The sequence below is a fragment of the Macaca nemestrina genome, chromosome X (assembly GCF_043159975.1).
Source record: "Macaca nemestrina isolate mMacNem1 chromosome X, mMacNem.hap1, whole genome shotgun sequence".
Classification (NCBI taxonomy): Eukaryota; Metazoa; Chordata; class Mammalia; order Primates; family Cercopithecidae; genus Macaca; species Macaca nemestrina.
The window spans coordinates 107745820-107889998 of NC_092145.1; the positions used below are offsets into that span (position 1 = coordinate 107745820).

General features: G+C 41.5%; 3 protein-coding genes across 6 annotated transcripts; 1 reads left to right on the forward strand and 2 right to left on the reverse strand.

Annotated features, from left to right (window-relative positions):
• Nucleotides 1–18872: 18872 nt before the first annotated feature.
• LOC105466822 (X antigen family member 1-like) lies at nt 18873–52406 on the reverse strand. 2 transcript variants are annotated; one of them, XM_071088782.1, is made up of 8 exons: nt 52308–52378; nt 51977–52138; nt 50766–50883; nt 48578–48704; nt 45885–46031; nt 20225–23661; nt 19996–20130; nt 18873–19158 (listed from the first exon to the last, which is right to left on the reverse strand). In XM_071088782.1, exons 3-5 carry the CDS (start codon nt 50859–50861, stop codon nt 46009–46011), a joined length of 246 nt encoding a protein of 81 aa, XP_070944883.1. In that variant the 5' UTR covers nt 50862–50883; nt 51977–52138; nt 52308–52378; the 3' UTR covers nt 18873–19158; nt 19996–20130; nt 20225–23661; nt 45885–46008. The 2 variants fall into 2 exon arrangements, with proteins under 2 accessions (XP_070944883.1, XP_070944882.1); XM_071088781.1 differs by lacking the exon at nt 51977–52138 and having other exon boundaries at nt 52308–52406.
• Nucleotides 21519–27036, forward strand: LOC139360685 (X antigen family member 1-like). The gene is made up of 4 exons (XM_071088533.1): nt 21519–21539; nt 21873–21992; nt 24273–24399; nt 27014–27036. The coding sequence occupies exons 1-4, from the start codon at nt 21519–21521 to the stop codon at nt 27034–27036; spliced, it is 291 nt and encodes a 96-aa protein (XP_070944634.1).
• A 23542-nt stretch (nt 52407–75948) lies between the features above and the next one.
• Nucleotides 75949–82459, reverse strand: LOC105491039 (X antigen family member 1). 3 transcript variants are annotated; one of them, XM_011757133.2, is made up of 4 exons: nt 82330–82459; nt 80743–80860; nt 78660–78786; nt 75949–76059 (listed from the first exon to the last, which is right to left on the reverse strand). In XM_011757133.2, the coding sequence occupies exons 2-4, from the start codon at nt 80836–80838 to the stop codon at nt 76037–76039; spliced, it is 246 nt and encodes an 81-aa protein (XP_011755435.1). In that variant the 5' UTR covers nt 80839–80860; nt 82330–82459; the 3' UTR covers nt 75949–76036. The 3 variants fall into 3 exon arrangements, with proteins under 3 accessions (XP_011755435.1, XP_070944940.1, XP_011755436.1); XM_071088839.1 differs by lacking the exon at nt 82330–82459 and adding an exon at nt 82008–82138; XM_011757134.2 differs by lacking the exon at nt 82330–82459 and adding an exon at nt 81952–82107.
• Nucleotides 82460–144179: the final 61720 nt, after the last annotated feature.

Genomic DNA, 144179 nt, shown 5'->3' on the forward strand with positions numbered 1-144179 from the left:
ATATAGGGAGATAGAGAGTAAATTGGTGGTGATCAGGGACAGGGGAGGGTGGAGGAGGAAATGGGGAGATGAAGGTCCAAGGATACAAAGTAGCAGATATGTAGGATGAACAGGTCTAGAAATCTAAGGTACAATATGAGGATTGCTGTTAATGTGTGATATTTGGCACTTTGGTTAAATAAGTGTATTTTAGCTGTTCTTGTCACAAAAAAGTCCCTGTGAGATAGGTTAATTTGCTTCACTACAGTAACCACATTACTATCTTTATGTACCCCATAGCATCATGTTGTAAACCTCAAATATACACAGTAAAAATTATTTTTAAAAAAAAAACAACAAGGTTTTAGAAGCAATCAGGGTTTCACCCACTGAGGGTACCCCCATGCCTCCATGGATTCCTCCAATCTACCCCATGAATGCCAGATAGAGGTGTGCAGGAAAAAGCTGGCAAGTGAACATGGATTCTACTTCTGTCTGAGACTTCCAGGGATTCCAGCTCTCCCAATTGCCTGAGTGTGGCCTTTATGAGTTTGTTACATTTTAAGTTGTTTCCTTGTTACCTCCTCTTGTGATGGTCACTTTTTCCACACATGCTCGGTTCCCATGGCTGCCTTGCTACCTCAGCTAATTTATTTTTATTTTTATTTTCAGTAGAATCAGGGTCTCACTATGTTGCCTGGACTGGTCTCATACTCCTGGGCTCCAGTGATCCTTCCACCTGGCCTCCCAAAGTGCTGGGAGTACAGGTGTGAGCCACTGTGCTGGGCTTTTTGCTCAGTTTTTAATTAGGTTATTTGTTTTCTTACTGTTGAGGTCCTTATGTATTTTGGATTTTCACCCCTTCTCAGATGTATGGTTTGCAAATATATTCTTTCATTCCATAGGTTATCTTTGCACACTGTTGATTGTTTCTTTTGCTCTGCAGAAGCTTCTGAGTTTGAGATAATCTCATTTCTTTACTTTTGCTTTTGTTCCCTGTGCTTTGGGGATTGTATCCAAAAAAATCATTGCCCAGATCAATGTCATGGAGCTCTCTCCCTATGTTTTCTTCTAGTAGTTTCATAGATTCGGGTCTTACATTATAATATGTTAATTCATTTTAAGTTGACTTTTGTATATGGTGAGAGATGAGGATGGAATTTCAGTCCTCTGCATGTGGATATACCGTTTTCCAAATACCATTTACTGAAGGATGCCCTTCCCTCACTGTGTGTTCTTGGCACCTTTGTCAAAAATAAATTGACTGTAAGTGCATGGATTTATTTCTCGGCTCTCTTCTCTGTTCCACTGGGCCAGGTGTCTATTTTGGTCATGCCATAAAACTTCAGTTCTCTTTCTGGATTTATATTCCTCGATTTTGTTGTCCTCGCTTCTGTCTGTCAGTTTTCATGTATTCCTTGGCTTTGCTCTATATTCTTTCCTTTGGAGCATTGATCCATCATTATAGGTTTAGGTATTAGAAGTTATGGGGAGGTAAAAGGATGTTCAATAGCCTTTTCCCTCAAGGAGTTTACAATTTGGTTAAGGACACACATAAATTAATTAATGCTTTTGTTAGTTTGGTTTTGGAACAGCGTCTGGCTTTGTTGCCAAGGTTGGACTGCAGTGGTGTGTTGCTACCTCACTGCAGCCTTGAGCTCCTGGGCACAAGTGATCCTCCCACCTTGACCTTCCACAGGACTGGGATTACAAGTGTAAACAATTAAAAAAAAAAAAGTGTGAACCATCAAACCCAGCCCAGAGAGACATGTAAATTTATCATTGTAATTTTTAAAATTGCATAATTCAATTTAATTTTGTCATTTTTTTTTCAAAGGAATAGTGTTCAGGGAAACTCATTCTTTTTAAGACTAAAATAGTCATTGAAAATATGGATGCTGGCCAGGCACAGTGGCTCACACCTGTAATCCCAGCACTTTGGGAGGCTGAGGTGGGAAGAACACTTGAGGTCAGGAGTTTGAGATCAGCTTGGCCAACACAGTGAAATCTCGTCTCTACTAAAAATGGAAAAAATAGCCAGGCGTGGTAGCAGGCATCTGTAATCTTAGCTGTTCAGAAAGCTGAGGCAGGAGCCGGGTGCGGTGGCTCACACCTATAATCCCAGCACTTTGGGAGGCCGAGGAGGGTGGATCACGAGGTCAGGAGATCGAGACCATTCTGGCTAACATGGTGAAACCCCGTCTCTACTAAAAATACAAAAAATTAGCCGGGCATGGTGGCAGGCTCCTGTAGTCCCAGCTACTTGGGAGACTGAGGCAGGAGAATCGCTGAGCTTGCAGTGAGCCGAGATCTTGCCACTGCACTCCAGCCTGGGTGACAGAGTGAGACTCCGTCTAAAAAAAAAAGAGAGCTGAGGCAGGAGAGACTCTGTCAAAAAAACAAACAAACAAACAAACAACAACAACAAGAACAACAAAAAAAGATGGATGCTACAAAATATGATAAAAAACCTAAAGGCAGAATTAACAATTCGGATTAAAAATTAAAGTCCATGAGGGGATGGATTCCTCATTTGCCATGATGTGATTATTATGCATTGTATGCCTGTGTCAAAATATCTCATATACCCCATAAATATATAAACCTGCTATGTACTCACAAAAATTAAAAATTAAAAAAATAGACAATTTGCCTGTGTTTGGCCTTTATGAATTTGTTACATTTTCAGTTCAGAAAACATTCTGAAAAGAAATCAACGTGAAGAAGGTAATTTTCACTCTTTGAGGGACAAAGTTTCTCTTAATTGTTAACTGCTTGGAGTTACATAATTTAGCCACTGCTAGTTCTATAATATTTTCATTCCAATTTTGAATTTAGAAATTTCATTAATTTTGTTATCCAGTGGGTCTGAGGTAGAAAAACAGAGGGTAGAACTGCTTTCATCTCTTTGCTCAGTGCCCACTAAGACATGTGCCATGGGCTTTTGGTTCCTTCAAGATCTTGTAATAGCTAAACACAGAGAACCCATTAGTGGAAGAATCAATGTCATTGATGCTGCTTTCACAGAAAAGGGACTGGCTCCAGGGTCATGACAGTGGAGAAGATTGGGAGTTAGTAAAGGAGCCAACCTAAGTATGTTTTTGACAAAAACAAATACGAAAATAGCCACTTTCTGAACCCCTAAATGATGATAGATAAGGAAATATTTGGAAGAGGCTAAGGCAAATTTACAGATGACAGACTGCTAAATGGCTACTCTGAGAAGCAGAAATATCCTTGGGCATTCACATTGATGGACTTTTGCTTCTTGTCTGATGACTGAGCACCATGATTCTTTGCCTCTGCCATAGTGATGAAAGAAATGAAGATAAAGATGGTATTGATGTCAGGAAATACTATTACAGCAAATTTTGTGGCCTTCTTTCTTGCATGGAAATCAACATTCCATTAATTTTAACCAAGAAAAAATGGAAACTAAGGTCCTCTCTATCCTCCACCCCCCAAATGATACCTAAAAAGGAAAATTGACATAACCAAGTGTGATGGTTAATACTGAGTGTCAACTTGATTGGATTGAAGGATGCAAAGTGTTGATCCTGGGTGTGTCTGTGAGGGTGTTGCAAAAGGAGATTAACATTTGAGTAAGTGGGCTGGGAAAGGCAGACCCCACCCTAAATCTTGGTGGCTACCATCTAATCAGTTGCCAGTGTGGCTAGAAATATAAAGCAGGCAGAAAAGTGTGAAAGGCTAGACCGGCCTAGTCTCCCAGCCTACTTCTCTCTCCCGGGATGGAACCTTCCTGCCCTCAAATATCAGACTCCAAGTTCTTCAGTTTTGGGACTTGGACTGGCTTTCCTTGCTCCCCTGCTTGCAGATGGCCTATTGTGGGACCTCGTGATCGTGTGAGTTTATAATAAACTCATATATATATATATTATATGATATATATCCTATTAGTTCTGACCCTCTATAGAACCCTTACAAATATGCCAAGGAAATGTATTCAAGATAGCACACTGCAACTTATTTTATCAAAGATTTGTGATTGTATATTCTAAGGGAATTTAATATTGATTTTCTTGATGTAAAGTAATATTTCTTTTCTGATTAAAAAACAAGTAGATGTTTTTATAGAAAATTATAAAATATGGAATAGCAGAATAAACACTAACAACCACAGTTTCTCCAGTCCGAAGTAAACAATGTGTTGCACTTCTAACCAGTGCCTTTTACAACTGAAGTATCTTTTAAACTGTATACATATATCAAAACATCACATTGTACCCCATAAATACATATAATAGTTACATATTAATTAAACTTAAAGAAGCACTGCATCTTTAGGAAAGACATAAAAGCTCAGGTGTAGCAACTGTTAGTATGATTAGCAATTTAGCAGGATTATAGCCCAGTGAGATCTAATATCAACTACTAATATTTAATTGCTTTGTTCTCCTCGCAGCACTTAAGGAAAGTTGGTAAGAAAAAATATTCATGCTTGAAAATTTTTTTAAAAATTCGTGTAAAGTGGATCAACACTGAATACCAGGTGTCACTGTCACTGGATGCGAATGAAGTGCATAATAGGAACCATAAGACACAGTCAATAATAAAGGGGAAAATAAAAGGGAACCTATCAAAGCAGTATCAGACGAGTGCAGAAGCACACACATGAACACACCCTGCAGCTGCGGAAAGACATGGTAGGAAGTAAAGCCCCACAACTCATCAGCCTTCCTTCTCACCAGCTCATGAGTTCACAAGTGAGTTTGCTGAGGGTCAAATGCCCACAGTAATACTGACTAATTTAAACATCACTGAGTGCCATTTCAAGCATTATGTAGAAAGCTATAGACAACAGTGAACTTATTCTGAGCACGTCTTAATCCATCATCTTCACAGATGGCTAAAAAAATGGCCTGTAAACATTTTGTCTGATAGCCGCTAAAGTAGTGATGTTCAAACTCTTTTATGACAATGTGTGAGAAATACACAGTTTATATATAGTCGACTAGGCAAGTAAATATATGTATGTGCATGAGGATGTGCAGTGCATTTGTATATTCTATATACAGTGAACGCTATTTAGCAATTTATTTCATCTCCGTTCTTTAAAATGCTGTTTGTGGCTGACAACATTAATCTAATGATCCACCATGGATTAAAAACCAGTTTAGAAATGATTAAAGCCTTTTCAGAGAATATCCTCAATGGTTAATAAATGTTGCTATAGAATATATGCGAATTCAGGTGAGAACCCAATTTTGTCCACCTCCTTAGCGATTCAGCATTTTTAGACAAAAATGTCTAATAATAACAGAGTCTAATTTCCATGACCATGTTTTTTAATTTTTTAAAAAAATAGTCTTCCACATTCAGGAATCACAAATGAAATCTGTTGGAATATGTTACATGAACAAGGTGTTATTTTCATGTAGATTAGCTACTAGGCTTTCATGGAATAGACATAAAAGCATAACAGCTGGTACCATCCCAGAATCAAAGGAAACGTCCCTGGGGACATATGGAATTTAGGGAGATCAATTATTAAGAGGCTACATGAAACTAGAAGTGCTCCCCAAAGTTTTCATTGTCTAGACAGAACAATTCGACAGATCAACCCCAGTGAGTAAAGGTACCTCCCTGACTTCCGTGGGGGATGAGCTTACCATTTAAAGCAGATATATGAAGCCTGAAAGATTTCAAAGGCACTCCAAGTGCTCCACACTTTGAAAGTCCCTCCCACAAACCTGGAACACCATCTGTTCCTGAAGGATCAGGTCGCATACTGTGTCTTTGAGACACTGGGCAGTTAGCTCTCAGTTGAGATGAGGCCAATGATTTCAAGTGTAAAATGCATAAAACATCAATCATCTTTATGTAGCTCTTTGGAGGCCTCTCCACTTACATGGGTTGGTGAAAATGGCCCACCAGATAGATACACACCTGGGAACTGGGGTTTTCTCCTCTGCTCATAGCATCTCCTGGGTAAACCAATAATTACCTTCCCTCCTGCCTCAACGATCACATCTTTGATAAAGGTAATGGTGAGGATGACCTTTCCAGGAAACCAGAGCCCATGTCAATCCCTGTAAAGCTCGGAAATTGTGCGCGGGCCCAGGCAGCGGACTTCTCCTGAAAGTGGCTGAACCTGGGCTGTGGCTGAAGAGAGCAGAGGGCAGGAGCACAATTGACAGTGTCTGGGCCCTCAGGCCAGTTCCATAGCAGCTTAGGAAAGTGTTATACCCAGACCGTTTGTTCCCCAAAGAAGACCACCAGAGTCCAGAGTCAAAGCCAAGCGGCAAGGATCTTTATTACAAGTTCGAACCTGGTCCCTCCATTCCACAGCATACAAGAGGGCCCCGAACAATGCGAGTGCTTGCTTTTTTATAGCCCGAAAGTTACAGGGGAACAAAGGAATTCTTTTTGTTCCCGCGCTTTCAGTAAAACTTTGAACAGCTGTCTCCTTATCGGAGACTTTCCAGGTGGTGTTTGTACTGGGCTCAGGAAGTTTGAGAGATATATGGCGATATGTGGTGGGATGGGAGGATGGAATGTGTTTGTACTGGGCTTGTTTGTTTTGAGCCCGGGGCTGAGGAATGTGCCCGGCTCCTTTCAAAAGCAGGTGGATCTTTAGGCTGGAGGAGGCGTGATACTCTGGAAAGACATTGGGTGCGGGTGGAGAGGAAACCAAACTGAGCAGGTTTGGGCAAAGGCAAGGTGTACTTCGCAATGTCACACTCTCCTCAGTGAGGAGCCCAAACCTGCCTTTCACGGCCCTCTCCGGACTCACTTCGCATGGCCAGGAAGTGGCACATGATCAGTAGCCAGCATCATTCTTCTGTACAGTTAAATTCTTATTGACTATTGTCACCCGGTTGTTCTATCAAATAGTATGCCTTATTCATTCTTTCTAACTATGTTTTTGGTACCCTTTAACCATCCACACATCCCCCAAGCTCCCCACTACCCTTCCCAGCCTCTGGTAACCATCCTTCTACTCTCTGTGTCCATGAGTTGAATTGCTTTGATTTTTACATCCCACAAATAAATGAGAACATTTGATGTTTATCTTTCTGTTTTTGGATTATTTCACTTAATGATCTCCAGTTCCATTCGTGGTTTTGCAAATGAGTGACTCTCATTCTTTTTTATGGCTGAAGAGTGCTCCACTGTGTGTATGTACCACATTTTCTTCATTCCTCTCTTGCTGGGTACTTAGGTTGCTTCCAAATCTTAGCATTGTGAACAGTGCTGCAATAGACATGGGAGTGCAGATATCTCTTTGATATACTGATTTCCTTTCTTTGGGGTATATACCCAGCAATAGGGTTGCTTGATCATATGGTGGCTTTATTTAGTTTTTTGAGAAACCTCCAAACTGTTCTCCATAGTGGTTGTACGTTACATTCCCACCGGCAGTGTATGAGGGTTCCCTTTTCTCCACATCCTCACCGGCATTTGGTATTGCCTGACTTTTGGTTAAAAGCCATTTTAACTGGGGTGAGATGATACCTTATTGTAGTTCTGATTTGCATTTCTCTGAAGATCAGTGATGCTGAGCACCTTTTCATATGCCTGTTTTCCATTTGTATGTCTGCCTTTGACAAATATCCACTTAAATCTTTTGGCCATTTCTTGATCAGATAATAGACTTTTTTCCTATGGAATTGTTCATGCTTCTTGTATATTCTGGTTATTAATCCCTTGTAAGATAGGTATTTTGCAAATATTTTGTCCAGTTCTGTGTGTTTTCTCTTCAATTTGTTGATTGTATCCTCTGCTGTGCAGAAGCTTTTTAACTTGATGTGATCTCATTTGCCCATGTTTGCTTTGGATTCCTGTGCTTGTGGGGCATTGCTCAAGAAATTTTTGCCCAGGGAAATCTACAATATAAGTGTCTTGTAGATTTTCCTCAATATTTTATTGTAGTAGTTTCATAGTTTGAAAGCTTAGATTTCTTTAATCCATTCTGATTTGATTTTTGTATATGGTGAGAGATTGGGGTCTAGATTCATTCTTCTGCATATGGATATCCAGGTTTCCCAGTACCACTTATTGATGAGACTGTCTTTCCCCTGTGTTTGTTCTGGACACCTTTGTGGAAAATATGTTCACTGTAAGTGTGTGGGTTTGTTTCTGGTTTCTCTATTCTGTTCAATGGGTCTATATGTCTGTTTTAATCCCAGTATAATGCTGTTTTGGTTACTATCTCTCTGTCGAATGATTTGAAGTCAAGTAATGTGATTCCTCCTAATTTTTTCTTTTTGTTTAGATTAGCTTGGTCATTCTGGGTCATTTGTGGTTCCATATGAATTTTATGATTGGTTTTTCTATTTCCGTGAGAAACATCCTGTCATTTTTTTAAGGGATTGCTTTCAATCTGTAGATTGTTTGCATATGTATCTTTTAGAATGAGTTTTGCTAGCTAGTGCCCTTCAAATAATTTTTTCACTCAATATAAGTTTTTGGATAACATTTCATGTAATATTCCCTGTTGTACATTTAATATTTGAAGGAACTGTATTGACTTAATGAACCTTTGGGTTTACTGATATTGATAATTTGTATTCTCTGTGTCTGCCTCTCTCATCAGTCTGGATAAGGGTTTATTAATTTGACTTGTCTTCTCAAAGAAATGATTTCTGGTTTCATTGGTATTTTCTATAGATTTTATGAATTTTATTTAATTCCTTTTTCCTCATGTCTTTTAAACTTTTTCTTTCTTTTTTTTTTCCTTTTTTTTTTTTTTTTTTTGTGACTGAGTCTCCCTCTGTCGTCCAGGCTGGAGTGCAGTGGCGTCATCTTGGCTTACTGCAGCCTCTACCTCCCAGGTTTAAGCAATTCTCTGGCATCAACCTCCCGAGTAGCTGGGATTATAGGCGTGAAACAGCACGCCCATCTAATTTTTGTATTTTTAGTAGAGACAGGGTTTCACCATGTTGGCCAGGCTGGCCTCGAACTCCAGACCTCAGGTGATCTGTTTGTCTCAGCCTCCCAGGGTTCTGGGATTATAGGCGTGAGCCATCACGCCCGGCCTAAAATTTTTCCTTCTTGCTTTGGGTATAATTTGATGTTATTTTTCTAGTTTCTTACTGTGGAAACTTAGATAATTGATTTGAGACTTTTCTTCCTTTCTGACATAAGTATTGAAGGGTGTAAATTTCCCTATGTGTTTTAGTTTGATCTTGCAAAGTTTGATAAGTTGTGTTTTCATTTTAAATATTTTCCTGCAATTTCTTCTTTGATCTCTAAGTTACTCAAATGTGAAGTTTAATTTCCAATATTTCGTGAATTGCAGACATCTTTCTACAACCAATTTCCATTTCAATTCTTTTTGGACATAGAACATGTTTTATAACGTTTCATTCCTTTTGAATTTGTTGAGATTTGTTTTTGGCCCACAATATGGTCTATCTTGGTGAACATTCCATGAGCACTTGAGAAGAATGTGCATTCTGCTGTTGCTCTATGAATATCAATTAGGCCATGTTGTTTGATAGTGTTGTTCAAGCCTTCTGCATTTATATATCCTGATTTTTTGTACACTTTTTGTACCAAATGCTAGGAGTAATGTTGAAGTCTTCTACTTAATGCACATGTGTTTATTTCTTCTTTGTGATGTATCAGTTTTCCCTCAAGTATTTTGAAGGTGCCTACATATCCATGGTGTTTCTGTCTTCTGAATCAATGCACCTCTGTGTGATTATTATGTAATGTCCCACTTTGTCCCTTGTAATAATCTCCACTATAAAATGTGTTTTGTGAGATATTAATTTGACACTTTGAGTTTATGCAATTCGTAACAGGAAATATCTTCTTCCATCCTTTACTTGTAACTAATTTCTTTTTACAGTGTGGTTCTTTTTTATCAAGATACAGATTACTGTTAAATATATTGTGAAAATCAAGATCTTCTTTCAACTGTGCAACAACAATAAAGATATCAAAAAATTAGATGCAGAAATTAATGCAGAACTAAAGGGTTATGCAGAAATCCACAGAAAAATTTGCTAGGTTCTTTAAAAGAACCTCAATCAAACTTTTTGACAGTCTTCATAGAAAGATATCTTGACACTAAAGTGGTACATTTATGTGAAAAATATTATTTTATCCCCCTGTTTTCTACAGTAAAGTTTTGGATAAAATTTCATTTCACAAAAGTGTTCTCTTGCTACAAATTCTTTGAAAAACAACTATATAGGATGATCTCTCAGAGCTTTCTTAGCTTCGAAATTTGGGGATTCAAATATCCTTCTGTAGATTGAGGAAGGAAAGTAAAAAGAACAATATCATGGTGAAGGAAATGTTGGTCTCCTGCATTTTTCTTTTCTTTTTCTTCCTAAACTAACCAGTCTGTGTTGGTCCTCAGCTGAGCTGTTAATCCAGGGAAGAGTTGACCTTCTGGTGAATACATGGATTCAATGGGGCCTAAGGCAGGTTTGAATCACTCAGAACCAACAGCCAGAATAACTTTTGAAAGACTGTAAATGGAGATGATTAAAATCCTCTGATTTATGTTACTTCTTACTCAAGTTGCTAAACGTTCCTTCCCATCAAGAGCTGTTTGGCTAGAGATAGAAACATTTGTTCAGCTTTCTTTCTTTTCTTTTCTTTTCTTTTCTTTTCTTTCTTTCTTTCTTTCTTTCTTTCTTTCTTTCTTTCTTTCTTTCTTTCTTTCTTTCTTTCTTTCTTTCTTTCTTTCTTTCCTTTCTTCCTTCCTTCCTTCCTTCCTTCCTTCCTTCCTTCCTTCCTTCCTTCCTTCCTTCCTTCCTTCCTTCCTTCCTTCCTTCCTTCCTTTCCTTTCTTTCTTTCTTCCTTTCTTTCCTTTCTTTCTTTCTTTCTTTTTCTTTCTTTCTTTCTCTCTCTCTCTCTCTTTCTTTTCCTTCCTTCCTTCCTTCCTTTTCTTCCTTCCTTCCCTCCCTCCCTCGCTCCCTCTGTCCCTCACTCCCTTCCTTCTTTCCTTCTTTTTATAAAAAGAAATGAACTGATATTTTTTATGTAGAAAGATCAGATTATTTCACAATTTTTTGGTGAGTTTTCTTTTAACTTTTATTTTGGGTTCAGGGGTGCATGTGCAGGTTTGTAATATAGGTAAACTCATGTCATGGGGTTTGTTGTACAGACTATTTCATCACCCAGGAATTAAGGCCAGTACCCATTAGTTATTTTTCCTGACCCACTCCCTCCTCTCAGCCTCCACCCTCTGATAGCTCCTGGTATGTTGGCCCTCTGTAGGTGTCCATGTGTTCTCATCAATTAGCTCCCATTTGTAAGTGAGTTCATATGTTTTTGGGTTTTGTGTTCCTGCATTGGTTTGCTAAGCATTATGGCCTTCAGCTCCACCCATATTCCTCTAAAGGACATGATTTCACTCTTTTTAATGGTTACACAGTATTCCATGGTGTATACGTACAACATTTAAAAAAATCCAGTCTACTATTGTGTCTGGAGTTGGGTCCTTCTGGTGGGTTCTTGGTCTCGCTGACTTCAAGAATGAAGCCGTGAGTGTTACAGCTCTTAAAGATGGTGTGTACGGAGTTTTTCCTTCAGATGTGTCTGGAGTTTCTTCCTTCTGGTGGGTTCGTGGTCTCGCTGACTTCAAGAATGAAGCCACGGACCTTCGCAGCAAGTGTTACAGCTCTTAAAGGTGGTGTGGATCCAAAGAATGAGCAGCAGCAAGATTTATTGTGAAGAGCAAAAGAACAAAGCTTCCATAGCGTGGAAGGGGACCGGAGCAGGTTGCCTCAGCTGGCTCTGCTGGCCAGCTTTTATTCCCTTATTTGGCTCTGCCCACGTCCTGCTGATTGGTCCATTTTACAAAGTGCTGATTGGTCCATTTTACAGAGTGCTGATTGGTGCATTTACAGTCCTTTCGCTAGATACAGAGTGCTGATTGGTACGTTTTTACAGAGTGCTGATTTGTGCATTTACAATCCTTTAGCTGGACACAGAGTGCTGGTTGGTGCATTTTTACAGAGTGCTGATTGGTCCATTTCCAATCCTTTAGCTAGACAGAGAGTGCTGATTGGTGCATTTACAATCCTCTAGCTAGACAGAAAAGTTCTCCAAGTCCCCACTCGACCCAGGAGGTCCAGCTGGCTTCACCTCTCAATCCCCCCTCTAAACAGGACACCCCAACTGCTGTTGGGAATTTGGCAGTGACCACTCTAGCTACTTCCTGCTGGACAGGGGTGAAGAAGGGGCCCTGCAGTTGTAGTGTCCTCCAGAGGGGAACTCTTTAGGCCAATCAAAGGGCCAGCAGGTCAATCCAGGGGTCCTTGGTAGAAGCCATTAGTTGAGCTCATTTGGGGTTCCATTTGTAAGACCATCTGTAGCTTGATGGCCTCGATCCTAGAGGAAACAAATTTGACAAGGAGGTTAAAAACACCGGGCCTGAAGGTGAGTAATAGCAAGATGGCTGTCATGGGACCTAGAAACGGGAGAAGCCATATTGCCCAACTCCAAAGGTTGGTATAAGAGTTTGAAAGGCATTGTCTGATTTCAGAAGCCTTTTCCTGTAAACGCCAAGGACATCTCTTACTATTCCTGACTGGTTAGTGTAAAAACAACACTCTTCCCCTAAGAAGGTGCAGAGTCCTCCTTTTTCAGTAGTAAGGAGGTCTAGGCCCTGGCGATTTTGGAGAGTCACTGCTGCCAAAGAGTCTATTTGGGATCGTAGAGTAAGGATAGATTTAATTATTTCTTGCAAACTCTCTGAAAAATCCTTTGAGAGTGTGTGGTAGTAGGATAATACATGTTACACTGTTAACTTTTAGCAAACTTTAGTTTTGTTGAAAACCTTGTAAGTTTGGGATTTCAATTATTGTTTGCTATTAACAAGACCTCATTCGGTCCATATTAACTTAGAATTGGTATAGATGGCTCCTTCCTGATTCTGTAAGTACTTTAAGGTTTGGCTGAGTGCAAACAGCTGGCACATTTGAGCAGACCAATTATTAGGCAATTTTCCTAACTCTGCTTCAATAAGAGTTTCCTTATCATTTACTGAATACCCATTGTGGCTTTTTCCCTTAATCACCCAGGAGCAACCATCTATGGTCCTGTCCTGAAGGGAGTTCCTCTTAGATCTGGTCTGACCTTTGTATGGTAATTAATTAAGATCCCCTGTTAGGAAACCTGCTGGGTTAAGAATTTTTGATAGGAAGGCTATGGGTTGTCAGTGGCCTCAATGCTTTTGGGCTATGCCCTTGTTTGCACGGACAACAAGGTGGTATTGGAGTATTATAGGGTTACAGAGAAGACCGTCAATTATCAATTATAGGTTTTAAATTTACCCTGGCTTTTAAAGGAATAGGGTACACTGTTTTTTCTTTACTACTTCCGTCTCTTTCTTTCTTTTTGAGTTCTTCTTTGTCTCTCTCTCTGTCTCTGACTCCCTCTTTGTCTCTGTCTCTTCCTCTCTCTCTCTCTCTCTCTCTCTCTCTCTCTGACTTTCTGTCTCTTTCTCTCTTTCCTTTCTGCTGGTCTTTCCCTGCTTCTGCCAGCCGCTTATGCTGCTGTTCTCCCCTCTCCTTCCCCTTTTGATGACTTCGGCAGTGTAAGACTGCCACCTTTTTGGGTTTTTGCCCTGCATGCAATAACTCCATGATTTCCTTGTGATATTTAATTGGGGGTTCCCCCATAGGTTAGGAACTCCTTTCTTTCCATATTGCAGCCTGGGCATGTCGGATTAGATAAGCATACTTACCATCTGTAGCAAAGTCTCCCAATTACAACTGAGGAGGTGGGAGAAATACCTGGTTACAGGCCATCCCAGGATTCCTCGGATGGTAATGGACCTTGAGGACAGCTCTCCAGGACAGGAGATTAACACTGAGAAAGCCGTGCCAGTGTCCAGGAGGAAGTCAATTTCCTGGCCTTCAATGGTTATATGTACCAGGGGCTCAGTGAGGGTGATGACATGAGCTGGCGCTTGCCCTGGGCACCCTCAGTCCTGTTGTTGGATCATCTGGTTGGGGGCTTCTGGCCCAGAGAACTTTTTCACTTTCCAGTGATTTCCTCAGCATAGTGGACTTGGGCGAGGGGGCAGCTTGTTTCTTGCTGGACAATCTTTTTTAAAGTGTCCTTGCACACCACACTGGTAACAAGCCCTATCGGGTGATTGGCCTGCTCCATTTTCTGTCCTCTCTGAACCACCAAGGTTTGTTTGTCTGAGGGCCATGACTAAGGCTGCGGCCATTCTCTGATCTCACTTTTCCTTTTTGGCCTGTTCCTCTTGGTCCCTATTATAGAACACCGAGGTTGCCAGGTTTAATAATGCCTCCAAATTTTGTTCAGGGCCCAGGGCTCGCTTTTAGAGCTTTCTCCTGATATCTGTGGCTGACTGGGTAATAAACTTATCTTTTAGGATCAATTGACTCTCGAGGGAGTTGGGTGACAGGGGAGTATATTTTCTTAAGGCCTCCCGTAGCCACTTGAGGAAGGCAGAAGGATTTTCTTCTTTTCCCTGAGTTATGGTGGACATCATTGAATAATTCATGGGCTTTTTCCTAATTCTCCTTAGTCCTTCTAGAACACAGGCCAACAGATGTTTGTGACTCCAGTCCCCATGATCTGAGTTGAGGTCCCAGTGGGGATCCATACTGGGCATGGCTTGCTGACTGGTAGGGAATTTGTCCCTTTCTTCAACTGTCATTCTATCATTTACTTGACTAAGATACCAGGTATCTCCAAACTCTCAGGCTGCAGCTAAAGCTGCATTCTTTTCATTAAAGGCCAGGGTTTGATCTAACAATAGCATGACATCTCTCCAAGTGAGATCGAAGTTTTGTCCTAGACCTTATAGTACATCTGTATAGCTATCAGGATCATCTGAAAGCTTCCCCAGGTCTATCTTGATCTGTTTTAAATCAGAGAGGGAGAAGGGGACATGTACCCGGGTTGGGCCAAATTCCCCTCCACCTACAGCTTGAAGGGGACATAACTGATAGCCTGGGGGGTTTTGTGGTCCTTTGGAGATTTCTTTGCTTGTTTCCTTCTGAGCAGGGGAGATTAGAGGAGGCTTATCATTAATAGGAATGGGAGCTATAGGGAGACTAGGATACGGGGGTAAGCTGAGAGGTCTTCCTATGGGATGTAAATTGCAAACTTTGCATAGTTGTGTATTCTTCAATGAAAAGAACACTTGGACATAAGGTATTTCACTCCATTTGCCTTCCCTTTTACAGAAAAGGTCAAGCTGCAGGATAGTATTGTAATTTATACTTCCCTCAGGTGGCCATTTTTCCCCATGAGAGAGAGAATATTGGGGCCAAACCATAGTGCAGAATAAAATGAGCTGCCTCTTTTTCAGGGTTTGTGGGTCAAATTGGTCCCAGTGGCTTAGGATGCATTTCAAGGGTGAGCCTGTTGATGCCTGAGTGTTTCTCATCTGAAAGACAAAACTGCCTGCAGTTTTGGTTTGTTTGTTTCTCCCCCTGCCCAAGAACCCACAATGGTCCCTGGACCCTGCTGACAGGAATAGTTGTGCTCACCAATGCAGCAGCAGAAACACCTCTTGCCCAAGAACCCGCAATGGTCCCCGGACCCTGCTGATTGGAATAGTTGCGCTCACCAATGCAGCAGCAGAAACACCTCTTGCCCAAGAACCTGCAACAGTTCCTGGACCCTGCTGATTGGAATAGTTGTGCTCACGGATGCAGCAGCAAAAACACTAGTTTTTCTTCTAGACCACAAGGAGGACTGAGGAAGGTCGGATTTAGTGGCCCTTACTGATGCATTCTCAAAAACCTGTTAGAGTCCTAAGTGTTCTCCTGTTAGTATTGGGACCTTACCACTGTCCTATAAAGATGTTATGCCCCAAAAATGAAGTGGAGGGCCATACCTTGAGGGAGGGAAGGGATCTCCAGGGTTAGAAGAGTGACGCCTTTTGTCCTCACTTATATGAATAGGAAGGATACAATTTCTGAGGCTCCCCATATCCTAGCTTCAGCAATAGCTTTTTTTAGGCCTGCTAGTCTGAGGAGGGATCCTAAAATTCCGGATAAGATAGTCCCCCCATCACCAATGGGGCTTTGGGCAAAAATTATGTCTTTCTAATTAGTGAGCCCGGGTGCCTAAAGAAGGGAATAAAGTCTCAAAGTTTATACTAGAAATTATTCTTATAGGAGAAACCAGAAAAACACCAGAGACAGGGAGTGGTTTTTAGAAGCGGGACTAGCCTCAGAGAAGAGAGGCAAGAGGAAGTCTGTCTGTCAGGCATTAGGACCCAGGAGGCAAGGGTCAGGATAAATAGGATAGATGGGTGAGTCTCAGTTGGGTGACGTAACTTTTATTTATTTATTTATTTATTATTATTATTATTATACTTTAAGTTCTAGGGTACATGTGCATAATGTGCAGGTTTGTTACATATGTATACTTGTGCCATGTTGGTGTGCTGCACCCATCAACTCGTCAGCACCCATCAACTCGTCATTTACATCAGGTATAACTCCCAATGCAATCCCTCCCCCCTCCCCCCTGCCCCCTCCCCATGATAGGCCCTGGTGTGTGATGTTCCCCTTCCCGAGTCCAAGTGATCTCATTGTTCAGTTCCCACCTATGAGTGAGAACATGCGGTGTTTGGTTTTCTGTTCTTGTGATAGTTTGCTAAGAATGATGGTTTCCAGCTGCATCCATGTCCCTACAAAGGACGCAAACTCATCCTTTTTTATGGCTGCATAGTATTCCATGGTGTATATGTGCCACATTTTCTTAATCCAGTCTGTCACTGGTGGACATTTGGGTTGATTCCAAGTCTTTGCTATTGTGAATAGTGCCGCAATAAACATACGTGTGCATGTGTCTTTATAGCAGCATGATTTATAATCCTTTGGGTATATACCCAGTAATGGGAAGGCTGGGTCATATGGTACTTCTAGTTCTAGATCTTTGAGGAATCGCCATACTGTTTTCCATAATGGTTGAACTAGTTTACAATCCCACCAACAGTGTAAAAGTGTTCCTATTTCTTCACATCCTCTCCAGCACCTGTTGTTTCCTGACTTTTTAATGATCGCCATTCTAACTGGTGTGAGATGGTATCTCATTGTGGTTTTGATTTGCATTTCTCTGATGGCCAGTGATGATGAGCATTTTTTCATGTGTCTGTTGGCTGTATGAATGTCTTCTTTTGAGAAATGTCTGTTCATATCCTTTGCCCACTTTTTGATGGGGTTGTTTGTTTTTTTCTTGTAAATTTGTTTGAGTTCTTTGTAGGTTCTGGATATTAGCCCTTTGTCAGATGAGTAGATTGCAAAAATTTTCTCCCATTCTGTAGGTTGCCTGTTCACTCTGATAGTAGTTTCTTTTGCTGTGCAGAAGCTCTTTAGTTGAATTAGATCCCATTTGTGAATTTTGGCTTTTGCTGCCTTTGCTTTTGGTGTTTTAGACATGAAGTCTTTGCCCATGCCTATGTCCTGAATGGTACTACCTAGGTTTTCTTCTAGGATTTTTATGGTATTAGGTCTAACATTTAAGTCTCTAATCCATCTTGAATTAATTTTCATATGAGGAGTAAGGAAAGGATCCAGTTTCAGCTTTCTACTTATGGCTAGCCAATTTTCCCAGCACCATTTATTAAATAGGGAATCCTTTCCCCATTTCTTGTTTCTCTCAGGTTTGTCAAAGATCAGATGGCTGTAGATGTGTGGTATTATTTCTGAGGCTCTGTTCTGTTCCATTGGTCTATGTCTCTGTTTTGGTACCAGTACCATGCTGTTTTGGTTACTGTAGCCTTGTAGTATAGTTTGAAGTCAGGTAGCGTGATGCCTCCAGCTTTGTTCTTTTGACTTAGGATTGTCTTGGAGATGCGGGCTCTTTTTTGGTTCCATATGAACTTTAAAGCAGTTTTTTCCAATTCTGTGAAGAAACTCATTGGTAGCTTGATGGGGATGGCATTGAATCTATAAATAACCTTGGGCAGTATGGCCATTTTCACGATATTGATTCTTCCTATCCATGAGCATGGTATGTTCTTCCATTTGTTTGTGTCCTCTTTTATTTCATTGAGCAGTGGTTTGTAGTTCTCCTTGAAGAGGTCCTTTACATCCCTTGTAAGTTGGATTTCTAAATATTTTATTGTCTTTGAAGCAATTGGGAATGGAAGTTCAAAATGATTATCTCAATAGATGCAGAAAAGGCTTTTGACAAAATTCAACAGCCCTTCATGCTAAAAACGCTCAATAAATTCGGTATTGATGGAACGTACCTCAAAATAATAACAGCTATTTATGACAAACCCACAGCCAATATCATACTGAATGGGCAAAAACTGGAAAAATTCCCTTTGAAAACTGGCACAAGACAGGGATGCCCTCTCTCACCACTCCTATTCAACGCAGTGTTGGAAGTTCTGGCTAGGGCAATCAGGCAAGAGAAAGAAATCAAGGGTATTCAGTTAGGAAAAGAAGAAGTCAAATTGTCTCTGTTTGCAGATGACATGATTGTATATTTAGAAAACCCCATCATCTCAGCCCAAAATCTCCTTAAGCTGATAAGCAACTTCAGCAAAGTCTCAGGATACAAAATTAATGTGCAAAAATCACAAGCATTCTTATACACCAGTAACAGACAAACAGAGAGCCAAATCAGGAATGAACTTCCATTCACAATTGGGCGACGTAACTTTAAGAATTCCACTCATGGCCGCAGGGTCAACCAACTTTTTGTTGGGAACCTGGAGCTGAATGGCTTTCCTCTCTGTTGACCCTCGGCTCAGCCTGGAAGTACAGGAAAAGCAGAAGCTGGTTCCAGGCATACCAGTTGTTAGAGAGCCCTTTCCCAGAAAGCCTGACACCTGTGTCTTTAGTCTGGTGGCCACACTAGTTGCTTTTAACTGGCCGACAGGTGCCCGGTATTTAGCCCCTGAATTCTAAGGAAAAATAGGACAGAATAGAAAGTGAAAGGGGTCCAATGGTACTCACCGCTTAGTGATAGTCCCTTCGTGGTCACCAAAATGTGTCCCATCTGGGTTGCCAAAATGTGTCCAGAGTTGGTTCCTTCCGGTGGGTTCTTGGTCTCCCTGACTTCAAGAATGAAGCCGCGGACCTTCGCAGTGAGTGTTACAGCTCTTAAAGATAGTGTGTCTGGGGTTTCTTCCTTCAGATGTATCTGGAGTTTCTTCCTTCTGGTGGGTTCGTGGTCCCGCTGACTTCAAGAATGAAGCCAGGGACCTTTGCAGTGCATGTTACAGCTCTTAAAGGTGGTGCAGACCTAAAGAGTGAGCAGCAGCAAGATTTATTGTGAAGAGTAAAAGAACAAAGCTTCCACAGCGTGGAAGGGGACCCGAGTGGGTTGCCGCAGCTGGCTCTGCTGGCCAGCTTTTATTCCCTTATTTGGCCCTGCCCATGTCCTGCTGATTGGTCCATTTTACAAAGTGCTGATTGGATCATTTTACAGAGTGCTGATTTGTGCATTTACAATCCTTTAGCTAGACACAGAGTGCTGATTGGTGCATTTTTACAGAGTGCAGATTAGTGCATTTCCAATCCTTCAGCTAGACAGATAGCACTGATTGGTGCATTTACAATCCTCTAGCTAGACAGAAAAGTTCTTCAAGTACCCACTGGACACAGGAAGTCCAGCTGGCTTCACCTCTCACTATTGATGGGCATTTAGGTTGATTCCAGGTCTTTGGTATTCTGACTAGAGCTGCAATGACCATATCTGTGCATGTGCCTTTATAATAGAAAGATTTATATACCTTTGAGTTTAGTCCCAGCAATGGAATTGCTGGGTCAAATGATATTTCTCTTCTTAGGTCTGTGAGGAATTGCCACGCTCCTTTCCACAATGGTTGAAAAAATTTATATTCCAACCACCTGGGTGCAAGCATTGTCTTTTCTACACAAACTCACCAGCATCTGTTATTTTTGTTCTTGCTTTTTATCCAGTTGTAGAGACTCTGACTCTGTTTTTCGAGAGAGGATCTCCTTCTGTCTTTGAATGTGAATACTACTTGTGTCTGAGACTTCCTGAGATTCCAGCTGTCTCAATTCCCTGTGTTTGAACTTTATGCATTTGTTACATTTTCAGTGGTTTCCTTCTTACCCCCTCTTATGACTGTCATGTCTTCCACACATGTTCTGTCCGAGGTGATGCAGTTTCTGTGTCTCATCTCTTCTCGGAGGGACTAGTCACCCTTCTGTATCAGTTCCCATGGCTGCCTTGTTACCTCAGGTCTCTCTAAGTACAAAACAAAAGATTAAGTATAGATTATTAGGCTTTTTCTCATTTTCAGGGCTAAAGTGACTTTATCCTGAGGCTTTCTAAATCTTACCTGATGGTAGTCCTCTGCTTTGTTACTATTTTGACTACTGGTACAAAAATACAGCATTCAAATATTTGAAGTAAAAGATAATCCAGGCGCTAGCTGACTATGGCTTGAGATCTAAATACAGCCCATTAGCTCACATGGTGAAAGGTGCACAGCTGTGAGCTTGCAACTCAGCTCCCTGAAGTCTGGATTTTTTTATCCCCTACTGAGACGCAGTGGATAGGTCCACAGGCTGATCCAACTGGGAGATGAAGTATGAGTGAGAGTGAGGAGGAGCCAGCGGTCTTCCAGAGGGTCAGGCAGTGTGGTCAGTGACTCAGAGGGAGAAGGGCATCGAAGTCATCGTCCTTCTCATGTAGCACCACGGCCGTGGACCTTAGTCTTCTTGGGGCCACAACTAGGGAGAAAGGAAGGCAGAGGAGTGGAAGGGCTCAGGTGAAGCTGGGACAATGCAGGGGTGACGTTGGGGGGTACCCGAGTCCCAGAAGCACCTGGAACCCTGAAAGAAGACAGATTCTGGACTCCCCAGAGGGGACCGGCCTGAGCAGTATGGAAGTGGCCTGGAAGTGGGGAACGCTGCGGGCTGGTTACAGCAGCCCCGAGGTCTGTAAAGTGTCTGGCATAGGTGTCCTGCGAGGAGCGCCCAGCACTGTGTGGCAACTTCTCAACTTCACTGTGGAGATTCGAATGGGCCGCGCTCTGAGTTACTAAAACATGATTTTATGGGGAAAATGGGCCTAGCAAATGAGGGTGTGACAAAATCCAAGCTTATTGGAGTTTTAAATTTTCGTCTGTATTTTCCTATTTGTCTCCCTGATGGAGTGTCCAGTTGTGAAACCAACCTCATGGGAAATACCCTGTGTCTTTTGCCAGGAGCCTTAAGACATTGCACAACTAGCTTGACCTACTTAAGGGGCTTTGCAAGCATTCAATTCAAAAGTCACACACACTTATAAGTGTCCCGGAACTTTCATAGTATTTCTAAATTTAAAAAAAAAATGACCAAATTAACATTTGACCATGAAAGTGGTCAAATCTGGTTGTCCTGTCAAGTGCATTTTCCCAATCACAGTATTCTGCTTGTAGAGTGAAATATGTGTTGATGAGGAAGATCAATGTATAGGCCTATATCAAGAAGAAGTTCACAACCACCTCAGCTCATTGAGACTCTGCTTGTCTGCTTGTGAATGTCTTAACATTCAATGTTTTCTCTTAGCAGAAAGTTATTTTTCTGATAGTGTTGTTGGACCAGTATAGATACACTCATAAGGGTCTCCCATGCTGATAAAATATGATCATGGCATCCCATGAAGGGAAGGTTAGTCCAGAGGATTATATTTGAGTTTTGTGCGGATGGATGATCATGTATTCCCAGATTTTGTCCATAATTTCCTCCTCATGCTTATTCAGAACAGATTACACACATTCATCCTAACATAGATTAAAACAGCTACCAAAGCCCTTGAGGATATCAGTCTTTGACTAACATCTCTGAAGAAAGAATAAGGTTATGAAGTATAGGTATACAGGGTAGTGTTGGAGAAATGTCTCTAGACATACTTGTGATAAGAAATGTCCATGTATTCTGTATATTTATATTATTGACATGTATTAATAACAAAACTTTTTATCTGCACACACACACACACACACAGCCAATCCCAGGAGCCCAGTAATGGAGAGCCCCAACAAGAGGAACCACCAGCTGAAAGTCGGGATCCTACACCTATTCAGGAGGCAGAATGAGATCAGGATACAGCTGAGATCCCAGGTGCTGGGAAGGGAAAGAAAGCATGTCTATAGGGTGGGAGAAGGTCTATGTGTGCTCATGGCTTATGCCATGAGGAGTAGCAGGAGGAAAGAAAACGTTAGGAATAGATATCAAACATTTGCTCAAAGTTGGCAGGAAAGGGGAGAGTATAGTTTGCAGCTTCGTGCTGTCCCTGGATATAAGGAATCTTCTCTTATTCTTCGAGATGGATTTTGTAGCTTGAAAATACAGTCCTTACTAAATCACTTGAAGCCATTTAATTTGGTGTATAAAAATGTACATTATTTCACTAGTTTAATTTGATCTTCTTAGAATGTTGCTGTATGATCTTCTCGGCCATGGTGTCCACAGTGTTGTAAGCACCATTAATAACATGTAGAGTGCCAAGTCACCCTACTTTATAACACTGTGGATAAGGCTCATTTGCAAAGGGATGTTAGCCCCATTGTATAAATGAGAAAACCGAGGCTCAGACATCGAGTCTTACAAAGAACACTTGACTCATGGAGAAGGAATTCTTATTTTGTTCAAAGGTTTGTGTTCTTCCTACAATCCGTGTTGTAATAATAAAAAGTGAACAGTTTGCCTAAGATGCATAGCACTCGATTGTGTCTGTACTGTAAGGTACTTCAGTATTGGCTCAGGACAAAACAGTTGAGTGAAGCAGGATATTAACTCCAGAAAAGAGCTCAATGAATGATAGCCACTCTTTCCTTTGATCGGTCTTTTTGACAGTATGTTGGATAAAAGTTGGATAATTCAGGACACTGGCATACAGGGAGCTATATTAGTATGATTTTAAGGAGGTTTTACTAGTTGTTTAAATACTTTCATAATTAGAAAACTCAAAGTAAGATAAGATTATCCTGAAGCAGAAAACATATCCTTAACAGATAACATTTTCAAGTGAAACATTGACAGAATTTGGGCCATTGATTATTCTAGCAATTTACTGTAAAGGTGTTTCCAGATATGACTGTCAACAATGCCCATTAATTTCTTTGCACTCAACTTTCTGTACTCTTAATGCAAGACAATGATTTTTCTGTTATTTATGGTACATTATTCTAAATGGGATTCCTTTATGTAAAGTTACATATAGGGTTTTTGGACCTAAGCATAGCATAATGTTAATTAATGATCCAAACAATTTCCAAGTTATTTCAACAAGGGATGGGTGTCACAACTGTAGGATTTGTCAGAGGCCCGCCAATACATTGATTTAATTCTTCAGATAATTACATTTCAATTATGATTAAAGTGGTATTAATGCGGCTAACTTCAGATTTCACAGATAGTTGATACTCGCTGTTCATAATACACAATGGTAAAGTATCCGAAATTTTCGTGTAGTGTGATTTATTCTTAGATTGTAATTTAAAAAAAGACATTGGGCCAGGAGCGGTTGCTTACGACTGTAATCGCAAAATTTTGGGAGGCTGAGTTGGGCAAATCCCTTGATCCCAGGAGTTGAAGACCAGCCTGGACAATATTGAGAAATCCTGTCTCAAACAAAACAAACAAACAAACAAACAAACAGAAATTATCCTTGGCAGTGGGGTACACCTGTATGCTCAGCTACTCCGGAGGCTGAGACACGAGGTTTTGTCGAGCCTGAGAGGTTGGGCTCACAGTAGGCCTTCATTGTGCTGTGGCAATCAAGTCCAGCCTGCAAGATAGAGGGAGACCCTGACTCAAAAAACAATGAAATAAAATGAAATAAAATAAAATAATAAAACAGGAAAACAAAGGTGTAACATCTTTGCCCAACCTTCATTACTACGCTGACAGAGTTTTTCCTTCCTTCCTTCCTTCCTTCCTTCCTTCCTTCCTTCCTTCCTTCCTTCCTTCCTTCTTTCTTTCTTTCTTTCTTTCTTTCTTTCTTTCTTTCTTTCTTTCTTTCTTTCTTTCTTTCTTTCTTTCTTTCTTTCTTTCTTTCTTTCTTTCTTTCTTTTTCTTTCTTCTCTCTCTTCCTTCCTTCCTTCCTTCCTTCCTTCCTTCCTTCCTTCCTTCCTTCCTTCCTTCCCCTCTCTCTCTCTTTCTTTCTTTCTTTTCTCATCTGTCACCCAGCCTGGATTGCTGTGGCATGATCTCAGCTCACTGCTTTCTCTAGCTCTTGGGTTCAAGTGAACTCACCCTCCCAAAGTGCTGAGATTACAGGCATGAGCCATCACTCCTGGCTCAGGCTTTATTTCATAATGCTAAGGAAAAGAATATTATCATTTTCTTATTTATATTTCATGTCAGAATGCTTAAATCGATAATCCTTGTATTTTGAAGTGCATGACATGGAAGGTGATCTGCAAGAGCTGCATCAGTCAAATACTGAGGATAAATCTGGATTTGGGTTCTGGTGTCAAGGCGAAGATTATACCAAAAGTAGAACATTGTAAAATGCCAGAAACAGGTATGTTATCCATCAAGATGCAAAGTTATGTGCTTTCTCATTTATACAATACTATAGTTTTGATAATAGAGGGACAACATTGCTGCTTTTTAAAAACACAGTTGAAATACAAACTTTCTTTGAAACGTGGTTCAGACCCAAATGCCAGATTGCAAGACTTAAACACTATCAGATACAGAAACAAACTGGGTCAAAGCCATATTGAATCATCAAATATAGCAGCATTTTCTTAGTTTTGTGTATAACCAACAGCTAACAATTTTTAGATTCTTTTCTCATTTCTGCTTTTAACAAATACATAATTCATTTGTAATACTAGTTTGTGTGAAATATGCTGAGTCCTGAAGCAGCTCAACCATAATATGCCGAGCCATGTACCAACTCTACCATAATTTGTGAGACTCTGGATGAATCGTATAAATTCCACACCCATTCTTGCTCTTACTGAAAAGAGTGAATACAAATCAGATAGATTAAAATCAATTTCATTGTGATTTCCACATGCTCTGGTTCTGTTGGATAGAAGACCAAGATACTCTGATTTTCATGATTTGCTGATCATAACAATCAACTTCAGTCCAATCATAATGTCTGAGTTGAGATTTCATGGTTCGTAAGAAAATGAGTGGGCACTCTGCTTGATGTTTGTTTTCCTGTATGGAGCCCTGTATGAGTGTTCTTGGACTTTGTCAAATTCTGAATTCTTTGGCTCTTAAAGAATAATTGCGTTTTAAGGCCTTCCCGCAGTGAAGCCTTGAATGACCTAATGATAAAATGACAAGAGATCATCAGGTTTCTGTGGCCAGTGTAGTAGGGAGAATGCATGTAGGTCAGTGATGCTCAAGGTGGGTGTAAGATGCTTCTGCTAAGTATGCTCCCTCCCCTCCTGTTAGTCTTCATGAGCTACTTCGCGCTTAATTAGGTTGAAGACTCATATAGTAGAGTCACCTCTAACCATAGCATAGGTTACATATTACAGGTTTCTGCCTTGAGACATTAGATGATAGGATTTAAAGTTCAACAACAGCAGTGTGCTAATTCCTGAGTAGTTGACGTAAGTCTGTTTTACACATATTTTCCAAATTGGTGACTATTAATTACAATACCTCTTGAAGTTAAAGGAAACACCCCATGTTTAAGGGAGAAATTACCTAAATGCTTTTACTCTACTCTGCTAGACTTTTCCATTAGACTATTTACATTAAATGATAGTTCTCAGATGATTTCCAGGAGCCTATTGAACAAGCCTGAGTTGTATTCTAAGGGAGATCATAGCTTTAAATGCACGTCTTATTAAAATATATAGCACATTACAGGATAAAATAAAAGAATACTATGAAATAACAATAAAAGAGGCTCAGAATAAACTTAAAGGAAAAAGAAAGAGGTAGTGAATAAAAGACAGGTACCAATCATTAGTAAAAGGAAAAGTAATTCAAATGTCATAAATTTAAAAGATTGGTGTTTTGAAAATTAGCTATGAATAGGGTATTCAGTAGTTTACACAATCTTGAAGAAAATGGAAAAAGCACGACATGGAATATGAACAAGACAGAGTGATTTAATATAGGGCATTATTGAAAGTGAATACAATCTTGAACGCTAATATTTTCAGAGTATGTATGAAATGGTTCATAAGCTAGGAAGGCATACATTATTTATTATATTTCTGTAACAACTGAGTAAGCATCACAAAGCCTGTGGAAGAGACTGACATTTTCTAGTTGTGCCTCAAAAACATTTACTTTTAGAAACAAATTTTGACTTTTTCAGCTGCCCTACTCTTGTTTTCCATTTCTGTATCCCTCCATTTTTTCATGTGTGACACGGTTCATAACGCTATCACATACTGATGACAAAACTGATAGTGATAGCTTAAGAGTAATGCGACCATATACTTAATTATACTAATGGGAAGACTTTCAAGTGTAAAAAGAGGCATGATTCATGTTGACATCATGGTAGGAGAAAACTGGGTACAAATGGTTACTGTACCTTAAAAACCACAGAAGGGTAAACGAGTCCAAATAAATGTTTTTGCCCTTCTGCACAACAGAGTAAAAACAAATGCAATGCTGGCCTTTCTATTCACTTCACTTATGCAGTTCCTAAGGTGACATTAACCATTTTCTTTCAAGATAGTATTCAGACCATTTCCAGGAGCCCATTTGGCATCCAGACCACAGATTCAAGCCAGAACATTAAGAGTGTTTGCCAAAAATTATATATTTTTCATAAATTCTTTTTTTGTTTCTTAGGATTTTTGTGTGGTGCTGGTATTTTGAATAAAACCATGCACAATGTTTGCTTTCTACTTTAAACCCCTCTTTAGTGGGTTCACTTCATTTAATGTGTTTGGACCTCAGACTGTCTTGCTTTCCTTGTAGCACTAGAAAGCAGGGTGTGTTTGAAAAATATCTTTAATGCATCCGCTTGGATGGCTATTGTCCAAGTCTCTACAGAGGTCTACCTGAATGTAAGCAAAAGGGTGACTCAGGCTTCTGGTTTTTGCCCATTGTGGAAAACTAAAACTTTGGTGTCTTTTCCATATCCTTAATGTCACCTGTACACAGTTCTGCTAGTAATGTTTCCACCCATTATGTTTCTATTATAGGTGAAGGGCAACCACAAGCTTAAATGAAGACAAGTCAAAACAATGTAAACTGGTTTTATATTAGATATTTGACTTAAACTATCTCAATAAAGTTTTGCAGCTTTCACCAAAGAATTCTTCCTCATCTTTTGTTCACTTCCTTCCAAGGTATTTGATAATATTGAAAATCGTGGCTGGATGCAGTTTCCCATGCCTGTAATCCCAGCACTTTGGGATGCTGAGGCAGGAGGACTGCTTGAGCTCAGGAGTTTGAGACCACATGGGGCAACAGAGCAACACTCTCTACAAAAATAAAAGAGTGAATGTGAAAAGGGCCGAATAGGAACAGCTCCAGCCTCCAGCTTCCAGTGTGAGCAACACAGAAGATGGGTGATTTCTGCATTTTCAACTGAGGTACCGGGTTCATCTCACTGGGGCATGTTGTACAGTTGATACTGGTCCGCGGGTGCAGCCCGACCAGCAAGAGCTGAAACAGGGTGAGGTATTGCCTCATCTGGGAAGCACAAGGGGGAAGGGAATTCCTTTTCCTAGCCAAAGGAAATTGAGACACACAACACCTGGAAAATTGGGTAACTCCCACCCTAATACTGCATTTTACCAAGGGTCTTAGCAAATGGCACACCAGGAGATTATATCCCACACGTGGCCCAGAGGGTCCCACGCCCATGGAGCCTCCCTCATTGCTAGCACAGCAGTCTGAGATCTAACTGCAAGGTGGCAGCGAGGCTGGGGGAGGGGTGCCCACCATTGCTGAGGCTTAAGTAGGTAAACAAAGTTGCTGGGAAGCTCAAATTGGGTGGAGCCCACCACAGCTCAAGGAGTCCTGCCTGCCTCTGTAGACTCCACCTCTGGGCACAGGGCATAGCTAAACAAAAAGCAGCAGAAACCTTGGCAGAGGTAAATGTCCCTGTCTGACAGCTTTGAAGAGAGCAGTGGATCTCCCAGCACGGAGGTTGAGATCTGAGAACAGACAGACTGACTGCTCAAGTGGGTCCTTGACCCCTGAGTAACCTAACTGGGAGACATCACCCACCAGGTGCAGACCGACACCTCACACCTCACACGGCTGGGTACACCCCGAGATGAAGCTTCCAGAGCAAGAATCAGACAGCAACACTTGCTGTTCAGCAATATTCTATCTTCTGCAGCCTCTGCTGCTGATACAGGAAAACAGGGTCTGGAGTGGACCTCAAGCAAACTCCAACAGACCTGCAGCTGAGGGTCCTGAATGTTAGAAGGAAAACTAACAAACAGAAAGGATACCCACACCAAAACCCCATCAGTACGTCACCATCATCAAAGACCAAAGGCAGATAAAACCACAAAGATAGGGAAAAAGCAGTGCAGAAAAGCTGGAAATTCAAAAAATCAGAGCACATTTCCCCCTCCAAAAGAATGCAGCTCATTGCCAGCAGTGGAACAAAGCTGGACGGAGAATGACTTTGACGAGTTGAGAGAAGAAGGCTTCAGTCGTTGAAACTTCTCAGAGCTAAAGGAGGAACTATGTAACCAGCGGAAATAAACCAAAAACCTTGAAAAAAGATTTGACAAATGGCTAACTAGAATAACCAATGTAGAGAAGTCCTTAAAAGAACTGATAGAGATCCCATAACATGAGAACTATGTGACAAATGCACAAGCTTCAGTAACTGACTCGATCATCTGGAAGAAAGAGTATCAATGATTGAAGATCAAATGAATGAAATGAAGCAAGAAGAGAAGTGTAGAGAAAAAAGAGTAAAAAGAAATGAACAAAGCCTCTAAGAAATACAGAATTATGTGAAAAGACTGAACAAAGCCTCTAAGAAATACAGAATTATGTGAAAAGACTAAATCTACGTCTGATTGGTGTGCCTGAAAGTGACAGGGAAAACGGAACCAAGTTAACCAAGTTGGAAAACACTCTGCAGGATATCATCCAGGAGAACTTCCCCAACCTAGTAAGGCAGGCCAACATTCAAATTCAGGAAATACAGAGAACACCACAAAGATACTCCTCGAGAAGAGCAACTCCAAGACACATAATTGTCAGATACACCAAAGTTCAAATGAAGGAAAAAATGTTAAGGGCAGCCAGAGAGAAAGGTAGGGTTACACGCAAAGGGAAGCCCATCAGACTAACAGCAGATCTCTCGGCAGAAACTCTCCAAGCCAGAAGAGAGTGGGGGCCAATATTCAACACTGATAAAGAAAAGAATTTTCAACTCCAAATTTCATATCCAGCCAAGCTAAGTTTCAAAAGTGAAGGAGAAATAAAATCCTTTACAGACAAGCAAATGCTTAGAGATTTTGTCACCACCAGGCTTGCCTACAAGAGCTCCTGAAGGAAGCACTAAACATGGAAAGGAAGAACAGGTACCAGCCATTGCAAAACATGCCAAAATGTAAAGTCTATCAATGCTAGGAAGAAACTGCATCAACTAACGAGCAAAATAACCAGCTAATATTATAATGATAGGATCAAGTTCACACATAACAACATTAACCTTAAATGCAAATGGACTAAATGGTCCAATTAAAAGACACAGAGTGGCAAATTGGATAAAGAGTCAAGACCCTGGGGGGCGGAGCAAGATGGCCGAATAGGAACAGCTCCAGTCTCCAACTCCCAGCGCGAGCGACACAGAAGACTGGTGATTTCTGCATTTTCAACTGAGGTACTGGGTTCATCTCACTGGGGAGTGCCGGACGATCGGTGCTGGTCAGCTGCTGCAGCCTGACCAGCGAGAGCTGAAGCAGGGCGAGGCATTGCCTCACCTGGGAAGCGCAAGGGGGAAGGGATTCCCTTTTCCTAGCCAGGGGAACTGAGACACACAACACCTGGAAAATCGGGTAACTCCCACCCCAATACTGTGCTTTAAGCAAACAGGCACACCAGGAGATCATATCCCACACCTGGCCGGGAGGGTCCCACACCCACGGTGCCTCCCTCATTGCTAGCACAGCAGTCTGTGATCTACCGGCAAGGCAGCAGCGAGGCTGGGGGAGGGGCGCCCGCCATTGCTGAGGCTTAAGTAGGTAAACAAAGCCACTGGGAAGCTCGAACTGGGTGGAGCTCACAGCAGCTCAAAGAAACCTGCCTGTCTCTGTAGACTCCACCTCTGGGGACAGGGCAATAACAAACACAGCCGAAACCTCTGCAGACGCAAACGACTCTGTCTGACAGCTTTGAAGAGAGCAGTGGATCTCCCAACACGGAGGTTGAGATCTGAGAAGGGACAGACTCCCTGCTCAAGTGGGTCCCTGACCCCTGAGTAGCCTAACTGGGAGACATCCCCCACTAGGGGCAGTCTGACACCCCACACCTCACGGGGTGGAGTACACCCCTGAGAGGAAGCTTCCAAAGCAAGAATCAGACAGGTACACTCGCTGTTCAGAAATATTCTATCTTCTGCAGCCTCTGCTGCTGATACCCAGGCAAACAGGGTCTGGAGTGGACCTCAAGCAATCTCCAACAGACCTACAGCTGAGGGTCCTGACTGTTAGAAGGAAAACTATCAAACAGGAAGGACACCTACACCAAAACCCCATCAGTACATCACCATCATCAAAGACCAGAGGCAGATAAAACCACAAAGATGGGGAAAAAGCAGGGCAGAAAAGCTGGAAATTCAAAAAATAAGAGCGCATCTCCCCCGGCAAAGGAGTGCAGCTCATCGCCAGCAACGGATCAAAGCTGGACGGAGAATGACTTTGATGAGATGAGAGAAGAAGGCTTCAGTCCATCAAATTTCTCAGAGCTAAAGGAGGAATTACGTACCCAGCGCAAAGAAACTAAAAATCTTGAAAAAAAAGTGGAAGAATTGATGGCTAGAGTAATTAATGCAGAGAAGGTCATAAACGAAATGAAAGAGATGAAAACCACGACACGAGAAATACGTGACAAATGCACAAGCTTCAGTAACCGACTCGATCAACTGGAAGAAAGAGTATCTGCGATTGAGGATCAAATGAATGAAATGAAGCGAGAAGAGAAACCAAAAGAAAAAAGAAGAAAAAGAAATGAACAAAGCCTGCAAGAAGTATGGGATTATGTAAAAAGACCAAATCTACGTCTGATTGGGGTGCCTGAAAGTGAGGGGGAAAATGGAACCAAGTTGGAAAACACTCTTCAGGATATCATCCAGGAGAACTTCCCCAACCTAGTAGGGCAGGCCAACATTCAAATCCAGGAAATACAGAGAACGCCACAAAGATACTCCTCGAGAAGAGCAACTCCAAGACACATAATTGCCAGATTCACCAAAGTTGAAATGAAGGAAAAAATCTTAAGGGCAGCCAGAGAGAAAGGTCGGGTTACCCACAAAGGGAAGCCCATCAGACTAACAGCAGATCTCTCGGCAGAAACCCTCCAAGCCAGAAGAGAGTGGGGGCCAATATTCAACATTCTTAAATAAAATAATTTTCAACCCAGAATTTCATATCCAGCCAGACTAAGTTTCATAAGTGAAGGAGAAATAAAATCCTTTACAGATAAGCAAATGCTTAGAGATTTTGTCACCACTAGGCCTGCCTTACAAGAGACCCTGAAGGAAGCACTAAACATGGAAAGGAACAACTGGTACCAGCCATTGCAAAAACATGCCAAAATGTAAAGACCTTCGAGGCTAGAAGAAACTGCATCAACTAACGAGCAAAATAACCAGTTAATATCATAATGGCAGGATCAAGTTCACACATAACAATCTTAACCTTAAATGTAAATGGACTAAATGCTCCAATTAAAAGACACAGACTGGCAAACTGGATAAAGAGTCAAGACCCATCAGTCTGCTGTATTCAGGAGACCCATCTCACACGCAGAGACATACATAGGCTCAAAATAAAGGGATGGAGGAAGATTTACCAAGCAAATGGAGAACAAAAAAAAAAGCAGGGGTTGCAATACTAGTCTCTGATAAAACAGACTTTAAACCATCAAAGATCAGAAGAGACAAAGAAGGCCATTACATAATGGTAAAGGGATCAATTCAACAGGAAGAGCTAACTATCCTAAATATATATGCACCCAATACAGGAGCACCCAGATTCATAAAGCAAGTCCTTAGAGACTTACAAAGAGACTTAGACTCCCATACAATAATAATGGGAGACTTCAACACTCCACTGTCAACATTAGACAGATCAACGAGACAGAAAGTTAACAAGGATATCCAGGAATTGAACTCATCTCTGCAGCAAGCAGACCTAATAGACATCTATAGAACTCTCCACCCCAAATCAACAGAATATACATTCTTCTCAGCACCACATCACACTTACTCCAAAATCGACCACGTAATTGGAAGTAAAGCACTCCTCAGCAAATGTACAAGAACAGAAATTATGACAAACTGTCTCTCAGACCACAATGCAATCAAACTAGAACTCAGGACTAAGAAACTCAATCAAAACCGCTCAACTACATGGAAACTGAACAACCTGCTCCTGAATGACTACTGGATACATAACGAAATGAAGGCAGAAATAAAGATGTTCTTTGAAACCAATGAGAACAAAGATACAACATACCAGAATCTCTGGGACACATTTAAAGCAGTGTGTAGAGGGAAATTTATAGCACTAAATGCCCACAAGAGAAAGCAGGAAAGATCTAAAATTGACACTCTAATATCACAATTAAAAGAACTAGAGAAGCAAGAGCAAACACATTCGAAAGCTAGCAGAAGGCTAGAAATAACTAAGATCAGAGCAGAACTGAAGGAGATAGAGACACAAAAAACTCTCCAAAAAATCAATGAATCCAGGAGTTGGTTTTTGAAAAGATCAACAAAATTGACAGACCACTAGCAAGACTAATAAAGAAGAAAAGAGAGAAGAATCAAATCGACGCAATTAAAAATGATAAAGGGGATATCACCACCCACCCCACAGAAATACAAACTACCATCAGAGAATACTATAAACACCTCTACGCAAATAAACTGGAAAATCTAGAAGAAATGGATAATTTCCTGGACACTTACACTCTTCCAAGACTAAACCAGGAAGAAGTTGAATCCCTGAATAGACCAATAGCAGGCTCTGAAATTGAGGCAATAATTAATAGCCTACCAACCAAAAAAAGTCCAGGACCAGATGGATTCACAGCTGAAATCTACCAGAGGTACAAGGAGGAGTTGGTACCATTCCTTCTGAAACTATTCCAATCAATAGAAAAAGAGGGAATCCTCCCTAACTCATTTTATGAGGCCAACATCATCCTGATACCAAAGCCTGGCAGAGACACAACAAAAAAAGAGAATTTTAGACCAATATCCCTGATGAACATCGATGCAAAAATCCTCAATAAAATACTGGCAAACCGGATTCAGCAACACATCAAAAAGCTTATCCACCATGATCAAATGGGCTTCATCCCTGGGATGCAAGGCTGGTTCAACATTCGCAAATCAATAAACATAATCCAGCATATAAACAGAACCAAAGACAAGAACCACATGATTATCTCAATAGATGCAGAAAAGGCTTTTGACAAAATTCAGCAGCCCTTCATGCTAAAAACTCTCAATAAATTCGGTATTGATGGAACGTACCTCAAAATAATAAGAGCTATTTATGACAAACCCACAGCCAATATCATACTGAATGGGCAAAAACTGGAAAAATTCCCTTTGAAAACTGGCACAAGACAGGGGTGCCCTCTCTCACCACTCCTATTCAACATAGTGTTGGAAGTTCTGGCTAGGGCAATTAGGCAAGAAAAAGAAATCAAGGGTATTCAGTTAGGAAAAGAAGAAGTCAAACTGTCCGTGTTTGCAGATGACATGATTGTATATTTAGAAAACCCCATTGTCTCAGCCCAAAATCTCCTTAAGCTGATAAGCAACTTCAGCAAAGTCTCAGGATACAAAATTAATGTGGAAAAATCACAAGCATTCTTATACACCAGTAACAGACAAACAGAGAGCCAAATCAGGAATGAACTTCCATTCACAATTGCTTCAAAGAGAATAAAATACCTAGGAATCCAACTTACAAGGGATGTAAAGGACCTCTTCAAGGAGAACTACAAACCACTGCTCAGTGAAATAAAAGAGGACACAAACAAATGGAAGAACATACCATGCTCATGGAGAGGAAGAATCAATATCGTGAAAATGGCCATACTGCCCAAGGTAATTTATAGATTCAATGCCATCCCCATCAAGCTACCAATGAGTTTCTTCACAGAATTGGAAAAAACTGCTTTAAAGTTCATATGGAACCAAAAAAGAGCCCGCATCTCCAAGACAATCCTAAGTCAAAAGAACAAAGCTGGAGGCATCACGCTACCTGACTTCAAACTATACTACAAGGCTACAGTAACCAAAACAGCATGGTACTGGTACCAAAACAGAGACATAGACCAATGGAACAGAACAGAGTCCTCAGAAATAATACCACACATCTACAGCCATCTGATCTTTGACAAACCTGAGAGAAACAAGAAATGGGGAAAGGATTCCCTATTTAATAAATGGTGCTGGGAAAATTGGCTAGCCATAAGTAGAAAGCTGAAACTGGATCCTTTCCTTACTCCTTATACGAAAATTAATTCAAGATGAATTAGTGACTTAAATGTTAGACCTAATACCATAAAAATCCTAGAGGAAAACCTAGGTAGTACCATTCAGGACATAGGCATGGGCAAAGACTTCATGTCTAAAACACCAAAAGCAACGGCAGCAAAAGCCAAAATTGACAAATGGGATCTCATTAAATTAAAGAGCTTCTGCACAGCAAAAGAAACTACCCTCAGAGTGAACAGGCAACCTACAGAATGGGAGAAAATTTTTGCAATCTACTCATCTGACAAAGGGCTCATATCCAGAACCTACAAAGAACTCAAACAAATTTACAAGAAAAAAACAAACAACCCCATCAAAAAGTGGGCAAAGGATATGAACAGACATTTCTCAAAAGAAGACATTCATACAGCCAACAGACACATGAAAAAATGCTCATCATCACTGGCCATCAGAGAAATGCAAATCAAAACCACAATGAGATACCATCTCACACCAGTTAGAATGGCGATCATTAAAAAGTCAGGAAACAACAGGTGCTGGAGAGGATGTGAAGAAATAGGAACACTTTTACACTGTTGGTGGGATTGTAAACTAGTTCAACCATTATGGAAATCAGTATGGCGATTCCTCAAGGATCTAGAACTAGATGTACCATATGACCCAGCCATCCCATTACTGGGTATATACCCAAAGGATTATAAATTATGCTGCTATAAAGACACATGCACACGTATGTTTATTGCAGCACTATTCACAATAGCAAAGACTTGGAATCAACCCAAATGTCCATCAGTGACAGATTGGATTAAGAAAATGTGGCACATATACACCATGGAATACTATGCAGCCATCAAAAAGGATGAGTTTGTGTCCTTCGTAGGGACATGGATGCAGCTGGAAACCATCATTCTTAGCAAACTATCACAAGAACAGAAAACCAAACACCACATGTTCTCACTCATAGGTGGGAACTGAACAATGAGATCACTTGGACTCAGGAAGGGGAACATCACACACCGGGGCCTATCATGGGGAGGGGGGAGGGGGGAGGGATTGCATTGGGAGTTATACCTGATGTAAATGATGAGTTGATGGGTGCAGCACACCAACATGGCACAAGTATACATATGTAACAAACCTGCACGTTATGCACATGTACCCTACAACTTAAAGTATAATAATAATAAATAAATTAAAAAAAAAAAAGAGTCAAGTCCCATCAGTTTGCTGTATTTAGGAGACCCATCCAACATGCAGAGACACACATAGGCTCAAAATAAAGGGATGGAGGAAGATCTACCAAGCAAATGGAAAACAAAAAAAAGCAGGGGTTGCAATCCTAGTCTCTGATAAAACAGACTTTAAACCATCAAAGATCAAAAGAGACAAAGAAGGCCATTACATAATGGTAAAGGGATCAATTAATCAGGAAGAGCTAACTGTCCTAAATATATATGTACCCAATACAGGAGCACCCAGATTCATAAAGCAAGTCCTTAGAGACTTACAAAGAGACTTAGATTCCCATACAATAATAATGGGAGATGTTAACACCCCACTGTCAACATTAGACAGATCAACGAGACAGAACATTAACAAGGATATCCAGGAATTGAACTCAACTCTGCACCAAGTGGACCTAATAGACATCTACAGAACTCTCCACCGCAAAGCAATAGAATATAACTGAATTGTGACAAGGCCAAATGAACGTCAGCAGTGTGTGCTGAAGATTTGTTTGCTGTGTGTGATGTAGGTGGATCACCTGAGGTCAGGAGTATGAGACCAGCCTGGCCAACATGGTGAAACCCCATCTCTGCTAAAAACAAAAATTAGCGAGGTGTGGTGGTGTATGCACATAATCTCAGCTACTGGGGAGGCCGAGGCAGGAGAATTGCTTGAACCCAGGAGACGGAGGTTGCAGTGATCTGAGATAGGGCCATTGCATTCCAATCTGGAAAATAAAGAGTGAAACTCTGTCAAAAAAAGAGAGAGAAATGAAGAAAGAAAGAAAGAAAAAAGAAAGAAAGAAAGAATGAGAGAAAGAAAGAAAAGAAAGAAAAAGAAAGTAAAGAAAGAAAGAAGTCCCTCTTTCCATATCTGCAGTCACCTTTAAAGGCACGTATGTGCCATGAACCTGGATGGGCAGTCATACTCTAGGTCTAAGAGGCAAGTCTGAAAGACATTTCCTGTTGACTTGACACCCTTCAGTCTTCTTGGAATGCATGCTCTCCCCAGGACACCAGCCAAACACCGAATGGCCTGACAGAGTTTGCATTTTTTTCTCATAGTTCTCCTTGGTCATTCAGATAATATAGGTTTTCTCTGACACACTTCTGTTGCAGAATATAGAAGGTTGCATCCTCCCAGTTTTGACTGTTTTAGGTGCTGGAACCCTGAGAAGTTGCCATCTTGAGAGGATCAGCAGGCAGCAGTAGATTTTCAGGCGGGAGAGAGGACCCCCACAATCCCACCAGACACAGCTCTTCTTCCTGGTGCTGTTCTTGAGGCCCTGGGCAATTGCCTTTGACCACATATGATTCATCTTCCTTGTATCAAGGTGAATCTCACTTCCAAAGAATCCCCATTCTTGTAGGACACTCTGGGCTTCCTGGTCTCTCCAAGAACTGGCTAAATTCCATGTTTTTCCATCGGAATACTGAGACAGACAACCTTAAAGTGCAGTTTCTTTACAACTGTCTTCATCCGGCCATGGCATTAATTTCCCATTTGGTAGGAGGGTAATAGTCTTATTTTCATCAGTATGTGTAGGGCCTGTTAGTGCACAGCATCAGCCCTACAGGAAGACTTCTACATTGAGATGTGAAATGCATCAAAAGCGTATGTGGAGTTAATAAAACTACTCTACCTCTACGAGTGTCAGTTTCCTCACCCGTAAAATGAGGATCACAAGATGACTTCTTCAAGTTGTTGCCAGAGTTAAATTCGCCAAGATATTTAAAAGTACCTAGCTGCAAGGGTCCACATCATTAATAAAATAGCGTCAGATTTCAAAGTACACAAAAGGAATAAAGTACACATATCCTAAGATGAGATGAGCAGCTTTCTAAGTAGCCTGATGAACATCAGAATGAGATCTATATTTAAGCAGATTTCTTCGGAACCCTACGGAAGAGGACACACGTCGGGGCTCCAAGAAGGTAAGTACATGGCCATTGTAGAGGAACTGGTGTTGTGAGGGCGGAATCTGTAATGTCATTACACAACTGGTTCTCAGGGAGCACTGGAAGAAACCGTGAAACCCAGCAGATAATACTGGGAATTGGGTGAGCAGAGGAGGGTCATGGCCACAAATCTAAGTTAGAAGACACCAAACCACAAGGAGCTTCTGGCTCTGAAACAGCAACCGTGTTGGCATAAGGACAACTGAGATAGCTGCTGTGGGATTGCTGAGAGCACATGATTTTGCATCAATACACCCAAAAGCAGTGCATGTGAAAACAGATCACAAAACTCTCCTCTCCATTCATCTTTGTTTTACGATGACCAATGATGGCTACCCTCGCGTTAGAACATCCCTACCAACACTTGTGGACAAGCCATTTAGAAACTCCCACCTAAATTGGGAACGCTCAGGAGTAGGGTGAGAATATTGATGGATGGGTGAGGGATGCAGGTTCTTCACTCCAACAAGAGAAGAGCCGTTGTGCTGTGGTCTCCCTATACTTCCTCATCTTGCCACATTCATAGGTGCCACATGGTTTTTTTCCCTTTATTTACAAAGGTGCTGATGAACCCATCAGTAATTAATCCTGAAGGAGGAAATTCTTCACAAAGTACAATAACAGGGTCTAACTTCCACGACCAGGTTTTTAATTTTTTTTTTTTTAAATAGTAACCCACATTCAGGAATCACAAATAAAATGTGTTGGAATGTGTGATGTGAACAAGGTCTTATTTTCATGTAGACTAGCAATTAGGCTTTTATGGATTAGACATAAAAGCATGAAAGCTGGTACCATCCCAGGATCAAAGGAATGGTCCCTGAGGGCATACGGAATTTAGGGACATCAATTACTAAGAGGCTACGGAAAACTAGAAGTGCTCCCAGAAGTTTTCATTGTCTAGACAGAAAAATTCAACAGGTCAGCTCCAGTAGTAAAGTTACCTCCCTTACTGCCATGGATGATGAGCTTTCCATTCCAAGCAGAGAAGTGAAGCCTGAGGCATTTTGAAAGTACCCCAAGTGCTCCACACCTTGAAGGTCATTCCCATAAAGCTGGAACACCATCTGTTCCTGAGGGATCAGGTCATGGTATGTGTCTTTGAGACACTGGGCAAACAGACCCTGAGTCCTGCATAGGTCTTTACTGGATAACTGCATCTCTGTTCCTGCATTCTGAGATGGTTGATGGAGCCATGACTCACATACCTCACTTCTTTAGCAATCAATTGTCCGGCTACATCCTCAGCTGTGTTTTCATGGCATGCTATCTGAATAGGCTGAGAATCTTCCAAATCATAGCAGGCTGATTTCTTTTTCTTAGCAGTTCTGTTGTTGATTTATTTCTCATCTCTTGCATTTTGCTATCAGCAGCAGGGAGAAACATGGCAACATCTTCAATACTCGGCTAAGAAATCTTGGGTAAATACCCATGTTCATCACTTCAAATTCTACTTTGCATCTGAGAGTATGCAGTTTGGCTAAATTCTCTGCCATTTTCTCATAAGGAATGTGAGTCCATGTTTCCAACAACATGTTCCCCATTCGTGTCTGAGACCTCACCAGAAGCACCTTTAACATTCATTTTTCTAGCAACATTCTGTTCTTGATGTTGGATGTGTTCTCTAAGATGACAGAAATTTTCTGTATACCTCTCTGTTTTTTTTCTGAGCATTTGCCAGACTTTCTCTTAAGGTCCATATGTCTGCCAATTGCCCCATCAAGGAAGTGTAGGCTTTTTCTGTCATGTACCTCGAAACTCTTCCAGCATCTCTCCATGACCCAGTTCCAAAGCTAGTTTCACATTGTTAGGTATTTGTTAGAGCAGCACTTCATTTCCTGTTACTACACTCTTTGAGAGTTCTCTAGGACTGCAGTAACAAATTACTGCAAACTCACTGGCTTCAACAACAGACATTTATTTTATCACAGTTCTGGAGGCTAATAGTCTGAAATCAAGATGTGGGCAGGGTTAACCCCTGAGGGCTGAACGGAAGAATCTGTTCCACGCCTTTCTCATAGTTTCTGTTGGCTTCCTGGCAATCCTTGACATTCATTGACCAGTAGATGCATTACCCCCATCTCTGCCTTCATACTCATATGGTTTTTTTCCCTGTGTGCACGTCATAGTCCATATTGTGTTCCTAGAAAGAATACCTAGAACCGGGTAATTTATAAAGAAAACACATTTATTTAGCTCACGGTTCTGCAAACTGAGAAATTCAATGGAATGCATAGCCCTCTGGCTTTTGGTGAGGAATTCTGTTCCATATCACAACACGGTGGAGAAGGCCAAAGGGGAAGTGGAAACTTGTGAAGAGGGGAAAACCTGAGGGGTGTCCTGGCTTTACAACAACCCACATTAAAGGGAATGAATCCATTCCCTAAAGAGCTACTCCAGCCTTGTGAAACTGAGAACTCACCATTTCACCCACAGATCAGCATCAAGTCATTCATAAGGAATCCACACCCGTAAACCAAACTCATCCTACTAGGCCCCACCTCCAAACACTGCCACGGGAGGGGCAGGGCAGGGGGCAAATTTCTTTTTTTCCTTTTTCTTTTTTTGAGAAAGAGTCTTGCTCTGTTTTCCAGTCTACAGAACAGTAGTGTGATCTCAACTCGCTGCAAGCTGTGCTTCCCAGGTTCAAGTGATTCTCCTGTCACAGCCTCCCGAGTAGCTGGGACCACAGGTGCGTGCCACCACTTCCGGCTAATTTTTGTATATATATATATTTTTAATAGAGACAGGGTTTCACCACGTTGGCCAAACTGATTTGGAACTCCTGACTTCAGGTGATCTGCCCACCTGCCTTGGCCTCCCAAAGTGCTGGGATTACAGGCATGAGCCACCGCACCAGGGCAAGAGGGTCAAATTTCAACATGAGTTTTCCTGGAGACAAACCTACCATACCCAAGTCATAGCAACGTCTGTGTACAAATTTCTCCCTCTTCTAATAACAGCAGTCATGTTAGATTAGGGGTCCACCCAACCTCATCTGAAATTAACTAATTATATTTGCAATAACCCTATTTCCAAATAAGGTCACATTCTGAGGTACCTGGGGTCAGGACATCAACATATGAATTTTTCAGGAAACACAAAATAAACTATGTGTATTTTGCCACAATAAAAAAATGTTTAACCTTCTCCTGTGCAGTAAACTGCTTCAAGGGCACCTATGGAAACATCTCCATGTGAACCTCACTGTCCAGGAGGCTGCTTTCACAATAAACACCATAGAAAGCTCTTGACAGATATAGTCTCCACAATCATTTGAACAACAGCCACTCCCATCTCCTCTGCTCTCCCCTGTATTGCTACTTGTTGCTGCTGCTGCTGCTGTTGGAATGTTGATAATTACTCATCCTGGGATCCCTTACAGAGGGTTGTGTGCCACAGTTTACCAGGTGTTGCTAATAATATGCCTTATTATAAGGTTTGGGAATGAGAAGTAATGTTTTAGTTCTACCAAAAATGGTTGCGGTGTGAAGGGTGAATAGGCAGGTGGGACTGGCAAATGTGGGAATTTTGGGCAGGTGCGCATGGTGAATGTGGGATGTTTAGGCAGGTGTGCATGGTGATTGTGGAATTTTTGGGCATGTGTGAATCATGAATGTGAAATGTTTGGGTAGGCGTGAAGAGTGAATGTGGGAATGTTTGGGCAGGTGTAAATGATGAATGCGGAATGTTTTGGCAGGTGTGAATGGTGAATGTGCAAGTGTTCAGGCAGGTGTGAATGATGAGTGTGCGAGTGTTTTTTATGGCTACGGGATTCCACTACTAATCACCTGCCTCAGAATTTCAGGAGGCAGAGACATTTGGCAGAGATTTCCTCCAGTTGCCTGACCACCAGGTATATTTCAGTGGACTCCAAATCCAGTATGATTTCCATTATGTCTGTAGGTTTTATGAGACCTGATGATTCTTCACTACTATTTTCTGTACACATATACTTTAATAACACATGAATTCACGATAAGAAATGTAACAAATCTGACTTTCTCAGTTACACTCCACTCAAAAACACATGAGTTTTGTCTGTTTGATTAGTACTTCCATTCCTGGTAAGGTTCAGCAAGAGATGAGCTTTCTGGACTTCAGTGACTACATCCTACCTTGCGGGGTACTTGCAAGAATGAAATAAATGATAGTGATAAGAGTAGTAAAAATAGTAGTAAAAGAAGGCTAGATTCAGTGACTCATGCTTGTAATCCCAGCACTTTGGGAGGGAGGCTGAGGCGGGAGGATGGCATGAGCGCAGGAGTTCCAGATCAGCCTGGGGAACATGGCGCAACCCTCCACTCTTGTCTACAATAAGGTTAACAAAATTTAGTCCACTGTGGTGTCACACACCTGTACTGCCAGCTACTAGGAAGATGACATGGCAGGATCCCTTGAGCAAAGAGTTCCAGACAGTAGTGAGCCATGGCAAAGTCAGTGCACTCCAGCCAGGGTCACCCTGTGAGACTTGGTCTCAAAAACAAACAGTTTTAATATAAAACCAACAGTCATACTGTTATGGGCTGAGTTGTGTCTGCACAAAATTCATATGGTGAAGTCTTAACCCCTAGAACCTCAGACTGTAACTGTATGAGAGATAGATGGGGTCTTTAAACAGGTAATTAAGTGAAATGCGGTCATTAGAGTGGGGTCTAAGGCAATGTGCCTGGTGCCCTTATAAGAAGAGGAAATGAGGACACAGACATGTTCAGAGGGAGGGCAAAGGAAGACACAGGGAGAAAAGAGCTGCCTACAAGGCAAGGAGGGAGGCCTTAGAAGAAACCAACTCTGCTGACACCTTGATCTCAGACGCGTAGCCTCCAGAATTGTGAGAAAATACATTTTTGTTGTTTAAGTCACCCAGTCGATGGTAGTTTTTGATGGCAGCCTTAACAAACCAATGCAAATACTTTTAGTGCCCCTCAGGAGGTGAGCATTATCCTATCTATTTTATGACTTAGAACTCCTGCTCCTCCTACTAATATAATGAGCATGTAATGATGCCTGTATCTGAGCAACTGAGCAGTGATGAGAAAACTTCAAACTTTGGGAATTATTTTACCTTAAGTCCATGACCACGACAGAATTGCTTCTCCCTTTCACACTCATCCTACTTCCACTACTACAATACTCTCACGAATTCCCAGGAACCCTCCTCCATTTGAATGACCTATCCTAATGATTCATTCAGAAGACAGACACTATCTGCTGGGAATTCTCAGAGCATTCAAAAATCCAGTCTACCCCTGTCGGGCCTGGCATTCTCTGCCTCCCTTGTGCATACAATGCTCCTAATGGAAGCAAGCCCCTCACCTCAGCCCAGGATCCCATAACTCCCACTTTCCCAAGCGCTTTGCTGCTGCAATGATCATTCCTCTCTCCTGAACCATCAATGGTTCCCTCTGTATTGGATCACTCCCCAAGCTGAGGAGGGAACTCACTTTCTTCCCCCATGTCCTTTTATAGCTACAAATACATTTATCTGCTGCCCTTCAAAGCAAAACTGCCTCAACATATACAATCCACTTCATTGGAGTCATTTTCCAAAACTACCTGGAAAGGAAAATGAACCAGAACAGCTGAAACAATGCTGAGTTATAACTTTGGGGAACTCACACTACGTAATATTAAGAGTGATGTTAATTCTATAGTAATCAAGAGAACGTGGTAATTTGGAAAAATCCACAGATCAGAATGGAGTTCACCGATAGACTCACAGACATGATATATTGATTTTTCAGTAAAGGTGATACGTAATGGAGAAAGAGTGTGTTTTCGTGAAACAGTGTTATTTTCCTCCTGCCCCTTGGCCACTACATTGATTGGTTTTTATTCCCCTGGGTCCCTTCCCTGTGTTTATCCCTTTGCACTTCAGCTGCTCTTCTGTTTAGTGGCCTCTCTGCCCCACCATAGTGTGACAGCCCCCACAGCAAGTACCAGGTGTTGTTGGTTGTTCTTCCAATTTCCAGCATCCCAAGTATTTCTTGTAACATGGCAGGCCACTCGTGCATGTCTACTGAATTGATGAATTAACTTTTTGTAATGATCCTAACAGAAAAACATCTCCCTTGTTTGGGAGTCTTTATTGGAGATATGTTTCTAGACACCTTACATATGGTCTTTGGTTTTGTACTGGACACTCTACGGTAAAGGCTCTGCATGGTGCTCTGGAGCTCCTGCAGGTACCACATAGGGGAAGTAGGCAAAGCTAGACTACAGGCTAACCTGAGTCTGGGCAGAATATCCTGAATGTCCTTGGAACAAGGAAAGATAGGCAGCATGGTGGGAGCTGCCATAGGTATTTTGGCACCAGCTCCCTATCTGCCTTGAGGCTGACACCAGGCCATTCTTCATCCATCTCCCTAGTTGGAGGTAAGCACAGGCCTTTCTTCATCATAGGGTACAGTTGTGGGGTATAAAATTGCTCACTGCCTTAGGGCACAGGTGTGAGCTCTTCACCGGCAGAAAGACCAACCATCTGTGCCGTCCATCACTGATACCTCCCATTCACTGTCACACTATGGCGATAGGGATACGGTGCTTACAGAATGCTGATCTCGCTTTTGCTTTGTATACAAGCAATCAGCCACTTGGATCTGTGTTTGGGCTCATTGTCTTCGTGTTGGCCAAAAATAAGAATATGTGAAAAAGCAAACTAATGGCTTTAGTGGTGATCCTCATGTCCCTGTTAGATACCACAGTGCTGCTTAGGGACAGCTTGAGCAATTTACACACTACTGTATTGAGTTGCATGGTGTAGCAAAGACAGAATATTGATTTATTCTTCATGGCATCACACACAGCAAATAAGTTTTCAGCACATACTATTAACTTATGGTTGGCCTTGTCACACCTCAGTTATTTACAAATCAACCTCAGAATCTATGCCATGGGTGACACTATACTGCTACTAAATTAACATGTTTAAATCGAATAATTTTCTGAATTCAAATGTAAACTTTAGCTTGACATTCTTACTTAAAATTCAAAAGCACGTTATCACACTAGAAATGTAGTTGTAAGGAAAAATGAGATGAAAAAGTTTGAAATCTAAAGGAAAATTGGAAATCTAGGAAGTCAAATTTATCTGCAATGTAAAGCCTGCTTGATGTAATTTCCTTTATTTTTCATAGCAGGTAGTTTTCGTGTACATATTGTAATTTCTACTTTAGAAATGGAAAAACAGTCCCAAAGGGTGTAAGTATATTGCCCACCATATCAAGGGCACTGTGTGAGAGGCAGGATGGAAACCCATGGCTACTTCATGTCATAGCCTGTAAAGAGACAGTGTAGGTAGGACCCAAGTCATCTTGCTTCAGCAAGTTGCCCTGGTTGCTTGACCCTTTCTTCTACCTAGGCCCTAATTCTAGCTCCATAGCCCAGGGACTTCTCACATGTTCTGTGGCAAGCGGGATACTCTAGGAAAGGAAGCAGATGATGAGGCACAACACGAGGTATGGGGGAAGGGGCAGGGAGCTTCTGTGCCCACTAGGGGCGTGCTGCCCTCCATATGTTCAGTGATCCAGAAGCTCTGAATCCTGTCCTTTTGGTTTTGATGGAGGGTTTCATTATGTAGGTGTGACTGTTTAAATGGTTGTGCTGCCATTGGGGATCAACTTAACCTTCTGCCCCTCTCCCTTCCTGAAGGTTGAGCAGAGTGCTGAAAGTCCCAACACTCTTATTCCCCAGCCTAGAGCTACCTAGGTGCTGCCAGCAACTCACTAGCATACAAAAAGACACCACTTTGTGGAGATTCTAAAAATTGTAGGACTTGTGTGCCAGGAAGCAGGGTCTAGGACCAAATATGTATTTCACAGTTTCACACCTGTGCATACCAGCTCAATCAGAATACAAAATTTCAAAAATCATACTTAATTTTTTAAAAAATAGAGTCTCTGTCTCAAAAACAAATTAACCTCATCCTGGACCTCCTGGGCTCGAGGCATCCTCCACCCTTAGGCTCTAGAGTAGCTAGGACTACAGCTACATACAGACGTGCATACATTCATGCATTCACTCTTTTACTTTTGTAGAGAGAGAGTCTTGCTCTGTTGCCCCATGTGGCCTCAAACTCCTGAGCTCAAGCAATCCTCCTGCCTCAGCATCCCAAAGTGCTGGGATTACAGGCGTGGGAAACCGCACCCAGCCACGATTTTCAATATTATCAAATACCTGGGAAGGAAGTGAACAAAAGATGTGCAAGACTTCTTTGGTGAAAGCTGCAAAACTTTGTTGAGATAGTGTAAGTCAAATACCTAATATAAAACCAGTTTGTGTTGTTTCAGCTTGTCTTCATTTAAACTTGTGGTAGCCCTTCACCTATAATAGAAACATAACAGGTGGGAACATTACTAGCAGAACTGTGTTTAGATGACATTAAGGATATGGAAAGGACACCAAAGTTTTAGTTTTCTACAATGGACAAAACCAGAAGCCTAAGAGTCACCCTTTTGCTTACATTCAGGTAGACCTCTGTAGAGACTTTAACAATAGTCATCCAAGCGGATGCATTAAAGATATTTTTCAAACACACCCTGCTTTCTAGTGCTACAAGGAAAGCAAGACAGTCCGAGGTCCAAATACATTAAATGAAGTGAACTTACTAAAGATGGTTTTAAAGTAGAAAGTAAACATTGTGCATAGTTTTACTGAAAATACCAGCGCCACACAAAAATCCTGAGAAACAAAAAATAATCTACGGAAAATGAAAATTTTTGACAAACACTCTTTTGGTCTGAATACTATCTTGGAAGAAAACAGTTAATGTCACCTTAGGAACTGCATAAGTGAAGTGAATAGAAAGGCCAGCACTGCATTTGATTTTACTCTATTGTGCAGAAGTGCAAAAATATTTATTTGGGCTCATTTACCCTTCTGTGGTTTTTAAGGTACCGTAACCGTTTGTCCCCAGTGTTCTCCTACCGTGATGTCAACATGAATCATGCCTCTTTTTACACTTGAAAGTCTTCCCATTTGTATAATTAAGTATATGGTCTCATTACTCTTAAGCTATCACTATCAGTTTTGTCATCAATATGTGATAGTGTTATGAACTGTGTCACACATGAAAAAATGGAGGGATACGGAAATGGAAAACAAGAGTAGGACAGCTGAAAAACCCAAAATTTGTTTCTAAAAATAAATTTGTTTGAGGGACAACTGGAAAATTTCACAGTTTCTTCCACAGGCTTTGTGACACTTAAATAATCAGGTATTACAGAAATAAATAATGTGTGCCTTCCTAGCATATCAACCATTTCATGCATACTCTGAAAATATTAGAGTTCAAGACTGTACTCACTTTCAATAAAGCCCTATATTAAATCACTCTCTCTTGTTCATATTCCATGTTGTGCTTTTTCCATTTTCTTCAAGATTGTGCAAACTACTGAATACTCTATCTATAGCTAATTTTCAAAACACCAATCTTTTAAATTTATGACATTTGAACTACTTTTCCTTTGACTAATCATTCATACCTGTCTTTTATTCCTTACCTCTTTCTTTTTCCTTTTAGTTTATTCTGTGGCTCTTTTATTGTTATTTCATAGTATTCTTTTCCTTTATCAAGTAATTTGCTATTTATTTTAATAAGACGTGCATTTAAAGCTATGATCTCCCTAAGAATACAACTGAGGCTTGTTCAATAGGCTCCTGGAAATCATGTGAGAACTATCTTTTAATGTAAATAGTGTAATGGAATGGTTCAGCAGAGTAGAGTAAAAACATTTAGGTAATTTCTCCCTTAAACATGGGGTGTTTCCTTTAACTTCAAGAGGTACTATAATTAACAGTCACCAATTTGGAAAATATGTGTAAAACAGACTTATGTCAACTACTCAGGAATTAACACATTGATGTTGTTGAACTTTAAACCCTATCATCTAATGTCTCAAGGTAGAAACCTGTAATATGTAACCTATGGTATGGTTAGAGGTGACTCTACTATATAAGTCTTCAATCTAATTACACGAAGTAGCTCATGAAGACTGACAGGAGGGCAGGGGGCATGCTTAGCAGAAGCATCTTACACCCACCTTGAGCATCACTGACCTACATGCATTCTCCCTACTTCACTGGCCACAGAAACCTGATGATCTCTTGCCATTTTATCATTCAGTCATTCAAGGCTTCACTGTGGGAAGGTTTTAAAATGCAATTATTCTTTAAGAGCCAGAGAATTTAGAATTTGACAAAATCCAAGAACACTCATACAGGGCTCCATACAGGAAAACAAACATCAAGCAGAGTGCCCACTCATTTTCTTAGGAACCATGAATCTCAACTCAGACATTATAATTCAACTGAAGCTGATTTTTGTGATAAACAAATAATGAAAATCAGAGTATCTTGGTTTTCTATCCAACAGAACTGCAGCATGCAGAGATCAGCAATGAAATGGATTTTAATTTATCTGATGCGCATCCACTCTTTTCAATAAGATCAAGGATGCTTGTGGAATTTATACAATTCATCCAGAGTCTCACAAATTGTGGTAGAGTCAGTACTAGAATCCGTTTCAGGGCTCAGCACACTTCACACAAACTGGTGTTACAAATGCATTATGTATTTGTTAAAAGCAGAAATGAGAAAAGAATCTGAAAATTGTTAGCTGTTGGTTATACACCAAACTAAGAAAATGCTGCCATGTTTGATGATTCAATATGGCTTTGACCCAGTTTGTTTCTGTATCTGATCGTGTTTAAGTCTTGCAATCTGGCATTTGGGTCTGAACGGCGTTTCAAAGAAAGTTTGCATTTGCACTGTGTTTTTAAAGTAGCAGTAATATTATCCCTCTATTACCAAAAGTATAATACTGTGTAAATGAGAAAGCACATGAATTTGCATCTTGATGGATAACATACCTGCTTCTGGCATTTTACAGTGTTCTCCTTTGGGTATAATCTTCACCTTGACGCCAGCACCCAAATCCAGATTTATCCCTGGTCTTTGACTGACGCAGCTCCTGCAGATCACATTCCATGTCACACACTTCAAAATACAAAGGTTATCGATTTAAGCATTCCAACATGAAATGTAAATAAGGAAATGATAATCTTTTCCTTAGTGATATGGAATAAAGCCTGATCCGGGTGTGGTGGCTCATGCCTGTAATCTCAGCACTTTGGGAGGGCGAGTTCACTTGAACCCTAGAGCTGGAGGTGGCAGTGAGCCAAGATCATGCCACAGCAATCCAGGCTGGGTGATAGATGAGACTGTGCCACATAATAAAAACGAAAAAAGAAAAGAGAAAGAAAAAACTCTGTCAGCGTGGTAATGAATGTCATGCAAAGATGGTACACCTTTGTTTTCCTGTTTTATGCTATTTTATAATATTTTGCTTTATTTTATTTTATTTTACTGTTTTTTGAGTCTAGGTCTCACTCTGTCATCCAGGCTGGAGTGCTGTGGCACGATCAAGGCCCACTCTGAGCCCAACCTCTCAGGCTCAACAGAGCCTCTTGTCTTAGCCTCCGGAGTAGTTGATCCTATGGGTGCACCCCACCGCCAAGGCTAATTTCTGTTTGTTTGTTTGTTTTGTTTGAGTCAGGATTTCTCAATGTTGTCCAGGCTGGTCTTGAACTCTTGGGATCAAGGGATTTACCCAACTCAGCCTCCCAAAATTTTGAAATTACAGTCGTGAGCTCCTGGCCCAATGTGTTATTTTAAATTGCAATCTGAGGATAAATCACACTACACATAACTTTCCCACACCTTTCCAATGTGTATTATGAACAGCCAGTATCAACTATCTATGAAATCTGAAGTCAGCTGCATGAATACCACTTTAATCATAAGTGAAATGTAATTATCTGAAGAATTAGATCAATGTATTGGCAGACCTCTGACAAATCCTACAGTTGTGACACCCATCCCTTGTTGAGGTAACTTGGAAATTGTTTGCTATGCTATAGCATAAAACGTTATGCTATGCTTAGGTCCAAGAACCCTATATGTAACTTTACATTAATGAATCCCACTTAGAACAATGTACCAAAAATAACAGGAAAATCATTGTCTTGCAGTGAGAGTACGGAAAGCTGAGTGCAAAGAAATTAATGGGCATTGTTGACTGACAGTCATATCTGGAAACAACAGTGAATTGCTAAAATAATCAATGGCTCAAATTCTGTCAATGTTTAGCTTGAAAATGCTATCTGTTGAGGATACATTTTCTGTTTCAAGATATCTTATCATACTTTGAGGTTTTTAATTATGAAAGCTTTAAAACAACTGTTAAATCCCCCTTAAAATCATACTAATATAGCTCCTTGTATGCTGGTGTCCTGAATTATCCGACTTTTATCCAACATACTGTCAAAAAAGACTGATCAAAGGAAAGAGTGGCTGTCATTCATTGAGCTCTTTTCTGGAGTTGCTATCCTGCTTCACTGAACTGTTTTGTCCTGAACCAATACTGAAGTACCTTACAGTACAGACACAATCGAGTGTTATGCATCTTAGGCAAACTGCTCACTTTTTATTATTACAACATGGATTGTAGGAAGAACACAAACCCTTGAACAAAATATGAATTCCTTCTTCATGAGTCAAGTGTTCTTTGCAAGCCTCAATCTCTGAGCCTCGGTTTTCTTATTTATACAATGGGGCTAACATCCCTTTGCAAATGGGCCTTATTCACGGTGTTATGAGGTCGGGTGACTTGGCACTCTACACGCAATTAACGGGTGCTTACAACACTGTGGACACCATGGCTGAGAAGATCATATAGCAACATTCTAAGAAGATCAAATTAAACTAGTGAAATAATGTATATTTTTATACACCAAATTAACTGGTTTCAAGTGATTAAGTAAGGACTGTATTTTAAAGCATAGAAAATCCATCTCGAAGAACAAGAGAAGATTCCTTATATCCAGGGACATCATGAAGCTGCAAACTATACTCTCCCCTTTCCAGCCAACTTTGAGCAAATATTTGTATCTTTTCCTAGTGTTCTCTTTCCTCCTGTTATTGTTCATGGCATTGGCCTTGACACACACATAGACCTTCTCCCACCTCATAGACATGCTTTCTTTCCCTTCCCAGCACCTGGGATCTCAGCTGTATCCTGATCTTCTTCTGTCTCCGGAACAGGTGTAGGATCCCGACTTTCAGCTGCTGGTTCCTCTTCTTGGGACTCTCCATTACTGGGCTCCTGGGACTGGCACTGCGTGTGTGTGTGTGTGTATGTGCAGATAAAAAGTTTTGTTATTAATAGACTTCAATAATATAAATATACAGAATACATAAATATCTAGAGACATTTATCCAACACTAAGCTGTATACCTATTCTTCATAACATTATTCTTTCCTCAGAGAGGTTCCTCAAAAACAGATATCCTCAAGGACTTGAGAAGCTGTTTTAATCTATGTTGGGATGAACCTGTGTAATCTGTTCTGAATAAGCATGAGGAGGAAGTTAAGGACAAAATCTGGGCACACACGATCATCCATCCACACAAACCCCAAATATTCTGGACGAATCTTTCCTTCATGGGATGCCATGATCATTTTTTATCAGCATGACAGATCATTATAAATGGGAGACCATAAACAATGGACTACCATTCTGATAGTCCAACAACACTATCAGAAAAATAACTTTCTGATAAGAGAAATGTCGAATGTTAAGACATTCATAAGCAGAGGCACAATGAGCACAGGAGGTTGTGAACTTCTTGGTCTAGGCCTATATGTTGATCTTCCTCATCAACACATATTTCACTCTGCAAGCAGAATACTGTGATTGGGAAAATGCACTTGACAGGACAGCTAGATTCAACCACTTTAATGGTCAAATGTTAACTTGGTCATTTTTTATTTTATTTAGAAATTCTCCGAAAGTCCCGTGGCAATTATAAGTGTGTGCAACTTTTGAATCGAATCCTTGCAAAGCCACTTAAGTAGGTCTATCTAGCTGAGCAATGTCTTAAGGCTCCTGGCAAAAACCACAGGGTATTTCCCATGAGGTTGGTTTCACTCCATCAGGGAGATAAGTAGGAAATTACAGCTAGAGAATTAAAACTGAAGTGACCACGAATTTTGTCACATAATGATTTGCTAGGCCCACTTTCTGCCATCACCAAAATCACTTTTTTAGGAACTCAGAGCCCCACCCACTGGAATCTCCACAGTGGAGTTGCGAATTTGCTACACAGCAGTAGGCACTCCTCACAGGACACTATGCCAGGCACTCTACAGACCTCGGGGCTGCGGTCACTAGCCCGCAGCGTTCCCCGTCTCCAGGACCCTTCCATACCGATCATGCGGTCCCTCCCCTGGTCCCGTCTGGGGAGTCTAGAATCTTCTGTCAGGGTTCCAGGTGCTTCTGGGACTCGGATACCTCCAACTGAACCCCAGCATCGCCCCAGCTTCACCTGAGCCCCTCCAGTCCTCAGCCTTCCTTCCTTCCTAGTTATGGCTGTAAGGAGACAAGAAGGTCCATGGGCGGGGCGCCTCATGAAAGGGACGACGACTTCGAGGCCCTTCTCACTCTGAGTCACCGACCACGCGACCTTCCGGAAGCCCACTGGTTCCTCCTCACTCTCACTCACACTTCAACTCCCAGTTGGATCTGCCTGTGAACCTACCCGCTGTGTGTTTCAGTAGGGGAGAAAGAATCCAGATCTCAGGGGATGGGAGTTGCCCACTCACAGCTCCGCCGCATTCCCCACACTGGCAAAGGGGCCGATGGGAGGACACCTAGGGAACATGCGCACAGAGGCGGGCACCAAAGGAGCATGCGCAGTGAGGTCCCCTCTTGCCTTAAGGGCTGTGGTGCCCCTCCTTATCCCGCCTGGCCCTATCCTGTGCTCCTTCCCAGGTCCCCATGAACGACTTTGGAATGCCTCCTTTCTGTGTGTGGGCTGCACCCCACCCAGGACTCAAATACCCCAAATAATGTCACCCTTCACAACTCACCCCATGGCCAGGCGTGGTGGCTCACGCCTGTAATCCCAGCACTTTGGGGGCCCGAGGCGGGTGGATCATGAGGCCAAGAGATCGAGACCATCCTGGCCAACATGGTGAAACCCTGTCTCTACTGAAAATACAAAAATTAGCTGGGTGTGGTTGCGTGTGCCTGTAGTCCGAGCTACTCGGGAGGCTGAGGCAGGAGAATCACTTGAACACGGGAGGTGGAGGTTACAGTGAGCCGAGATTGCGCCACTGCACTCCAGCCTGGTGACAGAGCAAGACTCCGTGAAAACAAACAAACAAACAAACAAACAAACAAACAAAACAAAGAAAAAGTCACTCCGTGTTCACCTGACCCTCCTCCACTGTCCTCTACGGCCCTCCTCCTTCCCATGCCCGGGACCCCACAGCCACAAGGCCACAGCGGTATTGCTGAGGTTTAGTAGAAAGATGACGACCTCAGAGGCAATGGACCAAGTGGCACAACGCACAGGAAGCCCGCCCGCTCCCCCTCACACTCACTCACACTTAAACTTCTGGGAGGACTGATCTGCAGACCTACTGGCTAAGTCGTAGTCAGCATAAAAGAAGGAAGTCAGGATATCTCCTTTGACAGCTGTTCAGGGACAGAAGGCAGAGAGCAAGGCGCATGGGAAGCAAGGAACTTTCATAGAAAGGGACATGCACATTGAGCCAGGGACTTTGCAGGGCAGGGTAGGGCTTTCCACTGTTCCCAGACCCGCCTCCCCAGGGCATTTGTAGTAGAAAAAAGGGACTTGAGAGTTTTCGTTTCTCTTTGTCCAATCTCATGCATTCAGAAACGTTGGGAACAGACAGTCCCTTACTGAAGGATGTGTCTCAGAAAGACCTTCTGTGGAAGAAATAAATTATTTTCATATCTTTATTTATAAATTCTTTTTTATTTTTATTTTTCCAGACAGAGTGTGGTTCTGTTGCTCAGGCTAGAGGACAGTGGCAGGACCACACCTCAATGAAGCCTCCATCTTCTGGGCTCAAACAATCCTCCCGATGTAGCCTCCCCAGTCCCTGCTACTACAGGTGCAGACACCACACCTGGGTAATTGGTTTCTTTATTTTTTAGATAGTGGTCTCACTGTGTTGCCTATGCTGGTTTCAATTTCCGGGGCTCAAGCGATCGTCCCACCTTGGCCAGTTTTATAAATGCTTTTATTAATCGGTTTGTTCTCTGGTTCTGGGTTTTCTGCCATGCTTCCAATTAATGTAATTGAATAAATTCTTCTGTAGACTAAATACATTCACACTTGTTTACTTTTTTCTTTTTAGATTGTGTTACTTCACATTTAAATCTCTAGACTGGTAACTGATTTCCCTGAATTTATCTGTAGGTCATTCAGACAGTGTATGTTTCAGAAATAGCCATAGATTCTGATTGTAGGCTCTAGGCTCAGTTATGAGCAGAAAGCAAGTCCTGCCAGTCTCCTATCTCAAATATATGTTTTTGTATTGACCTGATCCCTGGGACAAGCTTCCCAGACTGAAACCATGGTATCATAAAGCTGGATGCTTCTTCAGGGGATAGAGTAACATCCATATTTTCAATCTGTGTGTAAAGAAATTAATTAATGGATGAAAAGATGTGTGCGATAATGAGAAGCAGAATAACAGGTATTTGATTAAATATGTCACCAAATTTTGCTTTAACAGATCTGATAGTAATTATGTCAGTCTTTGTGGGTCATGTAGTTTCTGTGGCGTATTGTTGTGTTTTTTAGAAATAATACTTTCAAATGGAAAAAAAAATCTTATCTCAATGGCTATGCAAAACAAGTCATGGGCTGTATTTAGATCTCAAACCATAGTCAGCTAGCCCCTGGATTATGTTTTACTTCACATGTTTAAATGCTGTATTTTTGTACCAGAAGTCAAAATATTAACAAAGGAGAGTTCTACTACCAGGTAAGATTTAGAAAGCCTCAAGAGAAAGTCACTTTAGCCCTGAAAAAGAGAAAAGGCCTAATAATCTATAATGTTATCTTTTGTTTTGCTTTGTTTTTAGGTCATGAGAGTCCTGAGGTAACAAGGCAGCCATGGGAACTGATACAAAACGGTGACTAGTCCCTCTGAGGAGGGATGAGACACACAAACTACACCACCTCTGGCAGAGCATGTGTGGAAGAAGTGACAGCCATAACAGGGGGTAAGAAGAAAACCACTGAAAATGTAACAAATTCATAAAGTTCAAACACAGGCATTTGAGAGAGCTGGAATCCTGGGAAGTCTCAGACACCAGTGGAATTCAGGTTCACAGACAGAAAGAGATCCTGTCTGAAAACACAGAGTCAGAGTCTATAAGACTGGATAAAAAGCAAGAACAAAAATAAGAGATGCTGGTGAGTTTGTGTAGAAAAGGCAACACTTACACCCTGTTGGTTGGAGTATAAATTAGTTCAACCATTGTGGAAAGGAGTGTGGCAATTCCTCACGGACTTAAGAACAGAAATACCATTTGGCCCTGCAGTCCCATTGCTGGGACGGTACCCAAAGGTACATAATTCCTTCTATTATAAAGACGCATGCACATCTATGGTCCTTGCAGCACTACTTACGATAGCAAAGACATGGAATCAACCTAAATGCCCATCAATTATAGACTGCACTTTTAAAAATGTGGTATATATACACAATGGAGTACTATGCAGCCATAAAAAGTAGTGAGATCATGTCCTTTCCAGGAACACGGATGGAGCTGGAGACCATTATCCTTAGCAAACTAATGTAGGAACAGAAAACCCAATACCACATGAAGTCATTTATAAATGGGAGCTAATTGCTGAGAACACGTGAACACCCAGGCAGGGCCAACATGCTGGGACCTATCAGAGGGTAGAGGCTAGGAGGAGGGAGAGGATGAACAAAATAACGAATGGGCACTGGCCTTAATACCTGGGTGATGAAATAATCTGTACAACAAACCCCATGACATGAGGTTACCTATATTACAAAACTGCACATGCGCTCCCGAGCCTAAACTAAAAGTTAAAAGAAAACTCGCAAAAAATCATGAACTCTTCTGATCTTTCTACTTCAAAAATATCAGTTCATTTCTTTTTATAAAAAGAAGGAAAGAAGGAAGGGAGTGAGGCATGAAGGGAGCGAGGGAGGAAGGGAAATGATAAGGACAAATGGAGCGAGGGAGGGAGGGTGGAAAGAAGTAAGGGAGGGAGGAAGGGAGTGAGAGAGGAAGGGAGGAAGGAAGGAAAGAAGGAAGGAAGGAAGGAAAGAAAGAAGGAAGGAAGAAAAGAAGGAAAGAAGGAAAGAAGGAAAGAAAGGGAGAAAAATAGGTCTGAACAAACGTTTCTGTGCCTAGCCAAACAGCTCTTGATGGGAAGTCACTTTTAGAAACTTGAGTGAAAAGTAACATAAATCAGAGGGTTTTAATCTCTTCATTTACAGCCCTTCAAAATTTGTTCTGTCTGTTGTTTCTGAGCGATTCAAACCTGCCTTCGTCTCCATTAAATCCATGTATTCTCCAGAAGGGCAACTCTTCCCTGGATTAACAGCCCAGCTGAGGACCAACACAGACTGGTTAGTCTAGGAAGAAAAAGAAAAGAAAAGTGTAGGAGATGAATGTTTCCTCCCCGATGAGAGAGAGAGAGATAGAGATAGAGATAGATATATTTATATTATTATATTTATAATATTATAATATAATATAATTTGTAATATTATAATATAATTATAATATAATTTATAATATTATATTTTATATTATATATATATTTACTTTTCCTCTTCAATCTACAGAGGGACATTTGAATCTCCAAATTTCAAAGCTAAGAGAGCCATGAGAGATCGTTTTATATAGTTGTTTTTCAAAGAATTTTTAGCAAAAGAACACTTTTGTGAAATGAAATTTTATCCAAAACCCTACTTAGAAAATACGGGGATAAAATTATATTTTTCATTTAGTGTCAAGATATCTTTCTATGAAGACTGTCAAAGAGTTTGAGGTACTTTTGAAGAATCTAGCAAATTATTCTGTGGATTTCTGTGTTAACAATTTAGTTCTATATTGACTTCTGCATGTAATTTTTTGGTATTTTTATTGTTGTTGCACAGTTGTAAGGAGATCTTGATTTTCACAGTATATTTATCTGTCATCTGTATCTTGAAAATAAGAAGCGCCCTCTAAAAATAAATAAGTTGCAAATAAAGGATGGAAGAAGATATTACCTGCAAATATGAATCACATAAACTCAAAGTGTCAAATTAATACCTCACAAAGCACATTTTATAGTGGAGATTATTACAAGGGACAGAGTGGGACATTACATAATAATCACAGAGAGGTGCATTGATTCGGAAGACAGAAACACCATGAATATGTAGGCACCTTCAAAATACTTGAGGGAAAACTGATACATCACAAAGAATAAATAAACACATGTACATCTAGTAGAAGACTTCCGCATTACACCTAGCATTCAGTAGAAAAAGTGTACAAAAAATCAGCATATATAAATACAGAAGGCTTGAACAACACTATGAAACAACATGGCCTAATTGATATTCATAGAGCAACAGCAGAATGCACATTCTTCTCAAGTGCTCATGGAATGATCACCAAGATAGACCGTATTGTGGGCCAAAAAACAAATCTCCACAAATTCAAAAGGAATGAAACCTTCTAAAATATGTTCTATGACAAAAAAATTGAAATGGAAATAAGTTGTAGAAAGATGTGTGCATTTCATGAAATCTTGGAAATTAAACTTCACATTTGAGTAACTCAGAGATCAAAGAAGAAATTGCAGGAAAAAATTTTAAAATGAAAACACAACTTATCAAACTTTGCAAGATGAAATTAAAGCATAGAGGAAAATTTATATCCTTCAATACTTATGTCATAAAGGAAGAGAAGTCTCAAATCAATTATCTAAGTTTCCACATTAAGAAACTAGAAAAACAAAATCAAATTATACCCAAAGTAAGAAGGAAAAGTGTTAGGCCGCGCACAGTGGCTCATGCCTGTAATCCCAGCACACTTGGAGACTGAGGTGGGCAGATTCCTTGAGGTCTGGAGTTTGAGACCAGCCTGGGCAGCATGGTAAAACCCTGTCTCTACTAAAAATACAAAAGATGGCTGGGCTGGTGGCGCACGCCTACAGTTTCAGCTACTGGGGAGGCTAAAGCAGGAGAATCGCTTCAACCTGGGAGGTGGAGGCTGCAGTGAGTCAAGATCACGCCACTGCACTCCAGCCTGGGTGACAGAGCGAGATTCTGTTAAAAAAAAAAAAAAAAGGAGAATAAAAAGAAGGAAAAAATCTAAATGACATGAGGAAAAATGAATAAATAGAATTGATAAAAATCTATAGAAAATATCAGTGAAACCCAGACATCATTTCTTTGAGAAGACAAGGCAAATTAATAAACCTTTATCCAGACTGATGAGACAGGGAGACACAGAGACTACAAATTATCAATATCAGTAAACCCAGAGGTTTGTTACGTCAGTACAGATCCTTCAGATATTAAATGTACAACAGGGAACCTTACAAGAAACGTTATCCAGAAACTTTATATTGACTGAAAGAATTATTTGAAGGACACTAGCTAGCAAAACTCATCCTAAAACATATACAAGCAAGCAATCTACAGATTTAATGCAATCCCTAAAAAAAAAAAAAAGACAGTGACATTTCTCAAAGAAATGGATAAAGCAATCATAAAGTTCATAGGGAACAACAAATGACCCAGAATAGCCAAGCTATTTTAAACAAAAAGAACAAATGTGGAGGAATCACATTACCTGACTTCAAATCATACTACAGAGAGATAGTAACCCAAACAGCACAGTACTGACATTAAAACAGAGTAGAGAACAGAACAGAGTAGAGAAACCAGAAACAAACCCACACACTTACAGTGAACTCATTTTCCACAAAGGTGTCCAGAACATACACTGGGGAAAGAGAGTCTCATCAACAAATGGTACTGGGAAACCTGGATATCCATATGCAGAAGAATGAATCTAGACCCCAATCTCTCACCATATACAAAAATCAAATCAGAATGGATTAAAGAAATCTAAGCTTTCAAACTATGAAACTACTACAATAAAATATTGAGGAAACTCTACAAGACATTTAGATTGTAGATTTCCTTGGGCAAAAATTTCTTGAGCAATGCCCCACAAGCACAGGAATCCAAAGCAAACACGGGCAAATGAGATCACATCAAGTTAAAAAGCTTCTGCACAGCAGAGGATACAACCAACAAATTGAAGAGACAGCACACAGAATAGGACAAAATATTTGCAAACTACCTATCTCACAAGGGATTGATAACCAGAATATACAGGAAGCTCAAACAATTCTATAGGAAAAAATCTAATATCAGATCAAGAAATGGCCAAAAGATTTGAGTGGATGTTTCTCAAAGGCAGACATACAAATGGAAAACAGACATATGAGAAGGTGCTCAGCATCGCTGATCTTTGGAGAAATGCAAATCAAAACTACAGTGAGATATCATCTCACCCCAGTTCAAATGACTTTTAACCAACAGTCACTCAATATCAAATGCTGGTGAGAATGTGGAGAAAAGGGAACCCTCATACACTGTTGGTGGAAATGTAATATACAACCACTATGGAGAACAGTTTGGAGGTTTGTCTAAAAACTAAAAATAGAGCTTCCATATGATCAAGCAATTCTATTGCTGGGTATATACCCCAAAGAAAGGAAATCAGTATAACAAAGAGATATCTACTCTCCCATGTCTGTTGCAGCACTGTTCACAATGCTAAGATTTGGAAGCAACCTAAGAGTCCAGCAAGAGAGGAATGAAGAAAATGTGGTACATACACACAATGGAGCACTCTTCAGCCATAAAAAAGAATGAGAGTCATTCATTTGCAAAACCATCAATGGAACTGGAGATCAATACGTTAAGTGAAATAATCCATTCACAGAAAGACAAACATCAAATGTTCTCATTTATTTGTGGGATCTAAAAGTCCAAACAATTCAATTCATGGACATAGAGAGTAGAAGGATGGTTACCAGAGGCTAGGAAGGGTAGTGGGGAGCTTGGGGGAGGTGTGCATGGTTAATGGGTACAAAAAACATAGTTAGGAGGAAAGTTAGAAGGAATGAATAAGACGTCCTATTTGATATCACAACCAGGAGACGGTAGTCAATAAGAATTTAACTGTACAGAAGAGTGATGCTGGCTACTGATCATGTGCCACCTCCTGGCCATGAGAAGTGAGTCCGGAGAGGGCCATGAGAGGCAGTTCTGGGCTGGGCACTGAGGAGGGTGTGACACGGTTTGGGCAAAACCATGACACGAGAAATACGTGACAAATGCACAAGCTTCAGTAACCGACTCGATCAGCTGGAAGAAAGAGTATCAGCGATTGAGGATCAAATGAATGAAATGAAGTGAGAAGAGAAGTCTAAAGAAAAAAGAGGAAAAAGAAATGAACAAAGCCTTCAAGAAGTATGGGATTATGTGAAAAGACCATATCTACGTCTGATTGGGGTGCCTGAAAGTGAGGGGGAAAATGAAACCAAGTTGGAAAACACTCTTCAGGATGTCATCCAGGAGAACTTCCCCAACCTAGTAAGGCAGGCCAACATTCAAATTCAAGAAATACAGAGAACGCCACAAAGATACTCCTTGAGAAGAGCAACTCCAAGACACATAATTGTCAGATTCACCAAAGTTGAAATGAAGGAAAAACTGTTAAGGGCAGCCAGAGAGAAAGGTCGGGTTACCCACAAAGGGAAGCCCATCAGACTAACAGCAGATCTCTCGGCAGAAACTCTACAAGCCAGAAGAGAGTGGGGGCCAATATTCAACATTCTTAAAGAAAAGAATTTTCAACCCAGAATTTCATATCCAGCCAGACTAAGTTTCATAAGTGAAGGAGAAATAAAATCCTTTACAGACAAGCAAATGCTGAGAGATTTTGTCACCACCAGGCCTGCCCTACAAGAGCTCCTGAAGGAAGCACTAAACATGGAAAGGAAGAACAGGTACCAGCCATTGCAAAAACATGCCAAAATGTAAAGACCATCGATGTTAGGAAGAAACTGCATCAAATCATGCTGCTATAAAGACACATGCACATGTATGTTCATTGCGGCACTATTCACAATAGCAAAGACTTGGAATCAAACCAAATGTCCATCAGTGACAGACTGGATTAAGAAAATGTGTCACATATATACCATGGAACACTATGCAGCCATAAAAAAGGATGAGTTTGTGTCCTTTGTAGGGACATAGATGCAGCTGGAAACCATCATTCTCAGCAAACTATTGCAAGAACAGAAAACCAAATTCCGCATGTTCTCACTCATAGGTGGGAACTGAACAATGAGATCATTTGGACTCGGGAAGGGGAACATCACACACTGGGGCCTATTATGGGGAAGGGGGAGGGGGGAGGGAGTGCCCTGGGAGTTATACCTGATGTAAATGACGAGTTGATGGGTGCTGACGAGTTGATTGGTGCAGCACACAAACATGGCACAAATATACATATTTAACAAACCTGCACGTTGTGCACATGTACCCTAGAACATAAAGTATTATAATAAAAAAATAAAAATTAAAAAAAGATCTTGGTGAATTTAACTCTGGCAACAACTTGAAGAAGTCATTGTGTGATCCCTGTTTCATGGGTGAGGAAGCTGACACTCATAGATGTAGAGTAGGTTTATTAACTCCACACAAGCTCTTGATGCATTTCACATCTCAACTTAGAAGTCTTCTTCTAAGGTTCATGCCGTGCAGTAACATACACTATACATACTGATGAAAATAAGATTATAGTTCTCCTACCAAATGGGAAATTAACGTCATGTATGGATAAAGACACTTGTAAAGAAACTGTGCTTCAAGGTTGTCTATCTCAGTATTCCAATTGAAAAACATGGAATTTAGCCAGTTCCCGGAGAGACCAGGAAGCACAGAGTGTCCTACAAGAATGGGGATTCCTTGGAAGTGAGGTTCACATTGACACAAGAAAGATCAATGACATATGGTCAAAGGCAATTGCCCAGGGGCTCAAGAACAGCACCAGGAAGAAGAGCTGGATCTGGCGGGATTGTGTGAGTCCTCTCTTCCACCTGGAAATCTGCTGCTGCCTACTGACCCTCTCAAGATGGTGGCCTCTCTGGATTCCAACACCTAAAACAGGCAAAACTGGGAGGACGTCGATTTCTCTATTCTATGCCAGACATGTGTCAGAGAAACATGAACAAGGAGAACTATGATAAAAAATGCAAACTCTGTGTCAGACCACTCAGTGTTCGGCTGGTGCCCTGGGGAGCACATGCATCCCAAGAAGACTGAAGGGGGCCAAGCCTGCAGGAAATGTCTGTCAGACCTGCCTCTTAGACAGGTATGACTGCCCAAACAGGTTTATGTCATATATTTGCCTTTAAAGGTGACTACAGATATGGACAGAGGAATTTATAACCCTGATAGAACACGGCCAGTTGTTATGCTGGGGAAAGTTGCATCCAGTAGTGAGATGCTGCTCAAACTGGCCTGGACCACACTGTACTGGCTGAGGAATAAGCCTTATATTTGTTCTTTCCTGGTGAAAGGAGAGGATTGTCCGCAAAGACATGAGAAGCCTGCAGATCTAGATGACACCCCTTGTTGGTCAGAATATTAAAGATCAATATTGTAGAAACAATGACCCTGTAGCAGATAAGCTTCTAAAGCAGGCTTCAACCACGCTTCATCTCGACTCACCAAGGCTGACACCACACTATATGTTGGTGGTGTGGCAGATACCATTACTCAGATAGATTTCAGAAATTGTCTCTTCCTGTCAGAGAGATCCCCATGGTCACTGTTGTGCAGAGACAGCAGTGTGCTTTTCATAAGGGTGGCTACAGAAGTGACTGCTGAGGAGTCCTCTAATAAACTGATTGTCCATGGCTGCAGACTCAATGTAAAGTGCGGAAGATTCCAGGCACTCAAGGAAAAAGAAACAGAAGACAGAACCAGAGACTCTGGGATTCTGCCGGAGCCTATTCCAGTGCTGCCAGGAACTCCTTCTCCCCCTGCAGCTCTGGTGCCCACTTTGGAGCCTGGTTATATGGACTGAGGCCACCTTTTCTGACTTTTTCCGACCACAAAATGTACCTGCCAAGAAGAACAGATGTAGGGCCCTGGCCTCCTCGACTCTCACTGGCCAGGATTTTCTTGGTGCTGTGAGCTGAAGCAGTTCTTGTGAGGTGGAAGCAGGGCCCCAGGACCATGTGATTGGTCACATGTCTCTGCCTCACTAATGGTCAGGTGGTGAGCTCTCAGGGCCTGGGAACCCAGCCATCCCTGATTCCTTGAGTTGATGAGGCAGGGGGCTGGTCCACCTGCTCCTGACCCAACATGGCCGACATGGATGGTTGCTCTTTGAGCCTGGCAGCGTCACTGACTTGGCACTGCCAGGCATGCACAGGCCCTGTGTACCCACACACTGCTTTAAGGGGCTTGCCCTGCCTTGGGCCACAGTCTAGTTCTGGCCAGTGTGCCAGGAAGCTCAGACCTGTGTGTCTATCTTAGCTGTTTCTGGGGCATCCATGGATCCCGCGAGTCCTTTTTCCTTTAGGGCTTTGGTTGGAGAGGGCTTGGGCTGGATCGCGGCCCCGTGGGTCTAGGATGCTTGCCATGTGAGAGAGGCTCTGTCACATGAATGGGCACACATGAGGACATGTGACATGCTGCTGGCTGGCTGGGGCTGTGCGGATGCCACAGACACTCTCCTCTCCAGCAGCCTCGGGGTGCCCAGCTTCCCCATCGATATTGATCGCATATGACCTAGCAGCAATCCTGGCTTCTTTGGGCCTGTACAGGTCACTATCTTCAGAGAAACCTCAGGTCCAGATGCCACCATGCCAGGGGAGTGTCTGTGGTCCTGCCTCTGGGTTTTTAGTGGGCTGGGCAAGGTCTGGTTGTTGGAGTCCTGATGGGTTGGGAGGGATGGGCCTGTGCGCTGGTCCTGGCGGTGTCCAGGGCAGATGTGGAAGGAATAGGAGTTCAGCATGCCTGCTCAAAGCTGCACTGTAGATACCATGAGCTCTGGATGTCCAGGTACATGGGGAGTTTTGGGAGAGAATACCGACACAGAAATCGCCCCAAATCCTGGCGTCTGTCCTGAGATAGGAACAGGCTTGCTGGACTCTGGGCGGCTGAGCCCTCAGAGAGCGTCCTGCTGCCCTGGGCTCTGCGGAAGTCCCCTCATGCTGCTGGGCCTTGGCCTCAGGGTCAGCTTCTGGACTTCTGGAGCCGGGCTGGTGGGCTATGGAGGGCCAGCCCATCCCCCTTAGGGAGGGTCTCCATGCTGAGGAATGCCCACAGAGGCCTGGGTGCCAGGGACAGTCGCTCCAGGCCCAGGACCTTCCTAGGGATCTTTGCGGGTTTGGCTGAAAGAAAAGCAGATTTGGTCCACTTCTCTTCCAAGCCCATTTGTTTCTTGCAGGGCCGAGCCCCGTGAACCTGGGCCTCTGGATTATTCGGGGTCTCTAGTGACCCACCTGGTCTGATATTGAGGAAACACCCACAGGCTGCTGAACCCAGAGTGAGGGGTGTGTGCAGCCTAGGGCATGGGTGCTGTCATTACACCTCAGGCTGCTCCTGAGACAGCCTCTAGAGTTCAGGCTGGCTTGGGGCTCCCTGTGTCATACCCTCAGCCCTGGGCTGCTTGGTCTGGGCTTCAGCCCTGGTCCAGAACTCAGCTGGGAGAAGCCTTACCTATCACCTGGCCCGCTTGCCACCTAAGATGAGGATCTGTCTATATAGCGCATGAGACGCTCCTGGGCACCCGGTTCCTCTGCCATCCCGGACAATCCACGCCATGCCATGTGTCCCACACCAAGGGGCTTCCTGCACCATTTCCCTGGATCCTCTCTGGGTCTGAGGCTCTGAGTCTCTCTACTCCCTGGCTCAAGGCTTGCTGTACTGACACCCTTGGAGGGGTGCTCGTGAGTGAGGGGTCCCTGCTGTTCTCTGGCGCTGTTGGTGCTCACAGCTGTGGGTGTTGGCTTGCACAGATGGAACCAATCCCTCCAGTCTCCCCCAGGGTTCTTCTAAGCCAGGATGGGAAGGGTGTGAGGGAGGGCCTTGAAAGGGTCTTGCCGTCATCCCCTGCCCTGCTACCGAGGTGAGTCCAGTACCTGCCCTGGGGCCCAGCTGGCCTGTTTTCAGAAACTTTTTTGAGAAGGAACAGGAAAAGGAAGGCTCAGGGAGTAGCCATGGAGGGTCCTGGGCACTCCCCATGATTTAATGCCTCAGAGGGTAACTGAGGGGGCTGTAGCCCATGTGGGGTGCAGATCGTAATGTGTCCTTCTCAACTTGGCCGAGGAGGCCTGAAGATGCCGGAGCACCGTGTGGTGCTTCCACTTGAAGGAGCCTGGGCTCTTGGTCCTGAAGGAGCTTCCATGGGCCGAAGAGGGACAGCTTCAGGAGATGTTCTAGGAATGGGGCTGCACATCAGGCCAGGTGGGGACTCCTGGGAAGGGTCTGTGCCTTCACCTCGTTTCTGCCCTGGGAGCCTCCCACTGGGAAGTGTTGGGCCTTTTTTGGACAACCCTGGGGTCCAGCTGTGCACAGGAGGCCACAGATGTGGGGAAGACCCAGGCGGGGGAGTGCTCACCACACTCCTGCCTTTTATCTGCGTCGTGTCAGGGGTGGGCTCAGTTTCCAGAAGGACTCACAGTGCCCTGCGCAGCTCACCAGGCCTGGTTTGGCTTGGCCTTCCCTCTGAGCCAGAGCACAGGGTTGTGTGGACAGTGCAAGTGTTGCCCTCAGGCCAGTTGGGCTCTGTCTTATGTGCTCCTCCTGCCACCCTCGGGCACATGGGGACAAGGTTCTGTGCACTTTGAATGTCGCATGTGTCCTGGCTGTGAGCATGTGCTCGCCCTGCAGAAGGCAGACGTCTCAGGGCCTCAGGATGAGCCCAAAAGGGGTCCGTGGGGACAGCAGGCATGGGAGGACTCTGCCCTTCAAGGTTGACGGCTGCTGGAGTGAGTGAGAAGAGCCTACTGGGTCTTCAGTCTGTAGTGCTGGGGGCCCACTCTGCACAGGATCAGACTGCCCTTCTCAATGAGGCTGCCTCCGACAAGATCCTGCAGGTCCTCATGGGGCTGGATGCATCTCTGGGATGTGGTCCCTAGAAGAAGGGGCTCTACAAGTGCTCTCCCAGGGTGAGTCCTGGGTCAGTCTGAATACAATGCTGGCCCTGAGCCCTAACCCCTGCTGTGGGATGTCTCCTCTTACGCAGGGCATGGTTTCTGCGCCCTGCAGGGACAAGCCTCTGCCTCCCATGCAGTGGAGGGGAGCTGAATCCTTCTGGAGGAGCCAGAACCCTGTGCAGCAGGGTCTCTGTCCTGAGGGGGTGGGGTCTCCTGGCATCCTTGCCCCATCAATTGAGTGCTGTGGGAAGCATACTAAGGTGGCAATCTGGGTGCACAACATTTCCTTGCCCTCATGGAAGGAGCAGAGGTGTTCAGAGCCCCTTGGATATCCCTGAAAGCCTCACCATTCCTGGACCCTCTGCAGTCCCTACCCAAGGCCAGAACTCCAGGCAGTAGGCTGGGCTCTCACCCTCTTCTCTGCGACCCCTACCTTAACCCAGAGACCTCCCTGATCTCCTTCAATTAGGGACTGTCCATAGGCCTTACTTGATGCTGTAGCGCTCTCGGAGCATGCATGGTTTCTGAAGGTGTGGCTCACGTCTAGGCCATTCTGGTGTACATTCACTGAGGACAGCTTGCCCTGCTCCATCATTTTCTGTAGAGCATGGCCAAGAGGAGGACCCAGCCTCATCACAGACACAAGACTCACTGCCAAAACAGCTGCCATAAAACAGCAGTTCTGGAAGGAAAGGAGGCTTTTTCTACAGAAAACTTCTGCTCCTCCTTGTTTCCAAAGGCAGGGAAAGCCATGAGAGCCCAGCTCACCTGCGGAGCCCAGGTCACTACCTGTCCAGGATTTGTGACTGGCCCCTTCCACCCCCTCAGGACTGACTTTCCTTCCAGCTGGGTAACTGGGCTTCTCACACGGCATGGCATGTTTGTCCTGCTCTGGCCAGCTGTGGTAGGGCCAAACGAGGTATTTCCCTAGGTTTCTGGCCTTCCCCTTCTTGACATCCATCAGGAGTGACCACACTGGACCCCGGACTTGTGGGAGGATTCCCTTGTAGACCCAGTGAGACAAGTATGGACAGAAGAAGGCTTTGGTGAGACAAGCCTCAGGGTGATAGTAAGGGGGATCAGAGTCTAAGCATTCTGGAAGCCTCCTGCCTTTGGCTCCACGGTTCCTCAGGAGAGGTTGAGTCTACCTAGGACCGGGCCTTCCTTCCAATGAATAAACAGTGGACAAGTGCTAAAAGGAAAAAAAGGGGGTAACTGTACATTTTAAAATAACGTGAACAGTATAATTGGATTATTTGCAACTCAATGGATAAATACTTGAGAGGAGGAATACCTCAATCTCCATCGTGTCCTCATTTCAAATTGCAAGCTACATCAAAACATGCCAAGTATCCCACAAGTATATACACCTACTAAATACCAACAAAAAATGACACAAATTCAACGTTAAAAAAACAAATAAATGACATATATAGCCACATATCAATTAAAGGAATTGGATTCACTAAAAGCAACAAAGAAATACAGTAAAGATGTTTCTCAATTAAACCTCATGTTTCTGGTGACTCCACTGGATAATTCCGCCAAATGTTTCTGGAAGAAATAACGCCAATTCTCCACACACTTCAAGATAATTGAGGAGAGGCCACACTTACCATGGTATTTTACAGAGCAAGCACCAGCCTGATATCAAAGCCAGACAACATCATGAGAAAATAACATGACAGACCAATGTAACTCACGAACAGACACAAACTCTGTATAAAACAATTAACCAGAGTTCAAAACTAGCAATATAAAAAGATTTACATCATAGCCAAATGGAATTTCCCCATTTGTGAGTTTAGCAAAGTAACATGGTAGAAGATGAGCATGAAAAAGTCAATGTTATTTTTATATGGCAGCAACAAACAATTGAAAATTGAAAATCAATATCCCTTAACATAGCAGCAAAACCCCCACGAAATACGTAGTGGTAAAATTTCACAAAATATGTGTAAGACCCGTGCTCAGAAGCCTAAAAAACATTTGAGAAAAATATGAAACCTCGTTGAAATAAATACAGAGACATGCCACGTTAACGGATTGCAAGACTCAGAATTAATATGTCAGTTACTCCCAAATAATCTGTATGTTCAATGTAAACCAGTCAAAATCCCTGCAGCCTCCTGTTGCTATAAAATGACAAGCTGGCTTCAAAATTTATATGGGAAAGCAAAGGGACTAGAATAATCTAACAATTTTATGAAGGACAAAGAATATTGGAGGACTCACATTACCTGATATCGAGATGCATTTGACAACTGTGCTAATCACAGTTTTCACTGTGATATTGGCAGAAGAAAAGGCATGAGAGTCCGAAGCTATATCTATACATTCAAGTTAAAGGGATTTTTCCGTAAAGTGCCAAGATAATTCAGTGGGGAAGGATGTTTTATTCCAGGAGTGGTGCTGGAAGAGTCGGACATTGACATGCAAACAAATGAACCTCAACCATTGCCTCACACCATACACAAAAGTTAACTCAAAATGCTTCATAGAACTCAATGTGAAAGCTAATATTACAACACTTGTAGAAGAAAATGTAAGGGAACCTGCGGCATCATGTAAGATAAAGATAGACAGGATGCAAAAAGCACAAACTATGAAATAGGCCATGCATAAATTTTTAAAATTTTATATACTACAAACCTGTCCCTTCTATACCTTCACAAAGGAGAAAGAAGCTGTGGAGCTGGGAAAGCAGACTATTCCCCTGCTCTAGCCATTCTCAGACAAGTTTCTATGAAAGTTAGAACCCAAGATCTGTTAAAAATGCAGATTCCAGGAATCACACCCAGGGAAGCTCATGTAGTGTGGCCACAATGGTGTCCTAGGATCTGGGAATTTACTGCCCAGCCTAGGGAACTTCAAGAAACTTTATTAAATCCCTTAGGTAGCAAGACTGTCTGAAATATATCCACTCTTCCCAGGACAGACATGAGGTTGAGAAGAGTGACCTCAGAGCACACAGCAACACGGGACATGAGGAACACAGTGTGAGACTCACCATAAGGGTAAGGCGGTGCGTCTTATGAGAAGACCTCACAACTCTTACTGGCCTTTCTCCCCAGAGGCCTCAGTTTATCTCAAATCCCTGCTCCTCATGGGTGGTGAATGGAGTTGTGTCAGGAAATGACCTTTTAGATCTCCAAAAGGCATGGGCTTCTCTCAGGGGCCACTGAACACATAGGATGGGACATGATGCAAGCTGTTGTCCCCCTCCCATCAGCTTTGATTTCCTTCTTGCACCATCATGTGCTTCCATGGGGACCTAGAGCAATGACACGACCTAGGGCCAATGACTCCCCTTTTTAGGAGACCGGCCCCTCACCTGAGCAGTGCGTCTCCCCTCTCCTCCTTTCAGCTGTCCTTCTCCTGATCCCATCTGCCATTCCATAGCAGACAGGTGTCCCTGGTAGCCTGTTGATCTAGCCTGGCCCCTTCCTCCTGTGTCCCAGCCTGGAGAGGGCTGCTCTCGCCGAGTGGAAAGACATCAGTCCCAGGATCCCAGAGCCATGACTACTACAGAGCCATCCATTACATCAGTGTCCCATGGCAGTGGTTGACCTTTGAAATGAGGCTTCATCACCCATCGCAGCTGGCCCTGAAGCACTTTCTTTTCTTTTCGTCTCATTTGAGACAGGCTGTCACTGTGTTGCTCAGCCTGTAGTGCAGTGGAGAAATCATAGCTCGCTGCAGCCTTGACCTCCCAGACTCAAGCAATCCCTCCATCTCAGCCTCACAAGTAGCTGGAATTACATGCGTGTTCCACCATGCCTGGGTATATACTTTTTAAGTTTTTTGTAAAGACAGGGTCTCTCTATGTTGCCCAGGATGGTCTTGAACTCTGGGGCTGAAACAATCCTCATGCCTCGATGACCCAGCGTGCTGAGATTTGAGGTCTGAGCCACCTCACCTTGCCGTGAACCATTTTCTTTCTTTTAAAATTGTTACTATACTTTAAGTTCTGGGATACGTGTGCAGAACATGCAGGTTTGTTACACAGGTATACACGTGCCATGGTGGTTTGCTGCACCCATCAAGCCGTCATCTACATTAGGTATTTCTCCTAATGCTATCCCTCCCCTAGACCCCCATCTCCCAACAGGCCCCGGTGTGGGATGTCCCCCTCCCTGTGTCCACGTGTTCTCATTGTTCGACTACCACTTATGAGTGAGAACGTGCAGTGTTTGGTTTTCTGTTCCTGTGTTAGTTTGCTGAGAATGATGGTTTCCAGCTTCATCCATGTCCCTGCAAAGGACATGAACTCATCCCTTTTTATGGCTGCATCATATTCCATGGTGTGTATGTGTCACATTTTCTTAATCCAGTCTATCATTGATGGGCATTTGGGTTGATTCCAAGTCTTTGCTATTGTGAATAGTGCTGCAATAAACATACGTGTGCATGTGTCTCTATAGTAGACATGCTGAGTCAGGCACAGGCAGGGCCGACCAGGGTTTTCCTGCTGTCCCCACACCTGAATTCCAGGGTGTTTGTAGTAGAAAGAAATGCAAGAGCTTTTTTTTTTTTTTGTCTCTTGCCCAACCATTCTCATGCATCCAGAAACGTTGGGAACACAGAGTACCACGTCACCCTTAGTGGAGGGTGTGTCTCAGAAAGACATTTTGTGACAGAAATAAAGAGTTTTGTGTTTATATTTACACATGCTTTTTACTCAGGGCATTCTTCCGTTGTCCAGGGTGGAAGGCAATGGCATGACCATGCCTCACTGCAGTATCCGTCTCCTGCACTCAAGCAATCGTCCTCACACTGCAGCCTCACAAGTAGCAGGGAGTGCAGGTGTCCGCCACCATGCCCACCTAATGCATTTAATTTTTTTTTTTTTTAGATGCTGGGTGTCACTCTGTTGCCCAGGCTGTTTTCAAACACACGGCTTCAAGTGATTCTCCCATCTCAGCCAATTTTTATACATGCTTTTTATACATGCTGTAGACTCGATCAGTTCACACTTGTATGCTTTTCAAAGGTTGTGTTATTGCACATTTAAACCTCTCGGTTGGTAACTGATTTCCCTGACAAACTGTAAGGTGATCATGGCTCAGCAGTCATTGTGATTTCAGTGTTGGCTCACAGCAGTTTGGAAAGCCTACGTGGGAAGTATTTCTTGAGGAAAAGTGCAGAATTTCCAAGAACAATTTTGAAAAATGGAGACAACTGATGTCTTCCTTCCCTCTCTTGCCTCTCCTCATGTGCTATTTTCTCCAATTGTTAGAAAATCAGCCTGGAGTATTCCATGATGAAAAGTTTTTATCTCTTTAATCTTCCTGCTTCTTCCTCCAGACTTTTTTTCTTTTTTTTTCTGGAAGGCTTGTAAGCAGAAGGGACGAAACAGGTGCAGAAAAACACATTATAATATAAATTTAGTGAAAAGATTCATCATATTTAAGAAATGGTCAGGATGAAATCCTGAATTTGTGACAATTGTAAAAATCAGTTTGCATAATCTCCATCCCTTTTGTCTCTATCACTTATCCAGTGAGAAGTGTAGAAAAGATGAATTCCTTGCTTGTGACAATTGCATTAATTAGTCAAACTGCTGGACCCCATCCACCAATATCACACTTTCAGATTGAATAGCCACAAAATACAAAGGCATTTTACAACTGTACCTGTTTTCTTTATCTCATTGTAATTTCCATCAAACCCCTAGCACTAAATTCAATATTTACAGAGTTACAAGTACCATGACCAAGAGAGATCCTGCCTCAAATATTGGGAGGAGGCTGCAGCAGTGGCAGCCCAGCTGAAGACAAGGCTGGAAAGTGTTTTCACACACCCACACCCCCTTTCTGATACAGGGTTTCTCTCTTTTCCCCAGGCTGGAGTACACTGGAGGACTTATAGCTCACCACAATCTAGGACTCCTGTGCTCAAGCGATCCTCCTGCCTTATCTTTTTGAGTAGATGGGACTACAGACACGTGCCACAATGACCAACTAATTTTAAAAATTGTGTAGAGCAGGGGTCTCACTATGTTGCCCAGGCTGGTCTTGAACTCCTGGCTTCAAGTGATTCTCTTCCCTCAGCCTCTCAAAATACTGGGATTACAGGTGTGAGCCTCTGCATGTGGCCCTTTTCTCACTTTTTTTTTTTTCCTTATCTAAGGCTTAAGGTTTATCTAAGTCTTTGTTCCAGCCCAGGAAATGATTTTTTTCCCCTCCCACTTTAAAGGAAGGAGCAATTCAAACGTTCGGGATTTTTGGCCCACTGGAAGTTTATTGGCAACAATTGTGTCCTGTCTCTACCTGCCTGCAGGAGAAAACAAAAATTGAAGTCAACACCAGGGCACACTTTTTCTCCATGCATTATCTTGTGCACAACAGTGGTTGATGGATCCAGTGAGCCAGTTCTCTTGTAGTTGGAGGGATTATTGTTAAATGCTGTGAGTACATGTATTTTTCACAAAAGACAAGAGCTCAGCTGTTGCTTCATACTATGGGGGAATCCATAGTCCCCCAGGACTCTCCCCTTTCACTCTTCCTTTATTCAAACAAGGCTTCCACCATATTGTAGTGAGTCAGGGTCTTGCTGGTGAATCACATGGTTGCTGCCACTGTGTCAGGGATCCCCAAGGCCACCCTCACCTTCAGTGATTCACAGACATTTTCTGCTGCTCTTCTGCATACAATACTCCTAACTAAAGCCAGCACCCTCTCCTCAGGTCAGTATACCATGCCTCCCACCTTGTCACGGGCTTTGGTCCTACAATGATCACTCCTCTCTCCTGAACCATCAACTGCTCCCTCTACATTGGATCATTCCCCAAGCTATGGGAAAACTCACCTTCTTCACCCATGTCCTTCTGTAGTTACTAACACATTTAACTCTTGCTCTGCAAAGGAAAACTGTATGAACTTATGCAACACACTTCACTGGAGTTCATTTTCAAAATTATCTACAAAGGAAAATGAATTAGAATATCCAAAACAATTCTGAAGTAGAACTTTGGGGAATTCACCTTACATGATATCAAGATTCACATTAATTCTATTTTGTTTATTGATTGATTATGTTGCCAGTGCATTGGAAGAAGGTGACTTCCCCTTTTTTTAGCCTAGGGATTGCTCCAATATGGAGCACCTGTATACTTTTTTCTTTTTAGGTTGTGTTATTTCAAATTTAAATCTCTGGACTGGTAACTGATTTCCCTGAATATATCTGTAGGTCATTCAGACAGTGTATGTTTCAGAAATAGCCAAAGATTCTGATTGTACGCTCTAGGCTCAGTTCTGACCGGAAAACAAGTCCTGCCAGTCTCCTACCTCAAATATATGTTCGTATATTGACCTGATCCCTGGGACAAGCTTCCCAGACTGAAACCATGGTATCACAAAGCTGGATGCTTTCTTGAAGGGATAGAGTAACATCCATATTTTCAATCCTTGTGTAAATAAATTAATTAATGGATGAAATGATGTATGCCATAATGTGAAGCAGATTAACAGGTATTTGATTAAATATGTCACCAAATTTTCCTTTAATAGATCTGATCGTAATTATTTCAGTCTTTGTGGGTCATGTAGGTTCTGTGGCATATTGTTCTGTTTTTTAGAAATGATACTTTTAAATGGAAAAAATATCCTTATCTCAATGGCTATGCAAAACAAGTCATGGGCTGTATTTAGATCTCAAACCGTAGTCAGCTAGCCCCTGGATTATGTTTTACTTCACATATTTAAATGCTGTATTTTTGTACCAGTACTCAAAATATTAACAAAGGAGAATTCCACCACCAGGTAAGATTTAGAAAGCCTCAAGAGAAAGTCACTTTAGCCCTGAAAATGAGAAAAAGCCTCATAATCTATGGCATTATCTTTTGTTTTGCTTTGTTTTTAGATCATGAGAGACCGGAGGTAATAAGGCAGCCATGGGAACCGATACAAAAGAATGACTAGTCCCTCTGAGGAGGGATGGCACACAAAAACTACACCACCTCTGGCAGAGCATGTGTGGAAGAAGTGACAGCCATAACAGGGGGCAAGAAGAAAACCACTGAAAATGTAACAAATTCATTAAGTTCAAACACAGGCATTTGAGAGAGCTGCAATCCTGGGAAGTCTCACACAACAGTGGAATTCAGGTTCACAGACAGAAAGAGATCCTGTCTCAAAAAACAGAGTCAGAGTCTATAAGACTGGATAAAAAGCAAGAACAAAAATAAGAGATGCTGGTGAGTTTGTGTAGAAAAGGCAACGCTTACACCCTGTTGGTTGGAGTATAAATTAGTTCAACCATTGTGGAAAGGAGTGTGGCAATTCCTCAGGGACTTAAGAACAGAAATACCATTTGGCCCTGCAGTCCCATTGCTGTACCTTTGGGTACAGTCCCTCCCTCCCTCCCTCCGTTCCTTTATCACTCGCTCCCTCGTCTCTCACTCTTTCTCTTTTTCTCTTTTCCTTCCTTCCTGTTTTTTTTTTTTTTAAATGGAGTTTCACTCTTTATTTTCCAGACTGGAGTACAATGGCCCGATCTCAGATCACTGGAAATCTCCGCCTACTGGGTTCAAGTGATTCTCCTGCCTCGACCTCCCCAGTAGTTGAGATTTACATGCATACACCACCACACCTGGCTAATTTTTGTATTTTCAGTAGAGATGGGGTTTCACCATGTTGGCCAGGCTGGTCTCATACTCCTGACGTCAGGTGATCCACCCACATAACACGCAGCAAAGGTTTTCAGCCCACACTGCAGACATTCAGTTGCTTTTGTCACACCTCGGTTATTTAGAAATTAACTTCAGAATGTATACCGTGGGTGACACCAGCTACACTGCTATTAAATTAACATATTTAAATCAAATATTTATTTTCTGAATTCAAATGTATTTTAAAAGCTGACATTCTTACTTAAAATTCAAAAGCAGGTTATCACACACTAGAAATGTAGCTGTAAGGAAAAATGAAATGAAAACGTTTGAAATCTAAAGGAAAAAAGGAAATCTAAGTAGGAAGCCAAATTTATCTGCAATGTAAAGCCTGCTTGATGTTATTTCCTTTATTTTTCATAGCAAGTAGTTTTCGTGTACATATTGTAATTTCTACTTTAGAAATGGAAAAACAGTCCCAAAGGGTGTAAGTATCTTGCCCACCATATCAAGGGCACTGTGTGAGAGGCAGGATGGAAACCCATGGCTACTTCATGCCATAGCCTCTAAAGAGACAGTGTAGGTAGGACCCAAGTCATCTTGCTTCAGCAAGTTGCCCTGGTTGCTTGACCCTTTCTTCTACCTAGGCCCTAATTCTCTCATCTAGCTCCATAGCCCAGGGACTTCTCACATGTTCTGTGGCAAGCGGGATACCCTAGGAAAGGAAGCAGATGAGGAGACACAGCACGAGGTTTGGGGCAAGGGGCGGGGAGCTTCTGTGCCCACTAGGGGCGTGCTGCCCTCCATATGTTCAGCTAGCCAGAAGCTCTCTGAATCCCGTCCTTTTGGTTTTGATGGAGGGTTTCATTATGTAGGTGTAGATTAAACTGTTGTCCTGCCATTGGGGATGAATCTAACTTTCTGCCCCTCTCCCTTCCTGAAGGTTGAGCGGGGGGGCTGAAAGTCCCAACACTCTTATTCCCCAGCCTAGAGCTACCTAGGTGCTGCCAGCAACTCACTGGCATACAAAAAGACACCACTTTGTGGAGATTCTAAAAATTGTAGGAGTTGTGTGCCAGGAAGCAGGGTCTAGGACCAAATATGTATTTCATAATATCATCCCTGTGCACACCAGCTCAATCAGAATACAAAATTTCAAAAATGACATTTTTTTTTAAAAATAGAGTCTCTATCTCAAAAACAAACAAACAAACAAAAAAAACCTCTTCCTGGACCTCCTGGCTCAAGGTATCCTCCATCCTTTGGCACTAGAGTAGCTGGGAAGGCAGCTACATAGAGACGTGCATACATTATGCATTCACTCTTTTATTTTTGTAGAGAGTCTTGTTCTGTTGCCCCATGTGGTCTCAAACTGCTGAGCTCAAGCAATCCTCCTGCCTCAGCATCCCAAAGTGCTGGGATTATAGGCGTGGGAAACCACACCCAGCCACGATTTTCAATATTATCAAATACCTGGGAAGGAAGTGAACAAAAGATGAGCAGGCCTTCTTTGGTGAAAGCTGCAAAACTTTATTGAGATAGTTTAAGTCAAATATCTAATATAAAACCGGTTTGCGTTGTTTCAGCTTTTCTTCATTTAAACTTGTGGTTGCCCTTCACCTGTAACAGAAACATAACAGGTGGGAACATTACTAGCAGAACTGTGTTTAGATGACATTAAGGATATGGAAAAGACACCAGAGTTTTAGTTTTCTACAATGGACAAAACCAGAAGCCTAAGAGTCACCCTTTGCTTACATTCAGGTAGACCTCTGTAGAGACTTTGACAATAGTCGTCCAAGCAGATGCATTAAAGATATTTTTCAAACACACCCTGCTTTCTAGTGCTACAAGGAAAGCAAGACAGACCGAGGTCCAAACACATTAAATGAAGTGAACCCACTAAAGAGGGGTTTAAAGTAGAAAGCAAACATTGTGCATAGTTTTACTCAAAATACCAGCGCCACACAAAAATCCTAAGAAACAAAAAAGGAATTTACGAAAAATGTATAATTTTTGGCAAACATTCTTTTAATATTCTGACTTGAATCTGTGGTCTGGATGCCAAATGGGCTCCTGGAAACGGTCTGAGTAGTACCTTGAAAGAAAACGGTTAATGTCACCTTAGGAACTGCATAAGTGAAGTGAATAGAAAGGCCAGCATTGCATTTGTTTTTACTCTATTGTGCAGAAGGGCAAACACATTTATTTGGGCTCGTTCACCCTTCTGTGGTTTGTAAGGTACAGTAACCGTTTGTACCCAGTGTTCTCCTACCGTGATGTCAACATGAATCATGCCTCTTTTTACACTTGAAAGTATTCCCATTTGTACAATTAAGTATGTGGTCGCATTACTCTTAAGCTATTACTATCAGTTTTGTCATCAACATGTGGTAGCGTTATGAACCATGTCACACATGAAAAAAATGGAGGGATACGGAAATGGAAAACAAGAGTAGGACAGCTGAAAAACCCAAAATTTCTTTCTAAAACTAAATGTTTTTTTGAGGGACAACTGGAATATTTCACAGTTTCTTCCACAGGCTTTGGGATGCTTAGATAATCAGGTATTCGAGAAATAAATGATGTATGCCTTCCTAGCTTATCAATCATTTCATCCATGCTCTGAAAATATTAGTGTTCAAGATTGTAGTCACTTTCAATAATGCCCTATATTAAATCACTCTGTTTTGTTCATATTCCATGTCGTGCTTTTTCCATTTTCTTCAAGATTGTGTAAACGACCGAATACTCTATTTATAGCTAAATTTCAAAACAACAATCTTTTAAATTTATGACATTTCAACTGCTTTTCCTTTTACTAATGATTCGTACCTGTCTTTTATGCACTACCTCTTTCTTTTTCCTTTAAGTTTATTCTGTGGCTCTTTCATCGTTATTTCATAGTATTCTTTTCCTTTATCATGGAATGCGCTGTTTATTTTAATAAGATGTGCATGTAAAGCTATGATCTCCCTAAGAATACAACTGAGGCTTGTTCAATGGGCTCCTGGAAAAAGTCTGAGAACTATCTTTTAATGTAAATAGTGTAATGGAATGGTTCAGCAGAGTAGAGTAAAAATATGTAGGTAATTTCTCCCTTCAACATGGGGTGCTTCCTTTAACTTCAAGAGGTATTGTAATTAACAGTCACCAATTTGGAAAATACGTGTAAAACACAATTACGTCAACTACTCAGGATTTAGCACCCTGCTGTTGTTGAACTTCAAACCCTGTCGTCTAATGTCTCAAGGCAGAAACCTGTAATATGTAACCTATGCTATGGTTAGAGGTGACTCTACTATATGAGTCTTCAACCTAATTACACGGAGTAGCTCGTGAAGACTGACAGGAGGGCAGGGGCCATGCTTAGCAGAAGCATCTTACACCCACCTTGAGCATCACTGACCTACATGCATTCTCCCTACTTCACTGGCCACAGAAACCTGATGATCTCTTGCCATTTTATCATTCAGTCATTCAAGGCTTCACTGAGGGAAGACTTTAAAACGCAGTTATTCTTTAAGAGCCAGAGAATTCAGAATTTGACAGAATCCAAGAACACTCATACAGGACTCCATACAGGAAAACAAACATCAAGCAGAGTGCCCACTCATTTTCTTAGGAACCATGAATCTCAACTCAGACATTATAATTGGACGGAAGCTGACTGTTGTGAAAAACAAATCATGAAAATCAGAATATCTTGGTCTTCTATCCAACAGGACCAGAGCATGTGGAAATCAGCAATGAAATGGATTTTAATCTATCTGATGTGCATCCATTCTTTTCAATGAGAGCAAGGATGCGTGTGGAATTTATACGATTCATCCAGAGTCTCACAAATTATGGTAGAGCTGGTACTAGAATCTGCTTCAGGGCTCAGCATACTTCACACAAACTCTTATTACAAATGCATTATGTATTTGCTAAAAGCAGAAATTAGAAAAGGATCTGAAAATGTTAGCTGTGGGTTACACACCACCCTAAGAAAATGCTGCCATGTTTGATGATTCAATATAGCTTTCACCCAATTTGTTTCTGTATCTCATAGTGTTTAAGTCTTGCAATCTGGCATTTGGGTCTGAACGGCGTTTCAAAGAAAGTTCGAATTTGCACTGTGTTTTGAAGACAGCAGTAATGTTATCCCTCTAATATCACAAGTATAATATTCTATAAATGAGTAAGCACATAACTTTGCATCTTGTTGGATAACATACCTGCTTCTGGCATTTTACAGTGTTCTCCTTTGGGTATAATCTTCACCTTGATGCCAGCACCCAAATCCAGATTTAACCCCGGTCTTTGACTCACGCAGCTCTTGCAGATCACCTTCCATGTCACGCACTTCAAAATACAAAGGATATCGATTTAAGCATTCTGACATGAAATATAAATAAGGAAATGATGATATTCTTTTCCTTAGCGTTATGAAATAAAGCCTGAGCCGGGTTTAGTTGCTCATGCCTATAATCTCAGCACTTTGGGAGGCCGATGTCGCTTGAACCCAAGAGCTGGAGGTGGCAGTGAGTCAAGACCATGCCACAGCAATCCAGACTAGGTGACAGATGACGCTCTGCCACATTAAAAAGAAAAAGGAAGAAAGAAAATAAAAAGAAAAAAATCTCTGTCAGTTAGTGTGGTAATGAATGTCGTGCAAAGATGTTACACCTTTGTTTCCCTGTTTTATGATATTTTATTGTTTTCTGAGTCAGGGTCTCACTCTTTCGTCCAGGCTGGAGTGCTGTGGCACAATCAAGGCCCAGTGTGAGCCCAACCTCTCAGGCTCAACAGAACCTCCTGTCTCAGCCTCCGCAGTGGCTGAGCATATGGGTGCACCCCACCGCCAAGGCTATTTTCTGTTTGTTTGTTTTGTTTGAGACAGGACTTCTCAGTGTTGTCCAGGCTGGTCTTCAACTCCTGGGATCAAGGGATTTGCCCAACTCAGCCTCCCAAAATTTTGGGATTACAGTCGTGAGCTCCTGGCCCAATGTCTTATTTTGAATACAATCTAAGAATAACTCACATTACACGTAAATTTCCCGCACTTTACTATTGTGTATTATGAACAGCAAGTGTCAACTATCTATGAAATCTGAAGTCAGCTGCACGAATGCCACTTTAATCATAAGTGAAACGTAATTTTCCGAAGAATTAGATCAATGTTTTGGTGGGCCTCTGACAAATTCTACAGTTGTGACACCCATCCCTTGTTGAGGTAACTTGGAAATTGTTTGGGTAGTTAATCAACGTTGTGGTATGCTTAGGACCAAGAACCTTATATGTAACTTTACATAAATGAATCCCATTTAGAATAGTATACCAAAGTAACAGAAAAAATCATTGTCTTGCAGTGAGACTACAGAAAGTAGGCCCAAATTCAGTCAATGTTTAGCTTGAAAATGCTACCTGTTGGAGATACGTTTTCTGTTTCAGGATAATCTTAACCTACTTTGACTTTTGTAATTATGAATGTATTTAAACAACTGTTAAAACCCCCTTGAAATCACACTAATATAGTTCCCTGTATACCAGTGTCCGGAATTTTCCAACTTTTGTCCAATATACAGTCAAAAGCACCAATCAAAGGAAACAGTGGCTATCATTCATTGAGCTCTTTTCTGGAGTTACTATCCTGTTTCACTGAACTGTTTTGTCCTGAGCCAATACTGAAGTACCTTACAGCACAGACACAATCGAGTGCTATACATCTTAGGCAAACTGCTCACTTTTTATTATTACAACATGGATTGTAGGAAGAACACAAATCTTTGAACATCATATGAATTCCTTCTCCATGAGTCAAGTGTTCTTTGCAAGCCTCAATCTCTGAGCCTCGGATTTCTTATTTATACAATGGGGCTAACATCCCTTTGCAAAGGGGCCTTTTTCATGGTGTTATAAGTTCGGGTGACTTCGCACTCTACACACATTTAACGGGTGCTTACAATACTGTGGAGACCATGGCTAGAAGATCATACACCAACATTCTAAGAGGATCAAATTAAACTATTGAAATAATGTACATTTTTATGCACCAAATTAAATGGTTTCAAGTGACTTAGTAAGGACTGTATTTCCAAGCACACAAATCCATCTCGAAGAATAAAATAAGATTCCTTATATCCAGGGACAGCATGAAGCTGCAAACTATACTCTCCCCTTTCCTGCCAACATTGGGCAAATGTTTGGTATCTTTTCCTATTGTTCTCCTTCCTCCTGTTACTGCTCATGGCATAGACCATGACGCACACATAGACCTTTTCCCGCCCCATAGACATGCTTTCTTTCCCTTCCCAGCACCTTGGATCTCAGCTCTATCCTGATCTTCTTCTGTCTCCTGAACAGGTGTAGGATCCCGACTTTCAGCTGCTGGTTCTTCTTCTTGGGGCTCTCCATTACTGGGCTCCTGGGACTGGCTCTGTGTGTATGTGTTTCAGTGGGTGTGTGCAGATAAAAAGTTTTGCTATTAATACAGGTCAATAATATAAATATGCAGAATACATAGATACTTCTTATCATAAGTACGTCTAGAGGCATTTCTCCAACACTACCCCGTATACCTATTCTTCATAACATTATTCTTCAGAGAGGTTACTCAAAGATAGATATCCTCAAGGACTTTGGAAGCCATTTTAGTCTATGTTGGGATGAATGAGTGTAATCTGTTCTGAATAAGCATGAGGAGGAAGTTGTGGACAAAATCTGGGCACACACGATCATCCATCCACACAAAACCCAAATATCATCCTCTGGACTAATCTTTCCTTCATGGGATGCCATGATCATTTTTTGTCAACATGGGAGACAATTATGAATGGGAGGCCATAAACAACGCACTACCATTCTGATAGTCCAACAACACTATCAGAAAAATAACTTTCTGCTAAGAGAAAACATCGAATGTTAAGACATTCATAAGCAGAAGCACAATGAACTCAGGAGGTTGTGAACTTCTTCTTGGTATAGGCCTATATGTTGATCTTCCTCATCAACACGTATTTCACTCTCCAAGCAGAATACTGTGATTGGCAAAACGCACTTCAGAGGACAACTAGATTCGACCACTTTGATGGTCAAATGTTAACTTGGTCATCTTTTTTTTTTTTTTTTTTTTTTTTTTAGAAATACTCTGAAAAATCCCGGGGCAAGTATGAGTGTGTGCAACTTTTGAAACGAATGCTTGCAAAGCCACTTAAGAAGGTCTAGCTGGCGGAGCAATGTCTTAAGGCTCCCGGCAGAAAACACAGGGTGTTTACCGTGGGGCTGGTTTCCCAAATGGACACTCCATCAGGGAGACAAGTAGGAAATTACAGCTAGAGAATTAAAATTGAAGTGATGGCGAATTTTGTCACATAATGATTTGCTAGGCCCCTCGTCCCCACCCCGACCCAAATCACTTTTTTAGGAACTCAGAGCCCCACCCACTGGAATCTCCACAGTGGAGTTGAGAATTTGCTACAAAGTAGTGGTCACTCCTCAAAGGACACCTGTGCCAGGCAGTCTACAGACCTCGGGGCTGCAGTCACTAGCCCGCAGCGTTCCCGGTCTCCAGGACCCTTCCATACCGCTCATGCCATCCCTCCCCTGGTCCCGTCTGGGGAGTCTGGAATCTTCTGTCGGGGTTACAGGTTCATCTGGGACTCGGATACCTCCACCAGCACCCCAGCATCGCCCCAGCTTCACCTGAGCCCCTCCACTCCTCAGCCTGCCTTCCTCCCTAGTTATGGCCATGACAAGACAATGGGTGCAGCGTCGCATGAAAGGGACGACAACTTCGAGGCCCTTCTCACCCTGAGTCACCAAACATGCGACCCTCCGGAAGCCCGCTGGTTCCTCCTCACTCTCACTCACACTTCAATTCCCAGTTGGATCGGCCTGTGAACCTACCCGCTGTGTCTCAGTAGGAGAGAAAGAATCCAGACCTCACGGACCCCAGCTGCTGGCTCACAGCTCCGCGGAGTTCCCCAGACTGGCTAACGGGCCGATGGGAAGACGCCCAGTGAACATGCGCATGGAGGCGGGCACTAAAGGAGCATGCGCAGTGAGGTCCCCTCTTGCCTTAAGGGCTGTGGTGCCCCTCCTTATCCCGCCTGGTCCTGTCCTGTGCTCCTTCTTAGGTCCCCATTAATGACTTTGGAATCACTCCTCTCTGTGTGTGGGTTGCCCCCCACCCAGGATTCAAATACCTCAAATAATATCAGCTTTCTAAATTCACCCCATGGCCGGACGCAGTGGCTCACCCCTGTAATCCCAGCACTTTGGGGGCCAAGGCGGGTGGATCATGAGGCCAAGAGATCGAGACCATCCTGGTCAACATGGTGAAACCCCGTCTCTACTGAAAATACAAAAATTAGCTGGGTGTGGTTACGTGGGCCTGTACTCCCCGCCACTCAGAAGGCTGAGGCAGGAGAATCGCTTGAACCCGGGAGGCGGAGGTTGCAGTGAACCAAGATTGCGCCACTGCCCTCCAGCCTGGTGACAGAGCAAGACTCCGTGAAAACAAACAAACAGACAGACAAAACAAAGAAACAAAAAACTCCATGTTCACCTGACCCTCCTCTGCTGTGCTCTATGGCCCTCCTTCTTCCCAGACCCGGGACCCCACAATAGCAAGGCCATGGCGGTATCGCTGAGGTTTAGTAGAAAGATGACGACCTCAGAGGCCATGGACCAAGTTGCACAACGCACAGGAAGCCCGCCCGCTTCCCCTCACACTCACTCACACTTCAACTTCTGGGAGGACTGATCTGCAGACCTACTGACTAAGTCGTAGTCAACACGAATAAAGGAAGTCACCACCTCTCCTTTCACAGCTGTGCAGGGACAGAAGGCAGAGAACAAGGCGCACGGGCAGCAAGGAACTTTCACAGGAAGGGACGTGCACATTGAGCCAGGGACTTTGCAGGACAGGGTAGGGTTTTCCGCTGTCCTCAGACCCACATCCCCAGCGCGTTTGTAGTAGAAAAAAGGGACTTGAGAGCTTTCGTTTCTCTTTGTCCAATCTCATGCATTCATAAACGTTGGGAACAGACAGTCCCTTACTGGAGGATGTGTCTCAGAAAGACCTTTTGTGGAAGAAATGAATTATTTTCTTATCTTTATTTATAAATCGTTATTTATTTTTTATTTTTCCATACAGAGTGTGGTTCTGTTACTCAGGCTGGAGGGCAGTGGCAAGACCACACCTCAATGAAGCCTTCATTTTTGGGGCTCAAACAATCCTCCCGATGTAGCCTCCCCAGTCCCTGCTACTACAGGTGCAGACACCACACCTGGGTAATTGATTTAATTATTTTTTAGATAGGGGTCTCACTGTGTTGTCCATGCTGGTCTCAATTTCCTGGGCTCAAACGATCCTCCCACCTTGGCCAGTTTTATAAATGCTTCCAATAAATGTAATAGAATAAATTCTTCTGAAGACTAAATACACTCACACCTGTTTACTTTTTTCTTTTTAGGTTGTGTTCCTTCACATTTATATCTCTGGACTGGTAACTGATTTCCCTGTATATACCTGTAGGTCATTCAGACAGTGTATGTTTCAGAAATAGCCAAAGATTCTGATTGTAGGTTCTCGGCTGAGTTCTGACCAGAAAACAAGTCCTGCCAGTCTCCTACCTCAAATATATGTTTGTGTGTTGACCTGATCCCTGGGACAAGCTTCCCATGCTGAGACTATGGTATCATAAAGTGGGATGCTTTCTTGAGGGGATAGAGTTACATCCATATTTTCAATCCGTGCATAAATAAATTAATTAATGGATGAAAAGATGTATGTGATAATGCGAAGCACAATAACAGGTATTTGATTAAATATGTCACCAAATTTTGCTTTAACAGATCTGATAGTAGTTATGTCAGTCTTTGTGGGTCATGTAGTTTCTGTGGCGTATTGTGTTTTTTAGATATAATACTTTCAAATGGAAAAAAAACCTCTTATCTCAATGGGTATACAAAACAAGTCATGGGCTGTATTTAGATCTCAAACCATTGTCAGCTAGCCCCTGGATTACGTTTTACTTCACATGTTTAAATGCTGTATTTTTGTACCAGAAGTCAAAATATTAACAAAGGAGAGTTCTACCACAAGGTAAGATTTAGAAAGCCTCAAGAGAAAGTCACTTTAGCCCTGAAAATGAGAAAAGGCCTAATAATCTATAATGTTATCTTTTGTTTTGCTTTGTTTTTAGGTCATGAGAGACTGGAGGTAACGAGGCAGCCATGGGAACTGATACAAAACGGTGACTAGTCCCTCTGAGGAGGGATGAGACACACAAACTACACCACCTCTGGCAGAGCATGTGTGGAAGAAGTGACAGTCATAACAGGGGGTAAGAAGAAAACCACTGAAAATGTAACAAATTCATAAAGTTCAAACACAGGCATTTGAGAGAGCTGCAATCCTGGGAAGTCTCAGACACCAGTGGAATTCACGTTCACAGACAGAAAGAGATCCTGTCTGAAAACACAGAGTCAGAGTCTATAAGACTGGATAAAAAGCAAGAACAAAAATAAGAGATGCTGGTGAGTTTGTGTAGAAAAGGCAACACTTACACCCTGTTGGTTGGAGTATAAATTAGTTCAACCATTGTGGAAAGGAGTGTGGCAATTCCTCAGGGACTTAAGAACAGAAATACCATTTGGCCCTGCAGTCCCATTGCTGGGACGGTACCCAAAGGTACATAATTCCTTCTATTATAAAGACGCATGCACATCTATGGTCATTGCAGCACTACTTACGATAGCAAAGACATGGAATCAACCTAAATGCCCATCAATTATAGACTGCACTTTTAAAAATGTGGTATATATACACAATGGAGTACTATGCAGCCATAAAAAGTAGTGAGATCATGTCCTTTCCAGGAACACGGATGGAGCTGGAGACCATTATCCTTAGCAAACTAATGTAGGAACAGAAAACCCAATACCACATGAAGTCATTTATAAATGGGAGCTAATTGCTGAGAACACGTGAACACCCAGGGAGGGCCAACATGCTGGGACCTATCAGAGGGTAGAGGCTAGGAGGAGGGAGAGGATGAACAAAATAACGAATGGGCACTGGCCTTAATACCTGGGTGATGAAATAATCTGTACAACAAACCCCATGACATGAGGTTACCTATATTACAAAACTGCACATGCACTCCCGAGCCTAAACTAAAAGTTAAAAAAAAACTCGCAAAAAATCATGAACTCTTCTGATCTTTCCACTTCAAAAATATCAGTTCATTTCTTTTTATAAAAAGAAGGAAAGAAGGAAGGGAATGAGGCATGAAGGGAGTGAGGAAAGAAGGGAGAAAATAAGGACAAACGGAGCGAGGGAGGGAAGGTGGAAAGAAGTAAGGGAGGGAGAAAGAGAGGGAGAGAGGAATGCAGCAAGGGAGGAAGGGAAGAAGGAAGGAAGGAAGGTAGGTAGGAAGGAAAGATGGAAAGAAAGAAAGAAGGAAAGAAGGAAAGGGAGAAAAATAGGGCTGGACAAATGTTTCTGTGCCTAGCCAAACAGCTCTTGATGGGAAGTCACTTTTAGAAACTTGAGTGAAAAGTAACATAAATCAGAGGATTTTAATCATCTTCATTTACAGCCCTTCGGAAGTTATTCTGGCTGTTGTTTCTGAGCGATTCAAACCTGCCTTGGTCTCCACTAAATCCATGTACTCTCCAGAAGGGCAACCCTTCCCTGGATTGAAAGCCCAACTGAGGACCAACACAAACTGGTTAGTTTAGGAAGAAAAAGAATAGAAAAGTGCAGGAGACAAATATTTCCTCTCCCATTTTTTTTATATATATGTATACACACACACACACATATATATATTTATATATATTTATATATACATTTACTTTTATATTTTATATATTATAATATATATAATATATATATACACACACACACACACACACACACACACTTTTCCTCCTCAATCTACAGAGGGACATTTGAATCCCCAAATTTCAAAACTAAGACAGCTGTGTGAGATCATCCTATATAGTTGTTTTTCAAAGAATTTTTAGCAAAAGAACACTCTTGTGAGAGGAAATTTTATCCAAAAGACAACTGTAGAAAATAGGGGAATAAAATTATATTTTTCATATAGATATACCACTTAAATGTCAAGATATCTTTCTATGAAGGCTATCAAAGAGTTTGATTGAGGTTCTTTTGAAGAACCTAATAAAGTATTCTGTGGATTTCTGTGTAACATTTTAGTTGTATATTAACCTCTGCATCTAATTTTTTGGTACTTTTATTGTTGTTGCACAGTTGCAATAGGATCTTGATTTTCACAGTATATTTATCAGTAATCTGTATCTTGAAAAAAAAGAGCCCCACTCTAAAAAGAAATAAGTTACAAATAACGGATGGAAGAAGATATTTCCTGCAAATATGAATCACAGAAACTCGAAGCGTCAAATTAATACCTCACAAAGCACACTTTGTAGCGGGGATTATTATAAGATTTGACAAATTGGGACATTACATAAAAATCATAGAGAGTTGCATTGATTCAGAACACAGAAACACCATGAATATGTTGGCACCTTCAAAATACTTGAGGGAAAACTGATACATTACAAAGTAGAAATAAACACATGTGCATTTAGTAGAAGACTTCAACATCACTCCGAGCATTTGGTAGAAAAAGTGTACAAAAAATCAGGATACATAAATGCAGAAGGCTTGAACAACACTGTCAAACCACATGGCCTAATTGATATTCATAGAGCAACAGCAGAATGCACGTTCTTCTCAAGTGCTCGTGGAATGATCACCAATTCAGAGCTTAGCAGATGTTGACATGTGCTCTGCTTTCCTGGAAAAGTCACTCTCACCATCACCTTTTTCAAGGATGTGAACGCTGAGGCATGAGGGAGGGTAATTACTGGTTTACTCAGGGGATGCTAAGAACAGAGGAGAAAACCCCAGTGCTCAGGTGTGTGTCTGTCTGGTGGGCCATGTTCGCCAACCCATTTAAGTGGACAGGGCTCCAAATAGCTACCTAAAGATGAGGTTTGGGGAATTTTCCACTTTACACTTGAAATCACTGGCTTCATCTCAACTGAGGCCTGACTGCCCAGTGTCTCAAAGACACAGGTCATGACCTGATCCTTCAGGAACAGATGGTGTTCAGCTTTGTGATAGTGACTTTCAAGGTATGGAACACTTGGGGTGCCTTTGAGACACCTCAGGCTTCGTATCTCTGCTTTGAATGAAAAGCTCATCACCCACGGCAGCCAAGGAGGTACCTTTACTCGGTGGGGCTGATCTGTTGAATTTTTCTGTCCAGAAAATGAAAACTTCTGGGAGCACTTCCAGTTTCGTGTAGCCTCTTAATAATTGATGCCCCTAAATTCCGTATGTCCTCAGAGACTGTTCCTTTGATTCTGGGATGGAACCAGCTTTAATGCATTTATGTCTTAACTATAAAAGCCAAGGTGTTAACCTACATGAAAATAAGACTTTGTTCATGTCACACATTCCAACAGGTTCCATTTGTAATTCCTCAAAGTGGGATACTGAAAAAACAAACAAACAAACAAACAAAACTAAAAAGCCTGGTCATTGAAATTAGATTCTGTTATTGTACTTTGTGAAGAATTTTCCTCCTTCAGTATTAATTACCACTGGGCTCATCAATACCTTTGTAAATAAAGGGACAAAAACCATGTGGCATCTACGAATGTGGCAGTATGAGGAAGTAAAGGGAGACCACAGCCCAGTGGCTCTTCTCTTGTTTCAAACAGAGTCTGTGGAGTGAAGTACCCACATCTCTCCCCCATCCCTCAATATTCTCATCCTACTCCTGACTGTTCTCTCTTTAGGTGGGATTTTCTAAATATGATTGTCTACAAGTGTTGGTGGGGATGTTGCTATGTGAGGGTATCCATAATCAGTCATCTTAAAACAAAGATGAATGGAGAGGAGAGTTTTGTGATCCGTTTTCAAGTGCACTGCTTTTGGGTGTGTGGCTGCAAAAACACATGCTCTCAGCAATCCCACAGCAGCTGTCTCAGAAGATTGGCCCTGGTGCCACCACAGCTGCTGTCGCAGAGCCAGGAGCTCCTAGTGCTTTGGTGTCTTCTCCTTAAATTTGGGGCCGTGACCCCCTCTGCTCACCCAATTCCTGGTAGCATCTGCTGAGTTGCCTGGTTTGTTCCAGCGTTCCCCGAGAGCCTGTTGTGTAACAACTTTTCAGAGGGTCTTTAGGGATTCCATCCACACCACAGCAGTGACTGTGCAATGGCCATGTGCTTGTCTTTTTGGAGCCCCCATGTGTGTCCTCTTCAGTGGAGCTGTGAAGAATTCTACTTAAGTATAGATCTCATTCTGATGCTCATCAGGCTGCTTAGAAAGCTGCTCATCTCGTCTTTGGACACATGTACTTCATTCCTTTTGTGTGCATTGAAGTCTGATGTGATTTTATTAATGATGTGGACCCTTGTAGTTAGGTACTTTTAAATATCTTGGTGAATTTAACTCTGGCAACAACTTGAAGAAGTCGTTGTGTGATGCCCATTTTACGGGTGAGGAAACTGACACTCGTAGAGGTAGAGTAGGTTTATTCACTCCACACAGGCGCTTGATGCGTTTCACATCTCAACGTAGAAGTCTTTCTCTAAAGTTCATGCTGTGCACGAACATGCACTACACATACTGATGAAAATAAGACTATTGTCCTCCTTCCAAGTGGGAAATTAATGTCATAGCTGGATAAAGACCCTTGTAAAAAAACTGCACTTCAAGGTTGTCTATCTCAGTATTCCAATGGAAAAACATGGAATTTTAGCCAGCTCCTGGAGATACCAGGAAGCACAGTGTCCTACAAGAATAGGGATTCCTTGGAAGTGAGGTTCACCTTGACTCAAGAAAGATGACTCACGTGCGGTGAAAGGCAATTATCCAGGGCCTCAAGAACAGCACCAGGAAGGAGAGCTGGGTCTGGTGGGATTGTGGGGGTCCTCTCTCCCACCTGAAAATCTACCGCTGCCTGCTGACCCTCTCAAGATGGTGACCTCTCTGGGTTCCAGCACCTAAAATAGGCAAAACTGGGAGGATGCCGATTTCTCCATTCTGTGCCAGACATGTTTCAGAGAAACATGACCAAGGAGAACTATGAGAAAAAATGCAACTCTGTGTCAGGCCATTCAGTGCTCGGCTGGTGCCCTGGGGAGCACATGCATGCCAAGAAGACTGAAGGGGGCCAAGCCTGCAGGAAATGTCTGTCAGACCTGCCTCTTAGACCTAGAGTATCACTGCCCATACAGGTTCATGGCACAGACTTGCCTTTAAAGGCAACTGCAGATATGGACAGAGGAATTTCTAACCCTGGTAGAACACGGCCAGTTGTTCTGCTGGGGAAAGTCGCATCCAGTAGTGAGATGCTGCTCAAACTAGCCCGGACCACACTGTACTGGCTGAGGAATAAGCCTTACATTTGTTCTTTCTGGGTGAAAGGAGAGGACTGTCTGCAAAGACATGAGAAGCCTGCAGATCCGGATGACCCCCCCTTGCGGGTCAGAATATTAAAGATCGATATTGTGGAAACAGTGACCCTGTAGCAGATAAGCTTCTAAAGCAGGCTTCAACCATGCATCGTCTTGAATCACCAACAGAGAAGGCTGCCACCACACTGTATTTTGGTGATCTGGCGGATACCATTACTCAGACAGATTTAAGAAATTGTCTCTGCCTGTTGGTGACATCCGGATGGTCACTGTTGTGCACAGATAGCAGTGTGCCTTTCATCCAGCTTTCCACAGGGTGGCTACGGAAGTGCGTACCGAGAAGTCCTCTAATGAACTGATTGTCCATGGCTACAGACTCCACGTAAAATCCCAGCCTAGGGAACTTCAAGAAACTTTATTAAATCCCTTAGGTAGCAAGACTGTCTGAAATATATCCACTCTTCCCAGGACAGACATGAGGTTGAGAAGAGTGACCTCAGAGCACACAGCAACACAGGACATGAGGAACACAGTGTGAGACTCACCATAAGGGTAAGGCAGTGCATCTTATGAGAAGACCTCACAACTCTTACTGGCCTTTCTCCCCAGAGGCCTCAGTTTATTTCAAATCCCTGCTCCTCATGGGTGGTGAATGGAGTTGTGTCAGGAAATGACCTTTTAGATCCCCAAAAGGCATGGGCTTCTCTCAGAGGCCACTGAACACATAGGATGGAACATGATGCAAGCTGTTGTCCCACTCCTATCAGCTTTGATTTCCTTCTTGCACCATCATGTGCTTCCATGGGGGCCTAGAGCAATGACACGACCTAGGGCCAATGACTCCCCTTTTTAGGAGACCGGCCCCTCACCTGAGCAGTGCGTCTCTCCTCTCCTCCTTTCAGCTGTCCTTCTCCTGATCCCATCTGCCATTCCATAGCAGACAGGTGTCCCTGGTAGCCTGCTGATCTAGCCTGGCCCCTTCCTCCTGTGTCCCAGTCTGGAGAGGGCTGCTCTCGCCGAGTGGAATGACATCAGTCCCAGGATCCCAGAGCCATGACTACTACAGAGCCATCCATTGCATCAGTGTCCCGTGGCAGTGGTTGACCTTTGAAATGAGGCTTCATCACCCATCGCAGCTGGCCCTGAAGCACTTTCTTTTCTTTTCGTCTCATTTGAGACAGGCTGTCACTGTGTTGCTCAGCCTGTAGTGCAGTGGAGAAATCATAGCTCGCTGCAGCCTTGACCTCCCAGACTCAAGCAATCCCTCCATCTCAGCCTCACAAGTAGCTGGAATTACATGCGTGTTCCACCATGCCTGGGTATATACTTTTTAAGTTTTTTGTAAAGACAGGGTATCCCTATGTTGCCCAGGATGGTCTTGAACTCTGGGGCTGAAACAATCCTCATGCCTCGATGACCCAGCGTGCTGAGATTTGAGGTCTGAGCCACCTCACCTTGCCGTGAACCATTTTCTTTCTTTTAAAATTGTTACTATACTTTAAGTTCTGGGATACGTGTGCAGAACATGCAGGTTTGTTACACAGGTATACACGTGCCATGGTGGTTTGCTGCACCCATCAAGCCGTCATCTACATTAGGTATTTCTCCTAATGCTATCCCTCCCCTAGACCCCCATCTCCCAACAGGCCCCGGTGTGGGATGTCCCCCTCCCTGTGTCCACGTGTTCTCATTGTTCGACTACCACTTATGAGTGAGAACATGCAGTGTTTGGTTTTCTGTTCCTGTGTTAGTTTGCTGAGAATGATGGTTTCCAGCTTCATCCATGTCCCTGAAAAGGACATGAACTCATCCTTTTTAATCTTTTTAATGGCTGCATAGTATTCCATGGTGTATATGTGTCACATTTTCTTTATCCAGTCTATCATTGATGGGGCATTTGGGTTGGCTCTAAGTCTTTGCTATTGTGAATAGTGCTGCGATAAATGTACGTGTGCGTGTGTCTTTATAGTAGAGTCAGGCACAGGCAGGGTCGACCAGGGTGTTCCTGCTGTCCCCACACCCGAATTCCAGGGTGTTTGTAGTGGAAAGCAAGGGATGCGAGAGCTTTTGTGTGTGTATGTTTGTGTGTGTGTGTGTGTTTGTGTGTGTGTGTGTCTGTGCATGTGTGTCTTGCCCAGCCATTCTCGTGCATCCAGAAACGTTGGGAACAGAGAGTCCCACGTCTCCCTTAGTGCAGAGTGTGTCTCAAAAAGACATTTTGTGACAGAAATAAAGAATTTTATGTCTATATTTACACATGTCTTTTTCTCAGGGTGTTTTTCTGTTGCTGAGGGTGGAGGGCAGTGGCATGACCATGCCCACCTAATCCATTTAATTTTTTTTTCAGATGAGGTGTGTCAGTGTGTTGCTCAGCCTGCCTTCAAATACACAGCCTCAAGTGATCTTCCCATGTTGGCCATTTTTTAAAAAATGCTTTTTATACATGCTGTAAACTCAATCAATCCACACTTCTGTGCTTTGTTAAGGCTGTGTTATTCCACATTTAAATCTGTCAACTGGTAACTGATTTCCATGAAAACCTGTAAGGTGATCATGGCTCATCAGTCAGTGTGATTTCAGCGTTGACTCACAGCAGCTTGGAAAGCCTGCATGGGAAGTATTTCTTGAGGAAAACTGGAGAGTTTCCAGGAACAGTTTTGAAAAACAGAGACAACCAACGTATTCCTTCCCTCTCTTGCCTCTCCTCATGTGCCAGGTTTTCTGCTTTCTCCAATTGTTAAAAAATCAGCATGGAGTATTCTGTGATGAAAAGCTTTTATCTCTTTCATCATCCCGTTTCTTCCTCAAAACTTTTTTTTTTTTATTCTGGAAGGGTTGTAAGCAGAAGGGACTAAACATGTTCAGAAAAACACATTATAATAGAAATGTGGTGAAAAGTCATCATATTTATGAAATGGTCATGATGAAATCCTGAATTTGTAATAATTGTAAAACTCAGTTTGCATAACCTCCATCACTTTTGTCTCTATCACTTATCCGGTGACAAGTGTAGAAAAGATGAATTCCTTGCTTGTGACAGCTGCGTTAATTAGTCAAACTGCTGGATCCCGTCCATCGATATCACACATCCAGATTTAATAGCCACAAAATGCAAAGGCATTTTTACAACTGTGGCCGTTTTCTTTATCTCATTGTAATTTCCATCAAACCCCTAGCACTAAATTCAACATTAACACACTTACAAGTACCATGGCCAAGAGAGATCCTGCCTCAAATGTTGAGAGCGGGCTGCAGCAGTGGCAGCCCAGCTGAAGACAAGGCTGGAATGTGTCTTCACAAACCAGCATCCCCCTTTTGAGGCAGGGTTTTTCTCCTTTGCCCAGGCTGGAGTAAACAGGACTACTTATAGTGCATCACAATGTAGGACTCCTGTGCTCAAGCGATCCTCCTGCCTTACCTTTTTGAGTAGATGGGACTACAGACACGTGCCATGATGCCCAGCTAATTTTAAAAATTGTGTAGAGCAGGGGTCTCACTATGTTGCTCAGGCTGGTCTTGAACTCCTGGCTTCAAATGATTCTCCTCCCTCAGCCTCTCAAAATACTGGGATTACAAGCACGAGCCACTGCCCAGGGCCGCCTTCTCACTTATTTTTCCTTTATCTAAGGCTTAAGGTTTATCTAAGGCTTTGCTTTAACCCAGGAAACTGATTTTTTTTTCCCTCCCACTTAGAGGAAAGAGCACTTCAAACGTTCAGGATTTTTGGCCTACTGAAAGTTCACTGGCAACAATTGTGTCCTGTCTCTACCTGCCTGCAGGAGAAAACAAAACTTAAAGTCAGCACCAGGCTGCAAGGCTGCACTTTTCCTCCATACATTATCCTGCACAGAACAGTGGTTGAGGGATCCAGTGAGCCAGTTCTCTTCCAGTTGGAGAGATTATTGTTAAATGCTGTGAGGACATGTGTTTTTCATAATAGACAACAGCTCGGCTGTTGCTTCATACTATGGGGAAATGCATAGTCTCCCAGGAGCGACAGCTTCATCATCTCTACCCCTTCACTCTTCCTTTACTCAAAGAAAGTTTCACCGTGTTGTAGTGAGTCGGGGTCCTGCTGGTGAATCGCACAGTTGCTGACAGTGTCAGGGACCCCCAAGGCCACCCTCACCTTCAGTGATTCATGGACATTCTCTGCTGCCCTCCTGCATACAATACTCCTAACTGAAGCCAGCCGCCTCACCTCAGGTCAGTATACCATGCCTCCCACCTTGTCACGGGCTTTGCTCCTACAGTGATCACTCCTCTCTCCTGAACCATCAACTGCTCCCTCTACATTGGATCATTCCCCAAGCTACGGGAAAACTCACCCTCTAACCCCATGTCCTTCTGTAGCTACGAACACATTAAACTCTTGCCCTGCAAAGGAAAACTGCATGAACTCATGCAACACACTTCATTGGAGTCCATTTTCAAAATTTTCTACAAAGGAAAATGAACCAGAATATCTAAACCAATTCTGAAGTGTAACTTGGGGGAATTTACTCTACGTGATGTTAAGATTCACATTAATTCTATTTTATTCATTGATTGATTATGTTATCAGTGAGTTGGAAGAATGTGACTTCCCCCTTGGCTTGGGGACTGATCCAATATAGAGGGAGCCATCGATGGTTCAGGAGAGAAGAGTGATCAGTGCAGGAGCAGAGCCCCTGAGAAGGTGGGAGGCATGGGATCCTCAGCTGAGGTGAGGGTGCTGCCTTGAGTTAGGAGCATTGAATGAAGCTATTCATTATGATTTTTAATCATCCAGCCGCATATGGCAATTGTGTTACTTCTGCGATATTCAAGACAGTGTGGTATTGGGGGAAAATCTACAGATCAAAATCCAGTAAAGTCCAGCTGTAGACTCACAAACCTAATAAGTTGATTTTCAGAAAAGAGGCAAAGGCAATTGAGCAAGATTATCTTTTAAGAAATTGTGTTATTTTGTCCTGTCTCGTGGCAACTACATTAGTTGTTTTTTATTTTTTTGGTTTCCTTTCCTGTGTTTCTCCTTTGCACTTCAACTGCTGTTCTCTTTGTCTGTCTGCCCCATCACAGTGGGATATTTCCCACAGTAAGGAACTAGTGTCTTTGTGATATTTGATATGTCCATCCCTTCAATGATAAACCGAATCAAGCAAATGTGGTCCATATACACCATGGAATACTATGCAGCCATAAAACGAATGAGCTCATGTCCTTGGCAGGGACATGGGTGGTGGTGGCGGCCATTATCCTTAGCAAACTAATGCAGGAACAGAAAACCAAATACCGGATGTTCTTACTTATAAGTGGGAGCTAAATGATGAAAACACATGGACACACGGGAGAAGCATCACACACTGGGGCGTACTGGAGGGCAGGGGTGGGAGGAGGAAGAGGATCAGGAGGAATAGCTCATGGATGCTGGGCTTAATACCTGGGTGATATGATGATTTGTGCAGTAAATCACAGTTGCACACATTTACCTATGTAACAAACTTGCACATCCCGCACATGTACCCCTGAACTTAAAGTAAAATTTGGAAATTTAAAAAGAAGTCAATATCTCAGAATCCGGCCTTTTATGTTTTGGTCTTTGTGTCATTTGTCTAAGCATTATGGTGACATAAAAGCTGAGGCGTAACAACAGTTAGTATGATTAGCGGTTTAGCAGGATTATAGCTCAGTGTGATCTAACATCAACTACTAATATTGAATTGCATTCAGCTCCTTGACCCACTTAAGGAAAGTTGGTAAGATAAAGTATTCACGCTTGAAAGTAAATTTCACGTGAAGTGGATCAACACTAAGTATCACAGATGTCCCTGTCACGATACTAATGAATTACATAATAGTAACCATAGGACCCAGTCAATAATAAAGGGGGAAATAAAAGAAGACATATCGAAGCATCATCAGATGAGTGCAGAAGCACACACGTGAACACACCCTGCAGTCAAACTGACCAACTTAAACATCACCGAGTGCCATTTCAAGCATTATGTAGAAAGCTACAGACAACTGTGAACTTATTCTGAGCACATCTTAATCCATCATCTTCATAGATGGCTACAGAAATGGCCTGTAAACATTTTGTCTGATACCCCCTAAAATAGTGACGTTCAAACTCTTTTATGACACTGTGTGAGAAATACACAGTTTATATATAGTCGACTAGGCAAATAAATATATGTATGTTCATGGGGATGTGCAGTGTATTTGTATATTCTATATGCAGCGAACGCTATTTAGTAATTTATTTTATCTCCGTTCTTTTAAATGCTGTTTTTGGCTGACAACATTAATCTTATGAGTGACCATGGATTAAAAACCAGTTAAGAAATAATTAAAGCCTTTTCAGAGAACATCTCGAATGGTTGATAAATGTTGCTGTAGAATATATGCAAAAACACATTAGAACTCAGTTTTGTCCGCCTCCTTAGCAATTCAGTATTTTTAGACAAAAACGTCATCTTTGATGTGGATCACAAAAGATACTACAAAATATACTATTACTGATGAAGTGTGTGTTTCATCTGCAGATATCTGTGTCTCTTTTCCACAGGTGAAGTCTTATTTGGACAGATGGGAACTCACAGGCAAAAGGGACAGAAAGTATATGTGACCTCTTGTCCTCTTGGTATCATGTGGAGGCTTTGCTTGGGCTGCAGCATAGGTGAACGCCATGCATTGCCTGCATTCACGGGGACCTCCTTGTGAACGCACAGGGACCTCCATTCCCCTACTGTGCTCCAATTTTAGGAGGCAAGTGGAAGAGTTGCACTGAACATGGTAGGTAGTAAATAATTTGGCCTCAACCACCAAGCAATCTGAGCTCAGGTGACAGTGTTTACTCTGGTACCCTGAAACTTGCCAGCTGCTCGGAATCTGTAGACTTTGTCCCACCCACCCACCATCCTGTGGAAATCTAAGTTTGGTCATAGATTCCCGTGCATGGAGGATGGAAAGCTCTGGTCGTGTGGGAAATTGAGCCCCCTCATAGGTAGACTGGTTGTGTTGGTCCCAGCTCTGTTTCCTCCCTTAACAGCTAGAGAGTTGCTGTAGGGTCACGTATCAGGCAACTCTTCTTGTCTCTACAATGTCTTTCATACTTTCCGCTGCTTCCTGTTTGTCACAAGGGTTCCTTCACAACTTTCCCAATCCCAATCCTAATATGATCCTTTGAACTCATCCAGCAGGTCTGGAGTTATTGAGTCTTCCAACCTCCAGCTTTCTCCCGTGCTGCATGCCTCCTATCCTCGAACAACAGACTCCAGGTTCTTCCACTTTTGGACTCTTGAACTCACACCAGTGATCTGCAAGGGGCTCTCAGGCCTTTGGCCACAGACTAAAGGCTGCAATGCTGGCTTCAATACGTTTGAGGTTTTGGAACTCAGACTGCCTTTCTTGCTCCTCAGCTTGCTGATAGCCTATTTTGGGACTTCGCCTTATGATTGTGTAAGTCAGTACTCCTTAATAAACCCTGCTTCACATACACATCTATCCATCAGTTCTGTCCTTCTACAGATCCCTAACTAATACAGTGTGAAACAGTACCGTCCAGTCCAGCCATCTGATGACATGACCATTTGCTAACCAGTTGCTCACAGAAAGTTTGAGTCTAGAAATCACTGTCTCCCATTCTTTGAGCACTTCTGAGTGCACTATATTAAAACCTGGGGTTAATAAGAAACAAAATAAAGTAAAAATTAATAATGATACTGCCCTTGCCAAGAAAGAATAAAAAGATAAAAGGTAAATTAAGTCATCATGATTACAACTGCTCTCACCGTTTAAAAAAATCTTTGAAACACCACAATTCCTACTCACGTTGCTTTTCAGAGAGAGGCAGGGAGATTGAGCAACCTTTCTTTTCCAACTCAAGGTGTTTCTCTAAAAGAAGCCCAGGTGAATGGAATATATAGGAGTCATTTCAGCAATACATCATAATTTATTTATAAAAGGTTGCATTCTGGTCAGGGCCCCGTTCCTATCCTTCTGTTCCATATACTATTTCCCACATTAAGCTGCTAAGTAATACAAAAGTAGTGAGAACAGGAATCATGCACACAGCTTACTGTCTACACTGAGGAGAGCTTATATGCCACTGGCTTCATCAACATAACTTTACTAATATAGGAATCTCTTGCCTAGGAAAATAAAAGTTGCAATGAACTTTCCTGTTCATTTCAGCAACTGCCTGAAAGATCCATCAAATCTTCAGTCAAAAGTGTCAAATGACATTTTTCAACCCCAAGACAAATTGAACCATTGCCTAAAAATCTTTGTCTTCTTGGCTCCGCCAATCCTAAATCATTATGATTCCTACCTAACTCCAACCAAACAGTCCCCCACTTTAAAAGACCCACTTTACACCAGATTTCAAAGTGAGAACAAAGATACTTGTCTCTTCGTCTGACACACTAGTGCCTTTGTTGAAGTAGTGCTTTCTTTTACAGCATTATTTTTGCCTAGATTTGTGAACTTGTGTTCCCCAGATTTGACTAGTGATTTCCTCCTCATGCTTATTCATAGCACTTTACACCCATTCTGCCCAACACAAATTAAAATGGCTTCCAGCGCCATTGAGGGTAACGGTCTTAGAGTGACCTCTCCATGGGAAGAGTAACTAATGAAGAATAAGTATGTGGAATAGTGTTGGGATAGTGTTGCAGCATGACTTTAAATATGCATATGATCAAAAGTATCTGTGTGATCTCTGTATTCATATTATTGACATGCATTGATAAGAAAATTTTTTATCTGCACATGCACACACCATGTCCCCGCCCTTGTCCCAGGAGCCCAGTGTACCAGAGCCTCAACAAGAAGAACCATCAGCTGAAAATCAGGATCATACACCTGGTCAGAAGAGAGAAGATCAGGGTGCAGCTGAGATTCAAGGTGGTGGGAAGGGAAAGAAAGAATGTCTATGCGTAGGGGGAGGCCTATATGTGCATCATGCCTTATGCCATGACCAGTAAGAGGGGGAAAGAAAACAGTAGGAAAGGATCTCAAACATTTGCTGAGGGTTGGCTGGAAACGTGACGGGTATAGTTTGCAGCTTCCTGCAGCCCCTGGATATGATTAATCTTCTCTTTTTCTTCGAGGTGCACTATGTATGCTTGAAAATAAAGTGCTTCCTAAATCAGATGAAACCATTTAATTGATTGTATAAAAATGTCCATTATTTCACTAGTTTAACTTGGTATTATTAGGATGTTACAGTGAGATCTTCTCAGCCATGGTGTTCACAGTGTTGTAAGCACCCTTTAATAGCATGTTGAGTGCCAAGTTGCCCTACCTTATAACACCCTGAATAAAGCCCATTTGCAAAGGGATGTTAACCTCATTTTATAAATAAAATTGAGGCCGGGTGTGGTGGCTCATGCCTGTAATCCCTGCGCTTTGGGAGGCCGAGACGGCCGGATCATTTGAGGTCAGGAGTTCGAGACCAGCCTGACCAATGTGGTGAAACCCCATCTCTACTAAAAGTACAAAAATTAGCTGGGCATGGTGGCACACACTCGTAATCCCAGCTGCTAAGCAGGCTGCAACAGGAGAATCGCTTGAGCCGGGGCGGCATTGGTTGCAGTGAGCCAAGATTGCACCACTGCACTCCAACCTCGGTGACACAGCGAGACTCCGTCTCCAAAAATAAAAATAAAAATAAATAAGAAAACTGAGAATCAGAGGTTGAGACTTATCAAGAACACTTGACTCATGGAGAAGGAATTCATATTTTGTTCCAAGGTTTGCATTATTCCTGCCATCTGTTTTAGAAAATGTGAATGATTTTGATTAAAAATGCTTAATACTCAAATGTGTCTGTACTATAAGGTAATTCGGTATTGGCTCAGGGCAAAATGCAGTTCAGTGAAGCAAGATAGCAACTCCAGAAAAGAGGCCAATGAATGACAGCCACTGTTTCCTTTGATTTATATTTTGACCGTATGTCTGGTAAAAGCTGGATAATTCAGGACAATGGCCACCCACCAAATATAGGTAACTATATTTGTAGGATTTTGAAGGGGCTTTTAAAAGTTGTTTCAATATTTTTATAATTAGAAAACTCCAAGTATGATAAGATTATCATGAAACAGAAACTGTTTCCTCAACAGACAGCATTTTCAAACTACTCAGAGACAGAATTTGGGCCATGCGTTATTTTAGCAATTCCCTGTTAAGAGGTTTCCAGAATATGACTGTCAACAATGCCCATTAATTTCTTTGCACTTCAGTTCCCGTACTCTCTCTGGAAGACAGTGATTTTGCTGTTATATTTCGTACTTTTTTTCTTAATGACATTCATGTATGAAAAGCCACATATAGGGCCTTTCGACCTAAGAATAACTTTAATTAAGTTTAACCCCAACATTTTCAAGATACTCAACAGGGGATGAGTGTCAGGACCATAAGATTTTTCATAGGCTCACCAATACATTGATTTAATCCTTCAGAAAATTACATTTAAGTTACGATTAAAATGCTATCCATGAGGCTGTCTTCAGTTTTCCTAGGTAGCTGTGTGTTTATAATACACAATGGTAAAGTATGGGAGATGCAGGTGTGCTGAGACTTATCCTCAGATTGTCATTTAAGATAAGATATCATAATTCAGGAAAACAAAGGTGGGACATCTTTGCATCACATGTATCACCACAGTAGCTTATAGGCTTTTATTGTATAACACTGAGGAAAAGAATAGGATCAGTTCCTTATTTATCATTCCTGTTTGGCTGCTCCAGTCGACATCCTTGGTATTTTTTAGTGCCCTACCTGGAAGCTGATCTCCAGGAGCTGTCTCAGTCAAAGACTGGGGATGAATGCGGAGATGGTCCTGATGTTCAGGGAAATATTCTGCCAAAATCAGAGCAATTTAAAATGCCAGAAGGAGGTATGTTATCCATTAAGATTCAAAAGTATGTGCTTTCTGCTTTCTGTATTCCGCAATATTATAGTTTTGATAATAAAAAGAGAGAATATTACTGCCCCTTTAAAAACAGAATTCAAATGCAGACTTTATTTGGAAGGTAGTTCAGACCCCAGAAGCCTGACTGCAAAACTGAAACACTATCAGACACAGACACAAATTGGGTCAAAGCCATATTGATTCATCAAATAGCAAGGCATTTTGTTACTTCTGAGTATAACCAACAGTTAATAATTTTCAGATTATTTTGTAATTTCTGTTTCTTTTTTTTAAAATTTATTTATTATTATTATACTTTAAGTTGTAGGGTACATGTGCATAACGTGCAGGTTTGTTACATATGTATACTTGTGCCATGTTGGTGTGCTGCACCCATCAACTCATCATTTACATCAGGTATAACTCCCAATGCAATCCCTCCCCCATCCCCCCTCCCCATGATAGGCCCCGGTGTGTGATGTTCCCCTTCCTGAGTCCAAGTGATCTCATTGTTCAGTTCCCACCTATGAGTGAGAACATGCGGTGTTTGGTTTTCTGTTCTTGTGATAGTTTGCTAAGAATGATGGTTTCCAGCTGCATCCATGTCCCTACAAAGGACGCAAACTCATCCTTTTTGATGGCTGCATAGTATTCCATGGTGTATATGTGCCACATTTTCTTAATCCAATCTGTCACTGATGGACATTTGGGTTGATTCCAAGTCTTTGCTATTGTGAATAGTGCTGCAATAAACATACATGTGCATGTGTCTTTATAGCAGCATAATTTATAATCCTTTGGGTATATACCCAGTAATGGGATGGCTGGGTCATATGGTACATCTAGTTCTAGATCCTTGAGGAATCGCCATACTGTTTTCCATAATGGTTGAACTAGTTTACAATCCCACCAACAGTGTAAAAGTGTTCCTATTTCTCCACATCCTCTCCAGCACCTGTTGTTTCCTGACTTTTTAATGATCGCCATTCTAACTGGTGTGAGATGGTATCTCATTGTGGTTTTGATTTGCATTTCTCTGATGGCCAGTGATGATGAGCATTTTTTCATGTGTCTGTTGGCTGTATGAATGTCTTCTTTTGAGAAATGTCTGTTCATATCCTTTGCCCACTTTTGGATGGGGTTGTTTGTTTTTTTCTTGTAAATTTGTTTGAGTTCTTTGTAGGTTCTGGATATGAGCCCTTTGTCAGATGAGTAGATTGCAAAAATTTTCTCCCATTCTGTAGGTTGCCTGTTCACTCTGATGGTAGTTTCTTTTGCTGTGCAGAAGCTCTTTAGTTGAATTAGATCCCATTTGTCAATTTTGGCTTTTGCTGCCGTTGCTTTTGGTGTTTTAGACATGAAGTCTTTGCCCATGCCTATGTCCTGAATGGTACTACCTAGGTTTTCCTCTAGGATTTTTATGGTATTAGGTCTAACATTTAAGTCTCTAATCCATCTTGAATTAATTTTCGTATAAGGAGTAAGGAAAGGATCCAGTTTCAGCTTTCTACTTATGGCTAGCCAATTTTCCCAGCACCATTTATTAAATAGGGAATCCTTTCCCCATTTCTTGTTTCTCTCAGGTTTGTCAAAGATCAGATGGCTGTAGATGTGTGGTATTATTTCTGAGGACTCTGTTCTGTTCCATTGGTCTATGTCTCTGTTTTGGTACCAGTACCATGCTGTTTTGGTTACTGTAGCCTTGTAGTAGAGTTTGAAGTCAGGTAGCGTGATGCCTCCAGCTTTGTTCTTTTGACTTAGGATTGTCTTGGAGATGCGGGCTCTTTTTTGGTTCCATATGAACTTTAAAGCAGTTTTTTTCCAATTCTGTGAAGAAACTCATTGGTAGCTTGATGGGGATGGCATTGAATCTATAAATTACCTTGGGCAGTAAGGCCATTTTCACGATATTGATTCTTCCTATCCATGAGCATGGTATGTTCTTCCATTTGTTTGTGTCCTCTTTTATTTCACTGAGCAGTGGTTTGTAGTTCTCCTTGAAGAGGTCCTTTTCATCCCTTGTAAGTTGGATTCCTAGGTATTTGATTCTCTTTGAAGCAATTGTGAATGGAAGTTCATTCCTGATTTGGCTCTCTGTTTGTCTGTTACTGGTGTATAAGAATGCTTGTGATTTTTGCACATTAATTTTGTATCCTGAGACTTTGCTGAAGTTGCTTATCAGCTTAAGGAGATTTTGGGCTGAGACAATGGGGTTTTCTAAATATACAATCATGTCATCTGCAAACAGGGACAGTTTGACTTCTTCTTTTCCTAACTGAATACCCTTGATTTCTTTCTCTTGCCTAATTGCCCTAGCCAGAACTTCCAACACTATGTTGAATAGGAGTGGTGAGAGAGGGCATCCCTGCCTTGTGCCAGTTTTCAAAGGGAATTTTTCCAGTTTTTGCCCATTCAGTATGATATTGGCTGTGGGTTTGTCATAAATAGCTCTTATTATTTTGAGGTACATTTCATCAATACCGAATTTATTGAGCGTTTTTAGCATGAAGGGCTGTTGAATTTTGTCAAAAGCCTTTTCTGCATCTATTGAGATAATCATGTGGTTCTTGTCTTTGGTTCCGTTTATATGTTGGATTATGTTTATTGATTTGCGAATGTTGAACCAGCCTTGCATCCCAGGGATGAAGCCCACTTGATCATGGTGGATAAGCTTTTTGATGTGTTGCTGAATCCAGTTTGCCAGTATTTTATTGAGGATTTTTGCATTGATGTTCATCAGAGATATTGGTCTAAAATTCTCTTTTTTTGTTGTGTCTCTGCCAGGCTTTAAAATAAATGCATTTGTAATTCCACTTTGTCCCTGATGGAGATTGTAGTACCAGCTCCAACATAATTTGTGAGATTCTGGACAAATCGCATCAATCCTACACCCATTTTTGCTTTTATTGAAAATAGTGAATGCACATCAGTTAGACTAAAATCCATTTCAGTGCTGATTTCTGCATGCTCTGGTTCTGTTGGAGAGAATACACAGATAGTCTGATTTTCATGATTTGTTTATCATAACAATCAGCTTTAGTCCAATTAAAATGTCTGAGTTGAGATTTCATTGCTCCTAAGAAAATGGGCAGGCACTCTGCTTGATGCTTGTTTTCCCGTATGGAGATCTTCATGAATGTTCTTGGATTTTGTCAAATCCTAAATTCTGTCAGGCTCTTAAACAATGATTGCATTTTTTTTTTCAGAAGGGGTCTCACTCTGTCGCCCAGGATGGAGTGCAGTGGTCCCATCTCGGTTCAATGCGACTTCTACCTCCCGGGTTCAAGCAATTCTCATGCCTCAGCCTCCCGTGTATTTGGAATTACTGGTGCCTACCATCACACCAACCAATTTTTTTATTTTTAGTAGAGACGAGGTTTCACCATGTTGGTCAGGCTGGGCTCGAATTCCTGACCTCAAGTGACCCACCTGCCTCGGCCTCCCAAAATGTTGGGAGTGATTACAGGGGTGAACCTCCTCCCTCGCTGGACCCAATGATTACATTTTAAAGTCTTCCCGCAGTGAAGCCTTGAATGACTGAGTAATAAAATCGATAGAGACAGTCAGGTTTTTGTGGCCCATGAAGCAGGGAGCACGCATGTAGGTTAGTCATGCTCAAGGTGTTTGTAAGATGCCTGTGCTAAGCATGCTCCCTGCCATCCTGTCAGTCTTCCTGATCTACTGTGTGTAGATTGAAGAATCAGAGGTTATGTATTACAGGTTTCTGTCTTGAGTCATCAGATGATATGATTTAAAGTTCAAAGTCTATAACGTACTAAGTCCTGAGTATTCCACATACGTATTTTTCACACATATTTTCCAAGTTGCCGACTTAATTAGAAGAACTTCTGAATTTAAAGGAAGCACTACACGTATAGGGGAGAAACCATCTAAATGTTTTTACTCCACGCTGCTGAACCACTCCATTCTACTATTTACATTAAAAGATAGCTTGTAGACGATTTCCAGGAGCCTATCGAACAAGTCTGAATTGTATTCTTAGGAGAGTCATAGCATTATATGCATATCCTATTAAAATAGACAGCAAATTACATGATACAAGAAAAAAAATACTAAGAAATAAAAAAAAGAGTCACAAAAGAAACTTAAGGGGAAAGGAAACAGGCAGTAAATGAAAGGTACAAATCATTAACAAAAGTAAAACTAATCCAAAAGTAATAAATGTAATAGATCGTTCTTTTGCAAAATATCTAGGAAGAGAGCATCCAGTAGCTTAAACAGTCTTGAGGAAAATGGAAAAAGCACAACACGGAATATGAACAAGACAGAGATATTGAATGTAGGGCATAATTGACAGGGAATACATTCTTAAACACTAATATTTTCAGAGTATGGATGAAATGGTTGACATGCTAGGAACACCTACATTATTTAATGTATCCCTTTAATACCTAAATATCTGAACATCACAAAGTGTGCATGAGCTTGTGAAATTTGCTGGTCGTCCCTCAAAACAGTCACTTTTAGAAGCAAATATTTAGCTTTTCCAGATGCCTTACTCTCCGTTTTCCTTTCCCTCTCTATTTTTTTTTCTGCCACACTGGTTATGATGTATAACTCTTTCACGTTTTATTATCAATAATGATCCTGATACTTTAAAACTTATATGACCATTTAATTAATTATAGAAATGGGAATACATTCCGGTGATTAAAGTGTCATTATTCATATCGTCATGAGGACTATATGTGAAAGCTGGATGCAAATGTTTATGTTAAAAAAAAAAAAAACACAGAAGGGTAACCTAGCCCAAAGCAATATTGTTGCACTTCTGTACAATAGAGAAAAAACAAATGCAATACTGGCCTTTCTATTAATTTCACTTATGTATTTCCTAATGTGACATTAACTGTTTTCTCAAAAGATAATTTTCAGACTTTTTGCAGGAGCCTATTGAACATCAAGACCATAGTTTCAAGCCAAAACATTAAATTATACATTTTTCACAAATTCCTTCTGTTGCTTAGGTTTTTTTATGTCTTGGTCGTGTTTTGAGTAAAACTCTACATAATGGTTGCTATCTACTTTAAATAGGTCCATAATGGTTGCGATCTACTTTAAATAGGTCCACTTTAAATAGGTCCTTTTAAATAAGTCTACTTGATTTAATGTGTTCTGACCTTGGACTGTCTTTTGGTTTCCTTCTAGCACTAAAAGCAGGGTGTGGTTAAAAAGTGTTGCTAATATGTACCCTTGGAAGTGTATTTTCAAAGTCATTGAATGTTAGCTGTAGGGTGACCCTGAGGCTTCTGGTTTTTGTCCATTGTATGAAAGTAAACGTTGGTGTCTTCTGCATACCTTTAATTTCATCTAAGTACAGTTTTGCTAGTAATGTTCCCTCCTGTTATGTTTCCATTGCAGGGGAAGGGCAACCACAGGTTTAAATGAAGACAAGCTGACAGAGTACAAACTGAATGTATCTGAGATACTTGACTTTAAAAATCTCAATAAAGTCTTACAGTTTTCTTCAAAGAGGTCTTGCACATCTTTTGTTCATTTATAGTCACATATAAGACACTATTGGAAATTGTACCCAGGTGCAACAGCTCATACCTGTAATCCCAGGACACTGGGATGCCGAAGCATGAGGATGGCTTGAGCTTGGGAAATTGAGACGTGTCTAGGCAACATGGTGAAACCCTCTGTCTACAAAAATAAATGAATGAATGCATGAATGTATGCATGTATGTATGTAGATGTATACTCCAGCTACTCTGAATGAATGTATGAATGTATGTTTGTAGGTGTATACTCCAGCTACTCTGGAGGCTGAGGTGGGAGGTTCCCTTGAGCCTAGGAGGTCGAGGATGCAGATAGCCATTTTCACGCCACTGCAACTCCAGCCTGGGTGACTGAGACTGTTTTAATAAAAAATAGTATCATTTTTGGAAGATGGGCGAATAGGAACAGCTCCGATCTGCAGCTCCCAGCGAGACTGACGCAGAAGATGGGTGATTTATGCATCTCCAACTGAGGTACCTGGTTCCTCTCATTGGGACTGGTTGGACAGTGGGTGCAGTCCACGGAGGGCGAGCCGAAGCAGGGCAGGGCGTAGCCTCACCCGGGAAGCACAAGGGGCCAGGGGATTTCCCTTTACTAGCCAAGGGAAGCTGTGACAGTCTGTACTTGTGCTTTTTCCACAGTCTTCAAAGCCGGCAGACCAGGAAATTCCCTCCTGTGCCTGGCTGGTCGGGTCCCACGCCCACGGAGCCTTGCTCACCGCTAGTGCAGCAGTCTGAGATCGACCTGCAATGCTGCAGCTTGGCAAGGGGAGGGGTGTCCGCCATTGCTGAGGCTTGAGTAGGCGGTTTTGTGTTCACAGTGTAAACAAGGAGGCTGGGAAGCTGGAACTGGGCATACCCACCACAGCTCAGCAAGGCCTACTGCCTCTCTAGATTCCACCTCTGTGGGCAGGGCATATCAGAACAAAAGGCAGCAGACAGCTTCTGCAGACCAAACGTCCCCGTCTGACAGCTCTGAAGAGAGCAGTGGTTCTCCCAGCATGGCACTCGAGCTCTGAGAACGGACAGACTGCCTCCTCAAGTGGGTCCCTGGCCCTCGTGTAGGCTGACTGGGAGCCCCCAGTAGGTGCCAACAGATACTTCATACAGGTGGGTGGCCCTCTGGGACCAAGCTTCCAGAGGAAGGATCAGGCAGCCATATATGCTGCTCTGCAGCCTCCCCTGGTGATACCCAGGCAAACAGGGTCTAGAGTGGATGTCCAGCAAACTCCAACAGACCTGCAGCTGAGGGTCCTGACTGTTAGAAGGAAAACTAAGGAACAGAAAGGAATAACATAAACATCAACAAAAAGCACATCCACACCAAAACCCCATCTGTAGGTCACCAACATCAAAGACCAAAGGTAGATAAAACCACAAAGATGTGGAGAAACCAGAGCAGAAAAGCTGACAACTCCAGAAACCAGAGTGCTTCTTCTCCTACAAAGGATCGCAGCTCCTCGCCAGCAAAGGAACAAAACTGGATGGAGAATGCGTTTGACCAGTTGACAGAAGAAGGCTTCAAAATGTCGGTAAGTTCAAAAGGCTTCAAAAGTTCTCCAAACTAAAGGAGCATGTTCTAACCCATCACAAGGAAGCTAAAAACCTTGAAACAAGGTTAGACGACTGGCTAACTAGAATAAACAGTGTTAAGAAGACCTTAAATGACCTGATGGAGCTGAAAACCACAGCACGAGAATTTCTTGATGCATGCACAAGCTTCAGTACAGATTCGATCAAGTGGAAGAAAGGATATCAGTGATTGGAGATTAAATTAATGAACTCAACAAGACAAGATTAGAGAAAAAAGAGTGAAAAGAAATGAACAAAGCCTCCAAGAAATATGGGACTACGTGAAAAGACCAAATGTACGTTGGATTGGTGTTACTGAACGTGACGGGGAGAATGGATCCAAGTTAGAAAACACTCTTCAGGATATTATCCAGGAGAACTTCCCCAACCTAGGAAGGCAGGCCAACATTCAAATTCAGGAAATACAGAGAACACCACAAAGATACTCCTTGAGAAGAGCAACCCCAAGACACATAATTGTCAGATTCACCAAGGTTGAAATGAAGGAAAAAATCTTAAGGGCAGCCAGACAGAAAAGTCGGGTTACCCACAAAGGGAGGCCCATCAGACTAGCAGCAAATCTCTTGGCAGAAACCATACAAGCCAGAAGAGAGTGGGGGCCAATATTCAACATTCTTAAAGTAAAGAATTTTCCACCCAGAATCTCATATCCAGCCAAACTAAGATTCACAAGTGTAGGAGAAATAAAATCCTTTACAGACAAGCAAATGCTGAGAGATTTTGTCACCATCAGGCCTGCCTTACAAGAGCTCCTGAAGGAAGCACTAAACATGGAAAGGAACAACCAGTACCAGCCACTGCAAAAAACATACCAAATTGTAAAGTCCATCGATGCTATGAAGAAACTGCATCAATGAACGGGCAAAACAACCAGCTGACATCACAACGACAGGATCAAATTCACAAACAAGAATATTAACCTTAAATGTAAGTGGGCTAAATGCCCCAATTAAAAGACACAGACTGGCAAGTTGGATAAGAGTCAAGACCCATCAGTGTGCTGTATTCACGAGACCTATCTCATGTGCAAGACACACATAGGCTCAAAATAAAGGGATGGAGGAAGATCTACCAAGCAAATGGAAAGCAAAAAAAAAAAAAAAAAAAAAAAAAAAAAAAAAAAAAAAAAAAGAAAAAAAGCAGGGGTTGCCATCCCAGTCTCTGATAAAACAGGCTTTAAACCAACAAAGATCAAAAGAGACAAAGAAGGCCATTACATAATGGTAAAGGGATCAATTCAACCAGAAGAGCTAACTATCCTAAATATATATGCACCCAATACAGGAACACCCAGATTCATAAAGCAAGACCTTAGAGGCCTATGAAGAGACTTAGACTCCCTGGAAAACATTTTGAAGAAACATGAAAGCACGCTGAAATAAGTGGAAAGACACACAACGTTAATGGATCCCAAGACTCAAGATTGTCAATGTGTCAGTTTCTCCCAAATAATCTATACATTCAATGTAAACCCAGTTAAAACACTTGCAGCCTCTTGTTTCTATAAATTGACAAGCTGACTTCAAAATTTATATGGGAAAGCAAAGGGACTAGAATAGCCTAACAATGTTATAAAGGGCAAATAATATTGGAGTACTCACATTACCTGATTTCAAAATGCATTTGACAACTATGCTAATCAAGACACTGTGATATTGGCAGAAGAAAAGGCACGAGAGTCCGAAGGTAGATCTATATATGCAAGTTAAATGGATTTTTCCATACAGTGCCAAGATAATTCAGTAGGGAAGGATGTTTTATTCCAGGAATGGTGCTGGAACAATTGGACACTGATATGCAAACAAATGAACCTCAACCTTTGCCTCACACCATATACAAAAGTGAACTCAAAATACATCACAGAACTCAATGTAAAAGCTACTGCTACAATACTTGTAGAAGAAAATGTAAGGGAATCTGCAGCATCTTGTAAGACAAAGATAGACAGAATACAAAAAGCACTAACTATGAAATAGTACATGCATACATTTTTAAAATTCTATATAATTATGTGCTACCCTTATCCAGTGACTACTTACTTGCCCAAGAATTATACAAATGACATGAAGAAGTCACTAGAGTTCTAATTTCCTAGAAAGTTTTCATTCAAATTCTCCATACAAGCTCATGAAGATAAAACCCCAGCTTTGAATTTAGGCTTTAGAATAGCTCCATGAGGAGCATTGATTATTCATTTTTCGAAGAAAAGTATGCCCTCCTGCCAGCCACACAGACTCATTTCTTGAGTCCCGAAAGAGCTGAAGTGATAACAGAAGGATCATCCAAGGGGTCAAAGGTATTCATGACATAGTCTCTCTGGATCATGTTCCAGGGAAATGTGGACACAGCAACAATCTTGGCGAAAATAACAGCTAGAATTGATTGGAAATTTATGATATGGCTGGCAATGTCCTGACAAGTGTACATGTCTTAATATACGCAATGCTCTAAACTACCCCAAGAAATAGATGACATTACCAGTAGTATTTCCATGATACTACTGGAGAAAGGAGGCACAGAGATGTTAAGGAACTTTCTCAGTGTCACCCAGCAGTGAGTGGTGGAGCCAAAGGCCACAGGCATGGCAAAAACTCTACTGAGCTGCATATTTGTGTAATCAAGAGTAAGATCCAAAGGCTACTGCAAAACTTTAGAATTTTAGGGCATAAAACTGCACAGGCAAAAGACATTTGATTTCTTCAGAAATATTTAAGAGATGGAGACTTGAAAGGACTGGTCTGGGTATCATTTGGAGATGGTATCCTGAGAGCGTCATTAGAATAACAGCCAGCATGTGAGTGCTGGTCTCCTTACCTGAAGGTCTTGAGTTCGTCCATCAGAGAAGGCACCAAACGTGTCTCTTCTACACTTTTACGAAGGAGAAAGAGGTGTGTAGCTGGGAAATGAGACTATTCCCCTGCTCTAGTAGTTCTCAGACAAGTTTCCATGAAAGTTAGACTCCAAGATCTGTTAAAAGTGCAGATTCCAGGAATCACACCCAGGGAAGCTCATTTAGTGTGGCCACAACTGTGTCCTAGGATTTGGAAATTTACTTCCCAGCCTAGGGAACTTTCAGAAACCTTCTTAAATCCCTCAGGTAGCAGGACTCTCTGGAATATACCCAGAAAAATATTCCCAGGACAGACATGAGATTGAGAAGGGCGACCTCAGCACATAGGAACACAGGACATGATGAACGCAGTGTGAGACTCACCATAAGGGTAAGGCAGTGTATCTTATGAGAAGACCTCACAAACCTTATTGGCCTTTCTCCCAGAAGACCTCAGTTTACCTCAGTTCCCTGCTCCTCATGGGTGGTGAATAGAGTTGTGTCAAGAAATGACCTTTTAGATCCCAAAAAGGCATGGGCTCCTCTCAGGAACCATTGAACACATAGGATGGGGCATGATGCAAGCTATTTTCCCCCTCCCACCAGCCTTTGTTTCCTTCTTGCACCATCATGTGCTTCCACGGGAGCCTAGAGCAATGACACGATGTAGGGCCAATGTCTTCGCTTTTTAGGAGACAGGTCCCTCGCCTGAGGAGTGCGTTTCCCCTCTCCTCCTTTCAACTGTCCTTCTCCTGATCTCAGCTGTCCTTCTCCTGATCTCATCTGCCATCCCACAGCAGACAGGTGTCCCTGGTAGCCTGACTACCTAGCCTGGCCCCTTCCTCCTGTGTCCCCACCTGGAGAGGGCTGTCCTCACCAAGGGGAAGGACACTGGTCCTAGGATCCCAGAGACATGCCTACCATAGAACCATCCTGAGCATCAATGTCCCATGGCAGTGCTTGACCTATGAAACAAAGCTTCACCACACACCCCAGCTGGCCATGAAATACATTCTTTCTTTTTTGTCTTATTTGAGACAGAGTCTCACTGTGTTGCTCAGCCTAGAGTGCAGTGGAGAAATCGTGGCTCACTGTAGCCTTGACCTCCCAGACTCAAGCAATCTTTCCATCTGAGCCTCCCAAGTAGGTGGAACTACATGCACGGTCCACCATGCCTGGGTATATTTTTAAAATTTTTTTTAAAGATGGGGTCTCCCTCTGTTGTCCAGGCTGGTCTTGAACCCCGGGGCTGAAGCAATCCTCACAACTGGGTGAACCAACGTGCTGAGATTTGAGGTCTGAGCCACCTCACCTTGCCGTGAACCATTTTCTTATCACAGAAAGCAAGACAGAAGAGGAAGCTTCCTGCAACTCCTCCTGGGGAACACTGTGTCCTTGTCCTTGCTACCGAGCTGTTTCCTCTGTACTGACTGTGACATTGCTATGTTTTTGATGTAAATAAGAAGTTTAAGGGTACTCCTTTGCATTCCTAAACTTGTGGTTTATAGCCAGAACATCATTGCCCATCTTGGGGCATTTTGGAAATTTCTGAGGGTAGCTGTGGTTGTTGGAATTATTCTCAGAGGTTACTGGCATTTGGGGATTAAGGTTACGGGGAGGCACAGTTCTTTTTCCTGAGTCTCAAATAAACTGGATTTTCCATACATGTCACTTCCCTGTAAACTGAGGGATACTTGTATATTGCTTCATCTGGGGACTTATACAGACCTATTGACTGCTTTGAAAAATGACATCACTGCAGGGCATTTCATTCTTGGATTCCACTCTGATATGACATTCCAATATCAGTGTGCTTTGCATCTATGCATGCCTGGGAAAAACAGAATGAGGGAAATACAGCTTGTCTACCAACAGTATCTTTTCCAAGATAAGTTGTTAGTTGTTGGGGAAAATGAAGCGGGAGATGTTCCCAGTGTAATCTCCCTTGAGTTGGTGAACACACCAGCTATGCTCTTTGCTGTTACTGCACTGAAAGTTCTCTTTGCAGGTGTATCTCCCTCACCAGGTTCCCAGGTCCTTCGTGAGAGGTTGAAAATTTACCCAGTAGACCCCTATGTCTTAAGGATGGAACAGAGGACCTCACAGGCAGAAGGAGGGTAGGGAACACTTGTGGAATGGTAGTGATCTCTACATGGTTGGATGACCAAACCCAGAGTAACAGTGATGAGCCACATGGATGTCAGTCTGCAGAGGGTGGGAGGGGAACGCCACAGGCGTCTGCCTTAGGAGCCCTGCAGCAGAGTGAGACCAACCTGCAGTACTGATCTCAGTGATGCCCTTTAAGGGTCCCAGATGTAAGCAGCCTATTGGTTAGGGCTCCTCTGTGTGTGTGGATGTTGAGGGGAGTGAGTGCAGAGATGAGAGAGAGAGAGAGAGAGAGAGAGAGAGAGATGAGATTTTGAGAAATTGCCTCAGGCAACTATGGGAGCTGGAAAGTGCAAAGCTTGCAGAGCAGGATGACATGCTGCAGTCCCATGGCAGAGGTGATGTGATAGCTCAAATTTAAGGGCAGTGTGGAGGCAGAGGTTTTTCATCTTGTGGAGGACCCCAGTCTTTCTTTGAAGGCCTCCAAGTGACTGGATGAGGCTCAAACACATTGTGGAGGACAATTAGCTTTACTCAAAGTCTGCTGATTTAAATGTTACTCTCAGATCAGAACACCCCTTCAGAGAGACAGCTACATTGATTAAAGTGAAGAATTTACTGCATAGTGTAGCCTGGTAAAGTTGACACATCAAATTTCCTATCATAGCCATCGTACCCAAAAGCTATTAATGATGAATGTCTATCTTAGATAGGCAGGGGACTTCCTAGCTAAGATTCGGTATTAACCACTTTTGTCCAGTCCAAGCCACCATTTCAGGCTCAGCTCAACTCTGGCCAGTAAGCTGTAGCAGACATGAATGCCTTCCAGGGCTCAGGCAGGGTTCGGATAGTCAGGGGACACATGCAAGCGCATTTCCAGAGGGCACACGTGATACCCCTGGGCACCAACAGTTTACCCTTGTGAGGGCACCCCTCCAGGATGTACATTAGTCAGGCAGAAGTTGGCCAAGGCCCCAACATGGCCTCCTTTTGTGAGACCTTTCCCTCTAGGGTTCCTCGTCCAGTCCAAACAATGCATCTGCATCTTTGGCTTAGGGGAACTGTCAGAAGGCAGTCAGTTGAGTGTAGTCATTGACACCAGTACTTCATCTTCACAAGCATGAATGACTTCCATAGGTCTTCTGTGTTGAGGAGCTGGATTGCCCCTCCTGTCCCAGCTGATGTCATAGCTATGTCAGGTATGATCCTAAGCTGAGTATTCAGTGCGGTTTCAACATTGGTCTTAGGGTACAGCTGTGGGTTCCTCACAGAAAAAGAGCCTCTCCATCTGTGCTGTCTGTCATTGAGTACCTCTGATTCACTGTCATACTGTGGGACTAGGGACATGGTGCTGACACAATGGTGATCTTGCTTTTGCTGTGTCTGCAAGCAATCAGTCACTTGAATCCATTTGAGCTTACTGTCTTCTTACCGGCCAAATCTATGGATATGTGAGAAGCCAGACTAACAACTGTATTGGTGGTCCTTGTGGCCCTGTTAGCCACCATGGGGCTGCCTATGGACTGCCTGAGCAATTGACACACAATTGTACTGAATTGTGTGGGGTTGCCTGACCAGAATGCTGACTTATTCCTCATGGCATCACACAGAGCAAGGAGCACAGTTTTCAGCACATACTACTGACTTAGGATTTTCCTTGTCACAGTTGGGTATTTACAAAAGTGTTTCAGAATTCATTCCATGTGTGACACCATTAATGAACATGTATATTTAAATCAAATAAGCTGTGGAAGTCAAATGCATTTAAAAAGGTAACTTCGTATCTTTACTTGCATTTCACACTTAATAGAGATGTAGTTGTAAAGGTAAATCAAATGAAAAGAGTAAATTTTAAAGAAAAAAATGTATAACTTGTAAACCAAATTTATGTGCAATGTAGTGTCTTCTCGGTATGTTAATTCTTTTATTCTTCATAACAATCATTTAGTGTAAATAATCTAATTTCTAATTTAGAAATGGGGAAACAGTCCCACAGGATATAAGTACTTTGCTCACCATCTCAAGCCAGTGTGTCAGAGCCACGATGGAAATCCATGGCTAGTCCATGTTATAGTCTGTGAGGAGACAGTATAGCCAGGACCCAAGTCATTTTGCTCAGTGAGTTGCCCTGATTACTTTCCCCTTTCTTCTACTAGGCCCTAATTCTATCATTCAGCTCTACAGCCTAGGAACTTCTCACATACTTTGTGGCAAATGGGATCCCCTACATTTAGACTCACTTTTTATTTGAACCCTAGCTTTTCAGTCCTTTGGAACAAAAATACTTATAATCTCTGTAAAAGAGAGAAATCATTGCTAATTATAATTCCCTTGCCCTCTCTAAGCAGTGTGGATTCTGAGAAGGAGCCTTTATTGCAGAATTATCTTTTATGGTGTGAGGATACAAATGGAGCTCAGAGGTGTCAGTCGTGTATTATGTATTAGTAAGAGGGATATCAGGCTGGAACCAGGCAGCTGCAGGGGCTTCTGAATGAGATGTGGTGACTGTGAGGCTGATGGATTTCATATAGATGAAAAACGAGGTTTGGTGCTTCTCCTTCCCTGACCTTAATAATTTTAAAGAAAGGTCAGACATGTTTGCATGAGATGTTGTGGTCTTGCTCCATAGGGATTGAGACATCATTTCTTCTCTCCGTGTTTCTGCTCACTGTTTCAAATGGCTATAGTATTCTAGTTACATGTTTCTGTACCAAAGTAAAATAAGTGTGTTCTCATAAATTTTTAAAAAATGTTTTTGGACCGGCCGGGTGCTATGTGACTCACACCTGTAATCACAGCACTTTGGGAGGCTGAGGTGGGCTGATCACCTGAGGTCAGGAGTTCAAGAGCAGCCTGGCAAACAAGGTGAAACTCTGTCTCTACAAAAATTAGCCAGGCGTGGGTGCATGCGCCTGTAATCCCAGCTACTCAGGAGGCTGAGGTGTGAGAACTGCTTGAACCCAGGAGGCAGAGGTTACAGTGAGCCGAGATGGTGCCGTTGCGCTCTAGCCTGGGCAACAGAGTGAGACTGCGTCTCAAAAAAAGGAAAAAAAAAAAAAGTTTTGGGACCAATGGTTTCACTTGGGAACGTCTGCTGTTAGGTCCATGTGCCATATTTTGGGAAACCCCTCCTTCAAGAGAAGAGCAAAGCCTTTTATCTTGAATAACAAAAAAATATATTTACTATATTATCCTAGATTTATATGAAATCATGTGATTACCACGAAAGTCAACATGTACAACACCAGTTCTACATTCAACACTGTCAGAAGCAGTTGCTTCAAGAAAGCGCAGACTGTGAACTTAGAACTTGAGTCACCATATCTGCTTCTTACTAGAGTCATTTATTGTTAATTTTAGGAAGCTCTCTGACTCACCTTATTAAAGGATTAAATGAGGTCAGAATCAATGAAACGTAGCTCAGAGAAGTGGCTAATGGATAACACACACTCTATAAATGTGAGTTATTATTATTCCTGTTTTTCTTAGAGAACCCAATAAATGGAGCTATTGTAATTATAACAGCTTTGGGTTTGTCAACCCATTTACAAGCACATACAAGCACAGATCAAAATCATGTAGGCAGGGAAGGCACAGTGGTTCTCACCTGTCATCCCAGCACTTTTGGAGGCCAAAGAGGGAGGACTGCTTGAGTCCAGGAGTTCAAGATAAGCCTGGGCAACAGAGAGAGAACCCATCTCTTAAAAAAATTATGTAGGCAAAATAATAGAATGGAAAATTCAACTTTCTGTGTACAGAGGGTAATATCAGTACAGAAACAGGAGCACGTTGTTTTCAGAGTGACAGTATCATTATCAGCATCATTGTAGGGAAGATAGGCACCTCACAATGTTTAAAGGCATGAGATCCTGGAGCTGTCCCATCTGTCTCTTTAAGTAGGGTCCAAAACTAAAAAAAAGAGATGCAGTCTAGAAACAAATGAATGTGGAAAAGGTTATCGCTAAGTATTCAGTCTTGAAGAGATTTCACTTCCAGAGAATAGAAAGAGGTCTTATATCCCAATTCATTTCATGAAGCTAGAGCAACCTTGGTAGCAAAGTCCATCAAAGAAAATACAGATGGTCCTGACTCATGATGCTTCCACTTAAAATTTTCTGATTTTAGGATGGTGGATAAATGAAATGCATTCCATAGAAACGGTGCTTCAACATGCCATGTAAGCATTGTGTTTTTCACTTCCAGGGCACTATCCAATAAATTACATGAGATATTCAACATATTACAGATATTACAGAAACCTGTAATGTGTAACCTATGATATGGTTGGAAGTGATTCGATCATATGTGTCTTTTATTTAATTGCACACAGTAGGTCATGAAGACTGACAGGAGGGCAGGAAGCATGCTTAGCACAGGCATCTTACACCCACTTTGATCATCACTGACATACATGCATTCTCTCTACTTAAAGTTATTATAAAATCAACTTTGTGTCACATGATTTTGCACAGCTGTAGGCTAATGTAAGCATTCTGGCTACGTCGAAGGTGGGCTAAGCTAAGCTAAGCTGTTTGCTAAGTTAGGTGTACTGAATGCGTATTCAACTTACAAAATTTTCAATATATGATGGATTTATTGGACAAAATCCCATGATAAGTTGAGGAGCATATCTACATAAAATAAAAATATAGGCTAATGTCACTTCTGAGGACATGCATAAAAATCCTAAACAAATCAGTTATACATAGATTATCCAAAAAATATAGTGCATCATGACCCAATTTTTCTGCCTAGGAATGTGAGGTTGGTTGAAACACAGCAACTTACCAAAGTAATTCACAATGTTAACAGATTAGTAAAGGAAAAAGTTCTGTAATCATCTATGTGGATGCACTACAAGTGCTTCCTGAAAGTTAACATGTACTCAAGATATATACTCTTAGCAAACGAGGAATACAATGGAACTTCCTATTCTAATAAAGTATATCTATTTTTAAAAGCACAGCAAACATGGTAAAATGTGGAAAGTTTTCCAGTGTCTATTAAGCGTAAGAGAAGGATGGCCACAATTACTGGTTCTAATCAGCATTGTATTGGGTGGGTCTGTCCAATGTTGTAAAATAGGAAATGGGATAATGCTTGAAATGTCTGAGAGAAGCTGTTATTAATCAAAGATGATATGTTTGTGTATTTTGAAAATCAGAATGGATCTGGAGATAAATCTGGAATAAGGCCATTTAGGAAGGATACTGTATAGAAAATCAATATATAAACATTATACCTGTTGAATGGAAGAAAAATGTGTTTTCTCCATTCTTGTTGCACAACCAGTAACATGAAAGACTTCTGTGACCACATCTATGGGGGCTTTTCCCCAAACACCAAGAAAACAATGAGTTTGCAGCACACAGCAGCTGGGTGTTCATTCGCTCATTCAACTCGATCCACCTGGAGATAGCGTGAGATTGCACAGGATGAGGGCTCAGTGCCACAAGATGGCCCTGCCAATCGGTGCAAGCCATAGGTTGTTTTACCTGTGCTTCTGAAACACCAGCTTTAAATTGGGTTTCCCATAACTCCTACTCAAGTTTAATTAATTTGCTAGAACATCTCACAAGACTCAGGGAAATACATACGTTTATGGGTTTATGAAAACAGGATATTAGAAAGGATGCAGATAAAGAGATACACAGAATAAGACATGGGGAAGGGGGCAGGGAACTTCCATGCCATCTATAGGCATGCTGCCCTCCATGTGCTCAGCTATCTGGAAATTCTCTGAACCCTGCCTTTTGGTTTTTGAAGGAGGTTTTCATTATGTTGGCATGATTGATTCAACCGCTGGCTGCCCATTGGTGATCAACATAACTTTCAGCCCTTCTCCCTTCCCTGAAGGTTGGGGGTGGGGCTGAAACTCCCAACCCTTTAAACCCCCATCCTAGAGCTACAGAGGGGCTGCCAGCCATCACTCAACTCATTAGCATACAAAAAGATATCATTTTATGGAGATCTAAAAATTTTAGGAGTTGTATGCCAGTAAGCATGGTCAAAGACCACATACATATTTCACAACATCACTTCTATGTATACCAGCTCAATCAGAATACAAAATTTCAAGTGATACTTTCTTTTCCTTTTTATTTTTAAGAGTCTCCCTTGCAGACTTGCAGTAACATGAAAATCATTACCAGCATCCTCGACCTCCTGGGCTCAAGGGATTCTCTTACCTCACCCTCCGGAGTAGCTGGGACTACAGCGACATACATACATGAGTACATTCATGCAATCATTCATTTATTTTTGCAGGGAGGGAATCTCGCTATGTTGCTCAACCTGGTGTCAGTCTCCTGAGCTCAAGTAGTCCACCTCCCTCAGCATGCCAAAATACTGGGATTACAGACAAGAGCCACTGCCCCTGGTCACAAGTTACAAAAATATTAACTATCTGGGAATAAAATGAACAAAAAATGTGCAAGAATTCTTTGGAGAGGGCTTAAAACTTTGTTGAGACATTCTTAAGTCAAATATCTAATATAAAACCAGTTTGTGGTGTTTCAGCTTGTCTTTGCTTAAAACTGTGGTTGCACATCACCTATAATAGAAACATAACAAGAGGGGACATTACTAGCAGAACTGTTTTCAGATGAACTTAAAGGTATGAGAAGGACACCAAAGTTTTAGTTTTATACAATGGACTAAAACTAGGAGCCTAAGAGTCACTCTATAGCTTACATTCAATTGGACATCTGTAGAGACTTAATAATCGTCTGTATTCTCTGTAGAGAGTAAATGTATTACTTTTGAATAACTTCAACTAATGAGTCATACCTGTCTTTTATTCACTACCTCTTTCCCCATAAGTTTGTTCTGTGGCTCTTCTATTATTATTTTTATTTATTTGTATTATTGTCATCTGTCATGTAATTTGCTATCTATTTTAGCAACGTGTGCATTTAAGGCTATGATCTTCCAAAGAATACAATTGATAATGACCGATATGCTTCTGGAAATCGTCTGAAAACTATCTTTTAATGTAAATAGTCTAATGGAATGGTTCAGCAGTGTAGAGCAAAAACATTTAGGTAATTTATCTCCTAAACATGCAGTGCTTCACTTAAAATCAGAAGCTCTTCTAATTCATAGCCATCAATTGGCATTATATGCATAAAAGATACTTATGTCAACTACCCAGGAATTAATACCCTTAGAATATTTGAAATTTAATTCCTATCATCTGAGGTCTCAAGGCAGAAACCTGTAATATGTAACCTATGATATGACTGGAAGTGATGCGATCATACGTGTCTTTTATTTAATTGCACACAGTAGGTCATCAAGACTGACAGGAGGGCAGGGAGCATGGTTAGCACAGGCATCTTACACCCGCTTTGAGCATCACTGACATACATGCATTCTCTGTACTTATGGGCCACAGAAACAAGACTGTCTCTTGCCATTTTATTACAACAGTTTCTTGTGATTTAGCAAGGACTGTATTTTCAACAAATAAAATGTATCTCAAAGGTAAGAGATGATTCATTGTATCCAGGGACCCCAGGAAAGTACAAACCATACTTAACAATTTTCCAACAAACTTTCAGCAAACGTTTGAGACCCTTTCCTAAGGTTTTCTTTCCTCCTGTTACTGCTCATGGCATAAGGCATGAGGTACATATAGGCCTCCTCCCCCCATAGACATTCTTTCTTCCCCTTCCCAGCAACTTGAATCTCAGCTGCACCCTGACCATTCTTCTCTCTCCTGACCAGGTTTTGGATCTTGACTTTCAGATGGTGGCTCCTCCCCTCGAGGCTCTTCATCACTGGGCTCCTGGGAATGAGGGTGTGTGTTTGTCCAGATAAAAAGTTTTGTTATCAATTACATGTCAATAATATAAATGTATAGAATACATACATATTGTTGATCATAAGTATGTCTGAAGACATTTCTCCAACACCATACCATATACTAATTCTTCATAAAGTTACTCTTTTCACAGACAGTTTACTCTAATACAGTTAACCTCAAGGGCTTCAGAAGCCATTTTAATTTTTGTTGGGATGAATGTGTGGAATCATGGGATACTTTAATCATTGTATCTATACTAGTTCAACTCTATCATGAAAAGGAATTTCTACTTATGGCTAGCCAATTTTCCCAGCACCATTTATTAAATAGGGAATCCTTTCCCCATTTCTTGTTTCTCTCAGGTTTGTCAAAGAAACTGGATCCTTTCCTCACTCCTTATACGAAAATTAATTCAAGATGGATTAGAGACTTAAATGTTAGACCTAATACCATAAAAATCCTAGAGGAAAACCTAGGTAGTACCATTCAGGACATAGGCATGGGCAAAGACTTCATGTCTGAAACACCAAAAGCAACGGCAGCAAAAGCCAAAATTGACAAATGGGATCTCATTAAACTAAAGAGCTTCTGCACAGCAAAAGGAACTACCATCAGAGTGAACAGGCAACCTACAGAATGGGAGAAAATTTTTGCAATCTACTCATCTGACAAAGGGCTAATATCCAGAACCTACAAAGAACTCAAACAAATTTACAAGAAAAAAACAAACAACCCCATCAAAAAGTGGGCAAAGGATATGAACAGACATTTCTCAAAAGAAGACATTCATACAGCCAACAGACACATGAAAAAATGCTCATCATCACTGGCCATCAGAGAAATGCAAATCAAAACCACAATGAGATACCATCTCACACCAGTTAGAATGGCGATCATTAAAAAGTCAGGAAACAACAGGTGCTGGAGAGGATGTGGAGAAATAGGAACACTTTTACACTGTTGGTGGGATTGTAAACTAGTTCAACCATTATGGAAAACAGTATGGCGATTCCTCAAGGATCTAGAACTAGATGTACCATATGACCCAGCCATCCCATTACTGGGTATATACCCAAAGGATTATAAATTATGCTGCTATAAAGACACATGCACACGTATGTTTATTGCAGCACTATTCACAATAGCAAAGACTTGGAATCAACCCAAATGTCCATCAGTGACAGATTGGATTAAGAAAATGTGGCACATATACACCATGGAATACTATGCAGCCATCAAAAAGGATGAGTTTGCGTCCTTTGTAGGGACATGGATGCAGCTGGAAACCATCATTCTTAGCAAACTATCACAAGAACAGAAAACCAAACACCGCATGTTCTCACTCATAGGTGGGAACTGAACAATGAGATCACTTGGACTCAGGAAGGGGAACATCACACACCGGGGCCTATCATGGGGAGGGGGGAGGGGGGAGGGATTGCATTGGGAGTTATACCTGATGTAAATGATGAGTTGATGGGTGCAGCACACCAACATGGCACAAGTATACATATGTAACAAACCTGCACGTTATGCACATGTACACTACAACTTAAAGTATAATAATAATAAATAAATTAAAAAAAAAAAAAAAAGAAAAGGAATTTCTGCTAATGGAAAACATCGAATGGTAAGGCACTCACAAGCATAGGCCCAATCAACTCAGGAGGTTTTACATATCGTCTTGGTCTAGGCCTATATGTTGATCTTCCTAGGCAATTCATATTTCACAGTGTGAACAGGAAACTGTGATGGGGAAAATGCACTTGAAAGGATAGCTATATTTGACCACTTCCATAGCCAAATTTCAACTTGTAATTTTTTTTTAAATTTAGTAAGACTTTGAATGTAAGTCCTAGGGCAAGTATAAATGGGTTTGCCTTCTGAATCAAATGCTTGCACATTCACTTACATTGGTCAAGCTAGCTGAGCAATGTCTTAAGGCTCCTGGCAAATGACACAGGGTGCTTACGATGAGGTTGATTTCAAAACTGGACCTTCCACATAAAGACATATAGAAATATAAAGCCAGTGAATTAAAACTGCACTGGCCACGGCTTTTGTCATACAACCATTTGCTAGTCCCATTTCTCCCCTAAAATCGAATTTTGTAGGAATGCAGAGCCCCACCCATTCAAACCTCAATGGTGGAGTTGACAAGTTTACATAAGTCATTTACATAAGGTGTGTCTCCAAATGCTATTCCTCCCCCTTCCCCAAGACAGGCCCCAGTGTGTGATGTTCCCCAACATGTGTCCAAGTGTTCTCAATGCTCAATTCCCATCTAGGAGTGAGAACATGCAGTGTTTGGTTTTCTGTACTTGTGATAGTTTGCTGAGAATGATGGTTTCCAGCTTCATCCATGTCCCTACAAAGGACATGAACTCATCCTTTTTTATGGCTGCATAGTATTCCATGGTGTATATGTGCCACATTTTCTTAACCCAATCTATCATTGATGGACATTTGGGTTGGTTCCCAGTCTTTGCTATTGTGAATAGTGCTGAAGTAAACATACGTGTGCATGTGTCTTTATAGCAGCATGATTTATAATCTTTTTGGTATATACCCAGTAATGGGATGGCTGGGTCCAATGATATTTCTAGTTCTAGATCCTTGAAGAATCGCCACACTGTCTTCCACAATGGTTGAACTAGTTTACAGTCCCACCAACAGTGTGAAAGTGTTCCTATTTCTCCACATTCTCTCCAGCACCTGTTGTTTCCTGATTTTTTAATGATTGTCATTCCAACTGGTGTGAGATGGTATCTCATTGTGGTTTTGATTTGCGTTTCTCTGATGGCCAGTGATGATGAGCATTTTTTCATGTGTCTGCTGGTTGCATAAATGTCTTCTTTTGAGAAGTGTCTGTTCATATCCTTTGCCCACTTTTTGATGGGGTTATTTGATTTTTTTCTTGTAAATTTGTTTAAGTTCTTTGTAGATTTTGGATATTAGCCCTTTGTCAGATGGGTAGATTGTAAAAATCTCCTCCCATTCTGTAGGTTGCCTGTTCACTCTGATGGTAGTTTCTTTTGCTGTGCAGAACCTCTTTAGTTTAATTAGATCCCAATTGTCAATTTTGGCTTCTGTTTCCTTTGCTTTTGGTGTTTTAGACGTGAAGTCCTTGCCCATGCCTATGTCCTGGATGGTGTTGACTAGGTTTTCTTCTAGGGTTTTTATGGCTTTAGGTCTTCCATTTAAGTCTTTAATCCATCTTGAATTAATTTTTGTATAAGGTGTAACAAAGGGATCCAGTTTCAGCTTTCTACTTATGGCTAGCCGGTTTTCCCGGCACCATTTATTAAATAGGGAATCCTTTCTCCATTTCTTGTTTTTGTCAGGTTTGTCAAAGATCTGATGGTAGTAGACGTGTGTCATTATTTCTGAGGGCTCTGTTCTGTTTCATTGGTCTATATCTCTGTTTTGGTACCAGTACCATGATGTTTTGGTTACTGTAACCTTGTAGTAGAGTTTGAAGTCAGGTAGCGTGATGCCTCCAGCTTTGTTCTTTTGACTTAGGATTGTCTTGGCAATGGGGGCTCTTTTTGTTCTATATGAACTTTAAAGTAGTTTCTTCCAGTTCTGTGAAGAAAGCCATTGGTAGCTTGATGGGGATGGCATTGAATCTATAAATTACCTTGGGAAGTATGGCCATTTTTACGATATTGATTCTTCCTATCCATGAGCATGGAATGTTATTCCATCTGTTTGTGTCCGCTTTGATTTCGTTGAGCAGTGGTTTGTAGTTCTCCTTGAAGAGGTCCTTCACATCCCTTGTAAGTTGAATTCCTAGATATTTTATTACCATTGACACAATTGTGAATGGGTGTTTACTCATGATTTGGCTCTCTGTGTCTGTTATTTTTGTATAGGAGTGTTTGTCGTTTTTGCACATTGATTTTGTATCCTGAGACTTTGCTGAAGTTGCTTATCAACCTAAGGGGATTTTGGGCTGAGATGATGGGGTTTTCTAAATATACAATCATGTCATCTGCAAACAGGGACAATTTGATTTCCTCTTTTCCTAGCTGAATACCCTTGATTTCTTTCTTTTGCCTGATTGCCCTAGCCAGAACTTCCAGCACTATGTTGAATAGGAGTGGTGAAAAAGAGCATCCCTGTCTTGTGCCAGTTTTCAAAGGGAATGCTTCCAGTTTTTGCCCATTCAGTATGATATTGGCTGTGGGTTTGTCATAAATAGCTCTTATTATTTTGAGGTACATTCCATCAATACCGAATTTATTGAGAATTTTTAGCATGAAGGGCTGTTGAATTTTGTTGAAGGCTTTTTCTGCATCTATTGAGATAATCATGTGGTTTTTGTCTTAGGTTCTGTTTATATGCTGGATTACGTTTATTGATTTGTGTATGTTGAACCAGCCTTGCATCCCAGGGATGAAGCCCACTTGATCATGGTGGATAAGCTTTTTGATGTGCTGCTGGATTCGGTTTGCCAGTATTTTATTGAGGATTTTTGCATTGATGTTCATCAGGCATATTGGTCTAAAATTCTCTTTTTTTGTGTGTCTCTGCCAGGCTTTGGTATCAGGATGATGCTAGCCTCATAAAATGAGTTAGGAAGGATTCCCTCGTTTTCTATTCATTGGAATAGTTTCAGAAGGAATGGTATCAGCTCCTCTTTATACCTCTGGTAGAATTCGGCTGTGAATCCGTCTGGTCCTGGACTTTTTTTGGTTGGTAGGCTATTTATTATTGCCTCAATTTCTGAGCTTGTTATTGGTCTATTCAGGGATTCAACTTCTTCCTGGTTTAGTCTTGGGAGAGTGTATGTTTCCAGGAATTTATCCATTTCTTCTAGATTTTCTAGTTTATTTGCATAGAGGTGTTTATAGTATTCTCTGATAGTAGTTTGTATTTCTGTGGGGTTGGTGGTGATATCCCCTTTATCATTTTTTATTACATCTATTTGATTCTTCTCTCTTCTTTATTAGTCTTGCTAGCGTTCTATCAATTTTGTTGATCTTTTCAAAAATCCAGCTCCTGGGTTCATTGATTTTTTTTTTTGAAGGGTTTTTTGTGTCTCTGTCTCCTTCAGTTCTGCTCTGATCTTAGTTATTTCTTGCCTTCTGCTAACTTTTAAATGTGTTTCCCTTGCTTCTCTAGTTCTTTTAATTGTGATGTTAGGGTGTCGATTTTAGATCTTTCCTGCTTTCTCTTGTGGGCATTTAGTGCTGTAAATTTCCCTGTACACACTGTTATAAATGTGTCCCAGATATTCTGGTATGTTGTGTCTTTGTTCTTATTGGTTTCAAAGAACATCTTTATTTCTGCCTTCGTTTCATTATTTACTCAGTAGTCATTCAGGAGCAGGTTGTTCAGTTTCCATGTAGTTGTGTGGTTTTGAGTGAGTTTCTTAATCCTGTGTTCTGGTTGTTGTTGTTTTCTTTGCTTAGTCTTTCTTTGGCTATACTGCCCTTTTTTGTTTCCATATAAATGTTAAGATGTATTTTCTAATTCTGTGAAGGATGATGGTGGTATTTTGATGGGAATTGCACTGAAGTTGTAAATTTCTTTTTGCAGTATGGTCCTTTTCACAATATTGATTCTACCCATCAAAGAGCATGGGATGTGTTTCCGTTTGTTTGTGTCATCTGTGATTTCTTTCAGCAGCATATTGTAATTTTCCTTGTAGAGCTCTTTCACCTCCTTGGTTAGGTAAATTCCTAAGTATTTTTTTTGGGGGGGCAGCTATTGTAAAAGGGATTGAGTTCTTTATTTGATTCTGAGTTTGGCCACTGTTGGTGTATAGCTGAGGTACTGATTAGTTTACATTAATTTTGTATCCTGAATCTTTGCTGAATTCTGAATTCATTTACCAGTTCTAGGAGCTTTTTGGATGTGTCTTTAGGGTTTTCTATGTATATGACCATATGATCAGCAAACAATGACAGTTTGATTTCCTCTTTACTGATTTGGATGCCTTTGCTTTCTTTCTCTTGTTTGATTGCTCTGGCTAGGACTTCCAGTACTATGTTGAATAGAAGTGGTGAAAGTGGGCCTCCTTATCTTGTTTCAGTTCTCAGGGGGAATGCTTTCAACTTTTCCCCACTCAATATAATGTTAGCTGTTGGTTTGTCATAGATGCCTTTTATATCCTTAAGGTATGTGCCTTCTATGCCGATTTTGCTGAGGTATTTAATCATAAAGGGATGTTGGATTTTGTCAAATGCTTTTTCTGCATCTGTTGAGATGATCATGTGATTTTTGTTTCTAATTCTGTTTATGTGGTGTATCATGTTTACTGACTTACGTATGTTAAACCATCCCTGCATTCCCGATATGAAACCCACTTGTTTATAGTGGATTTCTTTTCTTTTTTTTTTTTTTTGATATGCTGTTGGATTCAGTTCACTAGTATTTTGTTGAGGATTTTTGCATCTACGTTTATCAGGGATATTGGTCTGTAGCTTGCTCCGCATAACTTCTGACACATAAGCCTATAATGATGGATCAGTTCTCCAAAGGAAAGAATATAGAGATAAGTCAAGGAATTCATGAAAAGTGACAGAGAGAAGCAAGTACAACAAAATAGAGTAATATAAATCAGCCAGAAAGAGAACTAAAGTACAATGGCATCCCACAAAAAACCACATAGACAGAGGGAACAGAATGCAGAGCACAGAAATAAATCCATGCAATTACAATCAAATGATTTTTGACAAAAGTGCCAAGCACACACAGTGAGGGAAGGACAGCCTTCAATAAACAGTATTGGGAAAACGGTATATCCAAATGCAGAGGAACGAAATTCGACCCTCATCTCTCACCATATACAAAAGTCAACTTAAAATAAATTAAAATCTTTTAATGTAAGACCTGAATCTATGAAATTACTAGAAGAAAACATAGGGAGAAAGCTCCATGGCATTGATATGGGCAGTGATTTTTTTTGAATATGATTCCAAAAGCACAGGGAACAAAAACAAAAGTAAACAAATAAAATTATTTCAAACTCAAAAACTTCTGCACAAAGAAACAATTAACAGTGTGCAAAGACAACCTATGGAATGAGAGAATATATTTTCAAACCATACATCTGAGAAGGGGTGAATATCCAAAATATGTAAGGAACTCAACAGTAAGAAAACAAATAACATGATTAAAACTGAGCAAAAAGCCAGGCACAGTGGCTTATGCCTATAATCCCAGCACTTTGGGAGGCAAGGCCTGAGGATTGCTTGAGCCCAGAAGTTTGAGGCCAGTCTGGGAAAAATAGTGGCACACCCGTCTCCTTAAAATGTACAAGTAAAAATAAATTAGCTGAGATGACACAGCACCTATGGGAACTGATAGAAAAGTGTGGCTAGTCCCTCCGAGGAGAGGTGAGGCACACAAACTGCATCATCTCTGGCAGAGCATGTGTGGAAAAAGTGACAGTCATAAGAGGTGGTAAGAAGGAAGTAGTTGAATATGTAACAAATTCATAAAGGACAAACACTAGAAGAGCTGGAATCCCTGGAAGTCTCAGACACAAGTGGAATTCACTTTCACTTGCCAGCTTTTTCCTGCACACCAGCATCTAACATTTATGGGGAAGACTGGAGGAGTCCACGGAGGCCTGGGGACACCCTCAGTGGGTGAAACCCAGATTGCTTCCAAAACCTAGTCCCTTTTTAAAAAATAATTTTTATTGTGTATATTTGAGGTTTACAGCATGATGTTATGGGATACATAAAGATAGCTACTGTAGTGAAGGAAATTAACCTGTCTATCGTATCATCTCACAATGACATTTTTGTGACCAGAACAGCTAAAATACACTTATTTAACCAACGTGACTAATATAATACATTAACAACAATCCTCATGTTGTGCCTTGGATTTCTAGACTTACTCATCCTACATATCTGCTACTTTCTATCCTTGGGCCTTCATCTCCTCATTTCCTCCCCTATCCTTTCCTGTCCCTGTTCACCACCAATTTATTCTCTGTCTCCCTATCTGCTACTTTCTATCCTTGGGCCTTCATCTCCTCATTTCCTCCCCTATCCTTTCCTGTCCCTGTTCACCACCAATTTATTCTCTGTCTCCCTATATTCTTACTTTTTCTTTCTCTCTTTTTCTTTTCTTTCTTTCCCTCTCTCTCTTTTTCTGTTTCTTTCTTTCTTTCTTTCTTTCTTTCTTTCTTTCTTTCTTTCTTTCTTTCTTTCTTTCTTTCTTTCTTCATTCTTTCTTTCTCCTTTCTTTCTGCTTTCTTTCCCACCCTTTCTTTTTCATTATCTTTTCTCTCCCTGCCTCCATTTCTTTCAGATTCCACACATAAGTGAGATCATACAGTACTCTTATTTCTGTATCTAGCTTATTTCACTTGGCATAATATCCTCCACATCCATCCATATTGTGGAAAATGAAAGGATCTCCTTACTATTTACCACTGAATAATATTCTCTTTTATAAATACATCAACAAAACGTTCTCTTATAGAAGCAATGTCACCAGTCATTGGAAGAGGGACAAAAAATTCTCTCAACATAAATCCCTAGTGAAAGTCTAAGGAGGAATGGAAGCAAAGATATTTGAGTCTGGAGATGGGACAGGAAACTCACTTTGTCCCACTAACCTGCACCTATATAAAACAGAAGTCTGCCATTTTGGGGGAAGGAACAGAAAACTCCCACACAAAATCCCCCAGTGAAACAGGGACAAATTTGGCCGACAGAAAGGGAGGCTGACAGGAATGCTGAGAAAGTCCTTCCCCTGAGGGCTAAACACAAAGGACTTGCCTAAGACTGAAGTTGAGCAGGAAAAGTGAGAACACCCCTGCCCCTACCAAGAGCAGCAGCAGTCACGCCCTGGGAGAGAGTCTATTGTGGCCCAGCTGTGTATGCCATGCTGAGTGCCACATCTGGAATAGGATTGTAAGGGGTGGAAGGGATCTGAGTAACCAGTGACAAATCAATATGGATCGGATATGCAGCAACCTCAATTCTTGCCTCCACAGAGGAGTTCTACCAAGGGGCATAAGACAGAAGGAGAGACCAAGGCAAGTTTCAGAGCAGGAGTGAAAGCTTATTAAAAAGCTTTAGAGCAGTAAAGAAAAGAAGGAAACAAAAGAAAGGAAGGAAAGTACACTTGGAACTGGGCCAGGTGGGCAACTTGGGAGACCAAGTGCATGGCTTGACCTATTGACTTAGAGTTTTCTATGTTGGCATACTTCCCGGATCTTGTGTTACTCCTCCCCACCCCTGAGATCCTTTGTTTGTTTGTTTGTTTGTGATGTAGACTCGCTCTGTGGCCAGGCTGGAGTGCAGTGGCGGGATCTCAGCTCACTGCAACCTCTGCCTCCCAGGTTCAACGATTCTCCTGCCTCAGCCTCCTGAGTAGCTGGGACTACAGGTGCGTGTCACCATGCCCAGATAATTTTTGTATTGTTACTAGAGATAGGGTTTCACCATGTTGGCCAGGATGTCTCAATGTCTTGACCTCGTGATCCGCCTGCATTGGCCTCCCAAAGTGTTGGGATTACAGGCATGAGCCACTGGGCCCAGCCCCTGAGATGTTACTGGGAAGCTGCTGATCCGTTTCAGGTGTTTTCTATCTATTGGGAGACTGCCTTTCCTTGGCGCCGGCTGTGACCAATTATTACTTTAGAGAAACAGTTAACAACCACCTGACCATCACCTGATAGTTGCCCAACACTCCTAGTGTGTGTTGGGGAGAGAACACAATTGAAGCCCAGCTCAGCTGCTGACATGATTAGCTCAAACACCAACGCTAATGCCCAGAAGAGAAAAAAAAAAAAAAAAAAAAAAAAGGAGACATGTTACAGACAGCAAAACAAACTTAAGTAGGGTGGTAATCTTTGTATCAGAAGCTATACACTCAGGATTCTTTAATAAATACTAGCATTTTCCAAAAAAATAATAAAACAAAAACTTTAAACAAGCAAGCAAACAAGCAAAAAGCTGACATTATTCATTGTCAGCAGATCTGCCCAAAAAACTTGTTAAAGGAAGTTCTTCAAGCAGAGGAAAAATTATATCAGAAGGAAACTTGGAACCACAGAGAGGACTGAATAGAGCAGGAAGTGATGAAATTGGGGGTAAATATGAGGAAAGGATTCCCTATTTAATACAAGGTCCTGGGAAAACTGGATAGCCATATGTGGAAAGCTGAAACTAGATCCCTCCCTTACACTGTATACAAAAATTAACTCAAGATGGATTAAAGACTTAAATGTAAGACCTAACACCAAAAAAGCCCTGGAAGAAAACCTAGGCAATACAATTCAGGACATAGGCATGGGCAAAGAATTCATGACTAAAACACCAAAAGCAATGGCAACAAAAACCAAAATTGACAAATGAGATCTAATTAAACTAAGGAGCTTCTGCACAGTAAAAGAAACTATCATAAGAGTGAACAGGCAACCTACAGAATGGGAGAAAATTTCTGCAATCTACCCATCTGGCAAAGGGCTAATATCCAGAATCTACAAAGAACGTAAACAAATTTACAAGAAGAAAACAAACAACCCCATCAAAAAGTGGGCAAAGGATATGAACAGACACTTCTCAAAAGAAGACATTTATGCAGCCAACAGACACATGAAAAAATGCTCATCATCACTGGCCATCAGAGAAATGCAAATCAAAACCACAATGAGATACCATCAAATGCCAGTTAGAATGATGATCATTAAGAAGTCAGTAAACAATAGATGCTGGAGAGGATGTGGAGAAATAGGAACACCTTTACACTGTTGGTGGGAGTGTAAATTAGTTCAACCATTGTGGAAGACAGTGTGGCGATTCCTCAAGGATCCAGAACTAGAAATATCACTTGACCCAGTGATCCCACTACTGGGTATATACCCAAAGGTTTATAAATCATGCTACCATAATGACACATGCACAAGCCTGTTTATTGGAGCACTATTGACAATATCCAAGACTTGGAACTAACCCAAATGTCCATCAATGATAGACTGGATTAAGAAAATGTGGCACATATACACCATGGAATACTATGCAGCCATAAAAAAGGATGAGTTCATGTTCTTTGCAGGGACATGGATGAAGCTGGAAACCATCATTCTCAGCAAACTATCACAAGGACAGAAAACCAAACACCACATGTTCTCACTCATACGTGGGAGTTGAACAATGAGAGCACATGGACACAGGGTGGGGAACATCACACACCAGTGTCTGTTGGGGTCTAGGGGTCTAGAGGAGGGATAGCATTAGGAGAAATAACTAATGTAAATGACAAGTTGATGGGTGCAGCAAGTCAACATGGCACATGTATACCTTTGTAAAAAACCTGCATGTTGTGCACATGTGCCCTAGAACTTAAGGTATAATAAAAAAAAAACTGGGGGGTAAATACAAATACTTTTCTTACTTAATCTCTTTAAAAGATAATTGGCAGCTTAAAGGAGAAATAGTAACAATGTACTATGGAGTTTTTCACATGTATAGAATTAAAATGTAAGACAATGAGAGCATAAAGAAGGAAGGAAAGGGAAATAAGGTATTACACTGTATGTGTAGTGTTGTAATATTATTTGAAGGCTTACTGTGTCTTAAAGATATATGTAGTAGTCATCCACACCAAGATAGCCGAATAGGAATAGCTCCGGCCTCCAGCTCCCAGCATGAGCGACACAGAAGAAGCGACACAGAAGAAGAAGATTTCTGCATTTCCAACTGACGTACCAGGTTCATCTCACTAGGGTGTGTCAGACAGTGGGTGCAGGACAGTGGGTGCAGCCCAACGAGCTGAAGCAGGGTGAGGCATCACCTCACGCAGGAAGCGCAAGGGGGAAGGGAATTCCCTTTCCTAGCCAAGGGAAAACTTGACACACAACACCTGGAAAATTGGGTCACCCCACCCTAATACTGTACTTTACCAAGGGTCTTAGCAAACGGCACACCAGGAGATTATATCCCACACCTGACTCGGAGGATCCCACGCCCACGGAGCCTCCCTCATTGCTAGCACAGCAGTCTGAGATCTAACTGCAAGGCAGCAGCAAGGCTGGGAGAGGGGCGCCTGCCATTGCTGAGGCTTAAGCAGGTAAACAAAGCAGCCAGGAAGCTCGAACTGGGTGGAGCCCACTGCAGCTCAAGGAGGCCTGCCTGCCTCTGTAGTCTCCATCTCTGGGGACAGGGTATAGCCAAACAAAAGGCAGCAGAAACCTCTGCAGATATAAATGTCCCTGTCTGACATCTTTGAAGAGAGTAGTGGTTTTCCCAGCACAGAGTCTGAGATTTGAGAACGGACAGATTGTATGCTCAAGTGGGTCCCTGACCCTCGAGTAGCCTAACTGGGAGACGTCCTCGAGGGGCAGACCAACCCTTCACACCTCACATGGCCGGGTACACCTCTGAGATGAAGCTTCCAGAGGAACAATCAGACAGCAACATTTACTGCTAAGCAGTATTCACTCTTCTGCAACCTCCGCTGCTGATACCCAGGAAAACAGGGTCTGGAGTGGGCCTCAAGCAAACTCCAACATACCTGCAGCTGAGGATCGTGACTGTTAGAAGTAAAAATAACAAACAGAAAGGACATCCACACCAAAAGCCCATCTGTACATAACCATCATCAAAGACCAAAGGTAGATAAAACCACAAAGATGGGGAAAAAGCAGTACAGAAAAGTTGGAAATTCTAAAAATCAGAGCACCTCTCCCCCTCCAAAGGAATGCAGCTCCTTGCCAGCAATGGAGCAAAGCTGGATGGAGAATGATTTTGATGAATTGAGAGAAGAAGACTTCAGACAATCAAACTTCTCCGAGCTAAAGGAGAAATTACAAACCCAGTGCAAAGAAACTACAAACCTTGAAAAAAGATTTGATGAATGGATAACTAGAATAACCAATGCAGAGAAGTCCATAAAAGAACTGATAGGGATGAAAACCATGACACGAGAACTATGTGACAAATGCAGAAGCTTCAGTAACCAACTCGATCAACTGGAAGAAAGGGTATCAGAGATTGAAGATCAAATGAATGAAATGAAACGAGAAGAGAAGTTTAGAGAAAAAAAGAGTAAAAAGAAATGAACAAAGCCTCCAAGAAATTTGGGACTAGGTGAAAAGACCAAATCTACGTCTGATTGGTGTACCTGAAAGTGACAGGGAAAATGGAACCAAGTTGGAAAACACTCTGCAGGATGTTATCCAGGAGAACTTCCCCAACTTAGCAAGGCAGGCCAACATTCAAATTCAGGAAATACAGAGAATGCCACAAGGATACTCCTCGAGAAGAGCAACTTCAAGACACATAATTGTCAGATTCACCAAAGTTGAAATGAAGGAAAAAATGTTAAAGGCAGCCAGAGAGAAAGGTCGGGTTACCCATAAAGGGAAGCCCATCAGACTAGCAGCAGATCTCTCAGCAGAAACTCTCCAAGCCAGAAGAGAGTGGGGGCCAATTTTCAACATTCTTAAATAAAAGAATTTTCAATGCAGAATTTCATATCCAGCCAAACTAAGTTTCATCAGTGAAGGAGAAATAAAATCCTTTACAGACAAGCAAACATTGAAACATTTTGTCACCACCAGGCCTGCCCTACAAGAGCTCCTGAAGGAAGCACTAAACATGGAAAGGAACAACAGGTACCAGCCACTGCAAAAACATGCCAAAATGTAAAGACCATTGATGCTAGGAAGAAACTGTGTGAATTAACGGGCAAAATAACCAGCTAACATCATAATGACAGGATCAAGTTCACATATAACAATATTAACCTTAAATGTAAATGGGCGAAATGCTCCAATTAAAAGATGCAGACTGGCAAAGTGGATAAAGAGTCAAGACCCATCAATTTGCTGTATCCAGGAGACCCATCTCACATGCAGAGACACACATAGACACACATAGGCTCAAAATAAAGGGATGGAGGAAGATCTACCAAGCAAATGGAAAACAAAAAAAAGCAGGGGTTGCAATCCTAGTCTCTGATAAAACAGACTTTAAACCATCAAAGATCAAAAGAGACAAAGAAGGCCATTACATAATGGTAAAGGGATCAATTAATCAGGAAGAGCTAACTGTCCTAAATATATATGTACCCAATACAGGAGCACCCAGATTCATAAAGCAAGTCCTTAGAGACTTACAAAGAGACTTAGACTCCCACACAATAATAATGGGAGACTTTAACACCCCACTGTCAACATTAGACAGATCAATAAGACAGAAAGTTAACAAGGATATCCAGGAATTGAACTCAACTCTGCACCAAGCAGACCTAATAGACATCTACAGAACTCTCCAACCCAGATTAACAGAATATACATTCTTCTCAGCACCACATTGCACTTTTTCCAAAATTGACCACATAGTTGGAAGTAAAGCACTCCTCAGCAAATGTAAAAGAACACAAATTATAACAAACTCTCTCAGACCACGGTGCAATCAAACTAGAACTCAGGATTAAGAAACTCACTCAAAACCACTCAACTACATGGAAACTGAACAACCTGCTCCCGAATGACTACTGGGTACATAACGAAATGAAGGCAGAAATAAAGATGTTCTTTGAAACCAATGAGAACAAAGATACAACATACCAGAATCTCTGAGACACATTTAAAGCAGTGTGTAGAGGGAAATTTATAGCACTAAATGCCTGCAACAGAAAGCAGTAAAGATCTAAAGTTGACACCCTAACATTACAATTAAAAGAACTAGAGAAGCAAGAGCAAACACATTCAAAAGTTAGCAGAAGGCAAGAATTAACTAAGATCAGAGCAGAACTGAAGGAGATAGAGACACAAAAAACCCTTCAAAAAATCAATGAATCCGGGAGCAGGTGTTCTGAAAAGATCAACAAAATTGATAGACCGCTAGCAAGACTAATAAAGAAGAAAAGAGAGAAGAATCAAATAGACACAATAAAAAATGATAAAGGGGATATCACCACCAACCCCACAGAACTACAAACTACCATCAGAGAATACTATAAACACCTCTATGCAAATAAACTAGAAAACCTAGAAGAAATGGATAATTTCCTGGACACATACACTCTTCCAAGACTAAACCAGGAAGAAGTTGAATCCCTGAATAGACCAATAGCAGGCTCTGAAATTGAGGCAATAATTAATAGCCTACTAACCAAAAAAAGTCCAGGACCAGGCAGATTCACAGCCAAATTCTACCAGAGGTACGAGGAGGAGTTGGTACCATTCCTTCTGAAATTATTCCAATCAATAGAAAAAGAGGGAATCCTCCCTAACTCATTTTATGAGGCCAACATCATCCTGATAACAAAGCCAGGCAGAGACAGAACAATAAAAGATAATTTTTGACCAACATGCCTCATGAACATCGATGCAAAAATCCTCAATAAAATATTGGCAAACCGAATCCAGCAGCACATCAAAAAGCTTATCCTTTTTTTTTTTTTTTTTTTTTAAAGGATGAGTTTGTGTCCTTTGTAGGGACATGGATGCAGCTGGAAACCATCATTCTTAGCAAACTATCACAAGAACAGAAAACCAAACACCGCATGTTCTCACTCATAGGTGGGAACTGAACAATGAGATCACTTGGACTCGGGAAGGGGAACATCACACACTGGGGCCTATCATGGGGAGGGGGGAGGGGGGAGCGATTGCATTGGGAGTTATACCTGATGTAAATGACGAGTTGATGGGTACTGACGAGTTGATGGGTGCAGCACAGCAACATGGCACAAGTATACATATGTAACAAACCTGCACGTTATGCACATGTACCCTAGAACTTAAAGTATAATAATAATAAAAATTAAAAAAATTAAAAAAAAAAAAAAAGCTTATCCACCATGATGAAGTGGGCTTCATCCCTGGGATGCAAGGCTGGTTCAACATACGCAAATGAATAAACATAACCCAGCATATAAACAGAGCCAAAGACAAAAACCACATGAATAGATGCAGAAAAGGCCTTAGACAAAATTCAACAGCCTTTCATGCTAAAAACTCTCAATAAATTCGGTATTGATGGAACATATCTCAAAGTAATAAGAGCTATTTATGACAAACCCACAGCCAATATCATTCTGAATGGGCAAAAACTGGAAGCATTTCCTCTGAAAACTGGCACAAGACAGGGATGACCTCTCTCACCACTCCTATTCAACATAGTGCTGGACGTTCTGGCCAGGGCAATCAGGCAAGAGAAAGAAATAAAGGGTATTCAATTAGGAAAAGAGGAAGTAAAATTGTCCCTGTTTGCAGATGTCATGATTGTATATTTAGAAAACCCCATCATCTCAGCCCAAAATCTCCTTAAGCTGATAAGCAAATTCAGTGAAGTCTCAGGATACAAAATCAATGTGCAAAAACGACAAGCATTCTTATACACCAATAACAGACAAACAGAGAGCCAAATCATGAGTGAACTCCCATTCACAATTGCTTCAAAGAGAATAAAATACCTAGGAATCCAACTTACAAGGGATGTGAAGGACCTCTTCAAGGAGAACTACAAACCACTGCTCGATGTAATAAAAGAGGACACAAACAAATGGAAAAACTTTCCATGCTCATGGATGGGAAGAATCAATATCGTGAAAATGGCCATACTGCCCAAGGTAATTTATAGATTCAGTGCCATCCCGATTAAGCTACCAATGACTTTCTTCACAGAATTGGAAAAAAAACTACTTTAAAGTTCATATGGAACCAAAAAAGAGCCTGCATTGCCAAGACAGTCCTAAGCCAAAAGAACAAAGCTGGAGGCATCACGCTACCTGACTTCAAACTCTACTACAAGGCTACAGTAACCAAAACAGCATGGTACTGGTACCAAAAGAGAGATATAGACCAATGAAATAGAACAGTGCCCTCAGAAATAATAACACTCATCTACTACCATTTGATCTTTGACAAACCTGACAAAAACAAGACATGGGGAAAGGATTCCCTATTGAATAAATGGTGCTGGGAAAATTGGCTAGCCATAAGTAGAAAGCTGAAACTGGATCATTTCCCTACTCCTTATACGAAAATTAATTCAAGATGGATTAGAGACTTAAATGTTAGACCTAATACTATAAAAACCCTAGAGGAAAACCTAGGTAATACCATTCAGGACATAGGCATAGACAAGGACTTCACGTCTAAAACACCAAAAGCAAAGGCAACAGAAGCCAAAATTGACAAATGGGATCTCATTAAACTAAAGAGCTTCTGCACAGCAAAAGAAATTACCATCAGAGTGAACAGGCAACCTACAGAATGGGAGAAAATTTTTGCAATCTACTCATCTGACAAAGGGCTCATATCCAGAACCTACAAAGAACTCAAACAAATTTACAAGAAAAAAACAAACAACCCCATCAAAAAGTGGGCAAAGGATACGAACAGACACTTCTCAAAAGAAGGCATTTATGCAGCCAACAGACACATGAAGAAAAATGCTCATCATCACTCTCCATCAGAGAAATGCAAATCAAAACCACAATGAGATACCATCTCACACCAGTTAGAATGGTGATCATTAAAAAGTCAGGAAACAACAGGTGCTGGAGAAGATGTGGAGAAATAGGAACACTTTTACACTGTTGGTGGGACTGTAAACTAGTTCAACCATTGTGGAAGACAGTGTGGTGATTCCTCAAGGATCTAGAATTAGAAATACCATTCGACCCAACCATCCCATTACTGAGTATATACCCAAAGGATTATAAGTCATGCTGCTATAAAGACACATGCACACGTATTTTCATTGCAGCACTATTCACAATAGCAAAGACTTGGAATCAACCCAAATGTCCATCAGTGACAAACTGGATTAAGAAAATGTGGCACATATACACCATTGAATACTATGCAGCCGTAAAAAAGGATGAGTTCATGTCCTTTGCAGGGACGTGGATGCAGCTGGAAACCATCATTCTCAGCAAATTATCACAAGAACAGAAAACCAAACACTGCATGTTCTCAGTCATAGATGGGAATTGAACAATGAGAACACATGGACACAGGAAGGGGAAGATCAGACACCAGGGCCTGTTGTGGGGTGGCGGACGGGGGAGGGATAGCATTAGGAGATATACCTAATGTAAATGACAAGTTAATGGGTGCAGCACACCAACATGGCACATGTATACATATGTAACAAACCTGCACATTGTGCACATGTACCCTAGAACTTAAAGTATAATAAAAAATAAAAAAAATAGTGATGATAAAAAAGATATACATAGTAATACTTAGAGCAATCCCTAGAAAACAAAGGTATATAACGAATAAGACAATAGTGGGGATAAAAATGGTATAGTACAAAATGTTAAACTGGTCTAAAGGAAGGGAAGAAACAGGGAAAACAATTTAAAAAGGATGTGATGAATAAAAATATATAGCAAGTTTGAAGATTTAAGGTAAACTGTTTCCACATTAATTTGCTTACACTTGTCTTTTAAAAGTCAGAGTTTGTAGTTCTCCTTGAAGAGGTCCTTTACATCCCATGTAAGTTGGATTCCTAGGTATTTTATTCTCTTTGAAGCTATTGCAAATGGGAGTTCATTCATGATTTGGCTCTCTGTTTGTCTGTTACTGGTGTATAAGAATGCTTGTGATTTTTGCACATTGATTTTGTATCCTGAGACTTTGCTGAAGTTGCTTATCAGCTTAAGGGGATTTTGGGCTGAGATGATGGGGTTTTCTAAACATACAATCATGTCATCTGCAAACAGGGACAATTTGACTTCCTCTTTTCCTGATGGAATATCCTTTATTTCTTTCTCCTGCCTGATTGCCCTGGCCAGAACTTCCAACACTATGTTGAATAGGAGTGGTGAGAGAGGGCATTCCTGTCTTGTGCCAGTTTTCAAAGGGAATGCTTCCAGTTTTTGCCCATTCAGAATGATATTGGCTGTGGATTTGTCATAAATAGCTCTTATTATTTTGAGATACATTCCATCAATACCGAATTTATTGAGAGTTTTTAGCATGAAGGGCTGTTGAATTTTGTCTAAGGCCTTTTCTGCATCTATTGAGATAATCATGTGGTTTTTGTCTTTGGTTCTGTTTACATGCTGGATTACGTTTATTGATTTGCATATGTTGAACCAGCCTTGCATCCCAGGGATGATGCCCACTTGATCATAGTGGATAAGCTTTTTGATGTGCTGCTGGATTTGGTTTGCCAGTATTTTATTGAGGATTTCTGCATCTCTGTTCAAGATGGATTAGAGACTTAAATGTTAGACCTAAAACCATAAAAACCCTAGAAGAAAATCTAGGTAATACCATTCAGGACATAGGCATGGGCAAGGACTTCATGTCTAAAACACCAAAAGCAATGGAAACAAAAGCCAAAATTGACAATTGGGATCTAATTAAACTAAAGAGGTTCTGCACAGCAAAACAAACTACCATCAGAGTGTACAGGCAACCTACAGAATGGGAGAAAATTTTTGCAATCTTTTCATCTGACAAAGGGCTAACATCCAGAACCTACAAAGAACTCAAACAAATTTACAAGAAAAAAACAAACAACCCCATCAAACGTGGGCAAAGGATACGAACAGACACTTCTCAAAAGAAGACATTCATACAGCCAACAGACACATGAAAAAATTCTTATCATCACTCGCCATCAGAGAAATACAAATCAAAACCACAATGAGATATCATCTCACACCAGTTAGAATGGCAATCATTAAAAAATCAGGAAACAACAGGTGCTGGAGAGGATGTGGAGAAATAGGAACACTTTTACACTGTTGGTGGGACTGTAAACTAGTTCAACCATTGTGGAAAACAGGGTGGCGATTCCTCAAGGATCTAGAACTAGAAATACCATTTGACCCAGCCATCCCATCACTGGGTATATACCCAAAGGATTATAAATCATGCTGCTATAAAGACACATGCACACATATGTTTATTGTGGCACTATTCATAATAGCTAAGACTTGGAATCGACCCAAATGTCCATCAGTGACAGACTGGATTAAGAAAATGTGGCACATATACACCATGGAATACTATGCAGCTGTAAAAAAGATGAGTTCATGTCCTTCGTAGAGACATTGATGCTGCTGGAAACCATCATTCTCAGCAAACTATTGCAAGAACAGAAAACCAAACACCGCATGTTCTCACTCATAGGTGGGAACTGAGCAGAGAGATCACTTGGACACAGGAAGGGGAACATCACACACGGGGTCCTATTGTGGGGAGGGGGGAGGGGGAAGGATAGCATTAGGAGATATGCCTAATGTAAATGACAAGTTAAAGGGGGCAGCACACCAACGTGGCACATGTATACATATGTAACAAACCTGCACGTTGTGCACATGTTCCCTAGAACTTAAAGTATAATGAAAAACATAAATAAATGAAAAATAAAAGTCAGAGTTTGGCCGGGCGCAGTGGGTCATGCCTCTAATCCCAGCACTTCATCAGGGCAAGGTGGAAGGATCCCTTGAGGCCAGGAGTTCAAGGCCATCCATGGAAACATAGTGAGACCTTGTCTCTACAAATATAATTAATACTAGGCAGGCGTGGTGATGCACACCTCTAGTTCCCATTCCTCCTCTTGGGCCTGATGTGGGAAGATCACTTGAGCCCAGGAGGTCGAGGCTGCAGTGAGCTATGATCACATCACTGCACTCCAGCCTGGGGGACAGAATGAGACCTTGTCTCAAATGTAAAAAGTTAGAGATTGTAAGGCTGGATAAAAAGAACCAGAACACATTATATGCTGTTAAAATGAACCACAGTTTAAAAATAAATGAGTTAAAAGTAAAGGGTGTTAAAAGTAAAGAGTTAAAAGATATACCATCCAAACATGAATCACATAGAAACTGGAGGTGCTCAATTAATACCTCACAAAGCACACTTTATAGTGGAGATTCTTACAAGGGACAAAGTGAAACATTACGTAATAATCATAGAGAGGTGCATTGATTCAGATGATGGAAACACCATGGGAATGTATGCACCTTCAAAATACTGGAGGGAAAAACCGATACACAAGAAAGAAGAAATAAACACATCTGCATTTATAGTAGAAGACTTCAACTTTTCTCCCAGCAATTGGTAGAAAAAGTGTACAACAAAATTAGGATATATATGTGCAGAAGGTTTGAAGAACAGTATCAACCAACTTGGCCTAATTGATATTTATAGAACAACAGCAGAATATACATTCTTCACAAGTGCACATGGAATGTTCACCAAGATAGACCATATTGTGGGCCGAAAAACAAATCTCAAAAAATTCTAAAGGAATGAAATATTATAAAACATGTTTTGTGACCACAAAGGAACTGAAATGGAAATTAGCTGTGGAAAGATATCTAGAATCCGTGAAATATTGGAAATTAAACAACACTTTAAAGTAATGCAGGGATGAAAGAAGAAAATGTAGGAAAATTTTAAAATGAAAACACAACATATCCAAAAATGCAAGATGACACACTAAAGCAGTGTACAGAGAAAAATTTATAGCATTCAATACTTATATCAGAAAGGAAGAAATGTCTCAAGTCAATTACCTGTAAGCTCCCACATTAAGAAACTAGAAAAAGAGTTGACTGGGCGTGGTGGCTCATGCGTGTAATCCCAGCACTTTGGGAGGCCAAGGCGGCCAGATCTCATGAAACCAGTAGTTTAAGACCAGCCTGGCCAACATGGCAAAACTCCACCTCTACTAAAAATACAAAAATTAGCTGGACATGGTGGTTGAGGCAGAAGAATCACTTGAACACAAGAGGTAGAGTTTGCAGTGAGCCAAGGTCACACCACTGCATTCCAGCCTAGGTGACGGTGGCAGACTGTCTCAGAACACAAACAACCAAAAAAAACCTAAATAAATAAATAAAAATAAGGAACTAGAAAAAATCAAATTATACCCAAAGCAAGAAGAAGGAAAAATTAATAAAGATAGGAAGGGGAATAAATTAAATAGAAATGAGAAAATTTATAGAAAAAAAATCAATGAAACTAGAAGTTGCTTTTTGGGGAGAATCAGTCAAATTAATAAACCTGCAGCCAGATTGATGAGACAGGTGGAGAGAGAGAGAATACAAATTACAAATATCAGTAATGCCAGAGGGCACATCAATACAGATCCTTCAGATATTAAACGTGTGATAGGGAACACGGTGAAAAGCACTATCCAAAAAATTATTTAATTCTTTATTTACTTATTTTTGAGATGGAGTGTTGCCCTGTTGCCCAGGCTAGAGTGCAATGGCGTGATCTCAGCTCACTGCAACCTCTGACTCCTGGGTTCAATTGATTCTCCTGCCTCAGCCTCCCAAGTAGCTGGGATTACAGTCACACGCCACCATGCCCAGCTAATCAAAAAATTATGTTTTAAATGGAATGGGGAAATTCCTTGAAGGACACTAGCTAGCAAACCCCATTCCCACAAAAGAAATAGATGACATATATACCTGCTATACCAGTTAAAGAAATCGAATTCACTAAAACCAACAAAGAAATGAAACAAAGACTTTTCCCCAAATTTCACGTTTCTGGTGACTTCACTGGATAACTTTGCAAAACATTTGTGGAAGAAATGCTGTAGTTTCTACACAAACTCCTTATGATAATTGAAAAGAGATCACACTTTTCAAAGAATTTTACAGAGCCCGCATCACCCTGATATCAAAAGCAGACAAACATTATAAGAAAATAACATGACAGACTAATAGACTAATATAACTCATGTTCATAAAAGCATAGATTTATGTTTATGCTATAGTAATAGCAGTTCAAAACTAGGAATATATTACAAATTTACAACATCATAGCCAAATGAGATTCACCCCATGACTTGAATATATATATGAGTTTAGTGTAGTAATATGTACAAGATAAGTATGCAAAAGTCAACGTGATTTTTATATACCAGCAACAAAGAATTGAAAATTGAACATCAATACCACTTAATATAGCAGAGAAAAAAACCCATGAAATAGTTAGTGGTAACATTTAAAAAAATATGTGCAAAACCTGTACTCAGAAGCCTAAAAAACGTTGCTGTGAAATATTAAAGCAGGCTGAAATCAATGGTGAGGTATACCATGTTAATGGATTGCAGCGCTCATGATTGTGAATATGTCAGTTTCTCCCAAATGAACTATACATTCAGTGTAAACACAATCAAAATCCGTGAAGACTTTTGTTTCTGTAAATTGACAAGCTGACATCAAAATTTATGTGGAAAAGCAAAGGGACTAGAATAGTCTAACAATTACATAAAGAACAAAGAATATTGGAGGACTCATTACCTATTATCAAGATGTATTTCATAACTGTGATAATCAGGACAGTGTGATATTGGCATAAGAAAAGAAATAAGGGGCCAAAACTAGACGTGTATATTCACATTAAGTTGATTTTTCCATAAGGTGCCAAGATGATTTAGTGGGAAAGGATGTTGTATTCAGAGAATGATGGTGAAACAATGGGACATTGACATGCAAACAAATGAACCTCAACCTTTGTCTCACGCCATATACAAAAGTTAACTCAAAATGCATCATAGAACTTAATGTAAAAGCTAATGTTATCACACGTCTAGAAGAAAATGTAGGAGAATCTGT

Coding starts and splice junctions, on each gene's coding strand:
- LOC139360685 (XM_071088533.1), top strand. CDS start 21,519: ATGGCATCCCATGAAGGGAAG. Junction 21,540..21,872: donor TGGCATCCCATGAAGGGAAG/GTTAGTCCAGAG, acceptor ACACACACACAC/ACAGCCAATCCCAGGAGCCC. Junction 24,400..27,013: donor TTGTAAAATGCCAGAAACAG/GTATGTTATCCA, acceptor TTTCTATTATAG/GTGAAGGGCAACCACAAGCT.
- LOC105466822 (XM_071088781.1), bottom strand. CDS start 50,861: ATGGAGAGTCCCAAGAAGAGGAACCAGCAGCTGAAAGTCGGGATCCTA. Junction 48,705..50,765: donor GGATACAGCTGAGATCCCAG/GTGCTGGGAAGG, acceptor TGTATTTTGAAG/TGTGTGACATGGAATGTGAT. Junction 46,032..48,577: donor CTGTAAAATGCCAGAAGCAG/GTATGTTATCCA, acceptor TTTCTATTATAG/GTGAAGGGCTACCACAAGTT.
- LOC105491039 (XM_011757133.2), bottom strand. CDS start 80,838: ATGGAGAGCCCCAAGAAGAAGAACCAGCAGCTGAAAGTCGGGATCCTA. Junction 78,787..80,742: donor GGATAGAGCTGAGATCCAAG/GTGCTGGGAAGG, acceptor TGTATTTTGAAG/TGCGTGACATGGAAGGTGAT. Junction 76,060..78,659: donor CTGTAAAATGCCAGAAGCAG/GTATGTTATCCA, acceptor TTTCTGTTACAG/GTGAAGGGCAACCACAAGTT.